General features: G+C 43.1%; 2 protein-coding genes across 7 annotated transcripts; both read left to right on the forward strand.

Annotated features, from left to right (window-relative positions):
• The first annotated feature begins 3,924 nt into the window (after positions 1 to 3,924).
• On the forward strand, positions 3,925 to 66,270 carry LOC121281123 (probable E3 ubiquitin-protein ligase HERC3). 3 transcript variants are annotated; one of them, XM_041193833.1, is made up of 25 exons: positions 3,925 to 4,302; positions 5,799 to 5,955; positions 6,579 to 6,655; positions 13,005 to 13,226; positions 14,809 to 14,900; positions 15,554 to 15,684; positions 16,683 to 16,837; positions 22,794 to 22,870; positions 23,886 to 23,986; positions 25,860 to 25,919; positions 29,255 to 29,360; positions 31,804 to 31,996; positions 32,498 to 32,655; positions 33,967 to 34,047; positions 36,320 to 36,382; positions 44,361 to 44,435; positions 45,328 to 45,417; positions 47,180 to 47,293; positions 52,315 to 52,452; positions 56,376 to 56,542; positions 57,327 to 57,393; positions 59,706 to 59,791; positions 61,359 to 61,539; positions 63,091 to 63,190; positions 65,967 to 66,270. In XM_041193833.1, exons 1-25 carry the CDS (start codon positions 4,122 to 4,124, stop codon positions 66,179 to 66,181), a joined length of 3,087 nt encoding a protein of 1,028 aa, XP_041049767.1. In that variant the 5' UTR covers positions 3,925 to 4,121; the 3' UTR covers positions 66,182 to 66,270. The 3 variants fall into 3 exon arrangements, with proteins under 3 accessions (XP_041049767.1, XP_041049775.1, XP_041049784.1); XM_041193841.1 differs by lacking the exons at positions 5,799 to 5,955; positions 6,579 to 6,655; XM_041193850.1 differs by lacking the exons at positions 3,925 to 4,302; positions 6,579 to 6,655 and having other exon boundaries at positions 5,826 to 5,955.
• A 16,185-nt stretch (positions 66,271 to 82,455) lies between these two features.
• ppm1kb (protein phosphatase, Mg2+/Mn2+ dependent 1Kb) lies at positions 82,456 to 121,444 on the forward strand. Of its 4 annotated transcripts, none has more exons than XM_041216567.1 (7): positions 82,456 to 82,629; positions 84,880 to 85,423; positions 90,703 to 90,803; positions 108,220 to 108,385; positions 108,581 to 108,725; positions 110,486 to 110,620; positions 116,773 to 121,444. In XM_041216567.1, exons 2-7 carry the CDS (start codon positions 84,984 to 84,986, stop codon positions 116,902 to 116,904), a joined length of 1,119 nt encoding a protein of 372 aa, XP_041072501.1. In that variant the 5' UTR covers positions 82,456 to 82,629; positions 84,880 to 84,983; the 3' UTR covers positions 116,905 to 121,444. The 4 variants fall into 4 exon arrangements, with proteins under 4 accessions (XP_041072501.1, XP_041072581.1, XP_041072669.1 ...); XM_041216647.1 differs by lacking the exon at positions 82,456 to 82,629 and adding an exon at positions 83,597 to 83,667; XM_041216735.1 differs by lacking the exon at positions 82,456 to 82,629 and adding an exon at positions 83,607 to 83,657.
• The last annotated feature ends 452 nt before the right edge of the window (positions 121,445 to 121,896 follow it).

The following is a 121,896-nucleotide window of genomic DNA, read 5'->3' on the forward strand; positions in this document are numbered from 1 at the left end:
TCATGCGATGAGCAACTCACTTCCTGACTCCCCAAAGCCTGTTCACCATCCACAAGTCACAAGTCAGAAGTGTGATGGAATACTCTCCACTTGCCTGGATGAGTGCAGCTACCACAAAACTCAAAAAGCTTGACATCATCCAGGACAAAGCAGCCCACTTCACTGGCACCCCACCCACAAACATTCACTCCCTCAACTACTGACACACAGTAGCAGCAGTGTGTACCATTTACAAGGTGCACTGCAGGAATTCACCAAGGCTCCTTAGACAGCACTTTCCAAACCCATGACTACTACCATCTAGAAGGACAAGGGCAGCAGATAGATGGGAACACCACCACCTGGAAGTTTCCCTCCAAGTCACTCACCATTCTGACTTGGAAATATATCGCCATTCCTTCACTGTCACTAGGTCAAAATCCAGGAACTCCCTAACAGCACTGTGAGTGTACCTACACCACATGGACAGCAGTGGTTCAAGAAGGCAGCTCACCACCACCTCCTCAAGAGCAACTAGGGATGGGCAATAAATGCTGGCCCAGCCAGTGAAACCCACTTCCGGTGAGTGAATAAAACATAAATAAAACCCAGCATCCCCTATGTTTTATGACCCCCTTTCTTAACATTCCACCTTCAATGATTTGTGCCTGGATGAACAGCTGGGTCAGCACGCTACATCTCACCATTAATCATGATCCCATGGAATGAGAAATATGGAGTATATTTGTAGCTCCATTTAGGCTTTTATTCTCAGCGAGAAGTTGGTTTTGCCCAGGCTTCCATTGTCAAGTGGAAGCAGGTGTCTTGCTGATGGAACAGAAAGAAGATTGTCTTTCCATGATGTGAAGGAGCTGTTTTCTAAAGGTAAGAGTGGATCGCTAAAGAATGAGTAAATCAGTTTTTTGTGGATAATGTGAGGAGATAAGAGTTATGGAGAGTGCAGATGCCAAACATAAAGCAGTCTCCCATCTACACTAACACTCTGCACCCCATAGACACATGTCGTCCTTACAGAAACAACGTATTGATACTGTCACCCATCCAGGACCATCCAACCCTTCCCATTCCTCTGACCTCATCCCTTCTTTTAATCCCAACCACGGCCATGTATTCTCCATACCCTCGAATCTTCCCGTCTCTGATGCTGAACTTTCAGTACTCAGCAAAGGACTCAGTTTCATAACTTTACACCCTCACCTCAATGAATTTCGGGATCAGCACAATGCTGAACTCTTCTTCCGCCACCTTCGTCTCTGTGCTCAGGTCTTTGGGCAGGAGTCCTCACCCCATTCAATGGATCATTTCACCCGCCTCCATTATTCTCCCTCCATCTGGACTTCTCCCTTTGGCCTCTTACCTGCTCTTGATTTCTTCATTGAGAACTGTCGATGTGAGATTGGCCGTCTCAATTTCTCTGCCCACCTCACCCACTCTAACCTGTCTCCTTCTGAACTTGCTGCACTCCATTTTCTTAGGCTCAACCCTGACTTCGTTATCAAACCTGCCGACAAGGGTGGTGCTGTTGTTGTCTGGCATACTGACCTCTACCTCATGGAGACTGAGTGCCAACTTTCAGACACTTCTTCCTACCTCCCCCTGGACTATTACCCAACTCCCGAACATCAGGCCATTGTTTCCAATACTGTCACTGACCCCATCTCCTCTGGAGATCTTCTCTCCAAAGCTTCCAACCTCATAGTCTCCCAAACCCGGATGGCCCGCTTCTACCTCCTTCCCAAAATCCACAAACAGGGCTGCCCCGGTAGACCGATCGTGTCAACCTATTCCTGCCCCATGGAACTTATTTCTTCCTATCTTGACTCCATTCTCTCTCCCCTTGTCCAGTCTCTTCCCACATCTACATCTACCTACATCTGCAATCCCTCTGACGCCTTGCACCATATCAACAATTACCAGTTCCCTGGCCCTAACCACCTCCTCTTCACCATGGACGTCCAATCCCCCTACACCTCCATCTCCCACCGGGATGATCTGATGGCTCTCCGCTTCTTCCTTGAACTGAGGCCCGAACAATCCCCATCCACCACTACTCTCCTCCGCCTGGCTGAACTTGTTCTCACACTGAACAATTTCTCCTTAAACTTGTCTCACTTCCTCCAAATAAAAGGTGTGGCTATGGGTACCTGCATGGGTCCCAGTTATGCCTGTCTCTTTGTGGGGTATGTGGAACATTCCTTGCTCCAGTCCTACTCAGACCCCTCCCACAACTCTTTTTCTCAGAACATCGGTGACTGTTTCAGTGGCGCTTCATGCTCTTGTCTGGACCTGGAAAAACTTATCAATTTTGCTTCCAATTTCCACCCCTCTATCACCTTCACATGGTCCATCTCCAACACTTCCTTTCCCTTCCTTAACCTCTCTATCTCCATTTCTGGTGACAGACTGTCCACTAATGTTCATTACAAGCCCAACGACTCCTACAGCTACCTTGACTATAGCTCTTCACACCTTGCTTCCTGTAAGCACTCCTTCCCATTCTCACGGTTCGTTCGCCTCCATCGCATCTTCTCTGATGATGCCACTTTCCAAAACAATGCTTCTGACATGTCTTCCTTCTTCCTTAACCAAGGTGTTCCTCCCACTGTGGTTGACATGGTCCTCAACCATGTCTGACCCATCTCCCACGTCTCTGCCCTCACACCTTCCTCTCCTTCCCAGAACCATGATAGGGTCCCGCTTGTTCTTACTTTTCATCCCACCAGCCTCCGCATTCAAAGGATCATCCTCCGCCATTTCCGCCAACTCCAGCACGATGCCACAACCAAACACATCTTCCCCTCACCCACCCCCGTCGGCATTCCATAAGGACTGTTCCCTCCAGGGCACCTTGGTCCGCTCCTCCATCACCCCCAATACCTCATCCTTTTCCCACGGCACCTTCCCATCCAATCGCAGAAGGTGCAACACCTGCCCCTTTACCTCCTCCCTCCTCACCATCCAAGGGCCCAAACATTCCTTTCAGGTGAAGCAGCATTTCACTTGCACCTCCTTCAATTTAGTCTACTGCATTCGCTGCTCCCAATGCGGTTTCCTCTACATTGGAGAGACCAAACGCAGACTGGGTGACCATTTTGCAGAGCACCCCAGTCTGTCTGCAAGCATGACCCAGACCTCCCTGTCGCTTGCCATTTTAACACACCACCCGGCTCTCATGTCCACATGTCCATCCTTGGCTTGCTGCATTGTTCCAGTAAAGCCCAATGCAAACTGGAGGAACAACACCTCATCTTCCGACTAGGCACTTTACAGCCTTCCGGACTTAACATCAAGTTCAACAACTTCAGACCATGAACTCTCGACTCTATCCTCACCCCTTTTTTAATCCCTTTTTTTTGAACATTCATTTTTATTTTTATCCACTTATTTTTATTCATTTATCCATGGTTTTATCCCCCTTCTATCCCATTTTCTATCCCTTTTTTCCCCGCCACCACCCCCTCCCCTGACCCCATTCCCTAAAGGGCCATCAGTTACTTGTTCTTTCACACAATGCTACCCTTGTTTTGCTATTATCACATTCTGCTTTCTTACCTTTAGGTCACTATCAGCATCAATTTTAGCCCCTAGCACTATCATCAACACCCCCTTTCTCCTCTAGTTCATGACATCTTTGTCAACCTTGCCTTTGTCCCCATCTGTCGCTGATCTCCAGCTTCACCTGCTCCAAACCACCGCCCCCCCACCGCTTAAATAGTATTAATTTCATCACATTTCCACTTCAGTTCAGCTCTGAAGAAGGGTCACACGGACTCGAAACATTAACTCGGTTTCCCTCTCCACCGATGCTGCCAGAGCTGCTGAGCTTTTTCCAACATTTTCTGTTTTTATTTCAATTCTTGTCATTGGCTCGCACTGTTGGCTCGGAGGCGGGGCCAGAGAAAGGGGAATTCCCTATATAAATAAATAGATGATGTGTTTGAGAGAGAGAGACCCTCAGAAGCTCTTGAATTCAATTTATGCTGTTGTAACTCCGGAAAAGGAAGCCTTGTAATCTGTCTGACAGCTATATCTCTGCAGTGAATTGATTAACCTCTCTCCGGGTTCCCGGTTGTTTGAAAGAGGAACCCAGTGCCGACAGAGAGAGGGAAGGGTGGGGGAACATGTTGTGTTGGGGGGACTGGGACTCGGAGACCGGGCAGAAAGACGCCTCACAGACACGGCAAGTTCTCAAAGGGCAGAGAGTTCAGCATGTTTGCAGCCGGGACGGATTCACTGTGTTTGTGTTGGAAAACGGAACCGTTTATACCAGGGTCCGTGGAAGGAAGAAGCAAACAAAGCCTGGTAAGGAAATCCTGTCTGCAACAGGAAAGAGAATGTTTTAAAATTAAATTATTATATTTAAAATTGGCTGACACGACACCTGATTTAATTTAGACACGTATTAATTTAGGTATTGCTAAGTAAGTAGTGTACTTGATAGAGATTGGATTTCCAGCACCCGCAGTTTTTTGTCACTTTAGTTACTGTGCTCTTCAATCGTCTAAATTCAAGTGATTAAAAGGTTCTTGTGTGACTATTTTGGTAATTCATTCAGACTTACACCAGGAATTATATTTAATGTTTAATTTAATGTTCTGTTTTCCATCCCCCGCATCGCATTCATTTTAAAAGTGGTAATGGTTTGGGTATCGGTAATAATTTGGGCGACGATTATAATGCGTCAAAAACAAAAACACCTGGAAAAACTCAGCAGCTCTGACAGCATCTGCGGAGATGTTTCGTTTTCCTCCTTATCTCCCCTTCCCCGCCCGGACCGATTCTCCTCATATGATTCTGGTCAGTTTCAGTTTCGTTTCTCTGAGTCACAGTGACAACTGCAGCAGCAACACTGAGCTCGGCTCTCAGTAGAGACCTTTAGTGCTTTAACCCAGCGCTTGTAAAAGCTAATATTGCATCATTAGCAGGAACTTGGTGAATTGACTGGATCCCGCTGCGAGTTTCATAACCTGTCAATTCCCCTAAATTGACCATTTTATCACTGGAGGGGAGCAAGTTGACCAGAAGAGAGAATTTTTAAAAATGTAACTTTTACTTGATAAAGATTGTCAAAATGGTGCCTCCTCACTCTGAGCCCCCTCCTCCCTCCATCCCCATTTAAATGAGAACACCTTTACCACTTTAACTATGTCAATTCAGTTGCTGTGCTCTTCCATCATCTAAGTTCAAGTGAATACAGGCCACGTAACTGTACACTGTCATGGTAGAATTCATGGTCATGGTAGAATTCTGGTGAAATGACCAATGTAAATAAATTAACAGCAGCAAGCTACGACTTCCTCGTTGAATGTAACTTGTTGGTATAACGTTTGCATAGTAATTTTTCAGATTCACTCTCAGGAGGTGGACACCACTGGCAAGGCTGGCATTTATTGCCCATCCTTAGCTGCCCTGTGAAGATATTCGTGGTTCTTTTTTACACGTTTGATGTGATGGAGTGGTTTCCTGGGCCATTTCAGAGGGCAGCTCCACATTGGTGGCGGGGCTACAATCCCATATAGCGGCAGGTTTCCTTCCCTAAAGGGCAATTAGGGATGGGCAATAAATGCTGGCCTAGCCAGCAATACCCACGTCCCATGAGCGAGTTTTTTAAAAAGTACCTTAGTCAATGGATTATGGCAATCAGACAGCTTCATGGTAGCTGTTTTTTTTAAACTGAATTCAAATTCTCATGCTCTTTATGGATTTGAATTCTTGTTCTCTAGATTATTAGGGCCAGAGGCCCAATTATTGCATTAATCATTACCCTATATATTAAAATTCGTTTTCATCCTGTGCAGGACAGTTTACTCATTTCAAGGAGCAAAAAATCGACTTTGCGGATAGTGGAACATCCCACATTCTGTTCCTTTCTAAAGCAGGAGCTGTTTTTCACAGTGAAGTTAAATCAAAGGAAACAGCTGCTAAAACAAAAGAGTTCTCCATCATGAAACCACAGTAAGAGCTATATTGCCCCTGGTGGATTTTAAGTTTTAAAAAAGATATTTGTTTTCTATTCTTGTTTAGTTCTGCAATATTATGTTGTAAATTGGGTAGTTGTCCAAATGTTAGAGGCTGGTAAAGTAGTGACAGAATTTGGCCCCAAAGGCTGCAAACAGATACAAGGAAAAAGTTGGCAAAATTTTAAATGTGTCATTCAAACAACAGTGTAGCATTCCATCAGTGCTGCACTGAAGTGCCAGCCTTGGTTATGTGCTGAGCTATCTGGAGTGAGATTTGAACCTGCAACTGTTGCTCACTGATTAACAAGACTACTACCAGGTGAATCAAGGCTGATTCTCTGACTCACTTGGGTGGATTTGACAACTTTTTACCCAGTGATGTATCTCTGATAAACTGGATGGTCCTTCAGGCTTTGTGTTTGCACACCTTCCCATGCAGAGACACAAGGACAACAGAAGTTCTACCAGGGTGCAATTACATTGTAAAGTCCAATCTTAACAGATTATAATTTTCATTAAAAAATTAAATCAGAGCCTCTCATGTAATGAAAAAGGTCAGATTCCTGAGAAAGATTTAGGTATGGTATATTATTACATTTATGTTTTATTCATGTCTAGATTACTTAAGAGTTTGAGTGACAGGAACATAATTCAAGTGGCCTGTGGAAACAATCACTCACTGGCACTGTCCAAAGGTAAAAATTAATCTTAAATATACTTTTTGTAATTTAATCAGAAGCTGAGTAAAATTAAGAAGCTGTAACAGTAGACAGTAGTCCAGTTGTTAACCAGGTATGAGTATAGCATCATATATAACTTGACTGTCATGGTCATGATTAATACTGGGGTGTGTCTATTTCATGAAATGTATTTACATTAGATGCAGCTAAGGTCAAACCCATCAGGGTGTTTGACATAAAATTAAATACTATTCTTCCGTTTAATGTTAACTTAATTTATCTTAGCAAGAGACTGAGAAGGAACAAAAATCTTTTCTCATTTCTCCATAATGTGCTTCATTAGATATTTCTTTTTTCCTGATTAGATAGGTCAGCCGTGGATCAGCTGGTAGCATTCTTGTCCCTCAGTTGGAAAGTTGTGGGTTAATGTCTCAATACAGGATTTAAGCGCAAAAAATCTAGGCTGACAAATATGTGCATGACTGAAAGAATGCTGCATTGTCAGAGCTAGAGTTGTTCGGGTGAGATGTTAAATCAAGTTCCTGTCTGCCCATGGGTGGATGTAAAGGATCCCTTGACACGATTTTGAAGAAGAGTAGATGAGTTATCCCTGGCCAGTGTTTGTCCATTAATCAATATCACAAAAAAAATTGTCACATTGCTATGTGAGAGTTTGCTATGTGCAAATTGGCTACTGCTACAATACAACAGTGACTACATTTCACATCCTGTGGTAGTGCAAGATGCTTTATAAATGGAATTTTTTTGAGTACATTACACAAGGCTATGTATCCAATAATTTTGTCTTTTGTACCGTCAACTTGAGAATCGATTTTTCTTTCCATTCTTGGAATGTGGGCATCGCTGTCAAGTCTAGCATTTAATACCTATCCTTAGTTGCCTTGATCTCGTGGTTTGAAGAACTGAGTTAGCAGTTAATAGACAACTTTTCATTTCCTGATTATTTTAAATTCAATTCAAATTCTCAAGTTGCCATGTTGGCCTTTGAGATGCTGGTGGAAAAATTAACCTATATGCTGGGGCCCAGCTATGATGCAGTTCACAAGGTCCATATTTTGAGAACATGTTATAGGTGAGCCCCCAGTATTTTATAGCTGGTGCCCATTGCTCAGGCTTGATCCTGTGTGCCAGGGCCAATATCACATATTCCTACTGTTTCCAGTCCTCATGCTCCAACATAAATGAATAAAACAGGTGCTATGTAAAACCAACCAAATAATTAAATGGCTGCTTTTAAGTTTTCTTTTTAATAAAGGGTGGCTGTCATCAAAGCCTGGGGAGGCTTGTGGCAGCATTTACAGAATGAAAATTTCAACATTCAGGAGAGACTCGCGTTATACTGAGTTCCATGCTATAGTGGGGCTGCAATCAACATTACCCAGAACAAGGTAGTCAAAAGCACTGTTCATCAGTCTGTCTGCTGTGTTGTGCCCAAGGGCAGGCCCTAAGGCAAGTCTCACACACAGAATTCTTGAGCCACATACCAGGGAAGAGTAGCTGAAGTGGTTTCCCACTGCACTTCCTTATAGTTTTAATCTTCAGAGCATCTTTTTGTACATTGCAGCCGAGGATAAAGAGCCCTATCTACTCTTCACTGTCAGTGGGAGGCACCCACAAACATTAGACACTATAGTACCCCCACTAGGCATCAACCCAATATTCAGAACTGGTACTCTGATCTCCACTTGCCAGGTCTCTCTGGAGTAGGGCCCAAACTCAGCCTGTCTGACTCAGACGTGAGAATACTATCACTCACCAGTGGTCAATATATCTGGATACGAGTAGCCCACAGGATGTGAATCCCATATTTAGAGGCCATATTCTAGTCTCCATTTACCAGGACTGTCAGAAGTGGAGCTGAAACCCTTCACCTTCTGACTCGGAGGTCCAGCACTTCAGCTTCAACTCAGCAGAGAGAGCGAGTTCCAGTTGATTTTAGAAAGTGTATTTTGAATCTCTATTCTAACTTGCTTTCAAGTTAAAGATAAATAGGAGAAATATTTTACAGATTGACCAAAGACCAGTAGGAAATTTAAAAACAAATTGAAAAACTAATTAAATAAAATAGAGATGCAGAGCCAGGCGATGTGTTGTATCTGCATGATGTGGGAGCTGGTGGGCCCCATTGTGGTTCTTAGTGACCACATCTGTAGCAAATGTTGGTTGCTCAAGGAACTCCGGCTCGGAGTTGATGAGCTGGAGTCTGAGCTTCGGACACTGCGACATATCAGGGAGGGGGAGAGTTACCTGGACGCTGTGTCTCAGGAGACAGTCACACCCCTTAGATTAACTACCTTAAATTCGGCCAGTAGTCGGGGACAGGAGGGGGTGACTATGAGTGAGGCAGGTAGAGGGATCCAGGAAGTAGCACTGCAGGAGCCTCAGCCCTTGCCCTTACTCAACAGGTTCAAGATTCTTGCTTCCTGTGTGGACGAGAGTGGGGACTGTAGGGAGGATGAACAAATTGCCATAGCACCGTGGGGAGAGAAAAGAGAAATATAGTTGCAGTTGGGGATGGTATAGTTAGGGGAATATATACTGTTCTCTGTAGCCAGGATCGAGAGTCCCGAAGGCTGTGTTGCCTACCTGGTGCCAGAGTTAAGGATATCTCATCTGGGCTGCAGTGGGAGTGGGAGGGGTAAGATCCAGTTGTCATGGCCCACATAGGTGCCAACGATATAGATACAATGAAGAAAGAGGTTCTGCTGAGGGAATACGAGCAGCTAGGGGCTACATTAAAAAGCAGAACCAAAAAGATAATAATCTCCGGATTACTACCTAAGCCATGAGCTAATTGGCAAGGGTCAAAAAGGTTAAAGAGGTACATGAGTGGCTCAAAGATTGGTGTGGGAGAAATGGGTTTGAATTCATGGGACATTGGCACCAGTACTGGGGAAAGAGAGAGCTATTCCCTTTGGATGGGTTCCACTGGATTCATGTTGGGACCAGTGTCCTGGCGAATTGCATAACTAGGGTTGTAGATAGGGCTTTAAACTAAATAGTTGGGGGGAAGGTTCAGTTGAATGGAAATATTAAAAAAAAATCAAAGTTTAAGGAGAGGGTAAGAGTGCAGGTTAGTGACGAAACTGATTGTTACCAAAAAGTGAAAGGAAGGGACAGAGTGTGTGAACACCATATTGCACCAAAGAATCAGATAGGAGTAGGGAAAATTGACAATAGGGCAAACTTAAAGGCTTTGTATCTGAATGTGCATAGCATTTGGAATAAAACTAATGAGTTAACAACGCAAATAGAGATAAATAGGTATGATTTGGTGGTGATTACTGAGATGTGGTTACAGGGAGAACAGGTTTGGGAGTTGAATATCCAAGGGTACTCAGTGTTTCAGAAGGATAGGCAGGAAGGAAAAGGAGGTGGTGTAGCTTTGTTAGTAAAGGAAGAGATCAGTGCTATAGTGAGGAATGATATAGGCACTGGAGAGCAAGACATAGAGTCAGTCTGGGTAGAAATAAGAAATAGCAAGGGAAAGAAGTCCCTGGTGGGAGTAATCTATAGGTCCCCAAACAGTTATTCAGCAGTAGGGCACAGTATAAACCAGGAAATACTGGGAGCATGTAAGAAAGGCACAACAATAATCATGGGTAATTTTAATATGCATATAGACTGGACAAATCAAATTGGCAAGGGTAGCCTTGAGGGAGAGTTCATAGAGTGATTTAGGGATTGTTTCTTGGAGCAACATGTTGTGGAATCAACCAGGGAGCAGGCTATTCTGGGTTTGGTTTTGTTTAATGAGATGGGATTAATTAATGATCTCATAGTAAAGGATCCTCTAGGGAAGAGTGATCATAGCATGCTAGAATTTCAAGTTCAGTTTGAGAGCAAGAAACTTGAGTCCCACACTAGTGTTCTGGAGTTAAACACAGGTAACTCCATAGGCATGAGGGTAGATTTGGCCCTAGTGAACTGGGCAGGAAGACTACAAGGTAGGACAGTTGATAAACAGTGGCAGATATTTAAGGAGATATTCAATTCCTCCCAAGTAAAATATATTCCAACGAGGAAGAAAGATGGTAAGAGGCGGAAAAAGCATCCATGGCTAAGCAAGGAAGTTAAAGATAACATAAAGGCAAAAACTATGGTATACTAAATTGCCAAGGTCAGTGGCAGCCTAGAAGATTGGGAAACTTTTAAAGATCAACAAAGGGCTACTAAAAAAATAATAAAAAGAGCAAAGGTAAATTATGAAAGAAAACTAGTGCAAAATGTAAAAACTGATAGCAAAAGCTTCTACAAATATATAAAAGGAAAGAGAGTAGCTAAAGTGAATGTTGGTCCCTTGAAGGATGAAACTGGGGAGTTAATAGTGGGGAACACAGAAATGGCAGAGATGCTTAATCAATATTTTGCCTCAGTTTTCACAGTGGAGGACACTAGTACCACCCCAATAGTAACAGGTAGTGCAGGTGGCACAGAGATGGAGGAACTTAGAACAATCACCATCACTAGAGAAAAAGTACTGAGCAAACTATTGGGATTAAAGGGTGACAAGTCCTCAGGACCTGATGGCCTATATCCCAGGGTCTTAAAGGAAGTGGCAGCAGAGATAGTGGATGCATTGGCTATAATATTCCAAAATTCCCCGGATTCTGGAAAGGTTCCAGTGGATTGGAAAAATGCTAATATAACGCCCTCATTCAAAAAGTGGGGGAGGCAGAAAGTGTGAAACTATAGACCAGTTAGTTTAACGTCTGTTGTTGGGAAATTGTTGGAATCCATTATTAAGGAAGTAGTAATGGGACATTTGGAAAGTCAAAATACAATCCATCAGAGTCAGCATGGTTTTATGAAGAATAAAACATGATTGACTAATTTGCTAGAATTCTTTGGAGATGTGACAAGCAGAGTGGATAATGGGGATCCTGTAGATGTAGTATATCTGAACTTCAATAGGCCTTTGATAAGGTGCTGCACTAAAGATAAGGTCACATGAAGTTCGGGCTAATATATTAGCTTGGATAGAGGATTGGCTAATCAATAGAAAGCAGAGAGTCAGGATAAATGGGTCTTTTTCTGGATGGCAAGCTGTAACCAGTGGGGTGCCACAAGGTTCGGTCCTTGGGCCCCAACTATTTACAATCTATATTAATGACTTGGATTCAGGGATCGAAGGTACTGTAGCTAAATTTGGATATGGCACCAAAATAGGTGGGAAAGTAAGTTGCATTGAAGAAATAAGAAATTTACAAATGGATATGGACAGGTTAGGTGAATGGGCCAAAATTTGGCAGATGGAATTTAATGTGGATAAGTGTGAGGTTATTCACTTTGGTCGGAAGAATAAAAAGGTGATGTATGATTAAATGGAGAGGAACTTCAGAATGCTTCAGTGCAGAGGGATCTGGGTGTCCTTGTGCATGAATCGCTGAAAGCTAGTTTGCAGGTACAGCAGGTAATAAGGAAGGCAAACGGAATTTTTGCATTTATTGCTAAAGGAATAGAGTATAAAAATAGGGAAGTGTTGTTGCAACTGTACAAGGCATTGGTGAGACCACACCTGGAGTACTACGCACAGTTTTGGTCCCCTTCCATGAAGAAGGATCTAGTTGCATTGGAGACGGTTCAGAAGAGGTTCACTAGATTAGTTCCAAAGATGCAAGGTGTGGCTTATGAGGAGAGATTGAGCAGTTTAGACCTAGATTCGCTAGAGTTTAAAAGGATGAGAGGAGATCTAATTGAGGTATATAAGATGCTAAAGGGGATAGACAAAGTAGATGTGGAGCAGATATTTCCCCTTATGGGGCATTCTAGAACAAGAGGCCATAGGTTTAGGCTAAAGGGCGGTAGATTTAAATCAGGAATGAGGAGGAATTATTTTTCTCAAAGAGTCGTGAATCTGCGGAATTCACTACCTCAGATTCCAGTGGATGCTGGGATGCTGAATAAATTTAAGGAGGATATAGACAGATTTTTAATTAGTAATGGGTTGAAAGGTTATGGGGAGAGGGCGGGAAATTGGAGTTGAGGCCGAAATGAGATCAGCCATGATCATATTGAATGGTGGGGCAGGCTCGAGGGGCTGAATTGCCTACTCCTGCTCTTAGTTCTTATGTTCAATGGCGGTATAATACTACTGAGTAGAACAGTTTATATTCAGATTTTTGGATTGCAGGAGAAGTAGTTTGTTGACTCTTTATAACCAAATGTTTAAAGCTCTGAAAGTTATTCATATTCAGTACTTTATGGAAATTGGACTAAGGGAGAAACCAGGTTTCCTTTTTCTCAGCTTTCTTCTGAGGGTTAAACATAATCATTTCAAACTTAGAATACACTTACTAGAATCCAAAGGTAATTTTTTTTCTCATTTGTCTTCTGTTGAAAGGTGGCAAACTCTTTGCCTGGGGACAGAACACTTATGGCCAGCTTGGCCTTGGTACCAAAGGTGACTCCGAGCACAGCCCTCAGTGTGTGACATCTCTCACTGGGATGCCAGTGGCTCAGATCACTGCAGGAGGAGAACACAGCTTCGCCCTGTCTCTCTCGGGGGCCATGTTCGGTTGGGGAAGAAACAATCACGGGCAGCTGGGGCTCAAGGACACAGAAGGTAAGAGTGTTTCCAGAAACTATTGTCCCTCCCTTTCCTTTCTGTTGCTTCCATTTCCAAACAAAGCTTTGCGTCCTGTCCAAAATGAGAGAATCATTTAACGATGGCTCAGATTTGCAGTTAGTGGTGTTATATCTCCAATAGCCAGGTGAAGGATAGAACCAAAGCCAAATCTTAAAATATTTTGTTTACAGAGACACATATTAAAAACTTGCACATAAAATCCCAAACGCACATAGTTTCAGTCTGTTCCTATATGTAGGAGCAGAACTGAATCCCCAGTTAATGCCCACCCCCTGAATACAATTAAACACTCAATTAATATACAATTAAAAAGCAGCAAAGTGTTGGCCTACCATTGACCATGAAGAAAGCGGGTAAGAAATAATTGGGTTTTCTTGTTCATTTTTAAAATTGTGCAGAAAGCAAAATATTGATTTAGATTATGCTAGATGATAAAATATCACAAACTTAAAATAGTACTTGTTAATTATTTTAAAAGTCTATAGAACTTGGCATGGAAATGAGAAATTTGGCATTCCACAAATATAGAATAAGCTTTCAGGACCAGAGAAGTTGTTCAGCAATAATCCTGGCTTTGTAAGCTGCTAAAAATCTATTTAAACCCCACTCAACAAGATGTAACTTTTCCCAGGGTTTTTTTACATTGATACTAATAGCATAAGAAGTGGAAGTTCACATCAAAGCAGTGCTTTCTAATTGATTTCCATCTGCAAGTTCTTAAACAGTGCATCCTGGCAAGGAGCGTGGAACTACTGACAGCAGCATTTCAGACCTGCCCAGTGTGACAGCAAATGTGATTCAATGTGCTGAAACATCACTCCCCTTGAGGTTCAAGGTTACTTATTGGGTTAATAGTGAGATTTTCAGCAAAGCACCAGCTTAATCTATTTCAAATGCATAATATAAGTACATTCATCAGATGTAGGGTGACCAGGTTTCATTCTTCAGACTGGAGTTCTCTGTAGAAGTATTGAATCTGAGTTCAGCAGCTGGCTATAACATTGCAAAAGAGATCCTTAAATCATATATACTAATGCACTGTTCTGTTTGGGGAAGCCAAATGTAGAATGGTCGATTCTTTCACTCAACCTATCTATTACATCTGCATGTATGGTACATGAGTTGTCACTGTCTCTCCTCCGACCATTCTCACTCTTGAGTGCTCATCTTAGGCATCCAAAATTAGGCTCCATGCAAATCTAACACAAACTTCAGAAAATGTTCATTTTCTGTTGGCTGTTCTGAGCCTTTGCTCTGAAGGTTAACTGCAAAAGTGTGAGCTCTGTTACCTCCCCAACCTCCATACTATCCCTGGACAAGGGCAGCCAGTATGAGTGTTCACAGAATTTCGGGACAGAAGTTTACAGCAATATCAAGTGCATTCTGTGCAGTATAACAGTGAGAATCGTTTTATGCAAATTCATTTATTAATTTTTGCTTGGAACCTTCGTAGTTAATCTACTCTGATAACTTCTCTTCAAAATACCTTACAGTGTGTTATTACTTTGGAAATAGGAGGAAATACATGAGTTAATTGCTCTTTCAATCCTTCTTACAGATAGAAATAAGCCCAACTATGTGAAGCTGTTAGAGTGTAAGAAGACAATCCATATCTCTTGTGGAGAAGAACACACAGCTGTTCTGACAAAGGTTTGTTCAGGAAGAATTTGAAATTAAACCTCAAAGGCTTGTTCCTTACTGAGGTGGGGGGCTTCCCCACATTGTAATGGTTAGGTGAGGGGGGTGGGGGCGCGGTGACTCTTTAGCCTTGGTCCAGCCTAGTTTGGAGAAGGAAGACCAATGATAAAAATGGTGAAGAAGGGAATGTAAAACCACCAGAGCTACTCTTCTCTCAAGAATTATGTGTGTGAGGCTTGTGTTAGACCCCACCCTTGGGAAGAACACTGACTGACTATCCTTTAGTTATTAGTCATGGATTAACAAAAAAATGCTTCAATTTGCTGCCTCTGGTCAAATACATACAAGATTTGATTTATGATTATACACATTTGGTTATGTTTTCTGAGTGCACTGAGTCCCACACAAATGTTTAGTAAACTCACTCTAGATCTCTGAGAGACTAGAATGAATGCAGTGACCTTTTGGAAAGTGTCAGCTTATACAAGCTAGAATCAGTTAAAATAACACTTTTATATCACTAGATCCAATATCATGTTTGGTAACTGTTAAAAATGAAAGAATTATCAAGAATAAAAGGGCGCTAGACCACTGATATTTCAGCGCCAAATACTTTCCTTGTGATGAGATGTCACATGCCCTAAAGCCATTGTCTTCTCCTCTAGGATGGGCTTGTTTTCACCTTTGGGGCCGGGAGTTATGGGCAACTTGGACACAACTCTACAGAGGATGAGATCAAACCTCGTCTAGTTGGCTACCTGTTTGGAAATAAAGTTTCTCAGATAGCATGTGGGAGGTGAGTTTGTAAGACGTCAACAAAACGAAATGCAGCTATATCTCTTTCACTCTTTCTTATGTGTAAACCAAAATCATTTAAATTTATGCAACCCTTTAGTGACTGAACGTTAATGGGGAAGTGGTATAGTGGTATTGTCACTGGACTGGTAATTCAGAGATCCAGGGTAATTTTCTGGGGACCTGGGTTTGAACCCCACCATGGCAGATGGTGGAATTTCAATAAAAATCTGGAATTAAAAGTCTAATGATGACTATGACTATGCTAGTTGTCATGAAAACCCATCTGGTTCACTAATACCCTTTAGGGAAGGAAATCTGCTGTCCTTTCCTGATCTGGCCTACAAGTGACTCCTGACCCACAGCAATGTGGTTGACTCTTAAATGTCCTCTGAACAAGGGCAATTAGGAATGGGTAATAAATGCTGGCCTAACCAGTGGCATGAACAAATAAAAGAAAGAAAATTGCTGTGTGAATCTGTCTGCTCAACTATTTTATTATCTATCGAGTTCAGTGACATTTTTAGAGATCTAAAATAAGCTTATTCCTCACTGGAAATAAATAATGTCTCAGTGCATGGTCCAAGCATGAGAACCAGGTGTGGGGAGTGGACTTTTGGGTGGCTCAAAGGAATGACTGCTGGGACCAAGGTAACTGTGGAGGGTGGGGAGTGTGACATCCTAAGGGTTTTGTGGCTCAGAATGATAGGTGGAAGCCTGGGACAGATACACAACGGACCCCCAATTATTATTGAGGTTCCTGTCAGAGTCTGGAGAGCCACAAGAACCAATAGCAGTAAAATGAAGAATCAGTGGGATTGTAATGGAATATAGAGTCACTTCATTTTTATTGTGCCTTTCCCACTAATAGGTGAGAGTAAAAATTCCCTTTTTCTTTCTATCTCAAAGCACTAATCGGAATTTAATACTGAAGATGTTAAGAGCGACAAAAAGTGTTTGGCAATGAATAAAATATGCATGTATATGTATTTTAAATAGCCATCACACACTTGTCTTCGTTCCATCTTCTGGCAAGATCTACTCTTTTGGCCATGTCGAGAATGGGCTGTTGGGAAACGGAGAGATCAGTGATCAATTAGTCCCTCTCCCAGTCAACATAATGGGCACATCTGGCAATAATGGACCTGAAGATAGTAAGTGATGTAAAATTCCATACTTTTATACCCCTATGATATGCGAAAAAAATTAAACCGAACTGGCATTTAATGTTGATCTGTGCATGCGATATCTCTCAATTTCGGCAAGACTTCTGGTATTATATTATATAAATCTAACTAGTCAACCTCACGGCATTAGAGCGAATTAAAACCAAATGTAGTTTCCAGGTGGAACAGAGTGAGAGGCTGTGCATAACTGAACCAGGGTGCGCAGGCTGCAATCTGCAATTCTGTCCTTTTTATTTATATTCACATTATAAATTCCTATGTCTATATTTATAATGGAAATGTCCTATGTAAACATGTCATGCTATCATTACACCACCCCCCCCCCCAGTGATGACACTGCAACATCTTCAGTCATATGTGTATGTAATTGCATGGTCACTTTCCATTACAAATATTGAGTTTGTAATGGAAGAATGTGACAGGAAAGAGACACAGATGTAAAATTAACATGTTGCATAGGCTGACCCATATTTTACACTGAGGGCGGAATTTTCCCAGATTTGTACTAAGCGCAGTGGCGTGCAGGTAAAACGATGTTTTACCCACCGAGGGAGATGGGGGCTTTACATGCCATATCGTCCCGAGCCCGCCTCGTTATTTATACACTCCCGGGAAACACGCCGTCTCCATAGCGGGCGGGCTCCTCGTTCACTCACCCGTCCGCCATTACCTTGCCGTTGCATCACGTCAGGCGCCATGTTTAAAGGCCAGCTGCAAGAATAGCACTCATTGCTTCCAGCTCACCACTGCTGCCCTGGAGTCAAGGCCCTCAAAGGCAAGAAGACTGCAGCCTCCCGGTTTAATGATGGGTCCCTTGAGCAACTGCTGGATGCTGTGGAGGCCCGCAGAGATGTCCTGTACCCCCGCTCTGGCCGCAGGATGGGCAGCAATGTGCCCAATCTGGCTTGGGAGGCGATGGCAGCGATGGTCAGCACCAATGCCCTTCAGAAGAAGATAGCCACCCAGTGCTGCAAGAGGATGAATGATCTCCTCTGTTCCGCCAGGGTAAGTCACTCTTCTCTTCACTATCAACGCACACACTCTCAAACCCAGCACTCACTGCCAGTTCAAGGGACATCACCATTCACTCTCTCACACTCACCGTCATTGTCCTCATCCCGTCCATGGGACCACTCGCTACCCACACAAGGCAGGCACCTTTATCATCTAGCCCGGCAGGCGTCCTGCTTAAACTTTCTCCATCTCTATCCATGCAGGACAAGCTGGCACACAACAAGAGAGAGACATCACAGACCGGTGGAGGAATGCCTGAAATCAAGGTCCTCATGGACTTTGAAAACTGAGCCATCCAGCTGGGCGGCGAGGATCTGGACTGGTCCTGTGCTGACAGTGAGGTTGGCGCTGCTCTACCAAGTGAGGACCCAGCAGTGCAACATCCATCAGACAACCATGCTGTGAGTGATGTGTCCTCTTTCACAGGCCACTGCCATGGACTAATTATCTCCCCTTGCTTTCACAGGCACATCTGCCAAACAGCCGACAGAGTCCATGACCCAGGGCTTCCAATCAAGCCCCAGAGAAACCTCTGAAGAGGAACCTGGAGACACCCTCCCTATCGTCCCGTCACAGTGCTCATCCCACACCTTTCACCAGTGCAGAGACACTCCTCAATGGGACCTAGCTTTAGAGTAGCCCAGGATCACAATCTGGTGAGCACATCGCACTGTCTGATCCACTGCAGGCGGCAACAGGGACTTCCCGGGTGTCCGGCACTCGGAAGACTGCTGGAGGCCAGAAATTTGCTGAGTCTGAGTCAGATGACGAGCCTCTAGACTTGGTCATGTCACAGTTGCTGGAGTTGCAAAGGCAAGCTCGGGAACACCAGAAAGGGATGTCCGCTGCACTCCACAGATTGCAGGGCACAATGGAAGAAACCGTCCGCCTTCACTCTGAGGTGATAGCACCAGCATGCCAACACACTGAGGTCAACACTGGTAGATTGGCAGCCGCCATGGAGACTTTGGTCCAGGATTTCACTGCTGCACGGACTCAACTCCTTTGCTGATGCCATAGTTGGCCTCCAACAGTTTGCATGCAAGAGGGTTGTCCAGCAGCTCGAACTCACTCCAGTTTCCCTGCTCCCCAAGGAGTCAACCTGGGGCAGTTAAGGAGAATTAGTTGCACAGCCTGGGCACAGGTGTTAATCCCTTGTACATACTGTTCACTATTGTTAATGAACGCCCAAGAATGTCTCCCTGCCTATGGCTCCTTGTTCTGATAACAGTGTTCTTATCACTCAGATGTGAAACCTTTCTGCACGAGATAAAGGCAGGTGTCTCAGTCCAGGGCCTCTTCCCTGTGCTCTGTGCAGCCTTCAAACCAAAGTGATGGTGTGGCCTCACAATCCCTGGAAACGTTACTGATGCCTGCACCTCGGCGGTGCTGGTCATTGCTGCCAGAATGTAGTGGGAAGGTGTCACAGAGTTCTCTCATTCTCTCAGTCTGCTTTCAGCACCTTTAAGGAGGGGCTGGCCCCCCATCTCTTCAATATCTGTGACCACTGATGCTGTGCTCCGGCTCCTGAAGGGCTCAGGTGCTGAAGGTAGATAAAGGATCTGATGCTTCTAAAGTTTCACGTCTGCGTCTCTATGATATGACCCTGATCACAGAGTGAAGCAAGCTTCCCTTGGCCAGGCAGGAGTCAGACATTCACAGAGGCTGTGTGAAGATTTATGGAGTGTCCTCAATGTATATCGTCATCATCCTCCTGCAATCGAGCGACTATTAGGGCTTCCACCAAAACAGGAGCATTCTCACAGAGGGTTTTTGTGCTGCCATAAGCCAGGCTGGAGTCAAATGTTCACAAATGCGCTGTGAGGAACTATGGGGTCACCTCACTGCCTGTTGTCATCATCATCCACTGCAGGCTGTCCTTCCCTTATGACAGTATCCTCCAAGGTTTGTAGGTTTACTCTTGATATCAATGGCCCAAAGTCAAATCCCACTCAACCACACTAGGCAAGTTTGAATAAAATCACATTGAACTTTATTAGTTCACTGGCAAATTCTTATACTTACAATCATTACTCGTTCTTGTTGTTGAGAGCCTTATCTGAGAACAGAGCAAGAGAGATGATCAGTCCATTATCTCCGTCTCCAAGTGGTGGATCAGGCCACTTCCAAGCTAGCTAGATTGTCCCTCAAGCTGCAGATTGATTTTTATCATGTCTACTTCGACTTTGGCTATGTGTATATGTGACTTGAGTCCCGCTTACGCGGCTGGTCCTCCCTGACTGGCATCTGGCCTCGGGGAGATGGGGGGGGTGGTGCCATAGGGGTTGGGGAGAGGTGTGTGGGTAGCATCTCCATCACAACTGCTTGGCTCCACTGGACTTGCTCGCTCACTTCCCCTTTTAACTTTATTATTGGCCGCCTCGCTCAGAGAGAGAAACATGGTCCACGTGACCACATACGTCTGGTGCCCTTATCCTCGATCCGTTCCTTTTCCAGAGTTCAAGCACCCCTTCCTCTTTCAATTTCTGCTTGCAGTTTTCAGCCCCAGACAACCATCACAAGATAAAAACAAAGAAATGCGGATGCTGGAAATCCCAAAGAAAAACAGAATTACCTGGATAAACTCAGCAGGTCTGGCAGCATCGGCGGAGAAGAAAAGAGTTGATGTTTCGAGTCCTCATGACCCTTCAACAGAACTAGGTAGAAATAGGAAAGGGGTGAAATATAAGCTGGTTTATGGTGTGTGTGTGTGGGGGCGGGGCCCACACACACACACACACACACACACACCTTAAACCAGCTTATATTTCACCCCTTTCCTATTTCTACCTAGTTCTGTTGAAGGGTCATGAGGACTCGAAACGTCAACTCTTTTCTTCTCCGCCGATGCTGCCAGACCTGCTGAGTTTTTCCAGGTAATTCTGTTTTTGTTAACCATCACAAGATGTTTTGCACCAGTTATAATAACATTTTCTCTATTACAGCAATCTTCTGAATTTTACACTTAACCCCGATTTCGTCCCCTAATCGTAAGGTTACTCTGTTTGTTATCAACTCTTATTTAGAACACACCGTTAGACATAACATGATTAGGTTTAAAAACGCTGTTACATATTACATGCTGTGCTTACACCACAAATCTAGCAGGTATGAAGGCCTCTCGAGCGCAGCTGCCTCATCTAGCCATTGCGAGGGCCTCATCCCCGTCATCGTTGACTTCGAGGACCTCCTCAGCCTCGTCCCTGTTAGCGACCTCCTCATCAGAGGAGACGTGCAGCTCTTCCATCTCCTCCTCAGCCAGCTTGTCTCCCCGTTGGAGCACCAGGTTGTAAAGGGCACAGATGCATGACACCCACTGCGGACTGTATTGCAGGGCTCCACCAGACTGGTCCAGGCACCGCAACCTCATCTTCAGCATCCCGATGGCCTGCACCACCAAGTTGCGAGCTGCAGCAAAGACCTCATTATACCATCGCCCTACAGCAGTCTGAGGCCGCTACACAGGTATCATCAGCCACCTCCTTTGCGGGTAGCCCTTGTCCCCGATGAGCCATCCCTGCAGCTTCTGTGGACTCTGGAAGACTCCAGGGATCTGTGACCAACTGAGGATGTAGGCATCATGCACAGTCCCTGGAAACTGTGCGCACGCCTGCAGGATGCGTTTCTGGTGCTCGCACACCAGCTGCACATTTAGTGAATGGAAGCCCTTGTGGTTGATGTAGTAGGCCGCGTGTTGCGATAGAGATCTGAGTGCCAAGGAATGCAGTCAATCACACCCTGCACCCGCAGGAAACCCGAGATCTGGGCAAATCCAATCATTCTTGCGTCCCGGCTGTCCTAGTCCAGGGCGAGTTGCACAAAGTTGTGTGCTCTTGTGAAGATGGCACCCATGAATTCATGGATGTATTTGGTGGGTGGAGGCTTGAGAGATCCCACAGAGGTCAACTGTGGAACCCTGAAAGGGGTCTCTGGGAAAGAAAGTAAGCGCCGTGGTCACTTTCATAGCCACTGGCGGTGGGTGCCCTCCCTGTTCCCGTGGCACCAAATCCTGCAGTAACTGGCAGATGCGAGTGACCAGTTCCCTAGGCATGCACAGGCTTTGGCAACACTGGTTCTCTGTCACCTGCAGGAATGAAAGGCGTCCATTGGAGTCGCTAGGCCCCGGCCTGCGATGGCTCACTGTGACATGTACAGGAGCTCCCGACGCCCCTTCTTCTTAATGGTCACTTTCTACAGGTTTCCCAAATGTGTGGCCACTTCCCGTGCCCACCCTAACCCCCCACCACAAATGTTTGTGCACTATATTCAACGGCAAGGCTGCCCTTGCCCCCACACCCCCTCCACCAGTCACCTCAGAGGCATGACTGCTCTTGACCCCCGCCCCGTCCCCCCCGCAAGTCACCTCAGAGGCAGGGCTGCACCTACACCCTGTTCCTCTTCACCCTCAGTAGTCGCCTCTGAGGCAGGGTTGCATTTAACTCTGACCTCACACCCTCTGCCCCCCCCCCCCCAAACTCCCGGCGCCCCTAAAGAGTGCAAGGCAACAGACGACCATGGTGATCTCTGCAGGATGTTGCTGCGCACTCACCTCCAATTCACCCAAAGTGCAGGCCACCAAGTCTGTGCTGTTGTGAAACACGTGGGCGTGCTTTCCATCGATGCGGACAATCCAGCGGGGGCACAAGAGCCTGGCGGGATGGCCTTCATAATGATATGCTGATGTATTACAATGAGCTTCCCAAAAACCTATAGTGGGAAATGGGGCCTGCCGTTGGCGGGCTGAGCAGACAATGGAGACCGGCCTTCCCTCCTGCCATTGTGAAACCGATCGTGCCATATTGTCCACTGTCATAATTCTCTTCAAAACATTCACCTATCACACTCGCCACCAGTGGGCACGGAAAATTCTGTCCTGAACCTCTTTACTTGTATTCATTCAATCTGACAGGTCATACAACCAAACCAGCTGTGAGAAGAATTTTTGCAGGAGGAGGCCAAAGTTTTGCAGAGTGCCGGGATGAAGTGGTAAGAAGATACGTGCATTTTAAGACCACATGGTGGTGTTTGTTGCAATAAGGAGATATTGGCGGTGCAAGACCACAAAATGCAAATAGACGTATGTTTGTGCTGAAAAGCATTTCCGATAACCGTGCTTAACATTTAAGAATTAACTTATGCATTTTTAATTTGGCCATTATTTACTTAATTTACCTGAAAGGTTGGTGGAATCAGATTCAGTAGTAACTTTCAGAAGGTGATGCAATGTAGGCTTGAAGGGAAGAAGGCTATAGAGAAATAGTGTTGGCCGGATTCCATGCTGCCCTGCCGGAGGAGTCGGAAGGTGGAAGGGCATTTAAAATCCTGCCCACCCCTACCTAACCACCTCAGTCCTAACCACAATTTGACTGGCAGCGGAGGTGGCATCAGGCACCTGCCCGCCAATGGGCTGACTGAAGTCCTTAAGTGGGCAATTAATAAGGGCCTCATGTCACTGCCACTGGGATTTAACCAACGGCGGGAAAGGCTCACGCCAGGCACCCAGCGCTGCATGGTTTGATGGCAGGCAGATGGGCTGGGTCCCTCTTTAACCAATCCTCTGGGACCTTCGCCCCCCCCCCCACCCCCCCACCATCTCCCTTGCCAACTTGGCAGCCAAATACTTACAAATCCACAATCCAGTAGAGTTCGCCTTCTCATTGCCCACATGCAGTACCAGCAGTGGCCATTGTTTTCGGTGGCGCTGCCAGCACTGCAGAGCTGTTGGCCTCTGAGTGGCTGGCAGCTCTCTGAGGTGGGACTTTCATGCCTGAGGGGCGGGATTCTCACCTCCTGTCTATGAAAAGCCAACCAGCCATTAAATGGCTGCAAGGTACCCAGTGTTCCCCTGGATGGGCTTCCCTCTGAATTTATAGCTGGGGGCAGGAGCCTCGCCGCCCTGTAAAATTCAGCCTTCTGCCTCCACTGGAGAGAATCGATGTTTCTGATCAGTGTTCTTTGTGTACAGATGGACGTTTAATGCTCTTGGCTTTTTACTCTCTAGGATTTGGTGTCCTCTATCGACCAGTCTGCATTCAATATTTTGAAGAGAATTATAACAGTGGACAATTTACTGAAGAAGGAAATTGACAAAAACATGAGAAAGTAAATTATCTTCCTGAAAAGCTCAGTTTACCTTTCCCAACTTCCACACAATTCCCTTCAGAACTTTTCATTGCTCCTCCCTGGGCAAACAACTGGAAGAATACATGACTCAATTTTACCTGTTGATGTTAAGTCTGGCATTTACAGGTATATTTCAAATGTGTTAATGCTGGTGTTAAAATAACGCCAATGAGTAAATAGGTTCCAGGCCCAGATTTTCATCCCTGAGCAAGTCAGGAGATTCCCTTGCTTGGCAAACCCGACCTTTAAAAATGGCCACCGGCAGGTGAGATTTTCAGTCAGGGCTTGAGGGTGGGGGGTGGGGGGGTGGTGGGGTGGTGGAGGTCGGGTGCGGATGTGGGGAATGGGCTGAAAAATGAGTCAGGGTGGACAACCCTGGAATGAATGCGCAGACTGCTGAATGCAGAAGCAGGCTGGGCACAAGGCCTTCCTCTGTGCCGTGGCAGTGTTTAATAAATAACAAGACAAAAAAAAAATCCCACCAGCCTTTATCCCCCCCCACCCCCAACCCCCCACACACGCCCTATGCCCTATCCATGCCAACCCATGCCTCCCAGGTGCCCCCATACCAACTGTACAAACCCATGCCCCTCTACCCACCCCATGGCCTCCAGCCCCCCCATGCCACCCATGCCACTCTACCCACCCCATTTCCTCCATCCCTTATGCCCACTTAGTGCCAAGCCATGCCCCCCACCCTTTGCCCTTAACCCCTCCACGCTAACTTACCCAGTATCCTTAGACAGTTCCTTGACAGTTTCGACACTTCTTAGCTTTGACACTTGCTGAACTGGTTTGACAGCTTTGACATTTCCTGGGCAAGTTTGACAGCTGAACAGCTCTTTTCAGTTCTTTGACAGCTGCACAGTTATTTTACAGTTCCTTGACAGCTGGATAGTTCTTTTACAGTTCCTTGACAGCTGAGTGGCTCTTTTACAGCTTGACAGTTCCAATGCATTTGTGCATTTAAAAAATGCCCAATCATGCTCACTTTTAACAATCCCAATAAGTGCCTATCCTCCAGCCAAAAGGTGCCTTACCTCTCTGAAAGGTGTCCTAGGACCCTATCCAGAGGGATACCATGGCTATCCAAAGAATCCACCAAGTTCAGATGTCCTCTTATTCGCACACTCCAGATTCTGCACTCTTCTTCCAAAATCCCACTTCAGAGGAGGCAGCTGGTAATTTAACTGGCCAGCTGCCTCTGTGAATCACTTGTGCAGTAAACCGGGCCTGATACTAGTTGCACCCCCACAGAGATGGGAAATGCTGGCTTTGGGAACATCTCCGTCATGATGAAAATCCGTGTCCCAGTCTCTGGCAGTACATGCATATTAAGAACATATGAAATAGGAGCAGGAATAGACCATATGACCCCTCAAACCTGTTCCACCATTCAGTGAGATTATGGCTGATCTTCAACCTCAACTCTACCTACCTACTTGATCCCTTTATTTCATGATTCCCTTTGATTCCAAGAACCTATCGATCTCAACCTTGAATATACTCAACAACTGAACAGCCACAGCCCTCGGGGGTGGAGAGTTCCAGATACTATGCCACCAAATGTGTTGCCTTTTTCAGTATACTTTGTCTGAGTATCTACATGTCCCAATTAGTGCAACTTTGAAATGGGATCCAGGTTGAAGATGCCAATAACATGATCCTAGCACAGAATTCAACTTCTCTATTTCTGTTTACTCTTGTTATGTAGAAAGCCATACAAAACCTCTCTTTCACTGGATTCAGCTGTACAGTTACTGAGAATTTGATTTGCCTACAAATTAGAAGAAGCATTTAGCATTGAAAAAAGTAATGGCATGAATTAAATTTGTCTGAATTTCATTTACAGGGCAATTGTTCGAGCATTTTCTTCTTCTCAAGCTCTGTCTGGAAGTTTCCTGGATGTCAGGTAAACCAATGTTTTATTGCCTAACAATTAACATCAGAATATCCTAATTAGACTTGTTACAGATTCCATCTGAGTTCGTTGTTTTATTCCCCGAGACTAGACAATAACCAAATCATTTTGTCGCAGATAAAGCTGTACTTTTTACTTATTTTCAGATTTTTAAAAAACAATATACTTTCTTCATAAAATAGCTGGAAGAACATTCCAAACCATCCCAAAATCACCATCACAAAAGTACAGTCAGATTCAAACTTTACACATGTATCACCTGTAAAGGTGCATCAATACAATCAATGAATATTACAATCATTTCAATATGGTCAATGCAGACAATCAGACAATGGGATTGGAGTTATCAACATACATCATGTTGCACTCTGAGGTGCTTCAATACATTTATAATACAATTCGTATTCAATGCAGACATTCATTTTTTTATTTTATCCAATTTACTTGAGCAAATTCATACAACTAAATGAGCTGAATGTTGGGTTAGGGGAAGGGTTTTGCAGGAGCCACTTGACGACTAAGGTGTCTTATTATGCCCATCCTTTCTATAATATGTTGAACTATCAAGCTTTGTTAAGTGATGGGTTTCCACCCCACATTCAAGTTAGGTTTGCGAATTCATGGCCAAGAATTTCCTCTGGCCTTAGCTCCATCCCTGTTCCTGGAATCTGGGTACAGGTCATTTAAATATTTCAGGCAAGCACCAATGCTATCGGCAGTGCAACTGGGCACCTGCCTCAGCTCAGTAGGGATCCTTGCTGTTCTGTTTGCCACAATGTGGTTTAACCAGCTGTGTGACTTCAACATTTTGAAATTAAAATCTCTACCATATTTTGAATTAAAGGAAAAGGCTTGTACTTATTTAGCACGTTTCACCTGAGAACATCCTGAGAGGCTTTGCATTCTATGAAATACTTTTACAGTTTTAATGTGGGACATGCAGCAGCCAATTTGCACACAGCAGGGTCCCAAGAACATTGAGGTAGTATCCACTTCATCTGATATTTTAGGTGTCAGATAAATATTGGCCAAGACGCAAGGGAGACCTAGCCTGCTCTTCTCCAAAAGAAACCATTTTACACACACCTGAAAGGGCAAATGGGGCCTTGGTTTTAATACTTCATCTGAAAGAAAGCGCCTCTGACAGTGCAGCACTCCCTTAGTACCACATTGGAAGTGTCAGCCTAGAGTATGTACTCAAGTCCTTGGAATGGGATTTGGACCCACTGTCATTGGTTGTTCTGTGATCAGTTGCTGTTTGGCAAGCAGTCAGTTAATATCTTTCTAGAACCCATAGCAGTGCTGGATGCCTGTGATTCGCAGCACCACTAACACGCAAATGACAGGAAGCAAGTCACGAGGCACAATTTTCCCTTCGTTGGGCAGGCGCAGCAGGATGGTCCAGGAGCGGCCACGAAACAGTCCGTCACCCGTGATCGGGCCCCAACCACGATTTTGCGCTGGCTGGCCAATTAACAGCCAGACAGTGTGAAACGCACGCTGAGAACCTCAGCGCTGCCGGGGTGGGGAAGGGAAGAGGGTGAGCGCCAAAGCCTGTGCATGCGCGGGGGAGCACATATCAAAAGCTCCCTGAGGGCACAGAGCTGCCTCAGGGAGCTGAAGAATTTTAAAAACACAATTAAAGATTTTAAAATTCCAGTAAAAAAAAACGTCTGCACAGCGGCCTCACCCAACTTTACACGGAGATTATAAAAATCCTGCACAGGCATTTTTATTTTTAAAAATTTAATTACAGAAACCTCTTCCCACCTGTGGATGAGGTTTCCTCAAAAAATCGCAAGGCTGCCTGGCCGATTCACTTGCCCGCCAACCGTAACGTTGGACAAGCCGGGAAAAATACGGGTTAATTAATTGATTAATGGCCGGAATAGGCCTCTTAATTGTCGACGGGTGCGCTGCTGACTCTTGCGGGCGGCCGACTGAAATATCGCGCAAGTGCGCTCTGTCGTCAGGATGTTCAGCTGATGTCGACACGCGCTATTTGACGCTTGGGCGTGTCAGGCGCGCACCCGCACACCGAGCTGAAAATCCTGGCCACGATGTATGGTATCATAATTTGTCTGCCCGTGTAGCAGGCGAGTGTATTTTGCACCTGTTCCTATCTCAAATGCAACTTTGGACTGAGAGAAAAAAAGAGGTCAGATTGACTGGGTCCACCTTAACATCCTTCCCAGATTAATTAAATCCCACTTAATTTACAAGAAAACCCATGAGGAAACTTTAGGGTCCATATGAGGAATTCCAAAAGCTGGACTAGATGAGAAGGTGCATTTAGTTTGTCAGGATATGAAGCTCTATTATTTTCTTGCTGGTTGATTTGTGCCTTCAATATTCAGGTCTTTTCAGCTTAGAGAGCAACTGTGACTAAGGGGACAGGTTGCTAACCTCTTCTCCCTGTTCTTCCTCAATTCTCTATTAAGAGCCAGCCAAGAACGAAAGTGGCAAATCATTCCCTAATTTTTAGAGATCTTCTGAGGAAGTACCTCTTCTTGACAGCCTCCTGTAGTGGCATAGCTGAGACCTGGGACTACATTCTTATTATTGGCTTACATTGGCTCATAGCCCACCCTGGCCCCCACCCAGGAGCTTTGCGTTTCTCCAACACTGGTCTCTTGCACATCCCTAACTTTCTTCACCCAAACATTGGTGGCTGTGCTTTCAGCTGTCCAGGCCCTACGCTCTGTATTTCCCTCCCTAAACCTTTCTGCCTTCCCTCCTTTAAGGCCCTCCTCAAAACCTAGCTCCTTGGCTCAGCTTTTGATCAGCTGTCCTAATGTTGTTCTCTTTCGACTTGGTGTCAGGTTTCAGTCTGCTGACATTCCTGTGAAGCCCTTTGAGATGTTTATTACATTGGAGGTGGCATATAAATGCAAGTTGTTGTTGTTGAGTTGGAAATGGTTATCCAAGATAGATTTCATAGGTAGAAGGCCTGTACTCCACAAGGAGCAATGAAGTTGAATGATGATGGATGGATCCAAATCTTACTACAGGGTATATTTTCAGTGGAATAAATACCAGGCTTCGGGGGGGGGGGGGGGGGGGGGGGTGGTGGCAGGATGGGGGTTGGAGGGCTAAATGAGTTTTGCATATTCATTTTACCAGACCAGATAGTGAAGGTGAAGGCGCACCCAGTGAGACTGAGTGTTTGTGGTCCAGCACGTTGTGTTTGAGGCCACTGTATAGATTTGGGTCAGCACAAAGAACCAGTACCTCAAATCAATCTGTAGTCACATTATAAAAGCAAGAACGATATCAGATGGTTTCTGCAATACATCAATAATCATTCTTGATATTTTTCAAAACAGCAAGGATGGCCATTTCAAAACAAATGGAGAGGTGTCTGGTCTAGATATGTCTGCAGTTTATTTGGGCTTCATGGAGTTGGCTAAGAACTCCTCAGTGTTGCAACAGGTAACAGACTACACGCTCCCGAGCACCTATAGCTTCTCACACCTTAAAATACTGGAATGTACTTCATATTCTGACAATAATTTAAGTTCTACTTTCATATTCATGGCTATTAAATGACTTTGACCTGTTTACACGATCCACTGCTCATTATGGATATCTGATATTTCATGACTGTCTGTCCACCTTTTATCTGGTTTATACATTTGAAATTATTTGTGGTGTTTTGACATTCACTCATTTGGTGTGAAACATTTACACACAGTCATTGATCAAGACACCAAAGCACACAGGCTCATGCCTTGACCGCTGTGTGTAAATCTGCTTGATGTAATTGCACCAGGGATTGACGCCCTGTTGTTTTTCCCAAAAAGTGCTGTCATTGCTTGCTGGCAAGCTGGTGTGATGATGAAAGAAGCTGCGGAATACACACAGGATTCAATAAATACAAATCTTTGATTTTGTTCATTCACACTTGCAAAATTGTATTTAAAATACTTGAAAGCATACTGGAGGTGAAATTGGTCTTCAGCAGTCAAGCAGCGTGGACTCGTGGTGAATCGGCAGACAGTTTTACTCCACACCTGCTTCCCTTTTCCATCCAAGTCAATGACATGATGTAAACCAAGCTACTGATTCACCAGGGGCCTGTTTTTCATTACGAGCAGTTGGACACCGCCAGCTGCCTTACTGTAATCCTACAATCACCACATTCACGGCCAAATAACAGAGCCATCAGCTGAAATAGCAACAGGAGATTCAGGAAGCACACAGCAGGTCAGCAAAAGAGAAAGAAAATTTCATGTTTGTGAGACCCTTCGTTGGAACTGACAAAGTTTTACGGTTAGGTCTGGATTTCAGAACATGAGTTTCCATCGCTGGGGGAAAGAATTCAAAATGTTTCCGTGGCTGTTTTTTTTTTCATTTTATCTCTTCACAAACTAATGAGCTCCTATTGCTTTGTTCCCATGGAGCTGGAATGTCCTAGGCATCTTTTCAGTAGAGGGGGGGATGGTGTTGGGGGCATGTAGGCATGTAAAATATGTAAAATAAGACGGGTGGCTAGCTCCCCCCCCAGCTTCCTGCCCGCCTGTGACCAGTTCCCCATAATATAGGTGGGAGGGTGCCAAAATCATCAGCCCACCCACCATTTTTAAACAAATAATTAGCAGGCAATTGAGCTTTTTAACAAGCCAATTGACCTGAATATTACGCTGCCCATGCAATAATACAGATAGTGTGGGCAGGCAGGTGGGAACTGGTAGGCCATTTCTTAAATAACTATGTTGAAAAGGCAGATGGGAAGGGGGGGGGTGGCACATCATTCAGGGGGTGCCCTGTGCAAATTGGGAACCCCCCCTTTCCACATTGTTGCTCCCCACTTGGCCTCCAAAACCCATCTCTTCACCCCTCTCGCCCTTTCCCTAGTCTCCCCAATCCCTCCCTGTCAAAAACCCCAGACTTACCTGGGCCTAGAGACCATGGCTCTGATCATCCCAGGGCCTACCTGCAGTCCCAATAGCACCCGCTACTCCCTTCTGGCATTGCTGAAGCTGCCGGCCAATCAGGTTGCCCCACTGATGGGGTAGAAGTCTGACTCTCACTTCCTTGTTATGGCTGCAGGGCAGACCCTGTTGAACATCAGCTGGTGTGGCACCAACTTTCCTCCGGGGGGGTGAGCAGTATGTCAATGTATCAGTAATTACATTGCATAGCAATTACATTGTTAAAGACAATTGCTAGTTAAATCCGGTGTTGGGCATTGCTTCTCCCATCAAAATGCCATATTACAAAAAGAGTCAATTGATACAGCTAGAACATGCTGGGTTGGGAGGTACCAGAAAGTCTGTTACACTGAAGAGCTGTCTTAAGAATAAACCAAATTGGGGAAAAAGACTAGCTTTTGACTTATTCTTCCACCACAAGCACTTATTGTGAGTAACACAGTATGCCGACCCCCACTGTAAAATTCAGCCCATGGATTTTGAGAGACATCACTTTTTTCTTCCCTTGTCCCAAATAAGAAAGTACTATTATGAAACAAAGAGTAAATCACATGTGAATTCTTCATTTACAGTCTTCTCTAAATGATCCCAAAAATCCTCAAAGGATTGCTCTACAAATCATTACATGGAAACAGCCTGAATTAAATAGTTTTCACACCTGCAGATGTTTTTCGTAGAATGGTCTGGAGCATTGCTTTCACCTTGTATCAGCTATAATACTACCCATATTAACGTGAGAACATCTGCGTTGCAATCAGCTATTAACTAGTACATATATACAGCTACAGGAATTCACCAGTGAAATTTAATGATCCTACACTGCAGTGTCAATATGGAATATTTAAAAAATACATCTTAATTTCTTGCACTAAGTGTATAAAGTGGACATTAGGTATTATAAAGGAGTTACAATCCTGCCGCTGACATTCAGAATTTTACAGGTGAAGAATGCAGTACAGAATTACCTGATCCCATCATTGCCTCGATCTCCGGCTTGTGTGGAAACAATGCGAGTTTACATTATTCTACCAGAACTCATCGCTGTGCTGAAAGAGCCAAGGGACACAGCAATGCTGACAGACTCTTTAAACAAAGCCATTCTCTCACTCGAAGGAAGTTATTTTAAAATTCTCAGTAAGTTTTAACAATTAAATGTCGTTGAAAGCACTGCTGGTCGCAATTAAAAGAAAACAATTCAGAAATCAAATTGGTTTCTGCATTTCCTCCATTACTAAAGTGACAATGCTTCTAAAAATACCTAATTCATTGTAAAGCCCTATGAGATGTATACTGAAGTAGTGAAAGACACTATATCAATGCAACTTGCTGTCTGTTCTACACCACCTTCAGGGAATGAATATCTTGGGATATCATAATTGGACAAGATACTCAAACTTCTCTGGATCAGAACTTTAGCAGAAACACTATGTAAACACTGTCTCTGCCAAAGTTAAGACAACCAATCGGGAGCATGCCCGAGGAAATTATTGGCAAAGGAGTGACATGATCATTTTAAGCTTGGTACCACTGTTCTATCTTTATAGTTCTTCGTTCTGTTCACTTTTTTGATCGGTGGCCAATTGGTCGGCTGTGTTTTATTTTGCGTGAGCATTTCTTGTGTTCTTTCTCGACTAGAATGCTGGTTGAGTACGATGCCTTATTACTTCTTCTTGCGCCTTGTGAGGATGTATCAAAAAGAATCACATCGACATCTTCAGCTCGCTATGGCGGAAAAGCCAATGTGCCACACCCAACTACACAACTCATTAAAAATTTTACAAGCACTTTACAAGGTAGGTGCGAGTTTAAGTTTTTGCTCTCACCTCCATTTTGAAATTCCTCGCACTCCACTTCACCTTTAGCTGTCCTGTTCCCCCACTCTGGAACTCATGACCTTGCCATCTCCCCTCCAATCTTCAACAGAATCCTGAAAGCTTTCTTGTACAACTACTTTAGTTTGTTTTTCACATTTCTGAAACCCCTTGGGATGTTTTACTGCATGAAAAGGGGATTTATAAATCCAGAATTGTTGTTACACGTGGAATGCCATGGTGAGGGCCGAGTAACTTGGATTGCTTCATTAGATAGTCCCCACATTGCCCTGATGTTATAGTAACATATGAATTTGCCTTCCGTCATCCTGTTAGCCACACAATACAATGAGAATACACTTGATAATTATGACAATCAGTCTCTATCTATTAATCTGCAGACATGATAGGAGGAAAACCTATCCTAGAGTCCTTTTGGAACTATAGGTCCAAAGTCATCTGTTCCTCTCAAGCCTGCTACACTTACCAGGATATCAGGGTGAAATTTCAAATTCTTCCCCGTTGTGAGTTTGGTGGCAGGAGGACATTTAATCAGGTAGGAGGGTGAACCCTCCCACTTTCCAACCACTGCCCAGGAAAGCCAATGGACGGCCTTTCAGTCCTGCGGCCCACCACGTTACCACCGGTGCTTCACCCAAGCAGGCAAGGGACTTGGAAAGCACAGCCTAAGCTGTTTGCTTGTGGGTTCTTGGTTGGGTGGGGGGGGTTGTGGGGAATGGTGGTGGGGGTGGTGGGGAGTCCCTCTTTGCCAAGGAACTCATTGCCTGATTGAGGGACCCAACGTTGGGAAGGGAGTGCCTGCTGAGAGCCAACTCTAAACCCCACCCCCCCCCCTCCCCCCCCCCCACTGGCCCTTGCTGTCAAAAGCCCCTCCCCTACAACCCCCACCCCAGGCCTACCCTCTCCCGCCATCACTCACCTGTACCTGGGCCCGTGGCGATCCTAGGCCTCAGGTGGGTGTAGCACCAGCAGCCGCCACCATCTCCTTGGTGGCACTGCTGAGCAATGAAGAGCCTGGCAGCTCTTAGCAGGTGGGACTTCTGCCCCTGGGGTCCTTGATCCTGGGAAAGGGCTGCTGCTTCCAAGTTAATATAGTGGGCCTTCCTGGAAAGAGGCAACGTGGGGGTTTTGCCAGCTCTCCAGCCGGCAGGTGGAACACCAGCCTCCCCTCCCCCCCAACAAAGCCTTGCATCCATTAAATACTGCCCTATGTGTCAAATTGCTTATGTACTAAATCCCAACATGTTAATTTATATTAATATATGCTGGCAGGTAAACTCGAGCAGACATCAGAAGGTTCTAGAGAGAAATTTCTGCATTCCTGTAGTGAAAATTTTAATAGACTCTTTATCGGTAAGTGGACAAATATTTCTATAAGAGGCTGAGCTGAAATTGATCCCAAGGCTTTCTGTTTTCCTGTGTGCCCATGTTAAGAAGCGAATATCCCATGGTATCTTCTGGTGCACTCCCATTTCAACCCCAGTGGAAATGTGCCATAATGGACGGGAAATAGGCTTGGGGTTTCTCTGTTGCTATCTCGGATTTTGCATTAAGTATTTTAACGGAGGTAGAGTAAGCAAAATTTGCAGCAATTCAAGAAGTAGAGTTCGCTTCTCTGCAATACAGGTTGCAAAATTGCAGTGCCACCACCGGCAGAAAGGTATATTTACAGTGTGACACGTTTACATAGGCAGTGCCCATTGCAAATTGGAAGTACAAATTCATAATGAGAAAATTCAACACGAAGTTGTAGTAAAAATATAACAATAGGACGTGAATTTTTGGAGACAGAGTGCATGCAGGTAGATGATTCGGAATATATTTTAGCATAAGCTATTCATAAATGTTTTCTAACAGTTGCTTTGGAAGTGTGATTGCTGCTTCATACTTTATCTAAAACATGCAAATTATTGCTTGAAACAATATTTATTAAAGAAAAATAGAATTATAGAATCTTACAGCACAGAAACAGGACACTTAGTCTATTGTGCCTGTGCTGGCTCTTTGGAAGAGCCTTTCCATTATTCCCACTCCCCTGTCCTTTTTCCATTGCCATGAACATTTCTCCTTTTTAATGATTTAACCAATTCCCCTTTGAATTTGTTTCACCGCCCTTTCTCTTCTATCCCTTTTGCCTATTAGTTTGCCTATTAATGGAGTGGGGGGAGGGGGGGGTAGGAATGGCAATGTAATGGTAATGTCACTGGACTAGTAATCCAGAGACCCAATCTAATGCTGTGGGGACGTGGGTTCAAATCCCATCACGTCAGCTGCTGGAATTTGAGCTCAATTAATGAAATCTGCAATTGAAACCTAGGGCTGAATTCTCCAGTCGCTGACCGGGGGCAGGGCCCGCTCCCGAGGCGTAAAATGACAAGCGGTGACGTCGGGCAGGCGTTCCAATGTCACCGTGCGTCAGGTAGGTGTTCAGTTCGGCAGGCACACAGCCGAGTCGGCTGCGCGCCCACCTAAGTGTCAAAGGCCTATTAAGGCCCGTTTAAAAACTAACTTAAGCAATTAAATGAGCTGCCCGTCTGACCTTAACGTTGGAGGGGGGGCAGGTGAAGAGCCCAGGCAACCTTCGCATTTATCATGAAACCTCATCCACGGGCGGGATGAAGTTTCATCAAGTGTTTTAAAATTCAATAAAAATTTTTTAAATAATTCTTTGACATGTCCCAGCTCATGTGAGAGTGTCACATGAGGGGTCATGTTTTAAAAGTTTTTAATTACTCTGTTTAAATTTTAAAACCTTAAACTGATCTCCCTGAGGCTCCTCTGTGCCTCAGGGAGATTTCTGCGCCCTTTTGCGCACATGCGAGAAAGAGCGCAGGCCCCGAATCCGAGAATCCCCCCCCCCCACCCCCACCCGCACAGGGAGTGTTCATTGCTTCCAAGCGAGCGTCACACTGGCTGGGCCTTAATTGGCCCGCCCACGTAAAATGGTGGCGCAGCCCCGATCAGGTTCATGCCCACCCCCGCACAACACCCCCCCCTCCAACAGGGGGGAAATTTTTCCACTAGTCTCAGTAATAGTGTCATGAAATTATCATCAATTGTCATAAAAACCCATCTGGTTCACTAATGTCCTTTAGGGAAGGAAATCTGCCATCCTTATCTGGTCTACAATTGACTCCAGACTCTTAACTGCCCTCTGAAATGGCCCAGCCAGTCACTCAGTTCAAAGCCAACTAGGGATGGGCAACAAGTGTTGGCCTTGCCAGCGACACCCTTGAAAGAATAAAGAAAAAAATTTATACCACTAAGCTTCAACACTGATTAGATGTTGGTGGAAACACCTCAAGTGATCTTATGTTGTGGCGAGAATATTAAAGACCCATGTTATATTATGATAAGACACACTTCTGTTTCCCAGTGGCTGCCATTCAAATATAATTGCTGTACAGTGAAGAGCATCTTCATTTTGGAAAGGGGTTTGGTTACGTGAGAAGGATGAACATTGCAGTTTATTTCCACGGACAAAGAACAATGTGAAAAGGCTCAACATCTAAAATGCTCACATTTTTCTACCCTTGATTTGATATAATATTTGTTGGTATTAAGCACAAAGCAGTATTGATAAAATAATGCTCACTTCTACTTATTTTCATGTTATTGTTTTCAGGAGTATGCTGTGCAATGCTTTCCCGATGCTCCTCAAACTTTGAGGGATCAATACATAAGTGAAGTATGTATTTTCTTGAGAAGCAGAAGTTAAGTAGGCTTAAAGCCAGTGGCAATTAATTCTCTTTATGCAATAATACGTGAAAGTTACAAGAAAAAGAATAGAGATGGGAATTCATAAACAGTTTATGCAACATCATTAATTCATGCCATGTAACTGAGGAAAGAATAAATGAATATGCTTAAAAACAAAAAAACTGCGGATGCTGGAAATCCAAAACAAAAACAGAATTACCTGGAAAAACTCAGCAGGTCTGGCAGCATCGGCGGAGAAGAAAAGAGTTGACGTTTCGAGTCCTCATGACCCTTCGACAGAACTTGAGTTCGAGTCCAAGAAAGAGTTGAAATATAAGCTAGTTTAAGGTGTGTGGGGGTGCGGAAAGAGAGAGAGAGAGCGAGAAGTGGAGGGGGGGTGTGGTTGTAGGGACAAACAAGCAGTGATAGAAGCAGATCATCAAAAGAATGAATATGCTTCCCTGATATACATTTTTATTGTGATTGTATCTCATGTTGCGTGCAGGCACCAGGCGTAGAAATGATGCATAGGAACATTGAAATAGGAATAGGCCATTTTGCCCCTCGAGACTGTTCTGCCATTCAATGAGATCATAAAAGAAAGATTTGCATTTTATATAGTATTTTTCACGACCACTAGGTGTCTCAAAGAGCATTTCCACCAGTGAAGTGTCTTTGAAATGTAGTTACTGTTATAATGTAGGAAATGCAGCAGCCAATCTGCACGCAGCAAACTTCCACAAAAAGCAATGCGATAATGACCAGATAATCTGTTTTTCTGTGATGTTGATTGAGGGATAAATATTGGCCAGAATACTGGGCATTATTCCCTGCTCTTCAAAATAGTGTCATGGGATCTTTAATATCCACCCGAGAGAGCAAACAGGACCTTAGTTTAATGTCTCACCCCCCCAGAGAGAGGCACCTCTGGCAGTATAGCACTCCCTTAGTACTGCACTGGAGCGTCAGCCTAGATATATGTGCTCAAGTCCTGTTGTGGGGCCTGAACTCAGAGGCAAAGGTACTACCTGCTAAGCCACAGCTGACACCCTAAATTAGAGTCAAGGCTGATTTGTGCCTTAACTCTCTCAACCTGCCTTTTCCCCATATCCCTTAATATCTTTAGCTAACAAAAAAAATCTATCAATATCAGTTTTAAAATTAACAATGATCTCCCATCAATTGCCCTCTGCAGAAGAGAGTTCCAAACTACTACCCTTTGCAATTAGAAATGTTTCCTAATTTCACTTCTGAAAGGTTTGGCTCAAGCTTTTAGACTATGCTCCAGTCATAGACTCTCCAACCAGTGGAAATAATTAATATATATAAAATAGAAACAGAAAATGCTGGAAAAACTCAGCAGGTCTGGCAGCACCTGTGGAGAGAGAAACAGAGTTAACGTTTCGAGTCCATGTGACTCTCCTTCAGAGCTTCTTCAGAGTTTTCCCAGCATTTTCTGTTTTCATTTCATATTTCCAGCATTTGCAGTATTTTGCTTTTATCTTAGTGTTTAATTCACTGCCACTTCTATTACAGCTGAAATAATTTGTTTCTATTTACCCTACTTGTTCTCCCTAATGTTGAATATGCCTTTAAGGAATTGCAGCATGCCATCACCTTAAGGGAAGTGTGTCATGTAATCCAGTCTCAGTTTCACCTTGGCCTGGAGCAGAACACAGTACACAGCTCTGATGTCCTCAAGCTTCCTGTCCATGTATATCTGTCCACATGTGCTTAGAATTAACAAATGAACCCACATTGTGTCTGCACAATCTCTTAGGAGTGATTGGTGCCTTTATATCATCATAACACCTAATATCTTGAAGACTTTGAGCTAACAACCCCTTAACCTTCTAAATTCTGGGAAATGCAACCCTAGTTTGTGTAATCTTTTCCTGTAATTTAACCCTGGGAATCCAGGTATCATTCAGGTAAATCTACATTGAGCTCCCTCTAAGCTCAATATATCCTTCTTAAGCTGCGTGCCCAGAATCTCTCACAGTATTCCAGGTGTGGTCTAACCAGAGCTTTCTATAGAGAAACATGAATTTTACCACATGGAATTCTGTTCCTCTAGATATAAAGGTCTGCATTCCATTAGCCTTTTTGATGACTTATGGACTTGTACATGATATTTTAGCAACTTAGGTACCTGTGTCCTAAGTCTCTTTGGACCTTCACTGTTTTCAGCTTTTCACCATTTAGAAAGTATTCCATTCTATCCTTTTTTAGTTCCAAAGTGGAAGACTTCACATTTGCCTGCATTGAAATTCAATTGTAACAGTTTTGCCCATTCACTTAACCCATCAATATATCTTTGAAACTTTACACTTCCATTTACACTGCTTACAATGTCACCTATCATCATCGACAAATTTAGATATGTGGCTTTCTGTCCCACTAACTGAGTCATTAATGAGTACAGTGAATAGTTGAGACCTCAATACAGATTATTGCCAAATAGGAATAGTCACATCCTGCCAATTAGAGTACCTGCCCCTTATCACTACTGAGTCACCTTCTGACATGTCAATTTCTCAACCAAGTCAGTAATTTGCCTTCAACTTCATGAGCTTCAACTTTAACTAACAATCTCTTATGAAGAACTTTATCAAATGCCTTCTGAAAGTCCATTAAATAACAGCCAGGGACATTCGCCTGTCCACTACTTTAGTCACCTCTTCAAAAAATTCAATCAGATTCATTGCCTGCCCTTTGCACACCAATACTGGCTCTCTCTGATCAGCTGAAAACTTTCAGTCACTTTCAGTTGTAGACTCTAGCAATTTCTTGACAACAGATTTTAGGTTAACTGGTCTATAATTGCCTGATTTCCCTCTGTTACCTTTCTTTAAAAATTGGAGTAGCATAGAGAGTTTTCCAATCCAAGGGAACAGTTCTCAGAAAAGAGAGAACATTTAGAAGATTATAATTAAGGTGTTATGATATGGCAGGTAGTATTTGCCAGGCTGACCAAATCCCAAAGGGAAACTTGGCCACTCTATCACCATGATTTTGCAATTTATATTTATTACGAAAAGATTTGTGCACTGAAGTGAGAATTAATGAATCCACTACCACCTTTAGAGATTTTAAAGATTAAATTAAAATTTATTAACTAAAGAAAATAAAACTTAAACACACAAGATTGCAGTTACACAGTTACATTTAGTTTTATAACAGTTCTCACAAGATTTCTACTTAACTAAACGTTCAACTACACACCCCTTTCAGGCAACAGCCCAAATAGATTCTTAATTTATAAAATATCCAGCAACATTACCACAAATACCCATTGTTGCTGTAAGGGAGGTATTTCACAGCTTCTTTCCTGGTCTCACTCGAAAATAGAACTCCAAAGGCTTTTAACACAACTTTGGTTACTGGTACAGCAAATTTCTCCAGGGTGGCTAGAGGCTTTTTCCCCACAGGTCTGTTTCAGATAGTGCACCTTTCAAGATCTCACACAGCCACCCCCATATAGCTTTCCATCTTTCTTTAAATATATTTTCTCCATTTTGATCTGTAAATCCCATTGTTTCAACCTTGCTTTGGGAGTTACTTTTCCCAGAATATAAGAATCTTTCATGTTGTCATTATGGCCAGCACTTTCCGGAAAAAATAAACCCAATAACTTTGCCTTATTTATCTAGCAAGTTGTAAACATCTTATCATGCCCCTTTGAAAATCAAACAACCTCTCAACTTATCTAAAAAATGCAAATTCCATTCACACTGTATCTGCTGAGTCTTCATCCTAGCTTACCCATCTCCATTTCAAATGCCTGTTTTACACCTAACCCCTTTTGATGATTGAAACCTTGCAGACTGACTGTCTGCAGTTTAATTAAATTAGACACGCACACACACACACACACATAAAGGGCAGAATTTTACGACAGTGAGATTTTACGATCCCGCTGAAGTCAATGGGGTTTATAATGACTCGCTGCATTTTATGGCCCCATCCCCGCCAAAAACGGGGCTGTAAAATTCTGCCCATATACATACATACACACACACACACAGTCCCCATAATCCTGATTCACTAACCCACAGTAATATTAGAGGAAAAAATGAAACTTCCTTTACGAGGGCATCCGCAATGTTCTCACTTACCTCTTTTAAAACTCTGAGACAGAAACCATCTGTTCCTGGGAGATTGTTGCTCTTTAGTGCCATTATTTTCTCCATTACTATTATCTTGCTTTTGTTAATTTTGTTGAGCCCCCATCCCTAATACAATAACAGTTTCTTTGGGATGTCTGACATGCTGACCTCTTCTCATACTGTAGATACCGATGCAAAGTCAATTCAGCATGTCACTCGTTTCCATATTTCCACTGGCAGCAATGCCATTGTTAGTTACCATTGCTTCTGACCACCCTCATTTTCCTGCTGTAATTGTAGAAGCCTTTGTGTTGATTTTTTGATATCCCTCAACTTTTTCTTTTCATGCCTCTTTTTTTTGTGCTCTTACTGCCTGGTTGATTGCTATTTGCTTTTCTTTGTATCTTTCTCATTCGCCAGGATCTGTGCTACTTTTTGCATGTTTGTATTTGGTTTTTTTTTTGTAGTTTTATGTTGTCTGTTACCTCTTTAGTTATCCAAGGCTGTATTTTTTGACAAGTAGAGCTCATGTACTTTGGGATATGACTGGTTCTGTATCACGTTAATTTATTTTCGGAACAGCTGCCACTGAACTTTGATTGTTTTATCCACGAACAGATTTACTTATTTTACTGTATCATCCTACTGAAGTCGGCCTGACCCAAATCCTAGCGGTTATTTCATGCGTCTCTCTTTTAAACACTACTTAGAACTTGATTATACTATGATTCACTGTGAGATAAATGTTCACATACTGTTAGGCTGTTAGCTAAATCTTGTTCATTGTCCATTATTCATTACTAACTCACACATGGCTTGCATCCTTGATGCTTGATGCATATTATTTCAAGGGCTGGTCCTCATGAAAAGAATGCCTGGCATTTTTTTCAAATTTTTGCTGCAAATTAGAAAGGAGGGGCCAATAAGGGAATTGGATAATTACCTGAAGAAAGAAAAATTGCAGGGCCAACGTGAAAATGGCAGGGAGTGGGACGAGCCGAATAGCTGTTACGGAGAGCTGCGCGGACACGGTCAAATTGCTTCCTTCTGTGCTGTTACCGCTCTATAATCCTATAAGCTATTTGCATTACTGATGTGAGCAAGTGAGGTGGGTGTTCTGTTCCAGATCTGTTTTTTTTTAATTCATTCTTGGGATGCAAGTGTCACTGGCAAGGCCAACATTTCTTATCTGTCCCAAGTTGCCCTACGACAACTGAAGTGACTGGTGAGGCAACTTCAAAGGGTCATTCAGAGTCAGTTACATTGGCCGTAGTACTGAAGTTGTATATTGGCCCAGGCTGGGTACAGACAACAGAATTCCTTCCCTGGAGTGCTCTGGCGAATCATTTAGGATCTTAAGTCAATCCGACAGCTTCCAAAACACTCTTTAGTCATTCCAGCTTTATATTTTCTGCTACTATAAAAAGTAATTAAGTTCTCAAATGGCCAATATGGGATTTAAATTCACATTCTCTGAATTATTAGCCCAGGCCTTTGGATTGCTTGTCTACTAACAGCATGACTCCCCCTTACTGTAATGCAAATTGCCTCTATTTGGTTCCTCATGTCTCCCTATCTCTGTAATCTTTTCCAGCCCTACAACCCCCTGAGATCTCTGCAGCCCTCCAATTCTGGCCTTTTGTGCAATTGCACATCTCCAATTATTTTCAGCTTCATTGGCAACCGTGCCTTCACTCACCTGGGCCCTAATATTAAGAATGTGTAATTTCATGACTCATAATGTTTTAGGAATATAACTTTTAATGTTGGGAGTTGGATTTTTAACGTAAGTGGAAAAAATCTGGGTTTGAGAAACTGGTGAAGTGGTAAACAAAGCCTAGAGTAATTGCAATTCAAAGGATGGCCCATGCTTCATTAAAGGGATTAGAATTAAAACTGTGAAAGCAGTAAGCAATGGGTAAACCATTCCTGAGCTTCTTGGTAGAGACAAGATGTCCACAGTTGTCTTCATAAGGGGTTTAAACTATTCATGTGGGTCCTAGATCAAAGAAAGGTTTGGAAGCAACAGATAAACAAGAGAAGATCTTAAAATATCCAAAGTATACAAAGTATATAAAGTATCCATATATCAGATCAAAGGACCAATTGAAAATTGAAGTCAATTCATTGAAGTCTCTATCTGGGACATCACAGGAGTGCCATGTTGCCGTGGGGATATATTACAGGCAGGTAGGCTTTTGTTTTGGGTTTATCTGTGTGTGTTACACACAAAAACAGTCAGTAAGCTTAGAAGGCTGTGAGAAGGTGAGTTGTGTGTCTGCCGGCAGCCAGAACCAGGAGCATCGAGGTCATTAGGAACTAGAGATGTTCCTGAGTTGGAGTCACCAAGCAGAAACTGGGAGTGGAGTCCAAATTCATGAGGAATTAAAATTGTCAGATTTGCTTAGTAGAGCTAGTGGAAGAGATCAGCAGTGGAAACCTGGGAGAGAGAGAAGTCTACGGGTGGAATTTTCTGTTCCTGCTGGTAGCGGGCGTGTTTGGCAGTGTGAGCGGACAATATGGCAAGAGGGCCAAAAATCAGTTTTATGCTGTCGTGAAACCAGTTTGCGATCATCCACTCCACCCGTCAGTGGGGGGCTGTGTTTCCTGCTGCCGCACTTCGGGAACCTAATTTCAATACTTTAGCATCTCATTATAAGCCCTGCCCCTGCCTGCTGGAATCATCCCCCCGCCCCACTGCTGAATCATCTGGGCACATCACACCGACGTGTTTCACAACTGTATATAAACGACCTGGTGAGCTGTACTTCGCTCGGGACTTCGAGGTTTGTTTGCCTACCTGGCTTCGGGCACCACTCATGGTCATCCACACCAGGCTTCACAGACAGCACCACATCACTTTCAGGGGAGCTTATGGGCAGGTCTCTACCTACCAGACCTGCTGTAAGGCAGGGATGGCTTTTCAACGGCTGCAGGGCTAGTGCTTGCTTGGAGAATGGGGAGAAGTGGCCCCAGGGAAGGGAAGAGGTTGCAGGGTAAGGGCTGTACTGGGGAAGGCAGGGTATCCCAGGGTGTGTTCCCTGTGGCTGCATAGTTAATGAGGTGGGAAGCGGACGATATGGTGTGATAACCCACCATTGCGGCTGGCAGGAAAACATTGTTTTTCACGCTTGCTACCGCACTTAGTGCAATTCTGGCACGATTCAGACCAAGTGTCTAACTGAGAAACTGAATCATGGTGAATTCCTGAGCTGTGGCACACCCTGGGTCCCAGGAGAAGTGAAGTAATCTTCAAGGTTCTGGAAAGTAAAAGGGAACGCTTGGGTGGAATTAAAAACAGAAGGGGAAGTGGTCTGTTAATAACCAGGTTTAAATAATAAGGATTTACAAAATATGGTGTTAAGTTAGTAAAACTTGCTTTGTTTAATTCTTGTACGGTGGAAGTTTTTGTTTAAAACATGAAACTTTGTGGCATTGTTCTTTCAGTTATTAACTGGACGTGCGAATTTCTTTTTAAAAGTTAATGGTATCTCTTGGGATTATGACACTTGGCACTGGAACTTCTTCCCCAAATCTCTCCTTCCTTAAGATGCTTTATGAAATCTACCTCTTTGACCAAGTTTTCAGTTACCTAATAATTCCACATGTGGCACAGTGTCAAGTTTTGTTCAATAATTTCTCATGTGAAGCCCCTTGGAACATTTCACAATATTAAAACCACGATATAAATCTCGTTTGTTGTTATTCCAAGATGAAAAATTTCACGGAGGCAATGTTTGCCATTCAAGAAACGGAATCGGTTTGTTTGTAAGAACGTAAAAAAAAAAGACACAAACCCACTTCTTGATTGTCGTGTGGCAATAAGATCTCTGGTATTGATTTCTGCTTTCTTCACAGGCAATGAATGGATGTTTCGAGCCATGTAGACCACAATGTGACCAGTTTGAAAACTATTTCTCAGTACTTCGCATGGCAGGTTTTCTGTGTTGCATGTTTGTTTTTGTGACTAATGATCATTTTGTTTTGTCATTTTCTCCCTGTTCTATGAAACACCCCGGGGGGGGGGGGGGGGGGGGGGGGGGGGGGGGGGGGGGGGGAGGGGTGGTTGGGGAAAGGGGGGTGCAAGAGAAGTCAGGTGACCTGCTCTCAGGTCATTCTAAAACTAGTTATTAGAAGATGGAGGACTCTTCCCCTGACCTGCTATGTGAGGATGTGCTTGGCCCCTGCTTATGCTCTCTGGCAGTGACCCAGCTAGGAATGGTAATGGAACAGCTGGCTCCAAGGACCAAATGACCTCCTCCAGCTCCTATTTCTTTTGTCCTTGGGTTTCTTCCATGTGCTGTTGATTCCGTACATCTTCTTCATTTTAGGGTTTCCACAACATTGATTTAAGCTCTCAGCAGTCCCCATTTACCAAATTTCTTTTGGGAAGTGTGAGGCCTATATTTATTCTTTTAAACAAACTTACTTCTCCTCACTAACAGAATCTCGGATGTAATTCCACATGTCAGTGAGTAATTTTAGCTGTTTAGGCAAAATGTCGTCTATTGTGGAAGGTTTTTGCACCTTACCCCTTCAATTGGTTGTAAATTGTGCAAATTTCCTGAGCAGAAATTGTTGACCATTTATCAGCTCTTCAGAAAGCAGCGTAAATTTATCTTTTGTGGAGGTTTAAGACACCATGCACTTGTAGATAAGTGCTGAACTGGAGAAGGAAGACGACATCAATAGCAAGTCTTGCTGGTGGGATAATGTCAATTGGAAATCATTTGTTATTTTGTAGCAATGTATATAAAACACACATAACTGGTTTTGATTAATATATAGTGACTAGATTTATATTAATGATTCCTTTATTGCACAGATCCAAGAAGGATTAATTCCATATCGTTGCATCTTTGATATGGAAACAAAGCTTAAATTATGGACGATGGAATCCTTGATGCTCCACAAAGTATGTCTTACACTTTGTTTTGTAGACATGTATTCTAATATTCAAAAACCTTTGCCTCCACCTATCACTGGCCTTCTATCCAGCTTCACCCTATTCCACCCCCCTTAAACAGTATATATTTCACCAAATCTCTACTTCCCTTTAGCTCTGAAGAAGAGTCATATGCACTCAAAACGTTTTAACTCTGGCTTTCTCTCCACAGATGCTGTCAGACTTGCTGAGTTTTTCCAGCATTTTTTGTTTTTGTTTCAATTACCTGTATACAACACGCAGACTGAGGAGTACAGAAACACAGTCGCATTTCAAGGGCTTTAGGTTACATTGCAAATCGAATGATCATTGCTAAAGTGAACCTGGCAGTTGCATCTAAATTGATCCTGCTGGTACCCCCCCCAACACTGATTCTATCAGGGCATTTAGAGTGAGTGGGGAGGGCACTGGGGGTCACCCATTCCAGTGTGTACGTACTCGGGTGCCCTCAATGGAGGCTGCCACTCTGCATCATAGGGGGGTCTTCAGAGCCAGAGGCTCTGTATTCCAAAATGGGCTGCGGGCCAGAAAGGCCACGCACACGCCCGAAATGATTCCTTTGGAGAGGTTTCCCCTTCACTCCAAGGAGCTAACCAGCTTTAGCCTTCAGAATTTTCAACTCTGACCTATGCCTCCAAGTTGAGGTGGGTCCGCGGTCCCCGACCTGCCTCAGCAGTGACACTTCTCCTTGTGGGGCTTCTGAGCCTCGAGAGCAAATTGCCTCTTAATAGGGCATTGAGCACGAGATGGTCAATTAGGAGACTGCCTCACTGTCTTCAGTCCCAGCAAGTGCAAGAGGGACCCCCTACACACACATTCGGTGCTGACATCAGTCCCCAGAAGCTCATGGGAAAGTTCAGCCCAATGTGATATTGAGTGATACATTTTGGCTAAGACATCAGGAGAACTACTCCGCGCTCCTTCAAGTCGTGCCATAAGAACTTCTACAAAATTTTTGGTGCTGCAAAATCGCCGCTGATTGGGATCTTAACAACATTACTTGGCTGCACATCTGTGTGGAACAGGTAATTGATCCTGGTCGCAGTTCATCCTGGGAAAGTTCCCTGGTAGTGGAAACACATCTGTTAGCTATCCCCAAGTGGCTACCCCTGCTTTTCCAGCCCCTTCACTTCCAAGCTGCCATCATGAGGCCAGGAAAATTCCACCCATTATATCATTATTTATGGGAGAAACGGCATTTCTTACAATATAACTGTTGAACTTCGCAGGTTCAATAAGTACGTCATTGACTGTAAAGTGCTTTGGGACATCCTGAGGTTGTGAAAGTGGCAATATAAATGCAATTTCTTCCTTACCTGTGAATGTCGCTTCTCACCATCAAACAATGATGAATCAGTCATGGGTAGAAAGTGACTCCTTAACATGGGCAATACTTCCTGTTCTGGCAAGGACACAAAACAGGCAGGAGTGGATCGGCCTCCCCTCAAGCACCCAATGGAAAGGAAACTGTGTGGCTGTATAACTGGCAGCTAATTCACTAGTGCCCATTTTACAGCCTCCATGCAGTGGGAAGCTTCAGCCCATTTCTCCCTGATATTTTACTTGTTGATTAGGATGTTGTGGTGGACCCTCATGGCTGATCATCTTCCTCTCACTTCCCAGATACATGTTAAGTTAGAATCTATTGTAGCTTCATTTTGCTGATAACTCTCTTTCTGTTTAAATTTGCAAACCAGAACAGACTTCTTACTTGTGAAATAATTTATTTCAGCAAGCTTCTATACTTGAACCAATAGAGCTGGAGGTTTCGAGGGAATCAGTTCTTCAAGACGCACTGGACTATTTAAGATCCCACAGATCAGATGCTGTATATGATTCATTTCAGGTACAAAACTGCTGCTTTTCATTGAATGGCGGGGATTTCTTTTTAACTGTGAATTTTTTTTGAACCTGACCATCAACTAATCATGCCTACACAAAACTAGTTTTTACATATTAGCCAATGTCCCTTGGCTTTGCATACAAAGTCAAAAGCTGTAATTCAGACTCCATTTTAAAATCTTTATTTTTTTTTGGTCAATGCTTTGATGAAACTTCTGACACAGCATTTGAGATCTTTGTGCTGCAATGATTTTCTGTAGACAATGCTAAGGAGCCAGAGGGTATTGCAACCACCAGGGGCATTGGGAGATAATTGCAGTTTGACAAGACTTACAAAATTCCCTTGTTTAACACTCCTAATGTGTTCCTGAAAAATGGCATGCTGAACAAAAATCGTTTGCCCACAAGAAAGGCAGGATGTGTTACATTCCTAACCTGTAATTTTTACATTAAAATTTTTGGCTGCCTTGAGACTAAGTGGCACAAAAATCCTCTTTCCACTCATCTGCTGCTCGTCACTTCCTGCTGCCCATTAACCGCTTCTTGGGTCCCGTTCGCCACTTTCCACTCATAGAAGTCATAGAGCGTTTACAGCATAGAAAGAGGCCACTTGCCCATCATGTCTGCGCCAACCAGAAAATTAAACCCCCCCCCCCACCCCCGCCACCACCCTAATCCCGTTTTCCAGCACTTGGTCCATAGCCCTGCAGGCTACAGCACATCAGGTGCATATCCGGACACCTTTTAAATGAGCTGAGGGCTTCTGCCTCTACTACCCTACAGTCAGTGAATTCCAGACCCCCACAACCCTCTGGGTGAAAGAACTTTTCCTCATTTCCCCTCTAATCCTTTACAAGTCACTTTAAACCTATGTCTCCTGGTCACTGGCCTATCTGCTAGGGTAAATAGACTCTATCCAGGCCCCTTAAAATTTTGTACATCTCAATCAAATCTCCCCTTAGCCTTCTCTGTTCCAAGGGGAACAACCCCAACCTATCCAATCTTTCTTCATAGCTGTTATTTTCCAGTCTTGGCAAAATCCTCATAAATCTCGTCTTACGCTCTCTGGTGCAATTTCATCCTTTCTGTAATGTGACTAGAACTGCACGCAGTACTCAAGTTGTGGCCTAACAAATGTTTAATATAGTTCCAGCATAACCTCCCTACTTTTATATTCTATGCTTCGGCTAATAAATGAACAGATTCCATATGCCCTCTTAACCACCTTATTGACCTGTCCTGCTACCCTCAGGGATCTGTGGACATACACTCTAAGGCCCCTCACTTGCTCAACACCTTTCAGTACCCTCCCATTTATTGTGTATTCCCTTGCCTTGTTTGACCACCCCAAGTGCATCACCTCACACTTTTCAGGGTTGAATTCCGTTTGCTACTTTTCTGCCTAACTGACAAGTCCATTGATATCTTCCTGCAGTCTATAGCTATCCTCCTCACTATCAACCACACAGCCAAAACTTCTTGCTCATTCCCCCTACATTTACATCCAAATCATTAATATATACCATAAAAAGCAGGAGACCTAGTACTGAGCCCTGTGAAACCTCATTGAAAACAGCCTTCCAGTTGCAAAAACACCCTTCAACCATTACCCTTTTTTTCCTGCCACTGAGCCGATTTTGTATCCAGCTTCTACATTCCCCTAGATCCCATGGGCTTTTATATTTTTTAACCAGTGTGCCATGTGGGACCTTGTTAAAAGCCTTGCTAAAATCCACATAGACCACATCAACTGCACTACCCTCATCAATCCTCCTTGCTACTTCCTCAAAAACTTACCACCCCTAACCCAACCACTCGTTCCCTCCCACTAGCTTCATTACCAGACCCCCTTGCTGTCTCTGGTTTGCCACCTGCTCTGACCCCCTTGCTGCCTCCCACCCTCTCCAGAGCCCTTGCTGCGAGGAAGGGAAGGGAGCGAGGGGTTGGTGATCACGAGGGTGTGAGGAGGTTGGGATAGGGTTGGCGAGGGGGTTAGGATAGGGTTGGCGACTGGGTTGGGATAGGATTGGCAAGTGGGAAGGAGCAAGGGGACTGGGATAGAATTGGCGAGGGGGTTGGGATGGGGTTGGCGTGTGGAAGGGAGTGGGGGGGTTGGGATAGGGTTGGTGAGGGGGTTGGGATAGGGTTGGCATGTGGTAGAGAGTGAGGGAGAGTGAGAGAGTGGGAGGGAGTGAGGGAGTGGGTTAAGGTTGGCAAGGGGGTTGGGAAACAGTTGGTGAGCAGGAGGGAGCAAAGAGGTTGGGATGAGGTAGGCAAGGTTGTTGGGTAGGGTTGGCAAGTGGGAGGGAGTGAGGGGGTTGGTGAGTGGGAGGGAGTGATGTGGTTGGGATAGGGTTGGTGAGTAAGAGGGAGTGAGGGGGTTGGATAGGGTTGGCGAGCAGCAGGGAGCGAGGGGTTTAGGATGGGGTTGGTAAGCAAGAGGAAGCGAGGGTGTTGGGATAGGGTTGGGCGAGTGGGAGGGATCGAGGGTTTTGTGATAGGGTTGGTGAGTGGGATGGATCGATGGGGTTGGAATGGAGTCAGCAAGGTTGCTGGGATAGGATTGGTGAATGGGAGGGATCGATGGGGTTGGGATGGTGTCGGCAAGGTTGTTGGGATAGGGTTTGGGAGTGAGAGAGAGTGAATGGGCTTGGCGAGCGGGAGGGAGCAAGGAGTTAGGGTTAAGGTTGGCAAGTGGAAGGGATCAATGGGTTTGGGATAGGATTGGCGAGCAGGAGGGAGCGAGGGGGTTGGGATGGGGTTGGTAAGCGGGAGGAAGTGAGGGCGTTGGGATAGGGTTGGCGAGTGGGAGGAAGTGATGGGGTTGGGATAGGGTTTGTGAGTGGGAGGGAGCAAGTGGGTTTGGAATAGAGTTGGTGAGCGGGAGGGGTTAGGTTAAGGTTGGCGAGTGGAGGGAGCGAGAGGTTTGGGATAGGGTTGGTGAACGGAAGGAAGCATGGGGTTTTGGGATAGGTTCGGTGAGTGGGAGGAAGCGAGGGGGCTGGGATAGGATTGGCAAGGACGTTGGGATAGGGTTGGTGAGGACGTTGAGATAGGATTGGCGAGCAGGAGGGAGCGAAGGGTTTGAAATAGGGTTGGCGATGTGTTTAAAAAAACAGACTGAGCATGTGCAGTTACAACAAAGTTCTTGGCACATGCACACTAACTGTGCTAAAATGACAGTAGAGGTCAAGGCCGGCATCACTATTCAGGTAAGCTCCCTAATTTACAAACTACGCTAAAACAAAAACTCATTATTCAAACATGCCTTAAGCGGGGTATTGGGGGTGGGCACAGTGGAATAGGAAGCTAGTTTCTGGAATTGAAAACTTGTCTTAGTCATGGTGACCATGAAACTATCATCAATTGTCGTAAAAAATCCATCTGGTTCATTAATGTCCTCTCGTGAAGGAAATCTGCCATCCTTACCTGGTCTGGCCAACATGTGACTTCAGATCCACAGCAATATGGTTGATTCTCAACTGCCCTCTGAAATGGCCTAGTGAGCCACTCAAGGGAAATGGGATGGGCAAAAATGCAGGCCTTGCTGGTGACACCTATATCCCATGAAAGAATAAGTTCTAAAAAAACACACTTACCCTTTCTTACCTCTCTCTCTTTTCATTCTCATTACAGTCATCTCATTCCAATTGGTTCATCAGTCTTTTCATCCTTGAAAGGTCCATCTTTGCAATGTTTTGCTATATAGTCTTCTATGCCCACACATTCCATGAAGGTGCCCCTTTATTATTTTTAGCCATGTTATTATTCTTACCCATTTTATTATAGCTGTTTTATTATAGCTATTTTTAGCCTTTTCCCCCATGGATCTGGCCCTTTTTGGAGATGATCACTCAATACTGATAAAGGTTAAAGTCTCTATAGTTCCACTCTCCTAATAAACTTGGTACCACTCACATGTGCAGTTGCTTTAGCCTGTGTCCTACAACTTAATTATCACTGTAACAACCTGCTGTTCTAGAGCACGTTCGACATTAAGTTCTTGATGGGTGAGCTTCAGTTTAACCTGATGTTGACGATTCCCTGGCTTTTAAAACAAAAAGTTGTAGATTCAGGGCTCCCAGTTTCCTATCTATTTCTTCCTTTATCCCCATATTCAACCTTCCCCATTTGCAACGAGGGATCAACTAACCCTCTGTATGTGGTGACTTAGTTATGCCGCTTGATGGAAAAGTAATTGCTCAGTGAAAAGCAAATGAGACCAACTCGCGTTTGGTTGTTCATAGTTTAGCAATACATCAGGAATATAGAAAAGCCTGTGGTTCTTCTATATATTGAGTGTGTGAAGAGAAAGGCCGGGATTGAGTTAACGCAATGGGCACCCACTCACCACGCCACAGGTTGGAGAACCAGTGGGACCACCACCCCGTATCATTTCATGGGGGCGGCCTGACGCAATTCTAGTGTTGTCAGGCTGGCCAGCATTGAGCCTTCAGTGGGATAAAGGACACCCAGGGTGGAAATTCGGCCCCCCCACCGGCTCTGGTGGTTGGTGCTGGTAATGCTCCGAAGCCCAGCCGGAGGATCACCGCTGGACTCTTGGAGACAGATGAGTGAGGACAGTTTGGGGCTCGGCAGGGCAGGGCTTATGGGGAGTGGGGGGGCAGGGGGATCGGAGGCAAGGGTGGGGAGCACCCCCCCCACCCTTCCTGATGCTGGGTCCTGCGGTCAGGCACAGAATGCCCGTCAATAATGCCACCGCTGAATTCCAGTGGGCTCAGCGATAATTGGCTTTAACTGGCTCCTTAATGAGTCTATTTGGTATCCCACTGCCAATGGGCGAGCGTCCTGCATCGGGCCCTTCCTGCCCCCAATTTAACTGGGGACAATTTTCCTGACATTGGGAGCCCAATGCAGGGATTCTCACCTGATTCTCACAGCCCACCCTGCCATCGTGCCTTGCTTCAGCAAGCTCCACTAAATTCAACCCAAAGAGACATCGCAAGACAAAATATTCAACAATTAGAGTGTATTGGTTATTTATTATTGATATTGCCATTTCAGGTCACATTTACAGATGAAGAAGGTTATGGCTCTGGGGTAACGCAGGAATTCTTCACCCTCTTTGCTCGGGAACTGCATAGCAACAGACAGATATTTCAGCGCTCTGAGGATTCAGGGCTGCTTTGGTTCCCCAGCTGGGTAAGGCTTATACTGCATGACCTGTGAAGGTGGGCATCAGAAATTTCAGAAAGCACGCCAGCAGAGCTTCTGCTCCCTTCTTTTGTACTTCTGATACCGAAGAATAGTTGATTCTAAGAAACAAGCAGTCCATTCACAATATGGTGACCGGAGCCCTGATTCCATGAAGTTAATAACAATTAGAAAATATACATTAAAGAAATATTACTCCAGTAGTTCTTCCTGTTAGTAACCTGGACATACGGACATATGAAATAGGAGCAGAAGTAGACCATTCAGCCCCTCAAGCCATTCAATAAGATCATGGCTGATCTTCTTGTGTTTCGATTTCCACATTCCTATCTACCCCTGATAACCTTTGATTCCCTTGCCTAACAAGAAGCTGTCCACCTCTGCCTTAAAAATATTCAGTGACCCCCCACCTCCAACGCCTTCTGAGGTAGAGAGTTCTAAAGTTGCACAACCCTCTGAGAGAAAAAAAATTATCCTCATCTCTGTCCTAAAAGGGCTAATTCTAAAAATTATTTTAAAAGTTTAAAACAGTGACCCCTAGTTCTGGACTAAACCACAAGAGGAAACATCCTTTCCATGTCCAACTTGTCAATATCATTCAAGAACCAATAAGGTTCAATTAAGTCAGCCCTCATTCTTCCAAACTCTAGCAGAAACAAGCCCAGTCTGTCTAACCTTTCCTCATACGACAACGCGCTCATTCTAGGTATCAATCTAGTAAACTTCCTCTGAACCACCTCCAACACATTTACATCCTTCTTTAAATAAGGAGACCAAAACTGTACATCTGGACATCTTGTTTCCTATTGGTACCTGGGAAATTGACCACATTTGAAGCCTCTCTTAGTCTTCTTGTGGTGACTAGGGATGGATAGTGAATACTATCTTTACCAGCTACACCCACATTACCATGAATACTAAAGTTTGAAAACTGCCATTCCATAGGAGTCAAGCGAAAACTGTACAATTCCTGTTTCCTTTTCGCAGCTTGAATACCAACACTATTTCAGTTTCAAATGTAACAAAACCTCAGCATTATAAGGGTGAATCTTATGAGTTTGTGCTCACAGGTTTTCCAAATTGAACTCAAGGCAGAGGCTCCAGTAATGTACAACCAGAGGCTTAGGTGGAGTTGGGCAATGTTACAGAATTGAAAGCGGACGGTATTGGTGGTGGCACGGGTATGAAGCTGATCTCCGGGAAGTTTCAGCCTCAGATACTTGCCAGGGAGAGGAAATGGAATCGATAGCTAGGGAAGGAAGTTTGTAGTGAGGACCGTAACCAGTGGCTTAGGCCTTCCTATTTAATGATTAATTGGAGGAAATTTCTGCTCATCCGGTACTGGGTGTTGGACAAGCAGGCTGACAATTCAGCAACAATTGAGGAGTCGAGAGAAGTGGTGGTGAAATAGAGCTGGATGTTGTCAGCGTACTTATGAAAACAATCGCTGTTTTTCAGATAATGTCGCTGTGGGGCACCACGTAGATAAGAAATAGAAGAGGGCCAGGATAGAGCTTTGGATGACATTAGAGATAAAAATTCAGGAGCAAGAAAAGACTCCATTGCAAGTGATATTCTAGCTATGAATATGTAGGTAAGAATGGGACTAGGTGGTGTAGTCCCAAACAGTGAGACCACAGTAGAGAGTCATTGGAGGGGGATAGTGTAATAACTGTCCCAAAGGCTGCGGACAGACCAGGACATATGAGGAAGGATAGTTCACCTTTATCACAGTCACATAGGATGTCATTTGTGAGTTTGGTAAAGCACTACTGGGTCCTTCTTTTGTCTGCTAAAACTGCCACTATTCCAGGAGCATTCAGGAATGCAAAGGTAAGCCCTGGTTTCTTTTCACCACAGCAAACCTTCATCTTAAACTCCTCTCCAATCTTCTCCATCTTCACCTTCGACAATAAGTACAAGGAGTTCATGGACTTCTTTATCACTAAGTTTGAGACCAAGCAATCAGCTGTCTCTGCTGCATCCCTCCCTTCCACTAGTCCACTGGGGCAAATCTCCTCTAAAGCTCCCCTCTGTCCTAGCCCTGAACTCGCGTCTTTTTCTAGTTTCCCTCCTATCTCCCCTCATACCCTCTGCCAACTCAGCTTGTCTATGTAATAAAGGCAAAATACTGTGGATGCTGGAAATCTGAAAGAAAAACAAAAAATGCTGGAAAAACCCAGCAGGTCTGACAGCATCTGTGGAGAAGCTCTGAAGAAGAGTCATATGGACTCGAAACATTAACTTTGTCTTTCTCCAAGTGTCGGACATCAGGGAGGTCCCTGCTGTAGTGGATCAGACAGTGCGATATGCTCGCCAGACTGTGATCCCTAGCTACTCTAAAGTTAGGTCCCACTGAAGTGTGTGTCTCTGCGTTAGTGGAGGGTGTGGGTGAGTGCTGTGACAGGACTTCAGAGGTTTCTTTGGGGCTTGACTGGAGGCCCTGGGTCGTGGACTCCATCAGCTGTTTCCCAGATGTGTCAGCGGAAGCAAGACGAGATAATTTGTGCATGGCAGTGGCCTGTGAAAGAGGACACATTTCTCACAGCATGGTTGTCTGATGGATGTTGCACTGGCTGGGTTCTCACTTGGTAGAGCACCACCGACTTCACCATCAGCACAGGACCAGTCCAGATCCTCACCAACCAGCTGGATGGCTCTGTTTTCAAAGTCCATGAGGATCTTGACTTCAGACATTCCTCCACCGGTCTGCGAGCTTACCTCCCTTGTGTACCAGCTTGTTCTGCATGAATAAAGATGGAGAGAGTGTAAGCAGGATGCCTGCCAGATGATAAATATGCCTGGCACGGGTGGGTGGTGAGTGGTCCCATGGATGGGATGAGGAAAATGAAAGCGTGTGTGAGAGAGGGAATGATGACGTCCCTTGAACCGACAGAGAGTGAGGGCCCTGTGGTTGTGTGATGGGTTTGTGAGTGTGTGAGTTGAGAGTGATGAGAAGAGTGACTTACCCTGGCGGGAAGGAGGAGATCATTCATCCTCTTGCAGATTGGGTGCCTGTCCTCTTTTGAAGGGTGTTGGCGCTGACCACTGCTGCCACCACCTCCTAAGCCTGGTTGGTCACGCCGTTGCCCATCCTGCATCCAGAGTCGGGGGGGGGTGGGTAGAGGACATTGCGGCGAGCATCCACGGCGTCCAAAAGGCATTCCTGTGTCGCGTCATTAAACCTGGGGGGCTGCAGTCTTTTTGCCTTTTGTGGACATCTTCCCTGCTGTAGTCCTGGGCTGGAAGCACTGAGATGCGTGCTCACAGCTGGACTTTAAATATGGCGCCCGGTGTGATGAAGCAGCGAGGTGATGGTGTGGCGGGCAAAGGACAGCCTGCCCACCATGGAAACAGCGTGTTTCCTGGGAATGCATAATTAATGCAGCGGGTTTGGGGCGATACGATGTAAAAAGCCGCCATTGTGGCCGGCGGGTAAAACTTAATTCAAATCTGGGACGATTCCACCCATAAGCTGAATACCTGCTTGCTGCTTGCGCACTGCCATGGGCCAATCACAAATCAGTGTTACATGCAAACCACAAAAAAAATGCAAGGTAAAAATAAATTCATTAAAAAGTAGAATGTCCCAGAATCAAGGTCAGCCTGCAGTTGCCGCATCAACAATAATTTTCCAATTGTGTACTCCTTGTGGGGAGCCTCACACTCCGAGAATACATATCATAGTGCATGATCTTTCAGTTAGTTTGATTAATCATTGGAAAATCATCCGAAGCTCTTGTCTAGATTCCCAGTAAACTCACCTGGCAGGTGAGCCTTCCGTATGGGAACACACAGTCGGAAAATCTCTCTTACCGTGTCAACTGAAAACTGGATTTTGCTGTTAAAGGTATTGTGAAGACTTGGCAAGCAAGGATTTTGTGATTTCTTTCTGTTTTCAATATGCGCAGGAACCAGAAATGGATGATGTATTTCATCTGGTGGGAATTATCTGCAGATTTGCTGTATCCAATGGTTTCATTTGCAATTTTCACTTCCCGTTGGCTTTGTACAAAAAGCTGCTCCACGAGCAGCCAACACTGGAAGACCTGAAGGAACTCTCACCAATGGAAGGAAAGTGAGTGAACTTCAAACATCTCCTCACACTTTAATCCACCAAATTATCTAAACTTCAAACCTTGTCTAATGAGGAAAGGCTGAGCAGTTTGGGCCTATAATCATTGCAGTTAGAAGAATGAAAGGTGGTCTTATTGAAACATATTAGATTCTGAGGGGGCTTGACAGGGTAAATGCTGAGAGGATGTTTCCCCTCATCAGGAAATCTAGAATTAGGGGACCCATTTAAGACGGGGATGAGGAGGAATTTCTACTCTCAGTCGGCAGTGAGTCTTTGAAACAGAGAGCAGTGAAGGCTGGGTCATTGAATATATTCAAGGCAGGGTTAGATAGATTTTTGATCAACAAGGAAGTCATGGGGGAGGCAGATAGGAAAATGGAGCTGAGGCCACAATCAAATGAACCCATGAGTGTGTTGAATGACAAAACAGGCTCAATGGACCCAATGGTCTAATCCTGCTCCTATTTCTTATGTTCCCTTGATCTTAATGGCTGACATTTCTGTAAAACGGACTTCTCGTCCTTGGATCAATGTCCTGTGGAAAATAAGACCAATCCTGTTTTTCAAGTTACTACAATGAGTTATGACAAATTAGCCATAAAAATTATTACATAAAATATAAAGTTTGCAGTCTGTTTTGATGAGCACTTTCAGATCAATGGAAATGAATCAATTTAAATTAGGTTATTTGCATAGTCATACATAAATTTTGCTTTGAAACTGGCAATACAATGACAAATCTTACTGACTAGCTTTCAATTTCTCTATCTTCTCGGTAATACAGCTCACTCCAGGAGGTCCTTGATTATGAGTACGATGACATTGAAGACATGTTTTGTTTGGATTTTACAGTAAGTTTACTCTTGTACCACATCACAAATTGACTTACCTTCAAACTATTGACAAAACAGCAGGCATAACTAGGACTCACGTGGGTGCCCATAGCAACACCTTTTATTTGGATGAAGTGAGTTAAATTGAAGGATAAATGTGAGAACAAGTTCAGCCAGGTGGAGGAGGGTGAAGTGAAAGGAGTTTGGAAGTAAAATGGAAGGGCAGCCATGCAGACTGGAGGGAACAGAAGAACAGGAGTAGGTCATTCAGAATTAGCAACGTTTAAGTAGTGCACACTCTGATCAAGAGGGCCCAAGAGACCTCATAGGTCTGGGGAGTAGCAGGTGCCTGTCATGACTCCACAAGTAGCTTGCTTATCCTGAAAGATGCATTTCACCCAACAAGGCTTAAGTGGTCTTGAGGCAAGTATTAGGCCAAGGGATGGGGATAATTGCAGCTGGTTCTACAATAATTATTTTTTCAATTAAAATTTAAGAACAGGAGACTGGAGAGCTCCCTTGCCTTTTTTTGAATAACACCATGGAGTCTTTTACGTCTCGGTCCTTTCCAAGGTCCACAAACAATGGGTCCCTGGCTGACCCATTATTCCAGCCTCTTACTGTCCCACCTAACCGATTTTTTTCTTTGCTGGACTCTATTTTTTCTCCCCTCATCCAGTCTCTTCCCCCCTACACCCATGCCTCTTCCAATGCCCTCTATCACTTTAACAGCTTACAGTTTCCTGGCCTAACCATCTCCTTTTCACCATGGATATCCAATTTCTTTATACCCCCATCCTCCACCTAGTACACTCCGATCTTTCAATTTCTTCCTTGAATGGGAGCCCAGCCAATCTCTACCCTCCTCCACCTGGTTGAATTTGTTCTCCCATTTATCCTTCAACTTAACTCACTTCCTCCAGATAAAAGGTGTTGCTAAGGACTCCGCTTAGTTCCTAGCTATGCCCACCTTTTTGTGGGATAATTAGACATATTTCGTTTGTGTCCTACTCACCCTCCAGCCCTCACCTTTTTCTTTTCTGGTACATTGATGACAGTATCAGTGCCAATTCCTGCTCTTGCCCTGAACTGGAAAATTTCATCAACTTTGCTGCCAATATTCTTGTTTTACCCTCACCATGGTCCATCTCTGACTCTTTCCTTCCCTTCCTTGACTTCTCTGTCTCCATTTCTAGGAATAGGCCAATAATAAATACTTGCTATAAGCTTAAGGACTCCCACAGCTATCTTGACCACACTTCCTCACATCCCACTTCATCTAAGAACTCTATTCTGCGAGGTGCTTTGTCTCTGTTGCATCTGTTCTAATGAGGCAACCTTCCATATTAGCATTTTCGATATGTCATCCTTTTTCGTCAGTAGAGGACTCCCCCTACCTCTACCATGGTTGTTGACAGGATCCTTGGCATGTCCATTCTATATCACACACATCTGCTTTCACCTTTCCCCTTCCTCCCAGAACTATGATAATGTCCCCCATGTCCTTGTCTTCCACACCTCCAGCCTCCATGTTCAATCTATCTTCCTCCCTCACTTCCACCACCTTCAGTGTGAGGCTACCACCAAACACATTTTCCCTCCCCTTCAGCCTTCTGGAGGGACCATTCCCTCCACACTACCCTTGTCCACTCCTCAGTCACAGCCCTGAAATGTTAATTCTGTTTCTCTTTCTGCAGAGGCTGCCAGACCTGCTGAGTATTTCCAGCATTTTCTGTTTTTATTTCAGATTTCTAGCATTTGCAGTATTTTGCTTTTGTATTTCTTACATCCACCTGAGATTATCAAACAAGGTTAAATTCCAGTTGTCCTGCCCTTGTGGAAACACCTTCACACTGCCCATTCAGGAGAATGATGGGAGTGAGAGGAGTGAGCTTTTCTGATCCCACTAACCTCTTCTTAGTGATCTCATTTTCTGGTGATCCTTCTTAAAAAAAATTACCACTTTTAAGCCTTTCTCTACCTCTTATAATTGTAACTCCTCTTTCGGAGTGTCCCATTCCATTGTAGCACTTCACAGAAGTGGGCTTCCATTTGGAGAGTAGGGTTCCTGCCCACCATCCAAAATGTGCCCCGACCCCATGGTGATGTTGAGGCAATAGATTCTCCCCGTCTTCACCCGCAGGGGCGATCCAATCTAGGTGATAAATTCAGTTCTTAAAGAGTCTAAATGAGTTGATTGGATTCATGCTTAATTGACTAATTAAAAAGGTAAGTGTGATGAAGTTTGAATGTATTGTAGAATATTGTTAAAATTTGCAGACAAATCAGGAGCAAAAGAAAATGTATTGCATAACTTTGTTTTTGTGCAGATTCTCATAGAAACAGCTGACGGGAACAGAGTTAGGAAGGAACTCATGCCTGATGGTATCAAAACACCTGTTCAAAAGCATAATAGGTAAAAATTCTTGATTAATGTAAATTTGTCAGGTATTTTGCTGAGTTTATTTGCTCTTTGATCAGAGCTACATTTATAGTTACTTATTTACAAGCACTTGCAATACCTCCGCACAAATATGGGAACACCGGGCAAACCCACAGTCGTTCCAACTTGGCCTTTGTTTTGTAGGATCTCTCACTTAACATCCAATCATTTCAGCTCGAGTCATATTCGCCAGCAACCGTATTATATCTGAAGTCCCCAGACATAGTTACCATCAACAAGGCACATGTCTACGAACCCTCTCTCACTCTAGTCACAACAGAGCTGATGGCACAGAATCTCAGAGACTCTCTTTTCTGACTCCTTTAAATGGTCTAGTGGGTCTCACAATACAGAAACAGCAGCATTAAGTATTTTCCAATCCATAATCACTTGCTCTTCCTCCTTTCCAACTGTATAAACCAACACAGCTCCTATTCTATTCTCAGAAACCTGCTTCAACACCAGGGTCTGTTCAAAGACTGCCAAACAGGAAATTGTTCCATTGAGAGAGAGCCTAGCTTATCTTCTTATTGCACAAATTCCCAGACTTCCGAACTGTAAACAGCAAAAACAAGCTGAAACACAATCCCATTGCAAATAGTTTTTTATTTACCCTTTGCTTCTTAGCTGTTCAACCCTATGGCAACCACAGGTCACATGGGCATTTCATGGAACCTAATGATATCATAATCAGGAATCTAATTAGCCCTCTTTCAAAATACTTCCCAGTCCACTAAAAGGACATTGCACAAAAGAAAATACAGGCTTTTCTCAGCATATGATCATCACACTTGCTGCAACTGTACAGAGAATTAGTGAAATTGCAAGTAGAATACAGTCTACAGTTTTGGCCTCTTTACTTAAGGTGGGATATACTTTCATTGGAGACAGTTCAGAGAAGGTTCACTAGACTGATTCCTGGGATGAAGGGGTTGTCTTATGAGAAAAGGTTGAGGAGGTTGGGCCTATACTCATTGGGCTTCAGAAGAATAAGAGGTGATCTTATTGAACTGTAATGGGTTTTGAAGGGGCTGGCTGAGAAAATGTTTCCCCATGTGGGGAATCTCGAACTAGAGGGCAACAGCTTAAAAATTAGGAATGTCCCATTGAAGACTGAGATGAGGAGGAATTTCTTCTCTCGGAGGGTCATTAGTCTTTGGAATTCTCTTCCACAGAGATCAGTGGAGGTAGTTTGTTGAGTATATTCAAGGCTGAGTTAGCCACATTTATGATCTATATGGGAGTCAAGGGTTATGGGGAAAAGCAGGAAAGTGGAGATAAAGCCACAATCAGATCAGCTATGATCTTATTAAATGGTTGTGTAGGCTCAATGGGCTGAATGGCCTACTCCTGCTCCTATTTCTTATGATCTTATGTGATTGATGGAATAGAGTGTGAAACTCTGTCATATTTTAGAACTCTTTGCATTCTGTAGATATAAAACATAGATTAATGGAGATTGGATTGTATTCCCTTGAGTTTAGTTGGAAGAGTCATGTGTAAATTATCCACTTTGTAAATCTATTTTCTTTTTAAATAGAAAACAGTTTGTTGATGCCTATGTGGATTATAAGCTCAACACATCAGTACAGCAAAATTACGAAGCCTTTTCAGAAGGTTTCACTGGCATTTTTTCACCGTTTGTGAAAGTATTCCATCCTGAAGAGCTGAGGGATATTATCCATGGAAGTACCAATTATGAGTGGGAGCTGCTGGAACAGGTATGGTGCTGTGTTGCATGGTTACTTCTCAATGGCCTGAATTTCATGCTGCAGCGGGAAATTGAAGGAAAGCGATTCCCTCTGGGTTTCCACACACCCAGGCCTCGCAGTGAATTTACCCTGGGGGGGGGAGGAGAGAGAGAGGCCTCGGACAGACCCTTGCCTTTGCCCCAATTGAGACCCTTAAGTGGCCAATTATTGATCACATAGGGCCATCTCCCACCCAGCATCAACTTTTAGACCGGCGGGAGGATTTACCTCGCTTGGGGGGAAGCCCGAAAAAGTGTAGGCTTAGATCTCGGACAGGAAGGTTGGGTTGTCTCCATGAGAAGTCTCCTTCCAACTGCAGGTGCCCCTTTCCCCACTTTAAGGTCCAGTGGACCTCCCTTCACTACCCCCCCACCCCCCCACCACCAACCAGACACTCTGATCACCCCCTTTGAGCCCCTCCCAGGCTCTTCTAATCTCCCCACTCGGGGACCCCTTAAATTTACCTTGTTCTCCAGTTCAGGCATGTTGATGCACTTCCTTTTCTGTCCACTGCTGCGACTGGAGAACTGCTGGCCAATCAGTTTGGCCAGTAACATCTCCAAGGTGGAACTCCCGAGCGAGGGTGGAAGTCATCTGCAGCCAACTGATGTTTATTCGAGCGTGAAATGGTTGCAGGGCACTCGGACCGCGGACTCTTCAGATGGCAGGAAGGGAATGCCCATCATCCAGAAAATTCAGGCTAATGTCTTTGACAGTTTCTACCCTGTCTGTATAGGGAACGAATGCAGTGATACAGCACATTGAACAACAGCCTATAAACTCCAAATCACATTAAATCTTTGTCAAAATCCCTGGGGTTAATTTTAACCTAAAAGGCTGGAAAAACTCAGCAGGTCTGACAGCATCAGTGGAGTGGAAGACAAGAGTTAATGTTTCGAGTCCATATGTCATAATGCGAAACATTAACTCTGTCTTTCGCTCCACAGATGCTGTCAGACGTGCAGAGTTTTTTCAGCATATTTTGCTTTTGTTTCAGGTTTCCAACATCCGCAGTATTTTGTCTTTATCATAATTTTAACCTAGTTTTACCCCAGCCAATGGGAATGCAATCAATCACCCAGTTTCAGTGGAATGTACAATGGGGCGGGGGTATAACAGGAGGAGGTCACTCAGCTCCTCAATCCTGCTCCATCATTTAATTAAACAATGGCTTCTTATTTGTACTTCCAGTCCCCTTTGACTAATTTTGATTCACATTCCTAGTTAACCTTACCTGACAGAAATCTGTGGATTTCAGTCTTGAAAATTTCAATTCACCCAATAACCAGAGCCTGCACTGGGATGTGTTCCAGATTACCACTTGTGTGTAAACCTCATTCCTGATTCCAGCCCTTAATGACCTTTCTCTAATTTAAGATGGTGCCCCCTTGTTCAGGATTCCCTTGTCAGGGGAAATTAAGATCCTCCTAAACATTCTAAATATCTCAGTAGACCATCCCTCAAACTCTAAACTCAAGAGCATACAAGCCATCTTCATTAACCTATGTTTTATGTCCACAGAATGCAACTTACGATGGATATACAGAAACTGACAAAACAATCCGGAATTTTTGGAGAGTCTTTGAAAGCCTATCAGAGGAGAAGAAAAAGCAGTTTCTTGGTAAATATGTTTATTCTGTTTTAATGGATTAAACAGACTGGGACATCTTAGCACGGTCAATTAGTGTCACGCTACATGAGTGCCAGGAAAGAGCCACCTCCAATCAGACAGAATCTAACCACCTTCCCTTGATATTCAATGGCATTACCATTGCGGAATCCAGCCACCATCGACCTCCTCATGGGTTATCATTGACCAGAAACTTACCTGGACCAGCTATATAAATGTGTGGCCACAAGAGCAGGTCAAAGGCTGAGAAGCCTGCGGCAAGTAACTCACCTCCTGACTCCCCAAAGCCTGTCAACCATCTACTGGCACAAGTCAGGAGTGTGATGGAATACTCTCCACTTGCCTGGATGAGTGCAGCTCCAACAACACTCAAGAAGCTCGCCACCATCCAGGACAAATCAGCCCGCTTAATTGGCACCCCATCCACCACCTTAAGCATTCGCTCCCTCTGCCACCAGCACACAGTGGCAGCAGAGTATACCATCTATAAGATGCACTGCAACAACTTGCCAAGGCTGCTTCGACAGCACCTTCCAGAACCATTATCTCTACCACCTAGAAGTACAAAGAAAGCAAATACATGGGAACACCACCACCTGCAAGTTTCTTCCCACACCATCCTGACTCAGAACTATATTGCCGTTCCTTCACTGTCGCTGGGTCAAAGTCCAGGAGCTCCCTTCCTAACAGCACTGTGGGTGTACCTACACCACATGGACTGCAGCAGCTCAAGGGCAACTAGGGATGAGATAGCGACACTCACATCCCAGGAACAAGTAAGAAAAATGTTTTTGTTAGGTGCAGAGATTATTAACCTGGCCATCCAAAGTGGGTGGATCTTAACCATAGACTCTTGCAACACAAAAGGAGGTTGTTCAGCTCATGCTTCCAGCTCTTTGAAAGAGCTATCCAATTCGCCCCACTCTGCTGGTCTTTCCCCACATCCGTGCAATTTTTTTCCTTTTCGAGCAGGCTGCATTTATTTGTGCAACAACATGAGGGGGAGCACTTCCTGCACATGAACAGATGCAGTGTTAGTGTCAGGCTGTTTAAAGTGAGAGATGCTTTTGAGTCCAGCTCCACTTTCTGTCGCTTTTTTTCTTGCAAGCTCGTGACATTTAAAAGTGAAAGGAAAAAAATCTTGCAACTCTCTCAAGAGAGCAACCATGTTAACGGCAAAGTAAGACTTTTTTCCCCCAGCAACCAATTTGTTTGAGTGAAAGCCAGTCTTGGAAACCAAAATGATATGCTCTTAACTGTGGAGTTTCACTATCGGTAAAAATCAATGAAAGAGTATTTTGAATAAAATATTCAAGGGAAAAAGAACTATCACCCAACAGGAGGCTTGAAACCACAAACCTAGGGTTATGAACATATTTGTCTACCAACTGAGCTAACCAGGCTACGCATAAAGTGTCCCCACAAATTCTTTCCAACTTGGCGAACTGCTCCATAAGTGATTAGACACTGATAATTTAGCTGTATATATACTTTTTATATTTCTAAATATCAGACTTTGCACAGCTTGGTTTTACACTGAAAATTTTGCCACCCAACACCTACCAGGCCCCCCCCCCCCACAAATAATTATAAATCTCCCAGGTTTTGACACCAATGCTTCAGAAAGCTTTTAGCTTTCGCCAATGCTCCTGCCGCTGACTGGAAAGGCGCCACGAACAATTGTTCACGCACCGGCCGATTGCAGACAAGCAGCCGTTCCTGACACCTTACTGGTCGGCGCCAGGAGTTAGTTCAACTATTTGTCCAATTCCCCTTTTGACAGTTGCTGTTGAATCTGCTCCCACCGCCCTTTCAGCCAGGATATTCCAGATCATCATAATTCACTGCATTAAAAAAATTCTCCTTATTCCCCTCTGGATCTTTTGCCAATTATCTTAAACCTGCGTCCTCTGATTTCAGGACCTCCTGCCAGTGGAAGCAGTTTCTCCTTATCTTCTGTATCAAACCCTTCAAACTTTGGGACACCTCTTAAATCTCCCTTTAACCTAAGGTGCCCCGAGTAGAACAATTTCAACTTCTACAGTTTCCAATTAACTGAAACCCCTCATCCCGAGATGATATTGACTATACCCGGCATTGATAATTATTAATATCTACAATGTCTCCCATGTCACAACAGGTTAATGCATAATGACACGGAGGTTTATGCCTTTAAGGTACAGTAATAACATCAGGCTACTGATTTATTGAATGATTACATGGAATTCCATCTGTTTTTTAAATGGTATACTGGCACCTCTGCTGGTGCTTTGGCATTCAAGTTCAGTTTTTAAGATAACAGTATACAACCAAATGGACCAGTTAAGTTAAACATCCAGTGCCTGAACTTGGCTTTTTGGCCTTGCAGCAAACAAGGTCAAAGGTGCAGGAGTGAGTGCCGAATCTCCTTAAACTGGCAGTTCCTGCTTCCTGAGCCTGAAATGGTATGTGTTGAGCCAATATGCAGAGCCAGGAAAGGGCATTAAGGTATTAAGGTATCCCCCCCACCCCGACTCCCCAACAAAGAGCACAAATGGATCTTCGTGTGGGACCCACAGGGAGGATGAGAGCTTAGGCCACTAAAGATTATGGCAGGTTTTTTAAAATGACATAGTTAATGCACTTTACAGACGTGGGGTTGGACAAGGCACCAGCTATCATTTTCCGGAGGCAAAGACCATTTGGGGCCAGGGGTAAAAAGTGTTCGATCAACAAGGTGGGCTATGCATGAGATTTTTATTTCAGTGTGTTCTTTTTCTATTCCCAGCCTTTCTGACAGGAAGTGACAGAATCCCAGTGGGAGGAATTGGGAATTTCAGAATTACGATTCTTAACTCCAGCAGCAGTGAACCAGATTCCTCATATCCTTGTGCCTACACCTGTAACAGGACCCTGGACCTCCCCAACTACAGCAGCATCAAAATATTGAGAGAGAAATTACTTCATGCAATGGAGCATGGTGAAGAATTCTTAATGCAGTAATATTTACAGCTAGAGTCTGAACTGACTTAGTCTGAGAAATGTTGGATGATTGACTGAAAAAATTTGACTAATAAAACAAAATTGCATCAGAGCATTTATTTCATTACCACCACAGAAAACATCCAGTGATCTTATGGTGTCACAACTTGCTAGGCCACTTCAAAAAATAGTTTAAAGAACTAACCACTTTGCTGTGGGTCTGGTATCACCAATAGGTCAGGTTGGGTCAGAACAGCAGGTAGTGGTGAAGCTGTTGGATTTTTAACCATAATATAGTGGTTTTGTAGTCACTCTTACTAGCTTTGCATTGCACATTTATTTAATTAATTGAAATTTGATTCCCCAGCTAGCATAAGTAGGATTTGAACTTTTACCATATAGATAAAAGCAAAATACTGCGGATGCTGGAAATCTGAAACAAAAACAAAAATAGCTGGAAAAACTCAGCAGGTCTGACAGCAACTGCAAAGAGGAACACAGTTAACTTTTTGAATCCATATGATTCAGAGTCTTATGAACTCGAAATATGAACTGTATTCCTTTCCACAGATGCTGTCAGACCTGCTGAGTTTTTCCAGCTATTTTTGTTTTTGTCTGAACTTTTACCAGCCTGGTCACATAACCACTCAACTACTGTACCCCACACTCAGCAAGCTATACCACCTTGCTGCAGGGAGATGCAGTAACTCAATGGAACCAGTACAAAGGATGGGGGAAGAATCATATACATTTGGGAGTTACAGGTTGAGGAGGTGTTGTGACTGTTATTGGCATGACAAGCGTTTAATCTTGGCCCGTTATAAAACACAGAAAAGGCTGCGATGATATATATCACAATATCTAAAACAAATATATATTCTCTTCAGAGAAATTTAAGGATGGACTTGCTGTAATTTCAAATAAAACCAAGACAGGACCATGACACACAGAATTACACTGAATATACACCATACTGAATATACAGAAACAGGCTGTTCAGTCCAATCAATGTATGCTGGGATAAAGCAAAATACTGCAGATGCTGGAAATATGAAATAAAAACAGAAAATGCTGGAAAAACTCAGCAGGTCTGACAGCATCTGTGGAGAGAAAAACAAGGGGTGGAAGGGAGGTTGAGAGGGAATGTGGCGGGGGTGGAGGGGGGTTGTTGAGAGGAGTGTGAGGGGGTGTTGAGAGAGAGAGAGTCTGCACGGGGAGAGGGTGAGTGAGTATGTGTGGGGAGAGGGTGAGCACATGTGCCTGGGGAGAGCATGTGTGCATGGGGAGAAGTTGAGTGTATGTGGGAAGCTGTGAGGGAGTGTTGGGGGGTGTGAGGGAGTGTGAGCGGTGTTGGGTGTGAGAGGGTGAGGTGGAGGGGGCTGTGAGAACGTGAGAGAGAGTACATGGGGAGAGGGAGAGAGAATGTGTGGGGAGGGTATGTGTGTCCATAAGTCGGTCTCACTCCCAATGTCAGGGTTCTCGTTCACCCTCACCCACACACACTCATCCACTCTCACAGTGAGTGAGTGAACACCCTGAGACTGGGAGTGAGACAGACACACACAAACACTCACCCTATTGTTAGTCATTGTGTTTTTGCTCAGCAAATTGCTTCTTTTCATACTTTAGTTTTATTTTGAAATTCGTTAATCTTCTGAAATTTGCTCATCAGCTCCTTGAGTGAGAAAAACTTTGAAATGTGGCCCCGCCACACAAAAAGTTTGGACAAGCTTGTCTTAAAGGATGCTTTGAGGCCATCCCTAAAACACTTCTGCTTTCTTCCTGGGAGTCTCCTGCTGTGACCAAGTTCCAAATAGAATGGCTTTGGGAGTCTGGTGTGAGGCATATCCTGCACAGCGGAGCTGCTTTTGAGTGATTAGTGGCTCAATGCTGAGCATGCTGGCTTGGGAGTGGACTCTGCTGTTGGGCCATCTTTCTTGCCATCAGATTAGGGAGACCTTGCCAAGGCATCATTGATGGTATTTCTCCAGTGCTTTTCAGGTCCCTGCTGTAGGTTATCCAGGTCTCTGAAGCATATAGGAGCCTGGGGATCACTGCTGCTTGGTAAACTATGGCTCTAGTCTTGGGGTTTGAGATCCTGGCCCTCAAATATTCTTGTCCTCAGTCGGCCAAAGGCTAAGCTGTCACATTGGAGGTGATGATGAATTTTGTTGTCCATAGCTGTCGTCGTTGAGAGGAGACTCTCCCAAGATATGGAAAATGGTTCACTTCTTCCAGGATTTTGCCATCAAATCTTAATTGACAGTGGAAAGTTTTGTTCTGTGCGAGCCTGGTGAAAAAGGGCCTTAGTTATCCGGGGGGGGGGAGAATTTTCTCCTCATTGGGGGCGTTGTGCAGAAGCGGGCGCAGGCATGTGTGTAGCCGATCGCCGCCCGTGATCGGCTGGGCGCCGCCATTTTACGTGGGCGGGCTAATTAAGGCCCGCTCAGTGTGACGTGCACCCAGAAGCACTGAGCACACCCTGTGCGGGCGAGGGGGTGGGGGTGGAAGTGGGTTGCCTGAGTCAGGGCCTGCGTTCTTTCATGTGCAGAGTTCTCCCTGAGCACAGGGAGATTAGTCTAAGTTTAAAAAATTTTGATAAAGGGAAAAAAAAATTTTTACGACATGAAACTGTCACATGAGCTGGGACATGTCTATGAAATTTATTTAAAAATTTTTCAAACCTTTAAAAACCTTCTTGAAACCTCATCCCGCCCGTGGGTGAGGTTCCACGAAAAATGCAAAAGCCGCCTGGGCTCTTTGCCTGCCAGCCTCCAACCTTAGAGTTGGACGGGCAGCTTAGTTTATTGTTTTAATTGATAGTTAACTGACCTTAATGGGCCTTTGACAGTTCAGTGGGTGAGTAGCCGACTCGGGTGCGTGCCTGCCAAACTGAAAATCTGAATGACACGCGGTGCCGTCGGGATGCACGCCCGAGGTTACTGCGCGTCACTTTATGCCTCGGTGAGAAGGCCCCACCCCCACTCGCCAAGCCAAAGTTTCTGCCCCAGGTGTTTAGTGAAAGGCCCCATGTGGAGCTGAGGCTTGTGTAAATAAATCTGCTGTACCACCATTGCTCACTTGAAGGCAGATGTGACTGAGTTCACAGCAGCAGTGGATTGCAACAGCCAAATTACATCGACCTTGCTGAAACCCGATTAGGAAGTTCGTTGCCTTCAAGTTAAATGCAATGTAAACACATTGCACGCCTGACGAACTTGGCAGTTGCACTTCAAATTAACACAGGTGAGGAAGTCCATTTGGCTCATATTCAATAGAAACCTAATGAACTCACTCAGAATCTAAACTATCAAGTGATTGCAGAATCCTGGCTTCCACAACCCCACGTGAAAGTTCACCCCGGTATTGATTGTTCTTTTTGTGAATGAGCTCTTAACACACAATAACTTACCAACAAAAATCAAGAAATAATTTATTTTAATTAATTACAATGCTGCAAAAAAGTTATGAATAGCTGGTCACTTTTGAAACTGATTTACATTTCACAAAGGATATTAAATGTAATAATGCAGTTTTAATTTTTTAATATAACATTCGTAAGGAAGTGTCTGATCCTAACGAGTTTGTAGCAAAATGCAGAATAAACTTGCAGAATGGGCATATAATTGACAAATGGATTTCAACATAGGTATGCATGAGGTATTGCATTTTGGTAAGAAAAATAAGAAGCTTGATGTTTCAGAGAGGTTTTACCTAAGTGACTTGAGATAGATGGTATCGTTTTACTACAACTATTTACTTACACTATTTATGATCACATGGTATTCAGGACACATAACTATTCTGCGTCTAGTTCTCTTGAAGCCTCTCGGTTATCTGACCCCTGATGCCACAGTTATCATTAATATCAACATGGCCTCATCAATATAACCGTTAGCCCATTACCCTACAGTCACATATTACCAGGAAAATAAGAATCGAAAGGGGGTATAGGAACAAAGGGACAAAGAGCACAAGTGCACAAATCACTAAAAGTTACAACACAGGTTACAAAAAAGCAATCCAAGCACTAGAGTTCATTACTTGAGGTATAGGAGTGAAAAATAGGTAAGTTGTGCTACTCTTGTATGAAATCTTGGTTAGATCACACAGAGTACTGTGAACAGTTCTCGTTGCCACATTAATAAAGGGTATGGAGGCATTGGAATGGGGGCACTTAGAAGGATGTTGCAGGAATGTGATATTATATCTATCAGGAATGGATCAACAGGCTGGGTCTTTTTTCTCTTGAAAAGAGAAGGTTGAGGTGATCTGAAAGAGGTCCTTAAAATTATAAAAGGCTTTGATTGAGTAGACACAAGGGCCAAGGTTTCATGGAAATGGAGGGGCTATGCGCCTTAACCAAAATGGCGCCAGAGCCCCAAGACTGGAAGTCCCAGCCCGATATTCATAGCTCACCATTTTCACTTGGGGTGGGGCGGTGGGGTGGGGGAACAGGGGTGGGATGTGCTTCACACATGCGTGGTTCACTGATGCAGCAGCACACTTAAAATTGCCACTGTCTTCACTCAGAAACAATTTTTGTTGCTGGGATTTCCAAACAGGTCTCATAGGATTTATGAATTGGAAGAAAAGATCTAAACCTGCCGGAGTTCTCTGGAGAGGGCAAGTATCCTTTTGAAGAGGTCTGTTACTCCTTTGGGATTGTTAAGAGTAGCCATTAATATGTGTAAAAAGTGAATAAGATCTGTGGAATTTTAAAGCTGTCAAAAGATTTAAATCCCCTGTTCTTTGAATTTTGAAAAAAAAACAGCTTGCAGTTGAAAAAAAATCAGTGTTTGCAATTTCAATGGCTATTTGTTGACATAAGCCTGAAGGTTACCATCGTAGTATTAGCTCGGTTGCTTCCACAACCTATCTTTATCACAGCGGGTGGGCCTGTAGGTTCACAGTTTGATGGACAGCTCCGAGTGGTTATAAAGAGATTAGCTGTCATCGATGTGGGGCTATGAATACAAATGTTTGTCTTTATATGGGATTAAGTACTTAAGCTGACTTAAATGTATTGAATGGGCTTTTGTCAGTTTTTTTAATATAGTGAAGTCTGTAATAGACACTTAGGACTTTATTTCATCTCAGAATAGCTCCCGAGGTCTGCCCATGGTTGATGCCAGGAGATTTGGCTTGGTGGGTGTAAGGGAAAAGGGTGGTGGGTGGCAGGCATGTTGGCATGAATTGGCACTAAGTTGGCATAGGGGTAAAGGGCCATGGGGATGGGTGGGAGGTCATGAGTTAGCATGGAGGGTGTGAGAGACCATGGGTTGGGTGGGAAAGATAGGTTGGCATGGTGGGTATGAGGGGCCATGGGGCCAGGTGAGGGGCATGAGTTGGCATTGATGGAGCATGGGGAGTTGGGGGGAGGGGGTGAGGACTAGATGGCTATACTGTCCTGATTATAATTGGGAAGAAGTCCCAGAGCACCGAGGCATTCCTTGTAAACAGCCCACCTCGGCACCTGACAGTCCATGTGGCTGCCTCTACACTGTTTCCAGGGGGTCAGTTAGCTCAGTTGGCTGGGTTGTAATGCAGAGTGACGCCTACAATGCAGGTTCAATTCCTGTACCGGCTGAGGTCATCCATGAAGGCCCGCCTTCTCAACCTCACCCCTTGCCAGAGGAGTGGTGATCCTCAGGTTAAACTCACCACCAGTTGTCTCCCTCTGATGAGCAGGTTATGGTGAATTTCATTTTTTTCATTTCCGGGGCAACAGGCCTGACCCTGGTTAGCACCTTCACCCCTGGAATGAAAATCTAGCCGTTCTGGAAAGTTTCTCGCCAGTTGAGTTTGCGGAATCGGGAAATTCCCTGGCTCTGCGCACCTGAATCGGGAGTGAAAATTCGGGCCTGAGAGAATGTTTCCACTTGTGGGGAACAACAAAACTAGAGGCCATCAATATAAGATATTGACCAAGTAATCAAATCGAGAGTTCAGAAGAAACATTTTTACTCAGAGAATGCTGAGAATGGTCAGGGACTCTAAGTTAAAACCGAGCTGCCTCCACCCTCACCTCCAACTCATTGGCTGATACAGTGATGCTAATATTCACCCTGGCGAGAACTTCATCCTAGGCTCCAAAACCTGAGCCCAAACCCAGACTTCATCATTTGTGATGTTGTTTTCTGTCTGAAAACAAATGCGAGATTTTCACAGTTGAACATATAAAAAAGTGAAGCTTCATAAATCCAAACACTACTCCCCCCATGCCCCACCCCCATTCCAACTGACGTCCATTGGTAGCAACATAACATTGTGTCCTCAAGCCCATAATCAATTCTGACATTGCAGCATGGTACTGTTAGGGGGAAATTAAACATATATATATAATAAAAAAGAAGCACACAGTAAGAATTTGCTAAACATACTTAAAATCCCCAAGCAGCCATGGATGCTAAACCTATTGACAGCTGAGGGTAAGCAGACGGACATTGCACACAAAGTGGCTTTGAGTTTTTTGTGATTTACAATGTTTCAAGAGATGAGCTAACATCTAAGCACAGACAGAACCATTCAAGTGGTGCAATGGTGCATTGAAGCCTTGAGAGCTGGACTGGAGATAAATCATAACATAAAGCTAGATTAGGTATACTCCTCTCTCAGATAGGGATGGGGCAGATGGTTTAGCTTAGATATGGGAGGGCATACAAAGACAAGAGAGGTCTTTGATGAAACACAAGCAGTCTTGAGTTGTGGGAACCGAGGACTTTGTGTACATGTTTTAATTTTGGTTGGCTAATATAATTATGTATACACCCTTTAGAATAATTGGTTAGCAAAATCACATGTTTATGTACTCAATAGGATAGTTTTAACATGGTACCTATGTGTAGGTTACCGACTGGATATATTCAAATGTACTCAAATGTATTGTGATAAGAAAAAGTACAAAAGTAATGAAATGTAATCAATCAGGGAGCAGGGTCTTCATTCTTAGGAATGATTGCGGCTCCCTTGCATATGCTTGAATAAAACCGCTTAAAGGAAGCCTGAGTCTCTCTGGTCGCTACGTGGTCGGGGATTGTAATTTCTCTTCTTCAACTGGCCTAGGTGGTGGTTGCAAGATTGTAGGGAAAAACCTGTTCAGTACTCTGTGACCTAGAAAGATTTTCAACTGCATCAAGTTCACATAGCACCATTCAAATGTGCAGCGGTAAATGCTCCTCGTACCCTAGTTGGTGTTCCTCTTCTGCCAATGATACAGAAAAATGAATGCATTTAGCTCATCACAGAACCTGGTTATTGGAGTACATGGGTATATGGCATAGCAAGGGTTAATGTGGGACTGGGAAACAGTGCCATCCACAATGCGATATAAAGAGATACCTGACCTGAGAGGACGAGAGTGTTGTGGACTGGACAGAGACCTGTGTAGAAGCAAGCATGGAGTTAGCTCATAGCTTGGGTTATAGCCTATATATGTGTACAAAGCTATGTGTTATCAATAAACACTTAATGTTCAACCATACATGACTCAGAACTCTGTGAGACCTACTAAACATACAATAGTTATGAATTAGGGAAATGATAGCATTTTATGAAACTAGTAATTCAGAGGCCTAAATTAATGATCCAGAGAACCGAGCTCAAATCACACCGTGGCAATTAGGGATTTTAAATTTGGTTACTTCAGCAAGGAAGTTACGGTGAACCTGTACAAAGCACTGATTTGGCTTCATCTAGAGTGTCCAATTCCGATTCTGTGTCCAATTCTGGGCACTGCAATTTAGGAAGGATGTGAAGGCTTTCAAAAGGCTGCAGAAAAATTCATGAGAATTATTCCAGGAATGAGAGACTTCAGGTATCTGGATAGTTTGGCAAAACTGAGACTGTTCTCCTTAGGGAAACAGGAGAGGAGATTTGATGGAAGTGTTCAAAATAAAAAGGGTACCCAGAGCAAATGGAGAGAAACTGTTTGCCCTAGAATTGAATGTCAAATAGGCCATTTAAGAGCACAGTTAAAAGTCAACCACATTGCAGTGGTCTGGAGTCACATGTAGGCCAGACCAGGTAAGGATGGCAGATTTCCTTCCCTAAAGGACATTAGCGAACCATATGGATTTTTACAACAATTGATGATAATTTCATGGTCACCATTACTGAGGCTAACTTTCAAAGCCAGTTACGTTGCAGTTGTGAGATGTGGGAGCTTTTGGATGCCAAGGCGATCCATGACAAACACATCTGCAGGAAGTGTAAGCAGCTTGAGGAATTCCGGATCAGGATTATTGATCTGGAGGCCAAAATGCAGATGCTGTGCAACTTAAGGGAGGGGGAGAAATACCTGAATACTTTGTTCCAGAAGGCAGTGGCAACTCTTAGAAGAGGGTGTTCTGTTTTGGTCAGCAGTGAGAGACAGGAGGATGTGACTGTCAATGAGGCAGGTAATGGGACTGAGCAGGCAGTAGTGGTGGAACCTCAGGCTTTGCAATTGTCAAACAAGTTTGAGGTGCTCACAGCCTGCGTGGATGAAGCCGAGGTCTGCAAGGTGGATGAGCTGACTAGCCATGGCACTGTGGTACAGGAAGCTATTTAAGCAGGGGGGAGCAAAAAGGAATGTAGTGGTAGTAGGAGATAGGATAGTGAGGGGGATTGACATTGTTCTCTGCAGCAAAAAGTGAGAGTCCAGACGACTATGTTGCCTGCCTGGTGCCAGGATTCGGGACATCTACTCTGTAGATATTGACATCAGTGCTGGGGAAAGTGGGGGCTGTACCATTGGGAGGGTTTACACCTGAACTGTGCTGGGACGATTGTCCTTGAAATTACATAATTAGGGAAGTAGAGAGGGCTTTAAACTAAACAAGAGGGGTGAAAGATCAAGCTTGGGTAGAGATAGCAATTCAAGGTATAGAGTCAAGACAGGAGAGCAAAATTGTAATAAGAGAAATGAGGGTCAGAGAATGGCAGGAAGGAACAAAGTGAAAAAAACCTAATAATACTTCAACAGTCAAGACTAGATGTTACAAAGGTAACAAAAAGACAAAAGGCTCTCTATCTGAATGCACATAGCATTCATAACAAAGTAAATGAATTGATGGCCCACACTGAAGTAAATAAATATGATCTGATAGCAATTACAGAGATGTGGCTGCAGGAGGACAAAGATTGGGTGCTGAATATTGGGGGGTACCTGACATTCAAAAAGAATAGGAAGCTAGATAAAGGTGGAGGAGTAGCGCTGTTAATCAAAGAGGGCATTGGTGCAATAGTTAGAGATGACCTTGGTTCAGGAGATCGGGGTGTAGAAACAGTTTGGGTGGAGATGAGGAATAGGAGGGGGGAAATGTCATTAGTGAGAGTGGTCTACAGGCTCCCTAACAGTAGCCACAGTGTAGGACAAAGTATTCAACAGAAAATATTGTGTGCTTGTGATAAAGGGATGGCAATGATCATGGGTGATTTTAATCTACATATAAACTGGAAAAATCAGATTGGCAGTAGGAGCCTGGATGAGGAGTTCTTAGAATGCTTTCAAGATAGTCTCTTGGAGCAGCATGTTCTGGAACCAGCCAGAATGCAGGTTATATTAGGCTTGGTATTGTGTAATGTGACAGGATTAATTAATGACCTCAGAGTAAAGGCACCCCTAGGTAGCAGCAACAATATGATTGAATTTTATATCCAGGTTGAAAGAGAGAAGAGTGGGTCTAAGAGTAATATCTTAAACTTAAATAAGGGCAATTATGTAGGGACGAAAACTGAGCTAGCTGAAGTGAACTGGGAAACTAGGCTAGAGGACAGATCAATAGAGAAGCAGCAAACATTTAAGGGGATATTTCAGAGTATTCAGAATAAGTACATTACTATTATAAAGTAAAATTATAAGGAGAGGACCCACCATCTGTGGTTAACTAAATAAGTTAAAGAAAGCATCAAACTTAAGGAGAAAGCACACAACTCTGCAGAGATGAGTGGCAGGACAGATGATTGGTCAGAATATAAAGAAGGGCAGAGAAAGACAAAAAGGTTAACCAGGAGAAAGAAATTAGAGTATGAGAGGAAGCTAGCTAGAAATGTAAAAATGGATAGCAAGAGTTTCCACAGGTATTTAAAAAGGAAAAGAGTAAGTAAAGTGAGTGTTGGTCCTCTAGACAGTGACAGTGGGGAGTTAATAGTAGATAATAAGGAAATGGCAGAAGAAATGAATAAATATTTTGCTTCTGTGTTCACAATAGAGGATACAAAACACATTCCAGTAATAGCTGCAAACCAAGAGATGAAAAGGAGAAAGGAACTTTGTGAAATTTAAATCACTAGGGAAATGGCACTGAGCAAATTGATGGAGCTGCGGGCTGGCAACTCTTCGGGTCCTGATGTTGTACATCCTAGGGTCTTAAAAAAGGTGGCGAATGAGATAGTCGATGTGCTGGTGTTAAATTTCCAAAATTCGCTAGATTCTGGAAAGGTTCCATCAGACTGGAAAGTAGCAAATATACACCCTCTATATAAGAATGGAGGGAAGCAGAAAACAGGAAACTGTAGGCCAGTTAACTTGACATCTGTTGTGGGGAAGTTGTTAGAATCAATCATTAAGGAAGCTATAGCTGGGCACTTAGAAGAGCTCAAGGCAATCGGGAAAAGTCAGCATGGTTTGTGAAAGGAAAATCATGTTTAACCAATTTATTGGAGTTTTTTGAAGGAGTAACATGCGCAATGGATAAAGGGGAGCCTGTAGACATACTGTACTTGGATTTCCAGAAGGCATTTGATAAGGTGCCACATCAAAGGCTATTACGGAAAATAAAGCACATGGTGTGGGGGCAACATATTAGCATGGATAGAAGGCTGGCTGGCTGGCAGAAAGCAGACAGTATGCATAAATGGGTCTTTTTCTGATTGGCAGGATGTGACAAGTGGAGTCCCACAAGGGTCTGTGCTGAGGCCTCAACTTTTTACGATTTACATCAATGGCTTAGATGAGGGGAGTGAAGACACGGTAGCTAAATTTGCAGATGACACAAAGATAGGTAGGAAAGTATGTTGTGAAAAGGACATGAAGAGGTTGCAGATGGATACAGAGAGGTTGAGTGAGTGGGCAAAGATCTGGCAAATTGAGGTTATTGTGGGAAAATGTGAAGTTGTTCACTTTGGCAGGAAGAACAAAAAAGCAGAATATTACTTAAATGGATAACAGCTGCATAATTCTGAGGTGCAGAGGGATCTAGGTGTTCTAGTACATGAGCCACAAAAAGTTAATACACAGGTACAGCAAGTAAATAAGAAGGCTAATGGAAAGTTATCCTTTATTACAAGAAGGATTGAACATAAAAGTAAGCATGTTATGCTTCAATTGTACAGGGCATTTGTGAGACTGCATCTTGAATACTGTGTGCAGTTTTGGTCTCCTTATTTAAGGAAAGATGTAAATGCATTGGAGGTGGTTCAGAGAAGGTTTACGAGATTGATACCTGGAATGAGTGGGTTGTCTTATGAGGAAAGGTTGGACAGACTGGGCTTGTTTCCATTAGAGCTTAGAAGAGTGAGGGGTGATTTGATTGAAGTGTATAAGTTCCTGAACGGCCTTGACAAGATTGACATCAAAAGGATGCGTGAGTACAGATATAGGGGGCACAGTTTTAAAATTGGGATCACCCTTTTAGGACAGAGATGAAGAGAATTCTTTTCTCTCAGGGGGCTGTGCCTCAGAGGGCAGTGGAGGTGGGTTCATTGAATAGTTTTAAGGCAGAGGTAGATAGATTCTTGTTAGGCAAGGGAATCAAAGGTAGGTGGGAATTTGGAAATTGAAATACAAGAAGATCAGCCAAGATCTTAGTGAATGGTGGAGCAGGCTTGAGCAGCTGAATGGTCTACTCCTGTTCCTATTTCTTATGTTTAATTCAAATTTCACCATTTGCTGGGGTGGGATTTGAACCCTTATCCCCAAGGATATTAGCTTGGGCCTCTCCGATTCCCAGTCTTGTGACATTACCACTACACCAATATCTTCCCCCATTGGGTAAACACTGAAGAGAAAATATTATTTTGCAAGGCTTTGGGGAAAGGGTAGAGAGTAGGGCTACCAGAGTTGCTCTTGCAAAGGGCTGCCACAGACATGATGGGTCAAATGGTCTCCTTCTGTGCTATAAGCATTCTATGATTTTACCCATTGAATTAGATAAAACTGGAATTAAAATGCTAGTATCAGTAATTGTGACCATGTAACTGCCAGATTGTTATAAAAATCCATCTGGCTCACTAATGTCCTTCAGGGAAGGAAATCTGCTGGCCTTACCTGGTTTGGCCTAAATGTGGTTGACTATTGCCCTCTGAAATGATTTAGCAACCACCTCAGTTGTCAAGAAGGCAACTCATTACCACCAAGGGTAATTAGGGATGGGCAATAAATGCTGGCTTGGCCAGCGATGCCAAATCCTGCGAATAAAACAATGTCTACATAAGTCACCACACTCAAAAACAAATCATTTACACTACATCACAGATATTTGATATGTGATAAGGCACCATGTTTACTTTTCCATTAGCACATTTAATCATTTTGCAATGAGAGACGGCTAAGAGTCTTTACTTATGTATCTGCTTCAGAATGTCACAAAGTCCCTTCTGGACAAATGTATGTTTTATTTGAGCAAACAACAGACAATTTGTACGCAGGATGATTCCAAGAAAAAGCAAATAAACGCTCCAGGAAATCCTTTCGGCTCCTCTTCCAATAAGATAATAAAATTCCCAATTGCTATGCGTTTGCAACATTATAAAGTTAGTAGAAAGGGTTTGTGTGCTCACCTGTTTCTGTTATAAGCCAACATTCTATGAAAAATAATTGGAGGAAGTCTTTTCACTATGTTTAGATTAGCAGAGACATATGGAAATCCTCTGTGTTTCAGCTTGCCAACACAGCAAGTTCATAATTTGAATCCTTGAAGGACATTTTATTGAATGACCCATGGCTCACAAGATCTGTATCTAACATATTGACATGAAGCATATTGACTCATTTATTGGAAATAAATAGTCTGCCAATTTGAACACCAACATTGTGCAACGATTGCAGAATCAAAAGGTTCAATAGTGTTCACCATTTTTGATACAATACCCTTAACCAGGTACCTTGTCATACTACTTACCAAATCTCATCCTTAATTAGGAATCATCCCACCAGGAATGAACAAACTCACTGGCAACTAGATTACATAAAGCAGAACATCTTTCTTGAATTTCATTACTGTAAGGTAAACATACATTTCCATTAGCCATTAACTCATGCGTGTAAAATTCAAAGAGGAATACTCAGTTGAGTCCCCCAAATCTCTAAAGACTCAACAGTTAAATAAAACTAAGGCATCATTGGACAGGGCCAGCTCCTCAAAATATACTCTAGAGTTTGGCAGTACTCTTTCAGGGTACAATTTTGCCATTGTGATATGCAAAGTATTAGCGCGCCCATAGCTTTTATGCAATAAAAGTGCATAGAAGAAAAGTAATCCCTGGGCTTCGCATCGCATGAGGGAACAAAAGTTCATTATTTACATTTGGAAGCTGCCGTCCAGAATGCATGCAGAGTGGGGTACATTTATCCCCAGGTTCAGTTAAACTTCTCTGGCATTTCCTCCTGGATCCTGTTTCAGTTAGAAGACTCCATCAACTGATTCTACAGCCTCCACCTGTGTGATTTGTAGGGTTGCCAATTCTGCTCTCCTTCCTACTGCTCTAATTACAAGTTCTCTTACCTCCAACCAGTCTGACGAGTCAAACTACCTTCATTCTCCATCTCCAGTATTTTCAGAACCAATACACAAATATGTTCAAAGCAAAAGAAAATAAAACATTAACATAAACATAAAACACTGTGGATGCTGGAAATCTGAATTAAAAACAGAAAATGCTGGAAATAGGGAAACATTTAACATTTCAGGTCTGAAGCGTCATCAGGACCCGAAGTGTTAACTGTCTCTCTCCAACAGACGCTGTCTGACCTGCTGAGCATTTCCAACATTTTTTGTTTTCATTTTTGAAAAATACATTTTTCTAAACGCTCCAAGCATTGCTCACGTGTTGTGGAGATAAAGCTTTAATTCTTGGGGAGTCCATGAGCTTAAAGTCTAGGTTAAAGGTCGCACTACAGGGTTAAGGAAGTGCTGCACTGTCGGTGGTGTAGTATGTGATAAACTAAGTCAGCCTTCTCAGACGTAAAAAATTCCCATGGCATTATTTGAAGGAGAGCAGGGGAGTTCTCCCTGTGATCCTGATCAATATTTATCCTTCAACCAATACCAGTTTAACAGATCACTTGTCACTATCCCATTGCTGTTAGTCAGCAAATTGTCTCCCACTACAATATTGCCTTCCTACATTACAACAGTTACGACATTTCAAAATAATTTAATTTGCTGGAAAGTATTTTGGGATGCTCTGAGATTTTTTCCTTATTAAATTCATGTGGTATTTGCCTCCAGGTATGTTGGACTTGGAATCTCCATTATTTTACTTTGCTGCCTCCATCTATACAGTTGGCACCTGTGCTTTAACACAAGATCTTCCGATTCAAAGTGGGCCATCCCCTTAGCTGCACCTTGTGCTGTTGGATTTCCAGTGGTGGCAGCCTTCCATCTCATAAGACGATGGTTTGTGCCGTAGTTGGTCAGCTCTGTGTTAAAGATTGCCTGCTGTGGCTCAGGAGGCTCACTCTGGCAAGGCAGTCTCTGCCACATTTGCTGCAGAGGGGGACCAGGGGGCAGAGAAGGTGCCTCTGTTTTCTCTGGGCCCTTTTCTCAGTCAGCTGAGCTTATTGTTTCTGCTCGCCTCTTCCAATACCCTTCCAAACAGTCAGCCTCCAGAGGTCACAGCGGCTGTCTCCCAATTGTCAGTGTCAATGCCTGCCTTCTTCATATCTCACTTGTTAGGTGTCCTTGTTGAGGAAGAATGGACACCCAGGGGGTCATGACCCAGTGGCCAGTTCACCATACAGAAGGCCTTTGAGCATACAGCCACCATCCATCAAATAAATGTGGCAGAGTCAGTGCAGACATCGTTGGCTTAGCAATGAGCATATGTTGATGGAATGAGCATGCTCCAGGACCTCTGAGTTGATGAGCTTATCCTGCCAAGAGACGCTGAGGACACGTCTGATACAGCAAAGTTGGAAACTGTTCAGCCTTTTCTCCAGTCTAGCATATATTGTCAGGCCTCACTGCTGTAGAGGAGCGCACTGAGGATGCAGGCTTGGTAGACTCGCAGTTTGGTGTTCGCAGTTGGGTTGCTGTTGTTCTAAACTCTCTTACTCAGCTTGGACATAACAGCTGTGGCTTTTATGATGCGTGTGTTGATTTCAGCATCAAGTGACATTGCTGGTGATTGCGAAGCCTAGACATGTGAAGCTACCAACGGCCTCCAGCATCACATTGTCAATGCTGATAGATGGTGGTATGGCAACATCCTTGAACCAGGACACTTAGCTTCCTGATGCTGATGGTGAACCAAACCCTGTGCAGGCATGAGAGAGAATGTCCATTTGCCTATGAAGGTGGTCCTCAGTATGGAATATTAGTGCAGCATCGTCAGTGTAGAGCAACTCTGAGGAGGACCTGGGTTTTTCAGTGATTTGCCCTTATTGCAACCATTTCAACACCCCCCCCCCCTCCAAAAAAGCAGTTCCAGTGAAGCGTTATAACCTCCCCCACCTTTCTCTGTAGATGCAACCTGGTCTGGTGAGTGTTTCCAGCATGTTCTATGAGAGTGCTTGCCATTTGATCCCTTGTGTTCTAAAAGCATTAACAGCTATTTCTCTGCAACCTGCTTCATTGCGATGTTCTGCCTTCCTGCCACATTAAAACCTCCCTGAACATTTTTAAACTTTCTGGTGAACCAACGCGGGTTTAATCCCAGCAGTTATATTCCACAAGCCGTCTTGTGCTTCTTTCGGCCTCTTATATATATAAAAAAAGAACCCTGCAGGATTTCTCGTTATTATAATCTTAAGTCTGCTGTTATCCTATTATTATTTCTTAACATGGAGGCAATGGTTCATCCGGTCAGCCGACCTTCCTTGTAAAAATCAAAAAATACTGCGGACGACACTGCAGGGACTGCCAGACCGGCTGAGCTGTATCTTGCGCTTTCTGCGCCTACTCCCGTTTCGTGAGAGCGCTGGTGTGGGTGCCTTGCCAGTTCTGACCTACAAGTCCTCAGCTGAAGGTTACCCTCCTCTCGTCGGAGCCCTGAGGCTTCGTGGTGCGACGACGTTCTTGCAAAGCGTAGAGTGTGTTATTGGTTGTAAAGTTGACGAATTGGATTCAGAGCGTAGCCACAACGCCCCATTGACAGACAGACAGAGAGAGAGAGAGAGAGAGAGATCACAGGAGCGAAACACGGTCACACTGTTACAGCTGTGGGGTATGACGTTTCTCCTTATCCTTCAGTACGAATTGTCCTCTGTAAAATAAACAGACAGAGAGCAAAACCAACATAGTTCTGCAAGCCAAAGTGCACGAAAGGTGAGTGGAAATGGAGACACTTTTGAAACAAATTCGAGGGGGGCGGGGGTGGAATGAGAACAAAAAGTGCTGCAAAGAGCTCAGCCGGTCTGGCAGCATCTGTGGAGGGAGCGACATTGAGTGAACGTTTGAAATCCAATGTGTCTCATTAAGTGTTTTGCTTTCATGATAGTGGGGTGGGGAAGGACTTAGACTTGGTTCTCTTGGCTGTTCCTGCGGTCGTGCGATATTCCGTGCATTTTTATTCCGCTCCATTCGGAAGGGCGTGCAGCAGTTGGACTTTTTTGAGGTGCAGCTAAAAAAAAATTTTTTTAAGCAGGGGAGTAGAAAACTGAGACGCTTTTAATACAAAATATGAATCGGAGTGCACGGGTGAGTGGGGGAAATGAGCATTGGTTCTCCCGGCTGTTGGTGCAACCTTTTTTTTCCCCTTCTCGCTCCGTTCGGAAGGCCGCGCAACTTGCTTGACATCGGTGTTAAATCTGAGCGAAAATTGTAGTTTGCACTTTGCAAGTGATCAGCGCTCAAGCGCAGCCGGGTGCACCTCTGCTTGGAGTTTGCTACAGAACCTCCCACCCCCGCCCCGCGCGCCCGCCGTCTCCCCGGGCGACCGCTGCCCCCATTGACAAAAAAAAACGGCCGGCCCGGCACCAGCCCATTGGCCGGTTTGACTGTCAATCACCAGGTTGTCCTCCAATTCTTCTCCAAATAGATCAAAAGCGTTCTCAGTTATTTTTAGCTAAGCATTGTTTGTTTTTTTTTTTTACCCCCCCCCCCCCCCCCCCTTCGACATGCGTTCAGGCTATTATAATTTATATAGGTATAATATTCTGTCACGGTTTCGTGAGTTCGCCGCGCTAGTCGGGTCCCGCCTTCTCCGCTCGTTTGTCGGCTGGTTGTGATTGGTGGAAGCGTATGTCAATCGGCCGAGCCGGCCCAACCCCCTCCCCTCCCCTCCCCCCACCCCACCCCGCGCACTGCAGTCCTGCACCAAGGAGGCGCGAGCGGGGCCGTCAAACGGTCGCTGGGTGAGAGAGGGTGAGGCAGCGGGGGCTAGGCCGGCCTCACTTAGAGCCCGGCCGGCGGGCAGCACCGCGGGTGGTAGAGGGGGATCGGTCGGAGGAGAGGGTGTGGAGCGGAATGGGGGCGGGATGCAAGAAAGAAAGAGGGAGAGAGGTTCCGTCATGGGTAAAACCCTCCCTCCCGAAAGAAGATTGCGACCTCCGTCCGTCGGCCGCACCACCCCCCCACCACCACCACCACCCGTCCTTCGGCCGCCCCCCCGCCCTTCCCCACACCCCTCCCTCGCCACCGCCCCCCCCCCGTCCCTTGGCCGCAGCCCCCGCCCCCCCCAACATGTCCCTCGGCCAAACCCCCCCCACCCGTCCCTTGGCCGCAGCCCTCTCTCTTCCCCCCCCCCCCCCAACATGTCCCTCGGCCAAACCCCCCCCACCCGTCCCTTGGCCGCAGCCCTCTCTCTTTCCCCCCCCCCCCCCCCCCAACATGTCCCTCGGCCGAACCCCCCCTCCCCACACCCGGCCCTTGGGCACCCCCCCCCCCCCCCCCATACCGCACCCCCCTCCACACTGGTTCCTTGGCCGCCCTCTCCCCCCCCCCCCCAGTCCCTTGGCTGCACCGCACCCCCAGCCCCCCGCCACCCCTCGGGCACACACGCCCTCCTCCCTGTCCCTTGGCTGCACCGCACCCCCAACTCCCGCGTCCCTTGGGCACAGTCCCACGCCCTTTTCCTCGGTCTACACTCCTCTTTCTTTCCCCCCTCCCAAATAATTTGTCCATTCTTCTTGCCCAAGCTCACATGTGACAAATCTCACTTGAACAAGGTAGAGGAGAGTGAGCTGCACTCCCGGAGCGTCGCTCCCGCAGGGAATTTATGAGCTGGGACTTCCTGCTTACTGCTCATCCACCATCACCTACTTTCCAGCGGAGTACAGTTTAATTTAGTTCACCTGTGGAAGGTTTTCGATATGTACAGGGTTTTTAAATAGGTTATATTTTGGGGGTGATTTTGTACTCATCCAGGCAAGTGATATTGGTACTGGCAGTTTTGGAGGGGTTTTTGGGCCTCTGTCAGCATCAGGCTCTCACTTCAAAAGAAAGACCATGTGCTAACTTTTTTTATGTTACCCATATTGATTTCCAGTGGTAAATCCTTACGCCAGTTCATTTTAAAATGACAAATGTGTGACTTTTGATGGTCTTGGTTTCAACTTTTGCTAATTTTTCTTGCAGCAAACTGCTGGATTCTTCAGATATATGAAATTTGTCATTACGCTGAAAGAAATCTTTTTTCTGACTCAAAGCTTCATTCCTGGGTGATCTCTGTGCATTGAGTTATGTCAACAGCTGCACTAATCACCTTGTGTAGATCTGGTGGCTTTCACGTGAGAAGAAGAGCACTGCTGACCTTCAAGCTGCTGCAGGACGAAAAGCGTGTGGTTCTCCTTTGCCAGAGCAGTACCAGTGATCGGAGGTCTGCGCGATTTGACATAGATGGCGGTGGCCGCCTGACATCCTGGGATTCTTTCGGAATCTGGGACAACCGCATCGACGAACCAATTCTTCTTCCGCCCAGCATAAAATATGGCAAACCCATTCCTAATGTCAGCCTGAGTAAAGTTGGGTGTGTCACTCAAATAGGCCAACGCAAAGAGAATGAGGACCGTTTCAGTATTGGCATGCTGACTGATAACGTGCTGTATTTTGCAGTGTTTGATGGACATGGTGGAACAGCAGCAGCTGACTTTTGTCATAAATACATGGCAAAGCATATTGTGTATGTACCTCATGTCAATTTTTAGCTTGTAAACAATTAACTTGGAGTTATCCTAAAATGTCATAGGAAGTATTTTTACTCTCCAATAGTCATTATAATTCAAACTTGCCTTCTTGGTGATGCACATTTCTTTTTTAATTATTGAATATTATGGTAAAAATATAGTAAAAATGACAAGGCCGCACATTGGGGCTTGTCTTCAGAAACACCTCGGTTCAAAGAGAACAGTGTTTGTGTAGCAACCCTTTCCCACTTCCCCATAACTGTGAAGTATAAGCCACTTACAGTGGATTTATCTGTACTAATTTAGTTTGTCTAAAACGCCAGTCTGAGGAATGGAGTGTGACGTCCTTTGCCCTGTCTGATTCCATACACCCTCTACCAGCCTTACGCAGTCCATACTGGCTTTGTCCTTTCCAATCTCAGTGGTAGACTTGCCTTCTCGATACTGCTGCACTGTATCATGAAATCTTTTTTTCAATTTACTTGTCTAACTTTTATCTTTTCTATGCACGTTATGTTCTAGTCATTACCATTCTATAGGGTCAGCCCTGTTTCTGATATTCATACTGCTTCTCCATTTCCTACGGCTACAATGGCTGCCTCTTCCAGCACTTTTTCCCCGAAAGCTTTGTGTATTGAAGTAAAGGTGGCTACAGTCCAAAGTTATACTTCAGTGATATATAGAACCTTGGTCAGACCCTGTCTATAGTACTCTGATCAGTTCTGGGTACCATATATCAAGAAAGATATTTTGTTTTGGCGAAAGTACAGCATAAATTCACCAGAATGATCTTGTGGCTCAGAGCTCAAGACTATGTGGGCGGATTGCGTAGACTGGCTTTCTGTTACTTTTGACTACAGAAGATTGAGGTGATAGAGGTGCTTAAAAAGTTAAAAAGGATTTGATAGTTTTGCCTTCAAACATTCTGTTTCCTCCGGTGGACCATTTGGGAGCAAAATCAGAAAACATTTCTTCACAAGAATAGTAGAAATTGAGAACTTTCTTCTCTCACACACACACACACACAAACAACCCCCCACCCCTCCCCAACCTGGACACCCTTGCTGAAAAGAAGATTGTTGCTGCTAGGCCACTGGAGCCTTCAAGATTGAGGTAGACTTTTGTTAGTCAAGATGTATCAAGGGAACCAGGCGGGTAAATCAAGTTGAGGTGCTGATCAACCATAATCTAACTGAATGGTACAATAGACTCGAGCACTGACAGACTGACTTGCTCCTGTTCATAAAGTTTTGCGTCAGCCTCCAGCACCTGATTCCTGTTGGTCTGAGTTTTTGTGTCTATATCCACTAGTTGTTTACCTTCTACTTTACCAATCAGCTTTGTCTGTGATCCAATTTTCTCCTTTTTTCTTCCCTAGCATCTATCTTGTTTAAATAATTCTCAATAGCTATCTAATTATTTCTCAAGTTTCAGTTGTGGATGGCATCTGAAAGGAGCGACATCTGTATCAGTCCTTTTTTTAAACCTATGAAACTCATTATTTTCAGAGTAAGTTAGTAGTGATTTGTCTACTACCTTATTGATCACACCAGAGGTACATTAGAGAAGATTACTTCGCAACTTTCAGCTTTTGGGGCAACCCTTGCCTTTATGACTTTAAGGCTCTTGTATAATTTCTCACCATATCATTTACTGCTATATCATGACTACCACAAGGTCTTTTCCTGTCACTTTTAGCAACCAATTTAAACTTTCTGTAGCATGTACTGAACTAGCTACCAGCAGACACCTTGCCACCATTTGAGGATTGTCCTTAAGGCACACATGGCTATCCACTTTGCTGAGTAGAGTGTTTACTACAGTGATCATATCTGCCTTTCAGTCTTTATTTATGTCCCAGCCATCTTTGGTTTTCTAATTTCTGCCATGACCTAGTTTCCTTATGGATTATTGGGCAAACCCAGGTTCATTATTGTAATCTGAGTAGCTTTGATAGCTGTCTCGGTTGGGAGCGCTGTTGCCCCTGAGTCAGAAGGCTATGGGTTTAAGTCTCACTCTAGAGCCTTGCACATATGATCTAAGCTGATGCTAAGCAGTGCTGAGGGAGTGCTAATTTGTTGGAGGTGCCATCTCTTGGAAGACACAATAAATTGATGCCCTATTTGCCCTTATGAGTGAATGTGAGGTATCCCATGACATTGTTTTGAAGCAGGTGCATTGACCAAGATGTTCAAGCAAAATCCTTCAACAAACCTTACTGATGATCTGGTCAGTTTTTTCATTGCTGTTTGTGGGAACTTGCTGTGTTCAAATTGGCTGCCATGTTTCTTATATTACAACAGTGATCACTTCAAAGTAATTAATTGGCTTAAAGCGTCTTTGCGGTAGTGAAAGGTGCTATATAATGTAAGTTTTTACAGGCTTTCTTGCTACCTTTTTCCCCAACTTAATTCATCAAGTATTTTCATCTTATTTTCCTTCATCACTTGCTTGTTTTCTCTTGGCAGCACTGTACTTCTCCATGCTCTTCTGCAGCTTTGATCTCCACTGACATGGAGCAGTTCAGTGAGAGCCGATTTGAATTATGTGGCTGAGGGAGAATAATTCAAATGATGGGTGTTTGGTTTTACTTTCTCTATATAGTATCCATTTCATATATTTCTATGTCCTCTCTACCTACATTCCTGTGTGTTACTCATTTATTGTTGGGACTATTTGAAGGTAATGTTTGGTCATAGTTTTAGTCAAAAGTATTGCAGCATGGCATATGGTGATGTGTTCAGTTGTGATTAGTTGTGATATTCAGAATAGGGTTGTAATGTCTGTCATTCTTAATTGGGAAGGCTCCAATACAATGGAATGTATTGACACGACAGTTTAGGGAGAGATGATGCTGTAATAGTAACGTCACTGGACTAGTAATCCAGAGGCCCAGACCCAAAGGTTCAAATCCCACCACGTCAGCTGTGGAATTTAAATTCAATTAATAAAATCTGGAATTGAAAGCTAGTATTAATAATGAAATTATGATCGATTATTGTAAAAACCCATCTGGTTCACTAATGGAAATCTGCCACCCTTACCTGGCCTGGCCTAGATCCATAGTAATGTGGTTGACGCTTACCTGGCCTGGCCAGATCCATAGTAATGAGGTTGACTCTTAACTGCCCTCTGAAATAGCCTAGCAAGCCTCAGTTCATGGGCAACAAATGCTGGCCTTACCAGTGATGCCCACATGCCATGAAAGAATTTTAAAAAATACACTATTAAAATGTATCTCGTATGAGGAATGGTCAAAATCTTGTATATTCCTTGATAGTGAAATTGATATTCTATTTTATAATCCTTTTTAGAAGAATTATTTTAGAACGTAAAATGTACATTTTCTTACTTGCATGTTACTACAGTTTGTAATCAATATATTTCTCCTAAGGTTAAATTTGTTAGTGACTTTCATGTTCTCAAGGTCATCCACCTCCTCTGGTTCACCACCACCTTCTCAAGGACAATTAGAGATGGGCAATAAATGCTGGCCTAGTCAGTGGTGTCCATGTCTTGTGAACAAATTAAAAAAAAAGAAATCCCATAGTAAATCAAGGAAAAAAAATTACTTTTTAATTGTAGTTCCTGTTATGCGAACAAGCACAGCAGCTAATTTGCATATAGCAAGTTCTCGCACACAGCAATGGGATAAAATTACCAGTTCGTCTGTTGATGTTTGTTGAAGGATAAATAATGTTAAGTATACTGTGAAGCCACCTCTTTAATGCAAGTGGAGAATCTTTTGTATCTATCTGACTTTGAAGAAAGTGGCCCACAAAGATCTAGGAATTTCTTTCTTTGGCATGGATTTCACCTTTCCTGAGACTGATTTAATTCTGGTGACAACTATAGGAGCTCTCCAGCATCCACTAACAGTGATATCATGAAAGAGGCTAAGCAACCAATCACATTGAAGACAGCAAACCAGAAAATAACATCCACTGATAATCCTTCACTTTTCAATTTTGCAGAGAATAAAATAAAGATAGGGGTATGCACGTGCAACTGGTAGAAATATCATGTTTTTTTTTAACCAATTCCAAATATTTTTAATTTTTATCATGAAGAACAATTTGACATCCCACATGTCTTAAAAGTTGTTTTGCAGGAGCAGAGTTTTTTCAGCAAAAATGATGACTTAGTATGCTGTTTAAAAATTTAGTTACACCTTTTTCAGCAAGGCTTTTCAGGGTCTTTAACAGCAAGACTAAGTGTCAAAAGTGGCTGTTGACACCAAATCATTAATTTCTATATGGTTTCCATTTGTAAGAGCTTTAACAGCATATCAGGAATCACACAGCAAATTTGCATTTAACTGACTTCTGCAGAAGTCAGAATTTGCTATTGGTTTCACAGAGTAATGACAGCGATCACTATGTTTCACTATCGTTATAGCTGCAGATTCTGGGCCGATGACTCTAACAGTGCAACACCACCTCAGTAATGTACTGGAGTCAGCCTAGATTATATATTCAAATCCTGGAATAGGCTTGGACCCACAATCTTCTGACTCAGAGGCAAGACTGTGTACTGAGCTAAACTGATGGATATATATATATATATATAATCACATGTTATTAACCTAATCTGTTCCACTAGCTGTCCATCAGTAGAGTGATTCAAAATAGCATTGTCAGGCTTGCCTCAGTGGTAGCACTCTTGCCTCTGAGTCAGGTCATGGGCTCCAGCCTCACTCCAGCATCCTGACCATAAAATTCCACCTAACACAACAGAACGGCAGTAAGGGAGTGCTGCGTTGTCAGCCCTGCTGTCTTTCAGAGAAGGTGTTAAACAGAGGCTCTCGTCTGCCTTCTCTAATGGATATGAGAAAAGAATCCCATGGCATTATTTCAAAGGACAGGGGAGTTCTCTCCTATTAACTCCCAGTCATCACTAAAATCATTATCACATTGCTGTTTGTAGAACCTGTGTGCAAGCTGGTTGCTGTCTTGCTCTACATTACACCAGTGTTATACCTCAAACATACATAATTGTTTATGAAGGGCTTATGGGTGTTCTGAGGCTATAAAAGTCTCTATTAAGTGTAAAATTAAACATGATATGTTATACATGCTACATTTTGTTGATGTAACTATGTTATTATTCAACACTAATCCTTTATTTCTCAAGCCAGAAATTTCATAAGCTAACTACATTTAATTGTTTCACTGAAGTAATGATTAAAATCTTGGGTTAACAATTGCCATTCAGGTTGGTATTTAATACATAGAAGTATCATTTACATGTAATTTCATTTTTGCTTCTTATTTAGACAATGCCTTTCCCAGGAAGAGGATCTGGAAATGGTATTGACCAAAGCCTTTTATGAAACAGATAAGGAATTTGCAAGACATATCCGTTTATCTCAAAATGGTAGGTACCTCTATTTAAAACCTGCCTGTAGCAAATAAGTTGATTAATTGAAGTAGCTGGTTCTAGCGTGGATGTTAGTAAATATATATGCAGTATCAGGTAGTTAAAAACTGATTTTTTAAAAGCCTACAGTTGATCGGGTTATACTTTAATCTCCAGGGTTAATATTGTACACTAGTTTTATAGTTGATTGCTGAATTAATGTTGGTATGGAAAAAGGTTCTTCAACTGGAGTGTGAGTAGCCTTAATTCATTCTTTCCAACAAAACTGAATAGTTATGCTGCTGGATTCAAATGCCATAAAATGCTGTACTCATACTTTTTGCTTTCAACTAAGCACGTTTTTGGTTAATGTTTTTGTTTTCTGCAGTACTAAAAAACTTTTAAAGGCCAATTCCTAACATAATTAAATAACAGCCTTTTTTTATTGCCACACAACAAGTTAGCTTCATAAACTTATGACATTGCATAATTAAAGTTGAACTAGAGAAATTTATGAAATGCTCAACACTTTTTAAGGCACACAAGCTCTACAAACAGCAATGTGATAATGATTTATTTCACGTTGATGCAAAGCCTTGTTGCTTGAAAATCATTCGACAAATATGTATTGCTGAAAAAAAGAGACATCTTGCACTCATCAGGACAGTTTGCAAGAATATCAAGGCAAGGGGGAAACAACAATTTATATTGTATATGAAGAGAGCACTGTTGGCAAGTGGACTCTGATTGCTAGAGACATTGCCATGGGAAATGTACAGTAATGGTGACTGACAGTTAACTGCCCAGCAGTGTTTGGAATTTGATCCTGAATGGTCAAGGCATTGCCCTGAGGAATGAGTCAGCAAATGGCTGTCACTTATTTTGGCTAGCTGAATCAGGTGCAATGTGTGTACATGTTGTTTCTGTCTGCAAAGAGCTGGGTCCTGTGTATCAATATATGTAACTTCCAGTACATACACATGCGTCACATGGCAAGCACGACTGACGATCTTAAATTAGTTGTCAGCGGAATTCTTAGTACATTGAGGATTATTTAACAAATGTTGTCCAATCACGGAATCACATCTAACATTGGACACTCTATTTTGAGTTTTGTAAGAATGGGCTGGTTGGGTGAGGTCTGTACCTTGTACCTCACGACGAACAGCAGCTGGGAAATGGTGTTTTAAACGGTCCGCCAGCCTTTGGGCTGCTAGCATCTCACTAGCGCTGAAATTCATATACCACATTTGTGTGACAGAATGTCTTTTTGACTTGACTGCAGCATCCTGTTAGTGGCAAATATCACTCGTGTTGCTACTGCATAGTGGCAGCATGAAACATCCAGATTCCCCTGTTTCTCAAATTTTTGAAATACCTTGCCCTTCCAGGGTAAGCTGAGGTAGACTGGGTGCTTCTCGAAGCCAAGAGTGACAGTCTTAAGCCCGTTCATGAGTTTGTGATATAGAGCGCGAAATAATCTGATTGGGGTAGTCATTATCCTGCAGGATTTCTTTGCGCCCTATTTCTGCAAAAAAACAGTCAGCACTGTTTTCATATACAGTATAAATTGTTGTTTTCCCCTTGTGTTGGTATTCTCATGAAGTATCCTGATCGCAAGTCGAAAAGCTTCGACATGTCTCTTTTTTCAGCAATACTCAAGTTCTGTACCACCAAACGACTATGAAAAATTATGCATATGGCCGTATCTCCTGTTTACTTTCACAATAATAGGATGTGCTTTATTTTTTTTCTTTGTAACTTGTAAGATCTATTTTAAACAAATACTAAAAAACCTTTTATATTAGTTTATTATAATAAAACATGCCCGGTACATTTAAGTCACATCTAATGATGGGTCAAAATTCGGTGTATAATAAATCATTTTATTCAAGACTTATTTTTAGCCACCGATGAATGGATTCTTCTAAACGTGTTAGTGGTAGCGCCTCTCCTTTTTCCATATTTGTTCATAGGTGCTTATCAGCTCATGCTGCATTATGTTTGATTTATTTTGAATATGCTGATGACCAAAGGACATTATACATTTTTCATTTCTTGAATACGCGCCCTAAAATTGTGAATTGATGCTTAGCGCTGAACTTCAAGACAACACCTGGAAAATTAGAGTTGTATTTACATAATTCACAAATCCCTCTTCGCTCCATGAAAAAAATCCTCTGCTGAAATACTAATTTACGATTTCCTGATATGCCACAAAATCTTTGAAAAAGAAAATGGATCCAGTGATGATGAGAAATATTAAAGCAAAAAAAGGCCAAATAAACAATTTGCATTCCACAGTTCATTGAAGTTAAATTTATCATGTCATGGTTTTAACATTAATTAGACATGCAGTGTAAGTTGAGATTGTCTGTTATTTTTTGTATATTGCTATTAGTGGGACTAGGTGGTAAAATTCATCAAATACATTCTACCTCTGGCAGCGATATTTGGAGATAGCTGAAAATCTCATGTTATTCTTGGTTCAGTCTTTACAGGAATGACTGTACAAACTGCATAACTTTGATTGAAATTGACCCATTATATGAGTGTGACCAACATAGGAAAGAAAATGTTACACTAGTACAGTTGGAGCATTTGAATGGTGAAGTCTGAAGGTGAAGTACTTTGTTGAGGCAGCACAGAGGGAGTTAACCCTGTGTCTCAGCTCCATCCTACTCCTTCTGTAACAGCCCCTTTTTCTTTCAGCAGGACTGCCCTTCCCCTCTAGTTAGAAATTATCTGTGGCATGGATAATATTGCAGCGCTTGACTGGAAGAAGAGGACAGAATTGTCAGTAGTGAAAGGCATTTGGCAGCCATGTGTGCTCCTACTACAAGAAAAATACTTTTTAGATTCCGTGTGTTTGAGTTGCTGGCAAATTTTTCAGGAGGCAAACACTTTAATAGTGTCATTTACTTGCGTGTATCTCATTTGTATGTTGCTGATTTAGAAAGAATGCCAATATGCGGCATGTAGCAGGAATGTAGTAGGTTCCTGGATGTCAAGCAGTTCATATTTCCTTAATTTCAGGAAGTCAAGGAGTTCACATTTTTTTAATTCCCAGTAGCGAGTCGGCTGTTCTTGCCAGCAATGTTCTTGGTTGTGAGCATGTTTCATTTACAAAGCTCTCCTTACTCATATGCAGCTCTGTGCTATGAGTGGGAGGGAGGATTGCTGTCTGAGCTTTAAGCCCAAATCGAAGCAACTGACTTTTGATGTTGTCCCAACCTTCCCAAATAGGTTTTCATTAGCAAATGGGAGACGCACACAAAATGGGAAGAGGGAAGAAAAAGTTTTTTTTTCAAAGAAATACTGGAGCAGAGATAGAAATTTAGGGGAAAAGGAATAAAGGTTTGGGGAGAGAAAATCAGCAAAGAAATTGTAAGAAAACTATTTTGAAACATTTCTCACTTCATGATTTTTGCTCATTTCTTTAACATTTAACATTATTTTCCCAAAATTTTGCCTTTCCAAAATTATAAGCATAGTTTCAGGAGTTTACCTTCAAGTATAGTGTTTAGGAATGTATAGGAGGAACAGAGCTGCAGGCCAAATGAAGTATTAAAGACATTTTTTAACAACATAGTGTAGGCGTTTATCAGACTGCAGGTCCGGGTTTATAAAGAATCCAAGATTGTCCTTACTTTCACTTTCCATGTATCCATTGAAAATAGAAAATTATAGGGTAATCAGATTGGAAGCTTATGACCAAAGGAGGCTCATAGGGTAGTTGGAGTTGAACTATTTCCTCTTGTGGGGGGGAGGGGGGTGGGGAGTCCAGAATAAGGAATGTAGCCTGAGAATTAAAGCTGGACTGTTCACGGATGCCGTAAGAAAGCACTTCACTTAAAAGGGTATTCTGTAATCTGTAAAATTCTTCCCCTTTAAAAGCTGTTCAAAACTTAGAGATTAATTTTCTTTTGTTAGGTCTGTGAGGGTTAGGAACCAAGGCACGTAGGTGGAGTGAAAATATAGATCAGTCATGACTGTATTGAATGGTGGGACAAAGTGTTGAATGACCTACTCCTGTTCCTATATTTCATGCATTGACCAGAGTATTTGTGTTTTTATCACGATGAGAACTTTTACATTGATCCTTGGCTCAGAACATCTTTCAGATGGAAGAAAATCAGGCATATATAATGATTACTGAGATCAGAATGGTTCTGTGATTATCCTGCTTTCCAAAAAATTATGAAATAAATATTTTGTGGCATATCTGGCAGATGCAGAAAAGCCTCGCAAAATATTGAGACCAGGCTGCTGCAAATCATTCAGTGATGCCAATGTGTATTTCTACATTACCACTCACCTGAAGTCTTTCATCCTTTGGCAGGCTTGCCTTTTAGCAATTTTATTATCTGGAGGAGGTGTGAAGGCATTGTTCAGGGGTTTTAGACATAGGTAAAAATCAGGATTTAAACACTCAAGTGGTTTAGTTACATGTAGCCCATTCACTAGTTGTAGTGCTGAGATCAGACCTTGCTGTATCTGAGTGTGAAAAGTGTTTAATTTTTCAGAGCCAACAACTATTAAGATCACGTAACAAAGGCGAATATTGGCCAGGACACTGGAAGAACACCAAGAACACCCCAACTATTTTTCAAATAGTGACATGGGTTCACTTCCGTCCATCTGAGGGGAGAAACTGGGCCTCAGTTTAACAACTCATCTGAAACATGGTACACCTGACAGCACTATCAGGATTGCACTGAAGTGTGGTTTATGTGCTTATGTCCTGGAGTCTAGCTTGTATCCATAATTTTCTGATTCAGATCCATGAGTGCTGCCATGAGCCAAGGCTGACATCCATGTAATCTCCATCTCTCTTTACTGCACCATACCTGATTTCCTGATCTCTGAGCAGAAGCACTGAATGAAAGCTCCATATTTGCATATTATTTTTTCTTATCCCAAAGTAGATTTCCCTGAATAAGTTTGGCCATCCACTATGTTGGACATAAATGGTGAAATGAGACAGTAGGCAAAGGGAGAAGATATCTTGGTGACCTTCAGTTGTCCAATTTTAAGTGGGCCTCTTGGGGAAGTTACAGTTAGTGTTGCTATATTTGAATGAGAGGTGAGAGAGATTGGTCAGGTTTCCAACTCCCAGCTGTTATTCTTGCTTTAAAAAGAATACCGGTATTTGTATTATGGACAAGATGACCCTTGACTGTGATGATCCCTGTAGTCAAATAACATACCAACACTTGTTGTGCAGTCTCACTTAAAGAAAAAGCTACTTGTTATGGGAGCTAAAGGATAGTGAAACTTTGCATGTGATTGCTACAAGAGCAGAAGAGGTGCAAGCATCAAAAGTCCCACAAATAATTTAAATAGTAAAGTTGACCAGTTTGAGAGCAACAGTTTACTGGAGATTCGGTCCATTAAATGCTTGTCAGTACACAGTATTTCAGTTCAAACAGCTTTTTGTATATTAATCCTAATTAATACAACTATCATGTAAAACAACATCTGCATTTAGCAGTATTAATGTTTTGAACTGAACTTGGATTTATAACTGCTACATAGTTTCATTATCAGTGTAGTTCTTCATAATTTTGCAAGTAACTGAGAATAGTACTCCTATCATTGGGTCACATCAGCAACCTTTTATCTATTCTGTTACTGGACAAATTACTCTCCCCAAATTATTTTAGCTAATGACAGATCAAAAAATACTGATATATAATTTATGATGTAAAATTGGATAAATATTTTTCAAAAGATTTGAATGTTAGCCAGGATTTGATATTGCTTTATTAAAAAAAATCTTGCATTCTTCAAGTTTTAGCTTATCCTTTTTTTTCTTCACTGCCTCAGAACAGCCGATTTGTAGTAATAATTGTAATGCAACACCCCTACACAGCACCCTACATGGTACATTATCTGTCTAAATTCATAAAAAGATTCATGTTAAATACTATTTTTGGAGTGATGAGTGTAGGTTTTAAAAAATAAAAGTTCAACTACTGTACAGATTAAGGTGACTGTGTGCTATCGAATTTTTGAAACACCCAACAGTAAAAACTCGTGAACACAAAATAAACCTAGCTAATGAAAGCAATGAGTTGCAAAATCTTTTGAAGTAATCAAAAAACAAACGTTGCCTAATGATTGTAGTTAATACAGCTTTGAGTAAAGCTATAAAATTGAACAGTTGAAAAGCATATTCAGTCTTGCAGCATGCTTAATCTTAAGTCTGTTATGCAATAGATGGTAGTTGTGACATTTGTATCCAAATCTGCCATAACTATTAAGTATTGTTGTATTTGAATATTAAAATATTGCAGTAATAAAATATATAGGCTTTTATTAGACAATGCCTTAAACATTGCATCTCCATTCACTGTATTTTATAATTAGTATATGCAGCTTTATTTTCTGCCTTTTCATGGTTGGTATGAGATATATGTAGTTGCACGCTTACAGCAGGCTATTCCAGAAGACCAAATGGGAGGAAGGATAGCTTTTAGACTTTCAATGTAACATTTGAAAGTGCATTTAGTGAAACACAACCATATGCCAGATCTGTAGTTTAAAAGTAAAACGTTGGATATTTCCTCAATTCTGTGTATCTTTGCAATTTCTAGAATCGTTGTTGCTGCATAATATTTTAATTCTGCAAGTCTTTATAATATAAACGTAAATTCTGCAAGTTTTTCTTGTGCCAGGTTGGGCACCAGTCCATGATAAGATACCTCAAATTTGAATCCAAGTCACTTTGGTCAGTGGCTTTGCCAGTTTAATTTTGTAACATCATCATTTTTTTCTCAATGACAAGCTGAAAACCACTGATTTTGCAGTTAGGGCATGATGTCAGGAAGCACTTCATACAAAGGGTAGTAGAAATCTGGAATTTCTACCCTCCCACAAAAAATACTTCAGGCTAGAACATTTCAAAACCGAGATGTAATGGTTTCTGTTAAATAGGCTGTTATGGGGTACAGAATGAAAGCAAGTAAAGTGAATTATTGAATGGTAGAATGGCCCAAAAGGTTGAATGGCCTACCTCCTTGTTTTCCTCTTTTTGTTGCTGCCACCATGAAGTTTGTAGCCTGATCCAAATTCAACAGAGTAGGATCCAAATGACTTATTGGCATGAAAGCTGACCTTGTTGCAAGGATGTCAAAGCTCAGTTTCTGCAAGAATCTACGGTTTAGTTCACCACAGAAACACTCCTTTTGTAACAAAGTGCAATGTATTGGATAAATTGCTTCACTTTAGATATTTCCTAAAGGTCTGATCTCCAGACTAAGCAATAAATAACCCAAGTTTCTTGTGAACAGAGCAGCTCTGCCCTTGAAAGTTCAAGTTTCATCCTGGAGTAAGTTTTCTGAAGAACAAAGCATTCCCATCATATGTCCAGCATAGTACTAGAGGAAAAAATGCCCTGGGTGCCAGCAATGATGTTGCTGACATTCATGTTGCTTCATTGGGGGATTTGTATATGATTTTGCAAGAAATGACTTTAATTTTGTTCTATTCTTGGATGGTAAGTCTTTTTTATTGGATATATTTTTAATAGTTCAGGAAAGTAGGTTTCTACAGTTAGAGAAACTGTTGATCTTTGATTAACTTTGAGACTATAAAGAGATGCTTTGGGTCATTAAAAAGTCAGTTTTCTATTTCTGTTGCTAAATGGGGGACTTTCTGTGATTGAGAGTCTCAATCTAAAGTTGCTTCTGAAAATCATCCAAACAGATCAGCTCCAAGGCTGGGTTTCCACAGGGAATATCACATATATTGTTCCGTAAAGGAATTATTTGAGGATCAAGGGCAATTGAGAGAACTGGATATAACTGATTTGATCTTGGTATCCAGAATTCTTAAGGCAAAGCCTGTCTGAAGTAGTAATTTTTCTAAGGCAACAGGGGTTTACATCTACTCATTTTCATTTATCTGCTTCAGTCAGCAAACAACTGGTTGGTGTTGCTATAGTGATTAGGTTTTTTTTACTATCAGATAAGGTTTATTCTGTTGAAGGGTCATGAAGCCTCGAAACGTCAACTGTGCTCTCCTCCGCCGATGCTGCCAGACCTGAGTTTTTTCAGGTGTTTCTGTTTTTACTAAGCCTGGCATTGAATTTGCCAATGCCAATGGATGGCAAGTTAATGAAACAAAAACAATGAGCTGTTTGTGCATTTTTAAATTTTATACTCCAGTGATAGTAAGGAGAAAATCTTGACAAATATTAGGATTTTTAAACCAATTATCTTTTGCGTGAAGATGAGTATTTCTTGCAATATGATAACAAAGCCAGCATTTTTTTGATAACATCTTGCTTGTTCGGTTGAGTTCATAAGCAAAGCTGTGAGATCCAAGTAAGGCCCTCTTAGCTTGATGGCACCTGACATTTTTCTGGTGCTGTTTGCAACACGTGATCCACTGCAGCTGCAATCTTCTTTCATATTCATTGCAGATTAAACCATCATTAATATTCCACAGCCACTAAGTAATTAGCTTTCTCTCATCTCACAGTTTCACTAACAAACCTGAGCATTAAGCAAGATGGCTGCCCTGAGCTATCTTAATTGTTTATTAACAGCTTTGAGGATATGGATGAACATTTTTACTGGTCGGTTTGTTTGCTTTGTTTTCCTTTTTGGGGGGAATAGTGGGGAAGTGTTAGAAAGATTAGTGGGCTGATTATCAATTTGTTTGAACCATGTCATGAGCACCTCTTCTGTGGTCAATGGGACTTGAAGCCCAGAGCTTCTGGCTCAGAGGAAGGGGTACTACCAACTGAGCCACAAGATATCCTAATTACTGAACTGATACTTGAACAGATGGAGCAAGACTTATGCTTGACCCTTTTGCTCAAAAGCAGTGCCATATCTGCACGGCAGCAAAACAAATTCCACCAATCTATAAACTCAGCAAACTGTAGGGTAACAGAACAAAGCTAAATATGCACGATTGCTGTTTCCACTTAAATCACTGGTAGGATCCTTGATAACCCTTTGGTGTCTTAGTAGTGGAGGCTTCTGTACACCCCTTTTTGTTTGTCTCTTGCAGCACGAACCATCCAACGTGACTTTATAGCTGGAAACAAGAAGTACTCGTGGCCCAAATTGACTTATAGAGAGTTGTGTGGGCCAGAAAGACATCGAACATCAGCTGGTTCATTTAGGTGCTATGCAGATTTTGATACTCGGAATTAAACAAATCTCTTGTATGTTTGTATCCTGATCTGAAGAATTGGGCCTCATTTTGATGGATGTTTAATTTCACTAGTTATAAAATAGAGATCTGTGCTGAGTGTCATCATGATTTTTCATCAAATGAGGGAAAAGAGATTGGCTGCCAACCAAAATTGTTAACAGACAAACTTTTTTACAAAGATAATTCATTTAACTTTCTTGGTAAGTTTTTTTGGGCTGAATCTTGCTGGAAAAAATAACAGCTTGTGTAAAAATCGTTTATGTAGAATTCAGCCAGTAAATTCAAGGGATAAGAGATATGGGGCCGAATCTTCCCATTGTGATGTGGGGGCGGGCCCTGCATGTCCGCACATAAAATGACACGCAGTGATGTTGGGCGAGTGTCGCAACGTCACCGCGCACCATCGCGATATTTAGCTGGGCAGGCACGCGATGATGTCCAATGCACCTGCCATTAATTAATGGGCCACTTAAGGCCCTTGAGCGTTCAGCCGATTTCTTTTGGTGCCCGTGCAATCTTCGGGTCAGCGCATGGGCGCAATAGGCAGGCGGATAGGACACATTTGTATTAACCTCATCCACAGGTGGGATAAGAGGGCTCACGGGTCGTGAATGTGCACAGTCAAGTATTTATTTTTGAAAGTTTTTCAAACTTGCTTGTGTGATCTGCAGTACTTCAAAACGCATACCAGCTGTTTTTTCTGGATTCTTAAGCTTTAGGTCAGCACTGTGCAGTGAGGAATCTTTTCTAAACCTGCAAGTTTCAAGAAGCCTTCCCTTAGCCTGGGAATGGGAGCTGAACTGTCCACTGGAGGCAACTCCCCTGAGGAGGAAGGGAGGGCTAGAAGGGGGAGGAGGCCAGGAGTGCACATTCAGCTTCCAGGGGAGCCACTTTTGGGAGGACTGGCGCAGGCACGAGAGGCACAGGGCCAACAGGAAGTCCAAGGTGGAAGGGGCCGCAGAAGACACCACTATCCTGCTGCCAGGGTACACAGGTGGGTCTGAGGTGCAGTGCTGAAGGAAGCTCCGTGTCTCAAGGGAGACAGTCAACTATATCTGTCAGATGATTGGGCCTGAGATCTCCACTAACTGTGTGGGTGGACACCCCATGCCAGTGGCTCTGAAGGTCACAGCTGCCCTCAACCTCTAATGCCTCTGGCACCTTCCAGGGGTCGGTGGGTGATCTTTGTGGTGTCTCCCAATCAGCTATCCACACTTGTGTCAAACAGGTTACAGATGCTCTGTTCAGGCGTACATTGACCTTTGTCCACTTCTGTTGGGAGCAGGCAAGCCAGACACAGCGAGCCAGAGGCTTCACGGCCATTGCTGGCTTCCTCCCCTGTCGATGGTCCGATAGACTGTACACATGTGGCCATCAAGATGCCAGCAGGTGAGCCTGGTGCCTTCGTCAACAGGAAGGGCTTTCACTCCATGAAGGTGCAGATAGTGTGTGATCACAGGATGCTGATTTTACAAGTCTCTGCAAGATCTGTGCAGCTCCCATGACACCCACATCCTCACACTCCCAGGTCCAGCAGCTCTTCAGTGCTCCAGCCTGGCTGGGTGGATGGCTGCTGGGTGACCAGGGCTATCCCTTCAGAAGGTGGCTCATGATGCCTCTCTGCCATCCAAGAACAGAAGCTGAGCAGTGCTACAATAGGAGCCACACCTCCTCAAGGGCTGTGGTGGAGAGAACCATCAGTCTTCTCAAGATGCTTCTGATGCCTGGACCTCCCAGGGGGCACACTCCAGTACCCCCCAGATCGTGTCTTGGTGATAGTGGTTGCATGCTGCACTCTCCACAATCTTGCGCTGGAAAGGGGAGACACAATGGACGATGAAGACGTCGACGCAGTGGCTGCAGCTGCACACACTGAGTCCGAGCATGCACAGGGAAATGCTGAGGGGGTAAACGCTGACCCGGGCATACTCCAGGGAGGCAGGGACACCCGGGAGGCTTTTATCCAACGAACCTTCAGCTAGCACGCCACAGATGGTCCACCAGGACAATCCTGGGCTGCCGGTTTGATACTCAACACCTAAGTGCAAAACCTGTCAGGTTAGTAACTAACTAAGGGCCTTGTTAATAAAGCTGAATGTCCAACAAAGCACTCATTACAGTTTTGTAAACCGTACACACGCAGAAGAAAACAGGCACCCTCAGCCATGGTGATATATCTGAATTTAATAAGTCAAGCAAAGCAACTTATTACCCAAAAAAAAGACAGCATGTGTCCGGGGGGGTGTTACAAATCAAATAAAATCATAAGGGCCCCAACTTGGGCAAACACAAAAGCACCAGTGAAAAATCCGTAGTGTGTTTAAGGTGCCTTATGCTTTCGTTTCCGGGTGCTACGTCCTAGTGCTGCCCTGTTGCTGAGTGTCATCTGAGCCTGCTGACTCTGCTGTCCTGTTAGCCTTGATGACCTTGGCGGTTGTCCTCTAGCCTTGGAGCCTGTGCTGGCCCCGCCTGGGAGGGAGCTGCCAGTTCCACAGCTGGCATCTCCCCAGCTGTCGCAGCCTTACCAGATGATACAGTCATTGGGAAAGGGGCGGAGGAGCGGCTGACCTCATCTGGAGCGCCCTGAGAGGAGCCCGCAGAGATGACAGGCAGCTGCTGCATTGACGTGAGGTTGCTCCGGACCTCCCTGCTCACCATGGATGGGTGGGCACCGAGCTGGGAAACCTGATGCCCACACCATCTCCCGTACTTGCACTGACCATCTGAGGTCAATGCCGATGTGAAGGCTTGCTGGTTAGAGCGCACCCCTGGGGAGCCCTGACGGGTCTCCTGGAGTAGGCTTTCCATGGAGGACACATGGCAATTGGACATGTGGCTCATTGCTTCAGCAGGCGTCTGCATAGTCTCCTCCACCACGGAGACTAAGCCAAGCATAGCCTCATGTATCTACCCCAGATGCTACCGCACACCTGGCCACATTTTCTGCCCCTGCTGCATTGCAGATGACTCCAGAGGCACATCATCAGGCACCGACTGAATATATGCCTGATTCCCTGCAGTCCTCCGACTGCTGGCGCCATGGGCATTCTCTGTCTCTGCCAGCTCCTCCAGCGACTGTGAATTGCCCTCACCGTTGTGCCCCGGGACACTAGCCATTGTTCGAATTCCCATCGAGGTGCTAGTATCTGCGCTGGTGCCTGCCTCGCAGAAATGATGTGACGCTGGTGAGACTTCAGGCCCCTCAGGTGTGAGAGGGGGCCTCTGCTGCTCCTCCTTCCAGCCCTGCTCCAATGATGCTCAAAGGAAGAACAAGGACAGTGGATCACTTAGCATGGAGACAATGACAAAGTTCATCCCTGCCCCCCAGATCATTATGCATTCATCCTTCCATAACCAATGGTCAAGCCATGTTGCAAAATTAAATCATTTAACATTCAGCAGTGCTATGGCTGTTGGCAGGACAATGCTGACCCCATTGTTGGATATAAATACCTGGCCTGGTACCCCAGCCTCACCGATATCAGTGGACCTGGGTGCATGACGCCTCTCCAGATCCAGGGCCTCCTGCTCGAAACACTCCTCTGGCCAACTGGAAAATTCAGGCCATGGTGTGAGTAGTGAATCTTTAGAACTTGCTAGTCAATCTACTGTTTTTGTTTTGCACAAATGGCATATTGTCCTTGGCCTCCCTGCTATTTTTTTAAGAACCTGCTGGATTTGTGCATTACTTGCCCGTTAATCTTGCTGTAGAACGTTGAGGCTGGTGTTGAAGAGCATTAGTACTTTTTTAACAGCATAATTGCTGATGTAATGCCAATCAACCTATCTGGCTCAGAAAGAGAACAAATATCAACTGTTCAATCTCATTCCCGCACAGAATAAAAGATTTAAGATTTTTAATTTTAACATTTCTTTCCTATTTTTAATTTGTCGTTTGTAAATTCTTTGTAGAGATTTTTAAAATGTCAATTTTTATATCAATGTTTTTCTTACTTTTCTCTTTTTCCTTAATCAAGTATTGTTTTTACTTTATCTGTACCTGATTTAACACTCTTTCTCCCACCTCCATCATTTCTGTTCATTCTGAACCCTTCAGCCTCATTGGTTAAGCAGATACAATGTTGATTATGTATTCACTAACGTTCCAGATTCCCCATTGCCCTCGCCACACTTTTATAATCTTCTTCCAGCAAATTACGGCACAAAGAAATTTTAAGCTGTTGACGCAGGATAAAGTCCAATGGCAAAGGCTGCGAGATGCTGCACTCCAAATAAATTTCCCTTCTGAGAACTGTAGTGGTCTAGTTATTGGCTCTCGCATATGGTTGTGTGATACTCCTGCAGTGAAATGAGCCACAATATACCATTGAAAAAAATCATTGGTCATATTAATTTTATATACAATTACTCCAAATTTATACCAAGGTTCTGATTGGCTTACATTCACGGTCATGTAATTTACAGAATTGAGTCTAATGAGAATGTTGTATAGAATAATTAAAATCTTAAATACTGCGCAGAAGCATTTTCTCTTTGGTGCTATAAGCATTCTCTCTCATTTTATTCCAATCTAAAATTTTCAGCAATCTATCATAAATGTTCCGTTCCCTGATTTTAATCATCTATCTTACCATGTAAGTGAATTCAGTCCAGACTCCTTTGATACTTGAGTTCATTGCATTATGCTCAACTTTAAAAATGTGCTGAACTCAGTGATTAATTACCTTGTGAAAGATTAATTGTATATGTTTTAAGATACTACAGTAATGTAATGCATTTAGAAAATGGTGTATTTCCCATTCAGTGTTCTGGTATAGCCTGTGTTTTTAAAAGCTAATGGGCAAAATCTGCACTAAGATCATACATTAAGTACAGAATGCTATAAGATATTTTTTTTATCTGTTAGACCAAACTAATTGTGGTATATATTTTCTTTGAAAAATATTATCTTAAAAATAAATCAAATTTTTGGAAATCTTCAAATGCTGCGAAAGCATTTGACATTTTTTTGAAACATTGCCTTTTATTTCTGCCATGATCTATTGTTGCCCTGTAACACTGGGTAATATCTTAAGAGCTGCAGATAAATTTGTATGAATAAAGACTTTTTATGCCTTGATGTAAGGATTGGGGAGTTAGAAATCAAAAATTGAAAATTAGCACAATTTCTTGTAAATTCTGAAACCATTTCGAAGATGATTGTACAGGTACACATAAATGAAACATATGGATAAGTGAGTTTTGCATATTCTTTATATTACAAACATGCCAACCAAGACATTTACATGCAGCTCCAGTTATATTTCCAGTGTTGCAGATATTGTTTGGACGTCCCTGCGTAAATTTCCTATTTGCCTCTGTGTACGTGTTATCTATAGCAGAGTTTGTACCTGGTCTGTTGCGCAGCACCAGCAGCTCTAGAACTGGAGGCCCTGGACACTTTGTTGGGCTTCAGTGGAAGGAGAACTGCTCCCTTTTACTCCCAGGTGAAGGAGTCCAGCGGTTCCTAGCCTGGACTACTGGAAGGTCCCTCACATCCTCTTTATCCCATTAGTAGCGATGACATGCAATAAAATCTGCTCCAGTGAGTGTTCAGTCCTGTTGAAGAAATTAGTAATGTAGTGATATTAATGTCAGGAAAATTTGTTTATTAATGTTATGCTTTTCAAATAGTTTTTTTTTAGAATTTACGTTTTTTACCTGCATAGCTAGAAGGATACAGGAATTGCTTTTTAACCCTTGCAGCTAGTAAATCATTTAGTTTTCTATCAGAATCTGCAGGAATTATGAATTTAAAAGCAGGTAAAACAATTTATAGTTATGGAATGTTTTTTTTTAAAAAGTATTTTCTTGTATACTATATCGAGCAGGTATTTTTCTTTTCAAACAGCTAAGCTATTTTGATTTAGAAATAAGCTGAATATGAAAAGTAAGAAATAAATCAGGATCTACTGGAATTATGCAATAGATCAATCATCATATCCAGTGGAATGCTGCATCAGAATAGCAAATGTTATGGTGGACCCTTCTCAAAAGACAATATGTTTCACTCTCTTTTTCTGTCATGTTTTGTTTTCTCTTGCTCATCCCCTCCTTCATGCCCACCCCTTCCCATTCTCATTAGTTCTCATTGCTAACTGATCTGCGTGTTTTTAGCATTGTCTCTGATTTTTACTCTTTGAATTGTGTGAGTTATTTTGTAACACTCAACAACATAGGAAGTTTGACACCATGCAGAACAAAATAGCCCACTTGATTGGCAACCCATCCACCACCAAAGCACAATGGCATCAATGTGTACCATCTACAAGATGCAGTGGAGCAACTCTCCAATGATCCTTTGATAGCACCTTCTAAACCACTGACCTCTACCAGAAGGACAAGGGCAGCATGGGAGCACCGCCACCTGCAAATTCCCCAACACCCCCACCAAGTCGCACATTATCCTGACCTGGAACTATGTCGCCGTTCCTTCACTGTGGCTGGGTCAAAATCCTGCCACTCCCTTCCTAACAGCACTCTGGGTTTACCTACACCACATGGACTGCACCAGTTCAAGAAGGGGGCTCACCACCACCTACTCGAGGGCAGTTGGGGATGGGCAACAAATGCTGGCCTTAACAGCAAGTCCACATCCTGTGAAAGAATAAATTTTTTAAAATTGTAATAATTGGTGATGTAAAACTTTCATATTTATATGAAAAACATTTCTGGAGCTTTCATTTGAGAGACTTTAAATGGAAGTTGCTCATGTTTCTTTGCTGCCCTTCACCCCATTAAGTATTTTTTCCCAACCACCATGTTCTTTTGCTCCACACCCAGAGAAGGATAAAGCCACATTAACCTCAATGAAATTCTAGGTATCTTTGATATATAGGAAATGACACACATTTTTGCAGTTGAGACTATAATATCTTTCAAGACTGTCATGGTGCCTGAGGAGCTTTTTTAGCTATACATGTGAAATAAATACTTTGGAGAGGTAAATAGAGATGAAAATGTAATATCTAAACTTGCTGAAAATTTATTTGGATATCTAAAGTTAAAAGCAATTTATATTGTAATACTGAAAATTAGCACCAGACACAGGTACCAATATAGTTGTTTTTATGAGAAGCTGCTCCACCAAATTAGCTTACTGTTTAAGCACTTGGGGGTTGAGGGGGGGGGTGGGGTTTACTGCATTAAAGGTGCTAAGGTGCATTATTAATGCAAGTTGTTCATGAGATAGATGGCTTTTTCCTGATCCTATCTTTAAGTATAGGTGTTTAAATATCTTAAAATCCCTGAACTAATGTTAAATAATAGATATGTGACGAAAGTCAAATGGGATAGGAATCCAGATTGGAAGTTGAATTGTCATTCAAATTCTCACCTCCCATGACCTTTTTTCTCTTTTTCGCTTGGGTTGCTCCTATACCTTTCAATAATTAAAGTGGAGGAAAGTGCTTGAGGAACATTTTTCTACATAAGCAAGCATTTCTTCTTCTAATCCCTGCCACTAATCCCCACCAATAAACCCACCTGAATAGATCTTGTGAAAATAGTGTTGCAATAGTTTGCCTTTACAGAAGACCTTCCTGGGCCTCTGCAGTTTATGGCTTGCATTATTCTCCCTGTCACTGCAGTCGATGCTCAGTGATGTACTTGAAGTGGAGGTTTGAAAGTCAAGCACACCAAGATTGGAAATTTGTCCAGCTTGGACATTTTCTGATCTGAATCTCACAAAAGTTGTTAGTTTTGAAACTGATTTTTTTACAATGCCCTCCTAAAATCTCAAAGCAGCAATTAAAAATACCTGCTATATAGTATACTTAATTTTAATTGAGCACTTTATGGTATTTGTTCTTAAACTTCGCTTTCTAGTTACATAGACTCCGTAGTAATTGTTTCTACATAATTGTTACAGCAGGGCCTGATGCTAACTGGAAACTGTACTTGCTCCAAATATTATCAGTATTCTCAAACTTGCCACAGTTCACAACAGTTTATAGTCTATTGCCGTTTCCTTTATTTTTAAACTAAGACTAACATATTTGCTGCTATTGCCATACTGCTTTGTATAATGTAAGTTAAGCATTAAGCCCTGTTAGCAAAGTATAATCTGCATTTTCTAGCTTAATTGCTTTTTAATGCCTGCATGTTATAATTTTTTGTTTGTGTATTAACTGATCTGATGTAATATTTTAACAATAATTTTAAGCATATTTAAAAGTAGTGATGTTGATGCTTTCAAAACTTTTATAGCATACTGCATGTTTTCAAAGACTGTATTTTAAATTGTGTTTTCTGATAATTTTAGTCTCCTTACTTACATCGGGGACAACTGCCACTGTGGCTCTGTTACGTGATAGCATTGAGCTTGTGGTGGCAAGTGTGGGCGACAGCCGGGCAATTCTTTGTCGTAAGGGAAAACATAAGCGACTGACTGAGGACCACACTCCAGAAAGGAAAGATGAGAGGGAAAGGTAACATTATTGAAAATTTGATACAAATAGTCTAAGAAGAATTATACTTAATGCTGTAAATCCATTTGGTGTACTTTAAATCATTGTAATCTACAGCCCTATTTGTTAGTGTTTAACTCACTTCATTTATGTAAGCAACTCCCATTCACGTCCATATCATCATTTATTACCTTCTGCTTTATTTGTATTTGACAGGATTAAGAAATGTGGTGGATTTGTTTCCTGGAACAGTCTGGGCCAACCACATGTAAATGGAAGATTGGCTATGACACGTAGTATAGGAGATCTAGCTTTAAGGTCTGTGGGAGTCATCGCAGAGCCAGAGACCAGGCGGATTAAGGTCAGCCTGCATGCTGCAGACCACAACCCTATATATCATTCTTGCGATTCCATATCATATGTTCCAATGCAAGTTGAAAATTAAAAATTGGTATTTATTTTATTTGGTCATTTAAATATGCTGTAATTTTAAGTAATTTAATATACTAACTCATTCCATCACAAGGTTAGAAGTGGGCATGATAGCTGATAATTGCACAATGCTCACCATTCGTGATTCCTCAGATGCTGAAGCCTTCCATGCCCAAATGCAGCAAGACCTGGATAATATCCAGGCTTGGGCTAACTTGTGGCATGTAACATCCACGCCACACCAGTGCCAGGCTGTGACCATCTCCAACAAGAGAGAATCTAACCATCACCCCTTGACATTCAGTGGCATTACCATCGCTGAATCCCCCCACTGTCAGCATCCTGAGGGCTACCATTGACTAGAAACCACAATGGACCAGCCATATATATGCTGTTGCTACAAGAGCAGGCCACAGGCTAGGAATCCTGCAGCGAGTAACTCACCTCTTGACTCCCCAAACCTGTCCACCAGGACAGGGTACAAGTGAGATAAAAGCAAAAAACTGCAGATGCTGGAAATCCAAAGTGAGAACTGTTATGGAATACTCTCCACTTGAGTGCAGCTTCAACAACACTCAGAAAGCTTGACACCATCCAAAGCAGCCCACTTGATTAACACCCCATCTACAAATATTCACTCCCTCCACCACCGACGTACAGTGGCAGCAATGTGAACCATCCACGAGATGCACTGCAGGAACTCACCAAGCCACCTTAGCCAACACCTTCCAAACCCACAACTTCTACCATCTCGAAGGACTAGGGCAGCGGATGCATGTTAACAACACCACCTGGAAGTTCCTCTCCAAGCCGCTCACCATCCTGATTTGGAAACGCATCACCATTCCTTCAGTGCCGCTGGGTCAAAATCCTGGAACCCCCTTCCTAACAGCACTGTAGGTGTACCTACACCACATGGGCTGCAGCAGTTCAAAGTTCATCACCACCGCCTCAAGGCACTTGGGGATGGGGATTAAATGCTGGCCTAGCCAGTGGCTCCCACATCCCACAAATGCATAATAAAAAAAAATTAGATTTTCTTGCAAGTATTTCACTAACTATTGTATAGCCAGTCCTGCTTCTAGATAACTCCAATCTAACTGCAAAATAGGCAATTTAGTTTATCAAATTTGGATGGCAGCATTGGGACTGCATGCTGAAACATATTAAAATTGATTTTTTGGATGCTGTGATTATCCAGTGGACAAAGACACGACCTAGTATTATGCTAAGTCATACAGACAAAGGTCTCAGGTGTGATTCACAATCTAAACTGACCGATTGAATTTAATTCAGAGTGCAACATTTGGCTTTGGTGTTCCAGGTCAAAAGGCAAAAATCACCCTGATGTCCTCTCCCTCCCCCCCCCGCCGCCCCAGGAGACTGTCCACTGACACGTGCTGGAACGTTCCTGTATGGAGGTTGGGTGAGAGCAGGATCAGGCTCTGCTATCATTTTTTTCCGTTCAGAGAGTCTGTTCTCTCAGTCAAAGCTGGAAAGCCATGTGGGCAAAATAGTAAAGGTTTGCTAGTGCCTGCATAATTGTATCCTAGGAAGAGGTTCAAAAGTTATGGGGAGTGTGGGGGGTATTTCGTATATTCCTTTGTATAATTGTACAGTGAGGCTTGTCTTTTTGTAATTGTTTCCTTTTACCTGTGATATCAGCTAATCTGAGCTCTATTTTTGTAGCTGCAACATGGAGATGATGCTTTCTTAGTTTTAACAACAGATGGGATTAACTTTATCATGAACAGTCAAGAGATTTGTGATCACATCAGTCAATGTCATGATCCAATAGAGGCTGCTCAGGTTATTATTGAACAGGTAAATGGAGCTTGATTCAATCATGTACCATTTGTTGGGTTTACATTTACCCATGTACTAGAATGCCCATTCATTTAGCTGCCTGCCTTGAAAGCAAGAATGTTTTAATGACTGATATGTTTGTTTTACATTTAATGTGTTTGCTTTTATATTTCATGTGTTAATGTAAACACCTCTGTTTGATTCAGGGCAACAATAAATGTTATCTAAGAACCTAAGTCAACTTATTGTAAATGTAAAAGAGCTGGGAAGTTAAATATTTTACATTTTAAGTACATTAATTACAAAACATGAATTAAAATCAGGTACTCAATTAATTTTGCCTAGAAACATATGGCTTAAATAGACTGTAATACCTTTCCCCTTTGAAGGCCCTTAGATGAAAATTTGTACCTGAGCATGTCAAAATAAACATGAGCATAAAACTGTTAGTAAGTGCTGACTTATAAACAAAATCTCCTTCAAGGGTCACAAGGTCAAGCAAAAAAGCACTAACAATAAAATGGACCACTTTTCATCCAAACTGAGATTGGGTGAAAGATATTGCATGTGTACATTTGGGCCAACTGGTCAACTCTGATATTTAGTTTTAAATAATACCACAAAACAAATTGGAATATTTGACATGAGGCACATAACCAATGTTTAGGAGAATATTTCAATGTGTGCATAACTTCTCAAAAAAGGAGGGTCCAATTGACAAACTGTTTAGCAGTGCTCATACCGGCAAGAATTTTCTCTGAATTGCACTAAGTGTAGTGGCAGACGTGAAAAAAGATGTTTTTCCCGCCAGCTGCAGTAGTGGGTTTTTGTGCCATATCATCCGCTTCGTGGTGCGTCTTATCTCATTAATAATGCATACACGGGAAACACTCTGGATCGCTGGCGGGCGGGCTCAGATTTGCCAGCCACGCCATGACCTCAGCACTTCCTCTCTCTGGGCGCCATATTTAAAGCATACCAGACCGCAGCCTACTTCGTGTCTACAGACCAGGACCTTGGCGACAGATGGCCCTCCATTTTGTCATGGTAAGTCATTCTTCTCATCACTCTCAACTCTCACAATCACAAACCCATCACACATCCACAGGATTTGCACCCACTGCCAGCTCAAGGGACGTCACCATTCAATTTTTCACAAATACCCTCACCTCCTACGCCCATCATGTCCTCATGCCGTCCATGACACCACTTGCACTCCACACGTGCCAGGCATTCTTCTCATCAGCCTGTCAGGCATCTTACTTATGCTCTCTCCATCTGTCTCCACGTCAGATAAGCTAGCCCACAACAAGAGAGAGATGTCCCAGACTAGGGGCGGCGTGCCTGAGCTGATGGTCCTCACAACCTTTGAAAATAGAGACATCCAGCTGGCTGCTGTGGTTGTTGATCATTCCGGCACAGATGGTGAGGTCAGGGTCGGCGCTCAACCAAGCGAGGATCCTGCACTGCAACATCCATCAGACAACCATACCTTTTTCACAGTCCCCTGCCATGCACTAATTATCTCACTTTTCTCTCACAGGCACATCTGGAAGCAGCCGAAGGCGGCTACGAGCCAGGTCATCGACTCCAGCCCTGAGGACACCTTGGAAGAGGAATCCCCACACACACACACACCAATGGAAGACCTGTCACAGCGCTCACTAAAACCTTCCTCCAGCACAAAGACACGCCCCTCGGTGGGACCTAGTTCTAGATTAGCCTCGAGGTCACAATCTGGTGTGCACGCTGCACTGTCTGATCCACAGCGGGCGGAGGCAGGGAAATCCCAGGGTGCCGGCACTCGGAGGACAGCTTGAGGCCAGGAATCTGCTGAGACCAAGTCAGATGATGAGCCTCTGTACTCCGTTCTACCTCAGTTGCTGGAGCTGCAAAGACAGCTCGGGAACATCAAGAAGGGCTGTCTGCAGCAATCCTCAGATTGCAAGGCACGATGGAGGAGTTGTCCGCCTTCAGTCTGAGGTGATAGTGCTGGCATGTCAATGCACTGAGGTCAAAACTGGTAGGATGGCGGCCGCCATGGAGACATTGGTCCAGAATATTGGTCCTGCACTGTTGCAGGAGTTGCACTCCATCGTTAAGGTACTTGCTAGCATCCATCAGTGTCCATGTGAGAGGGTAGGGGGGCATCTTGAACTCATTACAGCTGCCTCTTCCTCTCAAGGAGACAGCCAGGAGCCCTTGGGCACCCATAGAGAGGAGGATCAGCAGGTGCACGCCCCAGGGCCATCCATTTCAGGTGACTCCGGGAATGTCCAGCCCATCTGATTCCTCACTTCCTGTAACCCCAGCAACTCCAGCTCCACAGGCCGAGAAGAGTGCCATTGCAACATCACAGTACCCCAAAAGCGGGCTGTGGCCCTCCAGGTCTCAGCTCTGCAGAGGACACCCACCGAGGTCATCACAGACAGGGTGTATCAGCAGGCTGCCCCCACCTCAGCTGTGGATGTCGGGAGAGCACCAAGATATAGTGGCAGGGTTAGAAATGTTAAGATGTAGCTGCACAGCATGGGCACAGGTATTAATCACTTGTACATAATGTTCACTGTTGTAAATAAACTCCCAAGAACATCTACTTGTCTATGGCACCTTGTTATGATGAGCAGTGTTCATGTCACTCAGATGTGAAACCTTGATTCCTGCACAAGATGCAGGCAAGAGTTTTAGTCCAGGGCCTCTTCCCTGTGCAGTGTGTAACCTTCAAAGCAAAGTGATTGTCCAGCTTCACAGTCACGCAACACATCAAGTGATGCCTGCACCTCGATGCAGCTTGTCATTGCTGCCAGAATGTCATGGGCTGGTGTCACAGAGATCGGTGATTTTCTCTGTATGTTGTCAGCACATTTGAGCTGGGGCTGGCCCCCCATCTCTTCAGCATCTCTGTCCGTTGACAATGTAGTCCTGAAGGGGACAGGTAATGAAGGCTGCCAAAGGATCAGGTGCATTTAAAGTTTCACGGCTGCGTCTGCATGATATGACCCTGAACACATAGCACAAGCGAGCTGCCCTCAGCTGGACAGGAGTCAGACGTTCACAGATGCAATGTGAAGATCTGTGGGGTGTTCTCACTGCAGGTTGTCATCATCCTCCTGGAATCTTGCGACTATTAGGGCCTTCGCTGTGTCTCCACGACATGAGTCTGATCACAGAGGGTATGTACGCTGCCATCAGTCAGACGGGTGTCAGATGTTCACAGATGCAATATGGGGATGTCAAGAAAGTCCTCACTGCATCTCATCGTCATCCTCCATGAATCTGGCAGCTATTAGGGCTTCACGAGCATGCCTATCTCGTCTGGCAAGCGCAATGGCCTCATCACCAGCATCCTTGCCTCCCAGGACCACATCCCCTTTGACCTCCTAATTAGACAAGACATGCAGCTCTTACACCTTCTCTTCAGCCAGGTCCTACCCCCATTGTAGTGCACAGCAAGCTACGATCATGCGTGACACCCTCTGGGGGATTGTACTGGAGTGCTCCGCCAGTCCTGTCAAGGCACCTGAACCTCATTTTCAAAATGCCAATCGTGTTCTCCACCAAAGTTCGGGTCGTGGTATGAGCCTGTTGGTATCATCATTCTGCTGCAATCTGAGGCTGCTGCATGGGTGTCATCAGCCATGTCTTCTGTGGATATCTCTGGTCCCCAAAGAGCCAATCCTGTCAATCGCATCCTGGATTTATGTCACCGGGAAGCATTGCTAGGGCTATCTCGTGATATTTTCTGCTCACACCACCGATCGTGCCTGCCACAAACCCAAGCAGAAAATTCCACCTACAGTGACAAATCTTAAGTTTTATGAAGTAATCAGTGATTAATTCATTGAACATTGATGTGCAACTGAATGTTTTCAGCTCATGCCTAGTAACTCCCCTAACCAGAACTATCACACTCTAAGCAATATTATTCAGAGCTGTTGATGGGGGCCCTCTGCAATCCATGAACAAGTTCTTTTTTCCATTGTGGTAACACAATGAATTTTGGCTGGATCTATTTTTGGCTCACAAATATGCCTGTTTTATGCACAGAGCAGGGGATGTAGGTGTCTGAAGTGGACACCTCCATTTCTGGCAGATGGGGAGGTTCAGTGACCTGGTGAAACTGGTTCCCTCTATGATTTCTGATCTATCCGTCTAACGTGATGGAACGGTTGTAGCCCAGAATTATTGCACCCTATTATGCTATTAACCTAATATAACTAACTTCTACCGATTTTCAGTGAGGATGTATGCTTGCAAAACGTACATTTCCCGGTACTTCAAACAGATAATACAAAACTGTGCAAGAGTGTGAGGAGCAAGACCAAGCTAACTCCAAGACTGGAGCAAAACCAAACTCTCTCTGGCTCAGTGCCAAAGCTCTCTTGCCAAGAAGACCAGCTTCATAAAAGTCCACCAATCCAGAGGGAACAAAAACAAACATAGCACAAAAGAGAATATTCAATTTTCTATCAGATTTTTATACACTTGCCATTACCTAATGAGATGGAGTTGTGACTGACCACAAAAAGGAAATTGTGGGGGATTGCTTCAGTTTAAAAAGCTAATTGAAACAGTGAATATTTGTGTGCAAATAGTTCAAAAATTAAGAGTTCCAAGGTTAATCCAATGAACTCCATTTGTCCAATGTGAAGCTATGCTGAAGGGGAGCATGAGGCAGAGAATTGGTGGTAGTACTCTGTTGTAGCCCTGTGTTCTACCATCTTATTGTTTGTGACTTCGGTTAAAGCCATTTTGGTCATTTGAGAAAGAGAAAAAGGTGAACTACAGGGATTCAAGCAGGGTGTTGCAGGCAAGCTGGACATAAAATTGGGAGGTGATAACAGCTTCCAGAACCGTGGTAGGAAAGAGGGGGTGGGGGGAGGTGTTGTTGAGCATGGGGCTGGAACTTAGGTCAAGTTTAGTAATAATAATGGTTTTGAAAGGAATGGTAGTATGCCTGTAGACCATGCAGCAATGTGAATATTCCCGTGCATGCAGCAGACAGGTCCCTTTTAGTTACTGTGCGTTTGTGGCCACACAAACAGATTTAAAGGGCCCGGGCACTTTATATTAATTACTTACCAAAAAAAAATGGTCGGGAGTTTGGTGGAAAGAGCACAGAGAGGGCGGAATTTGGGTCTAGACAAGGTGAAGCAGGTGCGGTAGCAACTGCAAACAGACTTGGTTGTGTGGATGAGAGACATTGGGACTGAGATTAAGAGGAAGTGGGACCACAGTGGAAGCAGCTGTGCAGATAGTCTTTGTCTTGGTGGAGAAGCACTTGGTATTTGATAAAGTTGAGAGATACAAAGAGTTTATTGTAGCAAAAAGAAGCCTGGGGTTATCCTGGTGCTCAAGAATGATTGACAAATAATGTGTAGGTTTAATTGAGGGGAGTGCTGTAATAATGCTTGACTTGGTCAAGCCAAATTTAGCAATGGATCAGTTGTGTTCTTATTTTGCTTAAGTTTGCACTCCTCAAACTTGAATTTGGAAAGAGGGATGCTGAACTAGCAGAATACCAGAGCTGTTAGAGCTGATAGTTTTACCTGGAAGGTAGGGAGAAAGAGTGCACTTAAGTGAAATGAAAGTAGAGTTGCAATCATGGTAATGGAGGACTACATATGGGGAATTATGAATTTGAGAGTGAGGTTGCTGGGGGAGTTTTTTCCCCATCAGTTGGTGAAGGTCAAGACAGGAGAATAAAGGGTTGTGGATGGTAAAGGAGATAAGACAGTGATTGCAGGTGGCCCTGTCAGAGACTAAGACCGCAGGTGAGAAAGATTGAGAATAGGCAGGTTGCGAGAGTTGCCAAGGATAATTTGTATGGTGAGTGGATAGGAGGAGTCTAAATTCAAAAGACAGGTTAGAGGGAATATGTTGAAGATTTAGTTCTGAGGAAATTTTGTTCAGGCATCAGGAAGATAGGAGTAAATGGAGTTGAGGTACAGATCTGCCATGATCTAACAGAAATACAAACAGTCCCAAGTGATGGAATGGCCTTCTCCTGTTCACTTTACTCCTGCATTGGAAGCAACAAACCTTGAAAAGGAAGTCATGATAACCAAGTTACTAAAGTTAGCTGATTATTTTTTTTTTAAATTAAGTAGTTTTACCCAGAGAAGCATTTTACTTTGGCATTATAATGATACAAATCTTCTTTGTTGCAGGCACTGCACTATGGTGCAGAAGATAATAGCACTATTATTGTGGTGCCATTTGGTGCATGGGGAAAACACAAGAATGCTGGCACCAGCTTTTCATTCAGCCGTAGCTTTGTCTCAAGTGGAAGATGGGCATGAAGTGAAAAGACAAGTCTGTATGCTGCACCCTATCCAGTTTTCAAAAAGTATTCATTTTAAGGCCACTTTCAAAAACTACATACTTAGTATTTCCATTTGGTCAATGTTCAACCTGTTAAGACTGTAATGTGAATAAGGCCAGCTAGCTAGACATAGAATTAAAACATTGCTGTGTCATTTTAACAAAGGATTTAATAACTGGACAGAAATAATTGGTCTTTGCAGAAGAATAGGCAGCGGTATTGAAAATTCACTAATTGATCACTTTAGATGTCTGTTTAGCTGTAGGAAAACTGTTGTCTTATATAAATTCTCAAATACACAGTAACTGGTTATATTCAGTTTAGTGCAACAGGGCAAATACAGTTTGTGCCCATACAATTTGTGCCCATGTGTTTTCAGTTCTGGCACTGAAACAAGTCGATTTGTTGGAGTGCAAGTACTGAACGTTATATCCAATGCTGGGAATTGGGGGAAAAATTGGATATTTGTGGCGCCTCCTGTTACACTGATACTGCTTATCCAATATGTCCTTGAAAGAACCTTTTCCTCTGCTCTGAACAATTTAAATACATTGGAAGAAAATTTTGCCCTGTCCAATATTGAGCTGCTTTATTGCTAGGGTTTAGCCAAGCACTTATCACTTTTCCCTAACTACTCTAATTTCCTTGCTTCAAGCATGGCTGCCAAAGCACAAGGAGGATTATATTTCTATCCAGTCTTGGAATTTGAGCTTTAATGCAATGTCAGAAAGAGCATGAGTTAAGAGATTTTCTCTTGTTCCCTATTGTAAACTAAATGTGGTTGGCGTTTGTAGCTGAAAGTCCAACTGCTAACACATAAAAGGTATGGGGGCTGTCACAGTAGGTGTAATTTCTGCCACAAATACCTGTGCCTCCCCAGGTCACTTACAGAATGGCTAAGTGGTATATGACCAGAATATATGTAATGGTGTGCCTTCCTAGCCCTACTTTTTTCAGCACTCATCTTGGGTCGAATTTGAGAAGTGTAAAGTGTAGTACACTTGGATCTATGATTTGAGTTTCAGTGCAAAGTAATGGGATATTAACGATCCCAAACCAGGAGGGCATTAAAATTAGTCTATTTTGCTCCTGAATGTAGACCTAAACCATTTATGCCTCTGAAGTGTCTTAGGATGGGTTTTTTCTATGTTGGGGACACTATGTAAATGCAAGTTTTGTAAAAGAAAGGAAGCATTCAATAGGATGAATGTCTTTCCCTTGTTATTGTCGCATGCTGTTGAATTTGCCCAAATTATCAAGCCAGAGTGTCTTTTTTTGTGTGGAGAACAAGCACAGCTGTGTGATTTCAACTGTTGGAACTTTCTAACAGTAACTGGAAGATGGGAATCTTTGGCGTCTAAAGTAACTTGGGTTAAAATCTCTCCTTTTTTTAACAGTTTGTACTTTACAATATAAAAAATAAAATTCCCACTAAGATCAGTTTTGGACTAGATACGCAGACTCTTCTGAGGGCTAGGGGTTGTATGAATGCGTTGGTGGAGAGTGGTGGGGGGGGAGAGTTGTGAGGTGGGAGAAAGAATAAGTGATCAAACTTATGGCACAATGAGGGCATTATGGAATAATCCGGCAATCCACTTTCAGTGTATTTGTATAAAATATGAATGGGAAGAAGCTCAATTAGAAGAAAGGATGTGTTCTTTACTGTAATTCCAAAGGATAATGTAAATTAGCAGTGCAAGTCGTGGCAACATGGTGTCTTTCTTTCTCTTGCATACCACCCCCAATCCCAGATCTCAGTATGAAAAATTGGATTGAGACCTTTATTTTCACAGTGTCATTCTATAACCTGTAGAACCCTAGCAATAGATGGACAGGGTTTGATTATGTTTTTTTGAAGCATCTCTGATTGTACACAGTGGCTTACATTAAATTTAAAGTAAGAACTTTGTGGATTGTCCCTTGGGTTTAATTTCTTCAGTCATGATAAAATACAACCACCTGTATATCCTGAGCTGGTATTTTTCTTTGGTGTTTTTATTTGTAAATAGGCTAAATTAAAATGCTGTGGTTTACTCATGGTGTGAAAGCAGAATAGCCAGAGGTAGGAAAGGATTTTCTGCTGGTTTTTTTGCCAGTTTGGTAAATCTTCATTTATACACTATTTATCAAGATTAGAAAATGTGATTTTTTTAAATATAAAATTCTAGACATTTCTAACCTTACCTTCCTGTATTGTTGAGCTCACATGTTTTATCTGTTACTGTAGCAAATAGTAGGGAATTTGCAAAGCTATAAGAAAAGGTTTAGTACCTCAAGTTGTCCATACGCCAGCATGCAGTGCAGTGCAGTAAGCTATTTGAACTGTGATTTTAAACCAGCAGGATTTACCTGATCTCTTTGGTATAAAGACTGATCTGCACTTAGTACATTCAGGTAATTAGAAGTTGGATCCTTGAAATGGTTGTTGATGGTGAAATGAACATTATATACGATATAAAGAGATTTTCAGAATTACTCGCTGTTGTAAATGTGGCTATAAACCTCACTTAACCACCATTTTCAAAACGGTTGATATTGTCCAGATATTTTATGATGAGTCTGTGTGCATGTGGGTACTTCTCCCAGGTCTTGTATTATAATGTGTATAATATGTAAATACTTGTGTTGTATAAAGCATTAAATCAGTAAATATACATTAGATCTATATTCGTCTTGTTTATTAAACATGTACTATATTATGGTTGAACTGGCTTTGTTTATACAGATTTTGCACTTCTATTTTAACCATGTCTTTTTAATAAACCGGTAGAACCCTAGCGAGCTAAAAGCAGGTTCAATTACATTTTGGAGGCAATACTAGAAGGCATACATTGTAGTCACCTAAAGGACTTCTGTTGGTGAGCTACAGCTGTGAATTCAACTTTTTGTGAATAATTTCTGTTTCAAATAGAGGTCTATTTGGAAGGAAATCTATTCTTGTTAAGAGATGATGGTTTGCTTTTTGTTGGGTAGTCACTGCACTGTTTAGCACATGGATGTTTTCAATATATAGAAATGTACTGTAATCAGAAAATATTCTATTTTGTATGCTTTGAGTGCATAAAACTTTAGCGTACCCTTTGTGTGCAGCTCCCAAAACAATAGCTTAGTCCGTGCAATAAGCCAGACTGGGCAATGAAACCTGAAACTATGAAATATAATAGGACAAAGTGAAACCATATTCAATGTAAAGTGCACACTATCCTGTTGCTCTACCACACTAGTTGGCTAGCTGCAGTGTTTTGTAAATTTATGTGCTTATTGCAACCAGTACCCAACTGTGCTGTGATATCACTTAATTGATTGTAGAGTTGTGCAATGTGAATTAGTGCTGGATTTAATTAAACCAGTAACTTGAGTGACTCCCCTCAATCTCCATTCGTTAGTGATAAATTTCTCATCAGCCATTATGCACCACACAAAATTATTGCCTATAGCCTTAGTGGAACTGGAGAGCGATTAGTTGTATGGCCCTAGTATTGTCTAATGCTATTATATTAAGTGCAGCATATCTTGAAGGTGGTGGTTGTAGTTTGAACCATGCTGCTATGTTGGTGTGATGGTTATGTTATTGGACTGGTAATCCAGAGAATTCAGGTTCAGATCCCTACATGTCAGTTTGAAAATTTCAGTTCATGACCTTGATGCAGTCAAATTGACTTGAACCCAACTGGTTCACTAATGCCCCTTTTAGGGAAAGAAACCTGCACTCTTTACTCGATTTGCCTATACATGACTCCACACCAACATGGTTGACTCTTAACTACCCCCAAATGTGACCTAGCAAGCTGCTCAGTTCTTTCAAACTTTCCAGCATTTCAGCGCAGGAAAGAACTTCCTTACTGTGAATTATCTGAAGTCATTTTTATTTACGTAAACACCTTTCATCAGATTTTTGGATCGAATCATTTGATCAGTAAATTGTTTAACGTAGTGCAGCAAGTAAGCTGAGTAGAATGTGAAAGCAATTGTAAATAGGATTCAAGCTGTCCTGGTTTTAAAAAATCAGAGAATCACCTTTTAACGGTCATTAGAGTTTTTAGTGGAGCAATGCTGCATTCGTAGTTGTCTTCATTTTCAAGTATGATGTTTTTTCTGGTTTTTTTTTCTATAGTTTAATTCTAGTATACACAACCATTATTTGCCGGAATTTGCCAAAGTAATTTGTAATTGCAACAGCTGTGTATTAATAATATGATAACTTTGCCTATATTTGTCATACTGATTTATTTTCATTTGTTTTACAAGTCTGAACTTTGAAGGTTTTCCGTTTCAAACTGACCAAAATTGTATTAGAATTCCCGCTTTTTCCCTTTTCTAATGTCCTACTTGGATTTACAGATTGGAAGCTATTACTTGTATGATACTGACTATGTTGCATCTTTTTCAAGTTCGAATTGTAGATGTTATGGTAATGCATGATGAGAACAGCATATACTGCTGTTGTACAGTAACTGTGAAAAATGTAAGCTCTATGTAACCTTTCAATATACTAAAATAAAATTATTTACATATAATCTTGTATACATTTTTTTTGTTCTTTCATGGGATGTGAGTGTCACTGGCAAGACCAGCATTCGTTGCTAATCTCTAACTGCCCTTATTTCTGCTATGGATAGTTCTTATGCTCATCCTCCCACTTCCCCCTTCCCCCTGGTTAAACCTTCTGGTACAATATCTCTCAAAGCATTGACCAAATTTAAAAACTGGTTGCCAAATTTGAAAAAAAAATCAGTTTGGTGCTCATTAATGAACAGAACAATGAAAATTTTGGAAAACAGGGAATCCTATTTACCAGTGTGTTTTTCTTTAAGCTCTGTACATAGTTACAAAGTAGCTGGTCAGCCCATGGTCTCCAAAAAGTGTTTAAAATGTTAAAAGGAGTCAATAGCGCAGATACAGAGAACTTCTTTCCTGTGATGGGGCAAATCTAGAAGAAGCAGGCATAATCTTAAAATCAGAGTTTAGG

Source organism: Carcharodon carcharias, chromosome 1, assembly GCF_017639515.1.
Source record: "Carcharodon carcharias isolate sCarCar2 chromosome 1, sCarCar2.pri, whole genome shotgun sequence".
NCBI classification, from domain to species: domain Eukaryota; kingdom Metazoa; phylum Chordata; class Chondrichthyes; order Lamniformes; family Lamnidae; genus Carcharodon; species Carcharodon carcharias.

Excerpts from the sequence above, each read along its gene's own strand:
- LOC121281123 (XM_041193833.1), top strand. The coding sequence starts at position 4,122 with ATGTTGTGTTGGGGGGACTGGGACTCGGAGACCGGGCAGAAAGACGCC. Across the intron at positions 25,920-29,254 it reads GGAAGTTTCCTGGATGTCAG|CAAGGATGGCCATTTCAAAA; the intron begins GTAAACCAATGT and ends TTTTCAAAACAG. Across the intron at positions 63,191-65,966 it reads GAAGAAAAAGCAGTTTCTTG|CCTTTCTGACAGGAAGTGAC; the intron begins GTAAATATGTTT and ends TTCTATTCCCAG.
- ppm1kb (XM_041216567.1), top strand. The coding sequence starts at position 84,984 with ATGTCAACAGCTGCACTAATCACCTTGTGTAGATCTGGTGGCTTTCAC. Across the intron at positions 85,424-90,702 it reads TACATGGCAAAGCATATTGT|ACAATGCCTTTCCCAGGAAG; the intron begins GTATGTACCTCA and ends CTTCTTATTTAG. Across the intron at positions 108,386-108,580 it reads AGGAAAGATGAGAGGGAAAG|GATTAAGAAATGTGGTGGAT; the intron begins GTAACATTATTG and ends TGTATTTGACAG.